Genomic DNA, 140,705 nt, shown 5'->3' on the forward strand with positions numbered 1-140,705 from the left:
CTGCACTATGAGCGGTCCGCGAGAAGGCCAATGCCGAGTGGAGAATGCAGGGACTGCTCACTGTGCATCATAAAACAGCAGTCATCTGGCGCGCGCGCGCATGGTGTAAAACTGTTGCTGGTAAACCGCAAACCGCTGTTAGATTGGTTGGAAGATATCTCCATACGTGCATGATTTATATTAGGCCTTTTTGAATAAATGAATAAGTGATTAGTTCCACGAGATAGTAAAGGCGCGTGGCCCCACGTGTCTGGGTAGCCACACGCGCCTTGACCATGTTGATTACACGCTATAACGATAGCAACTGAAAATCGGTAAAACCTGAAAATCGGTAAAACTGTCGAGCGCAATTTGAGTCCCACGCGCAAGTTTAAATTTGCGCGAGGGACTTCCAAAGCACGCAAATTACACTGCGCCATTTTAATTTGCATGCGCACGTAACAACTTGCGCAAAGGCAATCGCAATTTGAGGACCTTTCGGGCGGGATTTTCATTGATGAAGAAAAATAAATGCTCGAACACAAGTACATGGAGAAATAAATTAATAAATAATGGAATAAATTAATGAACAAAGAAATAAATAAAAAGTGGAATTCAATTAGCGTCAATGAAAAGAAACATTGAGATTTAGCAGTGCTTATCAGAGATGTTTTTTAGGGGGCGGGGGCGGGAAGGGGACCAGGCAAGCAATCAATAAGCACAGTGATTGCTTGGAGAGAGTACCGAAGTTGTTCGAAAATGAAGACAAGCTTCAAGGTTTTTTTGCCTTGCATACATATGTAAAACTAATTAGCGTTTTATTTATATTCTTAAATGTAAATAAATCATAATTTCCAAGGGGTAACCAGTTGTTAACGTAAAAGAATGATTATCATCCCTTCAATCGTTCAAGATTTTTGACGTTATAGTAATCATTTACATTATTTTTTAAATGCTTTAAATTATATTACATGTACTGTACAATTAAAATAGTACTTATTCTTAAAAAAAATACTAATTTTATTAATTTAGCAATTAATTAATTGGATGGTACAATATTTCATTTTGTTTTTAAAAATACTTTGCATAACATTTTGAGCGCTGTGTACACTTTAAAAATGCATAGGCCTAATTTGAAGAAAAAAATTAATGAACTCATTACTAATTTAATTAATTAATTTAATTTATTACTTTAACAATTACTTTACTTGCAGGCTCAATAATTCATACTAATGTTTACGTGCTTTAACTTTAAAACGCTATGCATATAAAATGGTAATTATTTTAAAAAGTAAATAAATTTATTAATGATTTAATTAATTAATGTAATTTATTAATTTAATTAATTAATTCGAATTAAAGTTGTTTATTTAACAAAAATCCTAATGAGCCATAAACAATAATCATGAAAGTGCATAAATCGTTCGCATTACCACTCCTTATCTCTGAACCCACACAGTCAACCTCATTAGCATAATACTGTAAATAAAATGTTTCAAAAAAGGCATTAACGCATTGTCTCACGAAGCACAGTGGTGCTATTAATTGGAGAAAATCTGCTTTTAAAAATAATGTTACATATCTGCATGAGTTTACCAGGAAAAAAATTTGTTTGGCGGCTTTGCATGCATGGGGAAAATCTATGTAGCGCGCAAGTTTAAACTTGCGTGTGCAATTTGTAGTCAAGGAAATTAATGCACGTGCAAGTTTGAACTTGCGTGCGCGCAGGTTTAAACTTAAAGTTTAAACTTGCGCGGAGGACTCAAATTGCGCTCGACAAAACAACGGCGAATAAATGGAATGTGGCTAATTTACTCCTTGAATTTATGTAAGCACTTTCACGGTAATATGCCCCATCTTGTTCACGGGGCAAAAAGAACACACGTTGCTAGATACAGGCACATTTAGGAATGAACGCACAAGACTTGGAAACGCAAAAGTTTTCCATTAATGATACGTGCACAGCAACGCGTGTAAATTTGCCCCATAAGCAAGGGGCAAAAAGTGAAAGTGCTTATTAGAACGGGGTGCCTTCTATTAATCTAATTCTAGAAGTAGGGTAGCCCCATAAATGTGGCCAATATTCTAGACTTCCTCCGTAAATAAAGGCCACGTACACTTCCACCATGTACAAAAACATGTCGAACTTTGTCAAATTTTGATTTTCGCATTTAATTTAGGCTTAGTTTGTAGGTTTTTTTTGCTATAGAAGCATACTCAACCTCTTGATAGGCTAATCAGAAAGTGCTGCCTTTTCAGATGTCTAATTTTCGTGAAATATCATGTTGAAATTTTGATATGCAAACGTGTGCAAACGAATCTGGGAATTTCACGAAAAACAGACATGTATAGATGAAAAAGGCAGCACTTTCTGATTAAACTAGTAGGATGAGTGAGCAAAAAAAAACCTACAAACTAAGCCTAAATCATGTGAAAATCAAAATTTGACAAAGTTCGACATGTTTTTGTACATGGTGGAAGTGTGGCCTTTATTTACGGAGGTAGTCCAGTAAATTGGCCACATTTATGGGGCTAGACCTAGCATAGCATGCCTAGCTTTGTTTACCTTCTCCGTCGGATGGAACCAAAACATGAACCCAAGCAGTTCCCCATAACTGCTGTTCGAAAATAACCAAGGTAAATGTTGAGAAATTAACATCATTTCCGGCCTGAGCCGTCTTATTTGTACTTTTTTGCAGCGTTTGCGAGTTTAGCAATCGCACGACGATAGCTAGCCTCTATTACATTTCCAAAAACTCTCCATTGCTGTTTAGTACAACATACTACGTACATGCATGTACTATATCATCCCGCCCAACTTACAGCAACTGCCCGGACTAGACTGCACACTGTAGTTGGGTTGTCCCAACTGTACTGTAGACTTGGCACAAGTCTGGGTTGCGCTCGGTCTGTGCCGCTGTCGAGCGCAATTTGAGTCCCCCGCACAAGTTTAAACTTGCGCGAGCAAGTTTATAAACTTGCGTGTGCATTAATTTCCTTGCTACAAATTGCGCACGCAAGTTTAAACTTGCGCACTAGATTCGCTCGTACCCCCCCGCCCTGCAAACAGGATTTTCCCCATGCATGCAAAGCCGCTAAAACTATTTATTTTTTTTCGGGTAAACTCATGCAGATTATGTAACATTATTTTTAAAGCACATTTTTCTCCGTTTAATAGCCCCACTGTGCTTCGTGAGACAATGCCTAAATGCCTTTTTTGAAACATTTTATTAACAGTATTATGCTAATGAGGTTGACTGTGTAAAGGTTCGGGATGAGGGACCGGTAATGCGAACATTTAATGTGCGCAAGTTTAAACTTGTGCGGGTGACTCAAATTGCGCTCGACACCACTGATCTTTATTCAATGTTGCCATTTCCACACAATAAAATGTTACAATGCCGTGTAAACATATTATACAGAGCAAAATGCAATGAATTATGAAATTGTGTATAATAATGTTCATGGATCAATACTAAAACAATTTTACAACATTTTTTAGGTATAAGGTGAAGCGTCACGCTTTTGTACCCTAACCTATCGACAGACAAGTGGACATGACGGAACAGAGATAGTGGTCGCAACCCGGCCGAGTACGTACCAGTAGTGTTCATTCGTTTTAAACGTACGCATGACGGGCATTTACGTCTCAGCCAAAGAAAAGCTTTGCTTGCCACGCTCGTGACCCACAGTTACCGCCCACCGTGACCGGCCGCTGCCTTACTTTTATTATTCAAATTGTTCGCTGCTTGTATTAATTATGATAACAATGCAAGAGGATTCCAACTCGATCTAATCTAAATAACAAAAGAGGATCTCTCAGCACAATGCCTGCTGAATAAGTACATGTACATTGTACAAGTGATGTGTTTTGAAAAAAAAATGTAGTCGGTAAAGCAAACAGAATACGCACGTAATTAGTTTAGTAGTGCAGGTAAATGAATCCAAACTGCAGGGAGTCCTCTCAGCATTTAAGCCCTGTACATACTGCCCTTGTCAACCATGTTCCTTTCTGTATGTTATTAATTTCTGTTATTGATAAGTGTACCCCCTGTTAATTTTTTTCTCGACGAAGAGCTGGCTTTTCTTTAGATTTATTTCAACACTCTGTTTATGGGTTTTCTCTGCACGGGCATCATATGATTTTTGCCTGCACCTTTGCCAAGATTGCGCTACAATAGAAACTATTCTGAAGGCTCACTAGGGTACAGCATGGAGGAAAGAATAGACTATTCCTTCCTCAATGGGTACAGCATACAGCCCGTATTCAGATTAACAATACACTTGGAACGTGAGGAAAGAATAAAGCTAAGGCAGGTACGAGCGCTACAATAGAAACTATGTAGGATTAAAAAGGCTTATATGTAGGGAACATTCAGTATTCAGATTAACAATACACTTGGAACGTAAGGAAGAATAAGTCAAAGGCAGGTACGAGCGCTACAATAGAAACTATGTAGGATTAAAAAGGCTTATATGTAGGGAACAGTCAGTATTCAGATTAACAATACACTTGGAACGTAAGGAAAGAATAAGTCAAAGGCAGGGTACGAGCGCTACAATAGAAACTATGTAGGATTAAAAAGGCTTATAAATGTAGGGAACAGTCAGTATTCAGATTAACAATACCCTCGGAACGCAAGGAAATAATAAGGCTTAGGCAGGGTACGAGCGCTACAATAGACACTATGTAGGATTAAAAAGGCTTACGTAGGGAACAGTCAGTATACAGATTAACAATACCCTCGGAACGCAAGGAAATAATAAGGCTAAGGCAGGGTACGAGTGCTACTTATAAGAACAATAGAAACGGTACGTATGATTATAAATGCTTACGCAGGGTACAGTCAGTATTCAGATTAACAAGACATATACATTGTATGCCTATGAAAGCTAAAGGCCACCGTCGAGTACCGTGTGAATATAGCAATGATGAGGAGAGGGCACTTCTTTTAAATGCATATCGCCAGGAGTTTATAAACAAAGAAGAGGTTTATGGAGTAAATCATAAGTTTATAGAGTAAATCACCTTTGTTTAACGATGCTGAAAAAAAAGTTTGGCTCATTACGTTTAAAACTAACCTTAACTGAATCTCCAATAAAAAGAAATATTTGTATGTACCGTATTTTTATCATATTCTTTTCATAACTAAAAACGAATAAAACTGCTGCAAACTGTTTAAAGAGTACATTGACCTGAATCTACTAATCAACAAACTTAGCTGACCCAACTTTCGGCAAGTCCTTCCAATTTTTATTTATAATTATTTATTTATAATACATGTGATAATTGATAACAAGTCTTTTATTTTGTTAATTTCAGTTTTTATTTATCGGAGATTATACGATAGAGCTTCAAAGAAACAGAGATTTGTTTGTGTTTACTTTTATTGATAGGAAAATGGTTAACAAACTTTGTCGAAATTTCAACATGAGTTTGAGTTGTGCACTACAGTGTCCTATACATGTATACACGTACATGTACAACCATGGTACAACATTGTCAGTGCATTTCTTCATCACATCATATGTCGCCTATAGGTACAACACTATACAACTTTACTTTATTGTTCCCGATCCTGCACTTAGAATGTTCTTTTGTTATGTTGATATCGCTCGATGACTTGGAATCCTCTTGCATTGTTATCATGATTAATGCAAGCCGCGAACAATTTGAATAATAAAAGTAAGGCAGTAGACGGTCATGGTGGGCGGTAACTGTTGGTGAAGCGTGGCAAGCAAAGCTTTTCATTGGCCGAGACGTAAATGCCCGTCCTGCGTACGTTCACTGAAAACGAATGAACACTATGCGGCCGCACCGATGGAGTTCGAATTTCACGGACAAAATACGACTATCTATAAACGACTTGTCATCAAGTCTATCTTTTTAGCCACGTGGTTCGAGTTGGAACAACTGCCGCAGTTGGGCAAGCTGCTGCGATTGGGCGCCGGGACGTTAGTTTCAAAGCAAAGAACGTTGCTGTGTTTGTATGGTATCTTTTTGCTAACTAGCTGCTACAATTAACTGTGTTGTGCCCATTCTTGAAAATCACGCATTCTCGAGAATGGGCATGCACATTCTTGAGAATGGGCGCGCATTCTTAAGAATGAGCGCTCATTCTTAAGAACGAGCACGCGTTCTTAAGAATGAGCGCTCATTCTTAAGATTGGGTGGGAATATCACGTGCACAATTTGTGAATTTTGCCCAATCTTAACAAACATTGCACGACATAATTATGTTAAATGAATTGTATAGCGGTTAAAAGGGAAACAATTCATATAAAGAGGAAACAAAATGTGCTATACTTCTGTACTCGTATAACTACGATAATTTGAATCAAATTAAACCTGTTATTATTGCTTTTTTCTGCCCACTTATGGGAAGTTTTGTAATAACGGAGGACTGGGAACTAGTCTGGGAAGTGCTTTGTTTAGGCTAGACAAGTTACAAGTCCCTGCATGTATCATATGCGTGCCACGAAAAAAAAACGATGTCCAGAAGCTGCCAAAATTGCTCTTTTGACTAGATAGAATCCAGCTCTGCGACGTTATGGTGGGATGTGAACAATAAAATGGTGGCAATTTAAATGGGAAATAGCATTAGCACTATGGGATGTCGCAGTATTCATTCTCATTCTTCACATTCTTCATTCTTACGTCCCCCCCCCCCCCCGCTTTTATTATCCCAAAAATCAGAATTCTTTGCACTATCATTATTATGTCTCTTATATTTTCCCGGTCCGCCCCCCCCCCATATTAATACGCCTTTACTTATCATATCCACTCTACTTTTCAGCGCCTTGCGTTGCAACAGTATAATTATTGAGAATCAGTGAACGAGGATTCAGCTAGACTTGCCAAGCGCAGCCGGTGCTCGGCATCGACAAGACCGTTATCTTGTCGCGCATTCTCAAGAATGTGCGCTCAATCTGGAAGAGTTATTTTTTGCCAAGATTGAGCAAGGATCCAGTTGCACATTCTCAAGAATGTGCATGCCCATTCTCGAGAATGCGTGATTTTCAAGAATGGGCACAACAACTACAAAACATCATTTGCCGGCCGGCTGAACTTTATGGAGGTTGCAGTCAGCAGCGCATGGGTGGCATGCAGCGCTGTCGGCTGTTGTATGGTGTGATAAATTGTTCGTAGGGTGCCCTAAATCATAGATGATGCCGAAAATTCTTATCGCTGGTGCGGGATTGACGGGGGCTCTTTGCGCCCACATCCTGAAGCGGGATTTGCAACACAAAATAGAAATTGTTGTATGGGAGAAGGCCAGAGGGGCAGGTAGGTAATTGCTCTTTGGGTTTCAGGTCAACTCGGCCCGTGACCAACTTAGCATGCTTAGTCCATGCTTAGTCTGAGTCAACTCAGTCCGTAACCGACTCGGTCCATGACCGACTCGGTCCGTGACCAACTCAGTCCGTAACCAACTCGGTACCCCTAGAACTATGGGTATTATTACTCGTAATAAAATAGGGCCTACCCATAGTCATGATAGTTCTAGGGGTATAGTCGGACTCCCTATTATCGCGGCATCCCTATTATCGCGGCATGGGAAATTTCTCTTTTTACAGTGTCAAAACTCGTTCAAGTGGCGATTTTTATCCAGTTCACCAGTCATCAAGGATTTTCTACCGAGTTGTATTAAAAGGACGATTAAAAAATGTTGTGTCTTTCGGGACTTTTAACGATTTTAATAAATATTAACTTTTTCCAAAACTTGCAAAATTTTCCCTCACCGTGTCTGCTAAAAGGTACCGTTTATATTTTAACATAAATCTTTAATGGCGCTCTGTCCATGAAAGTTCCATTGTCTGGTTCCCATTCTTCAGCTGCAAATGTAAAATGAAGTCGAACGACGATATTTGCAGCGCGAAATCGTAACAACTTTTACGGGATCAAAATAAGCACCGCGCGTTAGCGAAAATAAAACTGCACACCGTGTAAAGTGAATGGCGCCCTCAATCGCCGATCAGTAGACTTGCCTCAGGGATTTGTGTTCTCCTTTCGGGGGAAGGGCAGGGTCTTAAGAAATCATCCTGCAGACATTTTGTCTTTGATGAACTTGAACGTTACAGGGAAAATATCAGACTTTATTCAGGGGGTGTTTTGGTCAAACATAAACTATGAACAAAAAAGTTGGGATCATTATAAAAACCACTTCCCGCATACCGCGATAATAGGGAGTCCACCTCCGTTCGCACACGCCGCGCATGTCTATTTTCACAGGCATCGTACACGGAATAAACCACACCACCCGTCAGATTTTGTTATATTAATTTAAAAAGGAAGAGTTATTCTACACATAAGACAGGACAATTCTGGAAGGTAAGTGGGCAATCTCTATTCCGAACGAGAAACGTGATAAGTACCGCGATAATACGGCGTTCCATACTACAACTCGGTCCGTAATCAGCTCCAAAAAGTTGCAGCTTTATGGTTATTTCTTCCATTTTCCCTTCTCCTCTCTCACCCTCTCCTTTCCTGGTAATCCTTATCTTTTAGGACACCTCTATATTTTACGAGTTCTGTTCAAAACTGACTTTTACCAATGTGACTTTTGCAGGCTAAAGCAGTCTTTTTTCTTCATATAATTTTATAAACTTGTGTTAGTTGTAATTTTGAAAGCACTTTCAAAGAAAATGCGACTTTCCTACCTTTTTTTGCAGTCAGACGTGCATGTTGTAGTTCTCACAGAGTCACAACATGAGTGAAAGCCCTACATAATGAAAGCCCGATGCTGATTGGCTGCTAAAAAAAATAAATAAGATGATTATTTTTTTATCAGCCAATCAGCATCGAGCTTTCATTGCATCAAGCTTTCACATTTGCCATCTTGGTTTTTGAGTCTGTTTTCTGGCTGTCATCGTCGCCCTTTACCCCTGAATTTCCCTCATAAATCAAAGCCCTACCCTCTTTCCACAAAATTAAACCTGCTGATATTCAAGAAGGTGTCATTGCCAATGGTTCAGATGTGCCAAGAAGTATCAGAATGTCAATTTTGAGTGTCATTTAGTCAACTGTTTTTGTGAGTCTTTCCCTTCCTATATAGGAACGGGGTTCTAAAAGTAAGGATTACCCCTTTCCTTTTATATCGTCAGACCTCCTAGTCCTAGGCTAAAGCTACGCGCTCCTATTTCTGCGCACTTGCCTTTAAGTTATAATATTTTGCAAAGCGTGCATCCTAAAAAATGACATACTTTCACTGGGATCTTATCCTTTGATGCTCGAACTTTAACCAGCAGCGGCTTATGCTGATTAGGTCTTATTCTGATAGAAATATATTTTAAAGCATTTTCATTCCAACAAACAACTCGGTACCGAAATGTGATCTTTGCAAAACAGATTGTAAAATAATTAAATAACGTGATATAAGGCGCACGTCATTTTTCGCGCTCCTTAATTCTGATTACGCCCTCTGATGTTTAGTGAAAGTCGACCGAAGTTGTCTTTCACATTTCACAGGCATGCAACTCTTCCTCGGATCAGCTGATTTCCTCGTTTTTCACTTCAGACTTTTGCCATTTAAAATTAAAAAACACTGTACAAAGTCTTGTAAAATTTGGTATTTCCTTGTTTTTTTGTATAAATGCAGGCAGATGCTTCTGGGCCTGCAGAAGTCGAAAATATGACCGAAAGGTGACCTTTCTTGGTCTCCCAATATTGTCAGAACTATATTTAAGATGTCATAGATAAGAATTTGCAGTTTCTACAAGGGTGTAAAACTTACGGTACAACTAAAAAGACACATTTCTTATATTTTTTTGGAATTTTGTTGGTCATAAGTTTTAAAATCCCACATCTTAAAAACTGTCTCTGTTGACTGGGATGATCAGAATAACAATTTTATTGGGATCTACATTTAATAGGTAAATATGTATAAAATGTAAATGGGCCTATAGGCCTTTGTATAAAACTCGAAAATAGGATATATTCAAAATAATCTTGAAATTACGAAAAGTGTATTGGCATCGAAAAAAGAAAGGAAAAAGAAAGAAATTATGTTTGAAAAGCCCAGGAAATATAAAGCCCAACTAAAGCCAACAAGTCTATTAAAGTTATTAAAAAAAAATATTTATATTGAGTTACATGGCCCAGACAGCACATATTTTTCATGAAGCGTCCCCTGCCATAGGTGTAGCCAGCGGGGGGCTAGGGGGATAGGGGGATTTACCCCCCCCCCCCAATCTTTTGTAAAGACTGCCTTTTTCCATTCAAATGCCCTTTTTTCAACGGGCTTACCCCCCCCCCCAATAATTTGTAAAGAGTGCCCTTTTTTTACGAAGTGTCCTTTTTTTCTGAACAAGTGCCCTTTTCAAAAAGGAAGTGGTGCCCTTTTTTGTGGCTTCTGCCGTTGTGGGTGCCTTTTTCAGAATTTATCGCCCTGAAAAGCACCATATATTGGCCCTGTGTGTGCATAATTGGCGGTTTTGAACAGCCCCCCCCCCCCCCCCCCCACCTCCTGCTTTTTGATTTTACGGAGGCCAAGTGTCCGGAGAAAAAACCTGTCTACATTTCACAAGGGATGAGCAAGTGCCCTTTTCAAAAAAACATTTTACAAATTTATACAGATTCACCAAAAATAGCAATAAATGCAATATTAAGTTTACATGTACATGAAGTATGCCGTGGCTATATTTTTAAGTATGGTGCATGGAAAAAAATGTATTTGAAATGACCCTTCCAGTAAAAACATAACAAAAACACCCTTCTGTTAACCATGGTAACAATGTTGTTGTTATCCGGCATTTGTTACTCATTCTAATACACCAGCGATATCAATCAATTAATTATATAGTCGCGCCTGCACGCAGTCGACTGTACGTGGCAGCCGATCGCGCTGCCGCGACACATGATCGCATGCACCTCATTTCAATTAAACAAAAATAGTAATCAGCTTATGCACATTGCATGCATTTTTGGGGTACTTTTAACATAATGATTCTAAGGTCTTATTCCAATAGAAATATATTTTAAAGCATTTTCATTCCAACAAACAACTCGGTACCGAAATATGATCTTTGCAAAACAGATTGTAAAATAATAACGTGGTATAAGGCGCACATCGTTTTTCGTGCTCCTTAATTCTGATTACACCCTCTGATGTTTAGTGAAAGTCGACCGAAGTTGTCTTTCACATTTCGGGGTGGGACGGGTGACACTAGGCCATTCAATAATGTTACGTTTTGTATCTAGTCAGTACGGCAATAATTTACTCTCTCTTTGATTTCTTTCAAAGAACTTCTCGAAAAAGCTTTTGATTTCCGCATAACTGCATTGAGAAGAAAGGCGATGTGAGGATGGATCCTTGACGGTGATTTGACGTCAGTCCGTGTTGTGTGCAAAAAGATCTGAGCCGAGAAAGTTGGTTACGCGAATATTGGGCAGCACGAATTTGGGGCACTGTACGATAGGCTAGTATAGTCGGACTCCCTAGTATTAGTAACAAGCTGATTTACCCGATCATAGATCGGGTAGGGCGTAGTGTTGGGGATGAAAATGTGGGGAGTTATATAAATGTAAATGGGGGATATTTGGGGAGACATGCAGTTATAGAAAAGCAATTTCTGTGGTGTGATCGGAGGCAATTTCTGACCTCTAAAACCAATTTGAGCAAAAGATCATCTTTGAAAGTTTTGAGTTTGGAGTAATTGAATCAGCTACATGTATTCTGAGCAATAGAATCATTATTGTAGGCTACAATATTTTTATTCGGGGAAGAAAAAGTGGGGGGGGGGGGAACCAAACAATGTCCCCCGCCTCAAAATGTGTGTGTGTGTGGGGGGGGGGGGGGTGGATTCCCCCTGTCCCCCGTCGATTTACGCACATGATAATTATGTACCATATGGCAACTGTCTGTAAATGTTGCCGTTGGTCTGTTTAATTGGCTTTTTGTGAGGCAGTCGCATTTAGAAAACGTAGTGAAAAGTTTACTGTAGTACACATGTCCAGGCGAAGACTGGTTGTACAGTTGTGACAATAAATCATAATTCAATAAAACGTGAAGGTGTCATTTGAAATGAAAATGTTGAGTGTTACCATAAAATTACAAACGGTCTGAATCATGGAGGAAGGTCATAATTAAGTTTCAGTATTGGACTCTTCAACAAACGTAAACTTGAACTTCTTACAATTTGCGAGACCGTCTGCGAGGAAAAAGTCGATTCAACTTTTATTCAAGTTGGTTCAACCATCTATATAAGAGCAAGTTTTACTCGGCCTCCGAGAAATGTTTAATTGCTCCTGAAAGGATCCGAGACCGCGGCTTCACGTCCGTGGAAAAATGTGGGTGTCTTCCGCCGGGTCGGACATTTTTTCGTCTATTTTTTTGTGACTTCGTTTAAGATCGCGATATTTGAAGCAATGCATCGATCCTTCGTTGACCCCAAACAGGCCCCCGAAATTATAACACGACACTGAATTATACGTGGCGGGCAGCGAACTCACAACGCTCAGCCTTGGTGGTGGAAGCATGGAGCTGTAAACACATTATGGAAGCAACAGCACTCTACCACGCGACGTCACATGCTTGCGCTTCAAATAGCGAGCACCGTAGACCCAACCTCGTTTGCAGGGTGTGGAGCAGGCTGCAGTACACGTTGCCAGTGACGGTTTTACGCATAGCCGGGAAGTACCACGCAGTGTAGACTTTCGATTGGGTCAGACCGCGCTAGGCATACTAATGTGTAGTCCTTCTGAGTATTCGTTGCACTCGGCGCAGGGGCGGCAAGCGAAGCATATGAAAGAATAGGGGCACTTGGTGGCCACGCACCATGGAGAAAAAATATTTTACCAAGGTCACCCCATACCACAATTTGGTGAACGCTTTTGCAGAACGGCTGAGTAGAACACGTAAACGCAACCCCTACGTTGACCTCGCTGACCTCGCACAGTCTAGACTCGCAGAAAAGCCAGCACAGGGGGCGGACAGGCAGTCAACGTGAAAGCGCACACGACGGCAAATGCCTGTGCAAAATGCAGTCACGAAAGATAGAAGAAAAGGATCGCCGGTCCGTACGGGAAAATCAGGACGACACGAAGTGTCCGACTCGGCGGAAGACACCCTCCGCATTTTTCCACGGACGTGGAGCGATTCTGGCGCCGCGGGAGCCCGCGGTCTCGGATCCTTTCATGAGCAAACATCGTCTCGGAGGCCGAGTTAAACTCTCTCTTATATATATAGATAGTATTGAGGCAACCCTTATCGCGGCATCAGAAATTTCTCATTTTGCACTGCCAAAACTCTTTCAAGTGGCGATTTTTATCCAGTTCACCAGGCATTAAGGACTTTCTGCCGAGTTGTATAAAAAGGACAATAAAACAATGTTGTGTCTTTCATGACTTATAATGATTTTTAATGAATATTCACGTTTTCAAAAACTTGCAAATTTTCCCTCACTGTGTCTGCTAAAAGGTACCGTCTATATTTTAACATACATTTTAAATGGTGCTCTGTCCATAAAAATTCCATTGGCTGGTTCCCATTCTACAGCTGCAAACGTAAAATGATGTCGAAGGACGATATTTCTACCACGAAATTGTAAGAACTTGTAACAGGATCAAAATAAGGTCAATCCCGCAAGGCTGCCACCAGAATGGATATCGTGCAAATGATTTCATCGGCCATGCAAACTTTGACCCCACCATCTTGGTGGTCTCATCACTTGTGCACAGGCTAATTGGCTGTTGCAGTTTTCTCTGGTGATATATGCTGATTGCCGCCTTTTTTTTTTCAAGAAAATTTCCCATAATAATTTCCACGAAGCATCCGGCGCTGCACTATAATGCACGTACATACAAGTACACCTTGTTTTTATAATGTAAATACAGGGTGAGTTTAAAAAAAGTGGAACCCAAACCCCCAAAATTATATTTCATATTTAAAAAAATGTGTAGCACCAACTAAAATTATAACTGGAAGCCAATTTCATAAGCTACTTTTAGACAAAAATTACTGAAATTGCTCCATCCGTTCAAAGGATATCACCGTTTAAACACAGTGATCCTAAAACCTCTTTTGTCCAAAAATATGATTTCAAGAATCGTCGTCACAATTGTCTTAAAACATAACCAGCGATAAAACCTCAGTTTAAAAGTTAAAAATATTCAACAAAGTCCTTTTGAAGGCCTGTCTTTTAAAAAAAGGGGATTTTATAAATCATATTGTTTGCCTAACCTGGGTTGTTAATAAAGATATTGTGTACTACAGTTGTTGACAGTTATTCTGTGTCATTTTCCTTGTTGTTCCATACAGTCAGAACACACAATAAATAGCTTTTTTAGGGAAAAACTGGTTTAGGGTCATTGCGTTTAAATGGTGATATTCTTTGAACGGATTGAGCAATTTCAGTGATTTTATCATCTAAAAGTAGTTTTTGCAATTGGCTTACCAGTCATTATTATTTTTGGTGCTACATATTTGTTGAAATATGAAATATATTTTTGGGGGTTTGGGTTCCGCTTTTCATGGCCGAGTGTCTGCAGTCAGATTACGTACAATCTCGCGGCCCTGTGGCTAAAGCTAGATATTTCGACAAAACATCATGCATTGGTGTCGATCCCTATCTAGCAAGATTTGGTATCAGCAACGCCGAGGAAGGATAACTGCATCAAAAATGAAGTCTGCCACCAGAACAGACCCAGCAATGCTATCACTCTCCATGATCAAGTCTTTTTGCTACCCAGAAAAGCTAAACAACCGGATGATCTTGAACAGGACTCGCACTGCCATTGACCCTACATGTAGATTCAATCAAAATGGTTTTCGACAGAAGCACACAATGATACACAAATACTTGCTCTTTGCAAAATCATTGAGACCCATAGGAGATCTGTTCTGATAAAATGAATGAATGGGCCACCCAGTATAAAGAAGACAGAAATAAATAAATAATAAATAAATTGAGGAAGTCGAGAAGAACAAGTGACCAGCCCTGCTAACTTTCATCGATTTTCGCAAAGCTTTTGACTCCATTCATCGGGCTAAAATGCTGAAGATCCTGAAAGCATACGGAGTGCTGAACCGTCTACTGAAAGCAATAGAGGCCAGCTATATCAAGACCATGGCGAAAGTTGTATCACCGGACGGAGAAACAGCAGTGTTCAAGCTCCTAGCTAGTGTGCTGAAAGGAGACACTCTGACACCCTTCCTTGATTATGCTCTACGTCAAGCTACCAAAGATCATGAGAAGCTTGGTTTTACCATAAAACCAGGGCGAACCAAAAGGGTCGGACCAGTTACACTCACAGATCTGGACTTTGCAGATGACATTGCCCTGCCTGCTCTCTGACCAGATGGAGGATGCACAGCAGCTACTGACAAGAGTGGAAACTGATTGCAATAAAGTTGGACTCCACCTGAACGCTCAAAAGACAGAGTACATAGTGTTAAACTGCGACGAAGGTACTCTCAAGACCGTCAAGAATAACACTATCAAGGAAGTCTTAGACTTCAAGCTCGGCTAAAGAATAATGAGCTCACAGAAGGACATAAAGGTACAGAGCACTGACGTGGAGGGCTATGAACGACAAGAAGATCTGGAAGTTGAACCTGACCAGAGGGCTCAAAAAGAGAGACTTCATAGCTGCCATAGAGTCCATTCTCACGTACGGATGCGAGACGTAGACACTCACCAAGACCATGCTTTAGTCACTAGGTTGCTATACAAGAATGCTCAGGATGGCTCTTGACGTCAGTTGGCAACAGCACATGACGAATGCCGAGCTCTATGGAGACCTACCGATGCTTACCACTAAAATTGAGGCAAGAAGACTGCAACTAGCAAGGCACTGTTTACGCCACCCTGAGCTACTTGCCAGTCTAGTCATCACATTGGAGCCCAAGCCGGGGAGGATGAACCCTGGGCGCCCTCCTAAGACTATGGTCAACATGCTTCGAGAAAACAGCGACGCGTCTAATGTAGATGAACTGAACACACTGATGAGGGAGAGGGAGGAGTGGAACGTCTGTCATCGCGCCTGACACCAGCCCCCGAGGCCTGAGTCGACGTAGTAGGAATAGTAGTTTATTAGGTAGGGATGTGAGCACAAGGAGGTGGGACTCAACAAGTACATTTCCAAGATGGAGAAAGATCATACAGGTTTCTCAACTTCCAGAGCTGGGTTATTTGTGAGTCAAGACTGAGTCACCAAATAATCTTGTGACATGCAGGTGCTGTGGGAAAGGAGTACTTGAAATTAAGTGTCCTCTGTGCTTTGAGAAGAAAGGAATCCAGGCACAACTCGGTAATAAGGGAGGGCGGTTTTGTCTCACAACTGATGAATCTGGAGTGAAGTATTTAAAACATGACCATGAATACTATTTTGAAGTCCAGGCACAAATGCATATAACTAGAAGATCATACTTTGACCCTGACACTATAGTTAAGTCGGAAAAGGGGGGTATCGTGCACCCTCGGAAATCAATTTCTAATCAACATCTCTAGGTCAGAAAAAATGCGTAGAAAACGATTTGCTATGTTCAAAAATTCAAAAAATGTCCCACGTATTGTTTTTATGCAAATTAGTGCTGCCATTACTGAAAAATCTATTTTTCACTATATCTCAGCCAATATTGCAGATAACTGAACGAATTAGGTGTCCAAACCCATGTTTTCAAGGTCAGAGATCACAATAAAACTATTCTGGACGTGACCACATGTGTCTGTGGCATAGGAATATGCAAATTGGTGCCGCTAATACCGGAAAAAAATCATGTTTTTGGCATATCTTGGCCAATATAGCATGTAACTACACAAGTAAGGTGCCTAAACCCATGTATTGAGGGTCAGGTATCATTAGAAGACCATTCACAAAGTAACTATGTGTGTCTTTGGCATGAAAATATGTAAATTCTAAATTGCCGGTTTATCAAAAATTTGATTTTTAGCCAATATTTTATTCAATTTCCGCCAATATTACAGTTAATTTTGAATATGATGGCTTAAAATCAGCTTTGATCATTAATAGCTGAGATATTGGCTAAAAATCAAATTTCTGATAAATCGGCACTTTAGAATTTACATATTTACCTGCAAAAGACACACATAGCTACTTCGTGAATGGTCTTCTGATGATACCTGACACACAAAACATGGGTTTAGACACCATACTTGTGTAGTTATGTGCTATATTGGCCGAGATATGCCAAAAACATGATTTTCCAGTATTAGCGGTACTAATTTGCATATTCCTATGCCACAGCCACATGTGATCACTTCCAGAATAGATTTATTGTGATCTCTGACCTTGAAAACATGGGTTTAGACACCTAATTCTTTTAGTTATCTGCAATATTGGCTGAGATGTAGTGAAAAATAGATTTTTCGGTAATGGCGGCACTAATTTGCATAAAAACAATAGGTGGGACATTTTTTGAATTTTTAAACATAGCAAATTGTTTTCTACGCATTTTTTCTGACCTAGAGTCGTTGATTAGAAATTGATTTCCGAGGGTGCACGATACCCCCCTTTTCCGACTGAACTATTATGCACACAGAAAGAGTCAGACCAGATAGTAATTCATGGCATGACTGTGTAACACAGTCAACAGAGTTCTTTCTGAGAGGAATTCTTCGAGAAGTTGTTGCAAAATTGTATACGAGGTCTCCAGAATACTGTAAAAGAGCAAATGTTGATAAAGGTATTAATTTGACAAATGTATTTTGCTACTGTAGGAGACAGAAAGAGGGTATCATGCTGAAGTGCAATTCTGCTTCCTGTCAATTTGAGAATTTTCATTTGGCATGCTTAAAATTGTAAAATATGCCTAAGAAGACAACTTGGTATTGTCCTGACAGTAGGACATCTGCAATCTGATTAGTATGCAGTGAACCGTGGCATTAAGGAATGGGAAGTATCGGGCCGTATTTAATATGTTGCTTATGATGGACTTTTTTTAAATGACTTTTTCAAAAGTATGTATTTCAAAGATGACACTAAAAATAAACTGGAAGGACATGTATACATATTCAAGATATACTATGAATGATTCATATAATTATTTAGAATCAATTTCTGAAACAAAAGGAATATATGTATGTGGTATCTTTAGGGGAGGGGACACAAGAAAGAGTCAACTAAGTATGGCGGCCATTTTGCACGAGACACTCACTGGCGTCATTTATTCAATATCGAGAGAGGGCGCCCTTCAACATTAACAGTAATACGTTAACACTATTACACTCCTCCCTCCCCCCCCTATGAATTTTCAAGTATAAAATGCAGTGTGTTACTTTCCACAGCAAATTATTTTACCATACAAAAAAAAAGATTAGTTGTAACTAATTAAATCATTGGTCCTAGATAAGCTGAAGCATTAAACATGTGTCCCATTTGTCCTTCCATAATTTGTTCAAAGTCCAATATTGTTAAATTCTTGTTTTGGAGATGAATAACACAATGAACTTGGTTAAATGTATAACTACATGTACTGGCTGTTGAAACACAATGAAATGTTTCTTACAAAGTTTTGAATAAATTGTAATACAATCAAGTGTAATGTGAAAACTTTTTTTTTTCCTTTTTGTTTTGTGTAGGGTTACATGTATACATAGTTTACAATTACAAATCAAGACTTTCAGGTGCTTTTCTAATTCTTTGTGGATATCGCCTCTGAGAATTTTCAGTGCAGTTTTCCATTTGTTTCTTGCACTGGACTACTTTGTGAATCCCTAGCTGGTTTTTGAGTAGACTTGATGACAAGTCGTTAGTCGTATTTTGTCCGTGAACTTCAGTTGAACTCCATCGGCGTGGCTGGTATAAGACAAGTACTTCATCGGCCGGGTTGCGACATCTCTAACGACTTGACGATTATGTTCTCACATCGTTATTCATGTATTGCAAGCAGCGCAATACATATGCAGTGCATTTTTGCGGTGATATCCAATCGCACACCGCTATGCAAAAGAGAACTCATTCATTCATTCCGTTACAACATGGGGAGGTCTTCTCCATACGTCAGGGACATGTTTGCAGATCTGGTGACGTTTTAACAACCAATTTACTCGGCTTGGTAAATTGTGTATAGAAATAAAATGTATCATTGTGATACACTTGATTTATTTGAGTCATGTTTGCCCTATAATGAATTTTGTAATGCTACACAACACAGAGTACAAACCCTCAAAGTAACTAGACTTATGTTTGTGGACAAACACAGGGCTGTTTCGGTCACTTTTTTGTGACGTGACATGTAAAGGTTCAAGTTTAAGTTCCATCCAGAAAGGATGTGTAGTTCTGTTTATAATAAATGGTGGCATATAACTACGGTATGTGATTACATTCTCATACATGTAGGGCTTTGAATTATGACGTCACATGTCACGTGATGTCATGATGATGTCACACCAATTTCCATCTCTAATCATCTATAACAACCTGCTGCTAGAGGGCACTCTAACATTTTATGACGTCACCGTTAGTTTTTGTGAAAAACAACTTAGCCAAAGCATACATCGTTGAAAGCAAGTTCACATATTTTACCAATTTTAAATTACAAGGCACTTCCGGTTTCAACCGGAAAGAAGGGTCACACGATTTTTCACGTAATATAAAAAATGAAGACCCTGGATTATTCCATCAATTCCTGCAAACGTCAAGTTCAGGTCTCTCACGGTTGATTTTATATTGATTTTCAAAGATTGCATCTATTAATCTTTAACGTGACATCACGCAACCATTGATGACGTCATCATGACGTCACTTCAATTTTCATCTGTAACACATCCCGGTCTAGGCACATACCAACTTTCAACCCAATCAGACCTGTAGTTCTGTAGATATAGACCTTCAAAATATGCTTTTTATGCCCCGCGGCGAAGCCGAAGGGGCATACTGTTTCCGCCTTGTCCTTCCGTGGGTGGGTGGGTGGGTGGGTGGGTGGGTGGGTGGGTGGGTGTGTGTGTGGGTGGGTGGGTGAGTTTGTCTTACATACGCAGTGTGGACTTCCGAACAAAAGACGTCCACATAATGTAGGTAGCACCGACGTTGTGTGGACTTACCCCACGTCCACACAGTGTTTCCCCATTTCTGGAAAACAGGTTTAGAGGCATTTTTGGGTTAGGTTTATCTGTAGCAGAATGAAGAGAAACACTAAAGGGAATCATAGAAAAAAAATTGGGTTGAAAGAGTTTTCACAGTTTGAGAAAAATGAGTTTTTTCACTGGTTTTTCTTAACTACACGAAAGCAATGGAAAGTCCACACTAGTCATGTGAAACAAGTATGGGTGTGTGGGTGTGTGTGTCCGGACAAATCTTGTCAGCGCGATAACTTGAGAAATACTTAACATATGAACTTCAAATTTGGTTGGTGGATTGTTCTTGGTAATCCTAAGAAGCCTTTCGCATTTGGGGCCAAAAGGCCAAAGGTCAAGTTCACAGTGGCTAAAACAATAGAAATCTTGTCAGTGCGATAACTTGAGAAATACTTTACATGTGAACTTCAAATTTGGTTTGTGGATTGTTTTTGGCAATCCTAAGCAGCCTTTCGCATTTGGGGCCAAAAGGCCAAAGGTCAAGTTCACAGTGGCTAAAACAATAGAAATCTTGTCAGCGCAATAACTTGAGAAATACTTTACATGTGAACTTCAAATTTGGTTTGTGGATTGTTTTTGGCAATCCTAAGAAGCCTATTGCATTTGGGGCCAAAAGGCCAAAGGTCAAGTTCACAGTGGCTAAAACAATAGAAATCTTGTCAGCGCAATAACTTGAGAAATACTTTACATGTGAACTTCAAATTTGGTTTGTGGATTGTTCTTGGCAATCCTAAGAAGCCTATTGCATTTGGGGTCAAAAGGTCAAGTGTCAAGTTCACAGTGGCTAAAACAATAGAAAGCTTGTCAGCGCGATAACTTGAGAAATACTTAACATATGAACTTCAAATTTGGTTTGTGGATTGTTCTTGGTAATCCTAAGAAGCCTATTGAATTTGGGGTCAAAAGGTCAAGGGTCAAGTTCACAGTGGCTAAAACAATAGAAATCTTGTATTTATTCTGAGATTATAGGGATTAGGGATTAATTCATATAAAACCTACAGAAGACACTAATGCTGTCAATGAATGTTCCATGTGACCAAGGTACATGTAAGTTGATGTTAAAAGAGTGGTGTTATGTCATGGGAACAGTCACGGTTGCGGGGCATTTGTGTTTGTAAACACACCTGACTTGTTTAATATGACGTCGAATGTCACATGATGACGTCATCGTGACGTCACGTCAAGTTTCATCTATAACACATCCCGGTCTTGGTACATACCAACTTTCAACCCAATCGAACATGTAGTTCTGTAGATATAGACCTTCAAAATATGCATTTTAAATATGACGTCACATGTCATGTGATGACGTCATTGTGAAATCACTTCAATTTTCATCTATAACACATCCCGGTTTAGGTACATACCAAGTTGCAACCCAATCGGACTTGTAGTTATGGAGATATGGGCCTTCAAAATATGCACCTATATTGTGACGTCACGGGTCACGTGATGGCGTCATGATGACGTCAATGTTCGGCACACACCTTCAGATGCTGGTCTAAGTGTGTGCCGAGTATAAAGTGAATCGGATTGATTTTAGTGGCCAAAGTGCCTTGGACAAAAAAAACATGTACCAATGCAATGGGCAAAATGACTGAAAAATAAAAATAAACTAGAGCTTAGCGTTTGTTGTTACAAACGCAGAGTGGTCGGGTAGACAACTATTTTATGAAACACTGTCCAGTTAAGTTATGAATATTTACAAAGAATAACGAAATTTAAACTGTCTGATAAAATTAATCTTTTTGTTTAAAAATGTTTCGTTTAGGTAGTGATCAATGTCAGTATGCATTTATTTTTTTTAAACATAGAAACAGTGAATATGGGTAGTGAATACTGATGTTATTCGGAGAGGATGCATGTTCATTGATTTGCATGTATCCATGTGTCCGATCATAACTGGAGCCATTTTAAATGGTAAGCTGTTTTCAGCATGAACTCCCAATACCATTTGCCTAAAAAAAAAACCGAAATAATACTTACTATCCGAAGGTAAATTTATAAACAGAAACAAACATTTATATTCGCCAAATCGCCGCTCAGAGTTCGTACGAGGATGCCTTTCCCGGCCGCGCCACGAACAGCGTAAGTGCACACATTCTACTTTCCGAATCACAGTGTGCATGCAGTGTACAAGCTTAACCCTGGTTATGACACATTAACTGCGCATGCGCGCTTTTCTGTCTTGCCTTTTTTTCAAGACGAAGACGCGCGCAGCGATCTATTTTAGTCGTACACGCGTAACAACAGTACTTCTCCTCAGACTTTCTCAGAGTCTACGTACTAATAACTGGACATGTACATTGTACATGTACATGTACGCCCGCGAAAAGCAAACGAAAAGCCAGGCTACGTTCAGCGGGCGTGCGCGCCCTATGCCGTGGCCGAACGGCGACGCACTATGCTTTCATTGAATTTTTGAGCGACGGACTACTATAAGGGTATTTTTGTCGGCGGTGGGTCACGTGTGTGAACAATTAGACAAGCCACGAACCTGGCACAATCATGGCCAATGTTTAATTAAGCTATCATTCAATGGACAATTCACGATTATATCTCTCAGGATTGATTTATTTTTGAAGAATAGAAGGTCTTTTCGTTGTAACTTCCGGTCTGATGACGTCATCAACTTCAAACTTCACACGTGTTGTTTGCATGAAAGTCATTATATATACCAGTTTTCAGGCGATTACAAAACACTTCGCCACAGACATCTATTCAAAATGCATTTTGGACATTCTTAAACTTGCCGCTAGAGGGTGGTCGAGAATTTCATGACGTCACCGGTACAAGTTTTGAAGAATATTGTCTGGCCAGAGACTAACACCATTGAAAGCAAGTTCATATCTATTTCCAATTTTAAATAGTAAGCCAATAATAAGCCACTTCCGGTTTCGACCGGAAGCAAAGGTCATGTGATTTTACGTACACGTTAAAAAATAAAGACCTTACTTTACTCTATCACTTGCCGCAAACAGCAAGACGACAGATCTCATTATTGATTTTATATAGATTTTTAAAGATAAAAAAATATCAAAGTTTAATTGCTTGTCACGTGACACCTGATGACGTCATCATGCCATCATTGTTCTGGCACAATCTTAGCATTCCGTCTTTGCTTGGTGTTACTTTGATGAAGATGCCCCATTGAAAAGTGGCCAAAAAGGTCCCTTGAGAAAGAAGGGCACAAAGTGGAAAAACTGTGTACAAAGTCAATGGGCTTAAATAAATATTCGCCACAGACATCTATTCAAAATGTATATTGGACATTTTTCAACCTGCCGTTAGAGGGCGCTCTAATATTTCATGACGTCATCGGTTACAGTTTCGAAAAGTACTTTCTTGCCGAAGACTAACATCGTTGAAAGCACGTTCATATCTTTTACCATTTTTAAATTACAAGGCACTTCCGGAAGTAAGGGTCGTATGATTTGACACCCATGAAGTAAATTGAAGACCCAGTATTATTCTATTGACTGCCGTTAAAAACAAGTTCCGGTCTCTCACAGTTGATTTTATATCGATTTGTAATGATTAAAAATTAGAAACAATAAATTGCTTGTAATTTGATACCTGATGACGTCATCATGACGTCAGGACAATATGCACTACTTGGGATCAGGGTCGATATGTGTTCGAAGTTATAAGTTTATATCTTGAACGGTTTAGGAGTAAACCCGCGGAGAAGTATTGTCCGGAAAAAAAAAAAAAAGAAAGAAAGAAAGATTAATCGGAACAATTCTAGACAGTGGTCGGGTTGTGCCCGACCACTCAAAAATAAAAAAAAATCTTAACGAAAACAAAGGCTGTTTTGGCCGGTTGCCGAAACAGCCAATGAGAACAATCTTCCGTGGAGGCCTAGAATACGCTCTGGAATCTGAATCAATCGCTAGCAAATTCTATGCGAGCACTCTGATTGCAATCAGAGTGCTCGCATAGAATTTGCTAGCAATTCAAAAGACTCCCATATGTTGTGTACAAAATGAAAACGTATTCGACAAGTCGGTAATTGAACATCAATAGTCAGCATCATTGGTCTGGAAACCAGTCTATGCGCAGTGCAGCGATATTTTGCGTGTGTGGAGCCAGTAACCGGTACTGTACATAAAACAATTACCGACTTGGCACCAAGTCTAGTTTTTGAGGAGTGATCTGACTACCTCAGTTCTGTTACATGTGTCTCCCTTTTTCTCTTGTTCTGATGACGATGGTAAGTGTACAAGTTCCGGACTATTTGTGTAACTTGGGACCCCTACAACTGACTCTGACTGATTTTCTTCCTGGGAGGGATAAATGTGATCAATGTGCACATACCTGTTTTTGTATACATATGAACAATGTATACTATGTACGTGGTCCACAAACTTTTACGAGTTTCCCAGGTAGCCACTTCACCAGCCTGTTTTCATGACTTTTGACCCTCGCTTTCTAATTTACCTGGACAGTTCACTCATTTACTCTGTCTTGGTCATGATACATTCTTTGTTTTTCTTGTTTGCTCTCAAGTTTTTGTGCCAAGTTGGGTTTCAAGAGAGAAAATCTGGTTGTTGCCTCTTGAGGAATAACTCGGCTGGAGTTCTACCTGTAGTAGTCCGTTGGGTGTTCCTATACATTATGAGGAAATTTGCTAGTTTGTGATGCACTGAAAGATGCTGCTTTTTAGGGTTAGGATCCAACATTTTTTGATCAGTGACAATCTGAACGGACCGCTCTGCTGCTCCATTTGAAGCAGGGTGGTATGGTGCCACTCGGGTATGTTTGATACCGTTTCTGTCCATACACTCTTTGAATTCAGCTGAAGTGAATTGTGGCCCATTGTCTGAAACAATTTCTTCTGGAAGTCCATATGAGGAAATAACCTCAAGACATCCATGATCTTTGCAGTAGTGATAGTTTTATACGGGGTTTACTTCTACCCACTTTGAGTGACTATCACTCAAAATTAACAACTGCTGGCCTTTTAGCTCAGCAAAATCAATGTGCACCCGTTGCCAAACTTGGAATGGCCACTCCCATGACTTGAGTGGAGTGGTAGGAGGAGCATTTCCAACTGATAGGCACGTGGTACAGGCATTTACAAGGTTTTCGATGTACAAAGTAATTATCTAGCCCTGGCCACCACAAGTAAAGTGACGTGCTAGGCTTTTCATACTACATATGCCCATGTGTTGGTTGTGGAGATCATTTAACAGCCTGTCTCTGTGCTAAGCTGAAATAACTACTCTCATTCATTCTTCACAAAATACAGCCCTTATCAATTGACGATTCCACTCTACGCCTGAAGTACAGTTTCATCTGTTCATCTGGAACAAAACCTGGCCAACCATTTGCTACAAAGTCTACACTTTGGCTAATTCTGTGTCGGTTCTAGTGGCTCTACTGATATCATCTGATGTAATCGGCAACTCATCTACGCATGAGAAATACTTGACCTCCTGTACATTAGAGTAGTCTGTCTACCTGTCTTGGTAATCTGGATAATTCATCAGCATTTCCATGGTCTACAGAACGCCTATACTCAATATCATATGTGTACGCAGACAGTATGATAGCCCATCTTTGCATTCGCGCTGCGGCCAATGGCGGAGTGGAGGCCTGCGAATTGAAAATCCACAGTGAGTGGCTTGTGGTCTGTAACCAAAGTGAATTTCCGTCCAATCAAGTACTTGTGGAATTGCAGCAATGTGATTGGAATGGTACTCTCCAATTGCTTGTTTTCCTCCAGAAATCTTCCATGAGGGAATTAATATACATGTAACCACATGTATAACTTAAATGTTGATGTAAATAATAATATGTCTCAAACCATTTTAATAATAACAATTTCCTCTTGTTTTCTCTTTTTATTGTTCAGGTGGTCGAATGAGTACAAGTCGGCACCCTGATAACCCACAATGCAGTGTTGACCTTGGAGCCCAGTACATCTCACTTACACCTCAATATGCAGAGAGACACAAAAGGTATTCAAAACATACATGTGTGTACGCACTGAATGTAGTTGGTCAGCCGACATCAACCTCGTCCCCAGGGCTCACTTTATTTCCAACCTAGTTTCCAGTAGTAAGCCCTGGATAGGAAACTTTCTTCCTGTATCCTGATTAGATACCGCAATTGGCTAGTAATGGATTTTTATCGTGTACTTGGTGCTATTATTCACAACGTGCAGTACGTGTTTTCGCGATCATTCGTCCACGCCTTCTCGAAAATACTAATTTCCTTTCCAATTTGCTCATATTAATATGAAATATGATACTACATGCTGTCTCGATAAGATCGTAGCAGTTTAATTTTAAAAATCGTGTTTTCGTTACTCACGCCGTGCTCGCCAATTGACTCTGTTTTTACCCCAGACACCGCATACGAAAACAAACGCTAATGTAACGCATATCCATGGCACCAGACTGTTCCTCATTTGTATACGTGTTCAAAAATCTTGCACATGCAAATGATCCAATACCAGGGTGAGAGAGCAGGTAGTGATGGGCGGGTACTGTTCGACACCCTGGGGACGAGGTTGAGCTGACATGTAATTTTACAATTTGTTGGCATTTTTAAAATAATGATTATTTTGAAACTAGTAAGTTCTTCCCTATGCAAGTTTTTATGTATGTTATTTATCAGTTTAACAATAAAACAGATTAATTATGCAGAATACTGTCAATACAATGTAAAGTACATGTAAACAAAGTAAGTATTAACTAGACGTACCGGTATGGTGTGTTTGTAGTTAAACACAGAGCTGTTTCGGTTTTAGAAGAAAATGATCATGTAAGTGATTTTTGTTAAGCAATTACCTATTGTAGATGCACACATTTGTCCTGATCAGATGTGTAGTTCTGTAGATATTGAACTGTAAAAACTACAATTCCTAGGAGGTGACAGATGGTAATATCATCATGACGTCATTGTACTGTACACCATTTCATGGATGTGAAAGGTCTCGTATTAATTTTCATCTATAACACATCTCAGTCTATGTACATTCATGCACCAAGTTACTACCCAATTGGAGTTATAGATTTGTACATATAGGCCTTCGAAAATGTAATTTTAATGTGACTTAATTTATATTTTCACCTGTAACAAGGCCCTATCTACCTACATGGCCTTGTCTACCGTCATCAACACATCTTCTCTAGATATACATGTAGACCTATATGATTATGAATATATAGGAATATGAACCTTTAATGTGACGTTACTTATATTTTCACCCAAAACACATAATGTACAAAGTTTCAACCCAATTGCCCCTGTGAGATTATTGATATAGAGCTTCAAATAATGCACGTTTAATGTGACGTCACGAGACACACAAGAATGACGTCACGATGTTACTTCTCAAATACACCATTTCTCATGGTGGTCATTGTATGTGCCAAGTTTCAGTTGATCTGAATGCAGAAAATGTGAATTTTGTAAGTAGAAAAAAAGAATTTGCATAATCGTATGTTTTATTGGATGACGAGGGACCCCCCATCACCCTTTGGTTTTGTCTTTGTTCTTTTTTAGTACTGTTGATGTTTTCCTTTGTTCTTGACAATACTTCTTCACAGCTTTTCTTCCAAACAGAAAACGCATGGGTTAATTTTTGTGAGGTGGCAGACATAGCTTTGGTGTAAAAAAATGAGTTCAGGTATCTTGGGACAGTAATTGATAACAGGTTAAATTGGAACAAAAACACTCATAATCCGTGCCACAAGGCAAACCAGAGGCCTTATTTACTCAGGTAGTTAAGTTCTTTTAATGTCCGTGATTCAATTTTGCATCTTTTTTACCAGAGTGTTGTTCAGTCAATCATTTCTTTTAGTTGCATTGTATGGTACAAAAACTTAACTGTAAATAACCAGGGGAAAATTGAACAGATCACAAAAACTGCAAGAAAAATAATAAGTCTGGAAGTAAAACAGGTGAACGAAATTATTGAAACAAACTATCTCACGAAACTGCAGATGTCATCTCAGGCCCCCCCCCCCAAAAGTCTCCGTTTCCTGGTATGGAGCTTGCCCCAAAAGTGGTGCGGCGACGCCTTTTTTTTTTCCCCTACTTTTTTTTTTATTCAAATGTCGGCTGATGTTGCAGATGATGCTTCGATCCCCTTAAAACTCTCAAAAATATCCTTCAGAGTGGAGCTTGAGGTGACCTCAGTAAGGCCATAGGCTTGAGAATTCTACACCCACTAATACGATCTTGACCGACACGAACATTCTTCGGGAAATTTGGATAGTCAAGACAAAAATCAGAGAAAACGGTAACGTCAGACCATACAGCGACATCGTGCATGTGCTGCCAAGGCTGGTCATTAGTCTGCTCCCTTACATATTGCGCTAATTAAAAAGCGTTAACAGGTTCCAGATACACGACCATCGCTCCCTTAGTCTGGCTTCCAGACCCACAATGACAAAATTACACACCGTCTGCAAATGGTGCCCGACTAAATTTAGTGCAAAATATATGGGAGCCCAGAGAGGCCACATAAAGCTATACTCAATAGTAACCCAATCTAAAAACACGTTAAAATTGTGCAGATCTTACATTGAGAAAAAAAGGAAACTTTTTTGGGGGGCCTTATCAAAACTATTCCAGAAAGAAGTAAAAGCATGCTTGCAGGGTTAATATAGAAAGAAGAAGGAAATGAATCGCTTAAAGTACAGTATACAGATAAATTTCATATAAATGCTACTTAAAATGTGCATGTACACTTTGTATTCATCACCATACATACATATTGTACACACATCTCCGAACACAACTGCAAAAACTGTGAATTACCGCAAAAAATTGGCAGTTTATCGAGTATAAAAAAAAATATTGTATAATTTTCTGGAAATCATCTTTGAAATGTCTAACTTTTTTCAACACTTTAACCAGTTTATCAAAAAACAAAACTAATATTAATTTACATCACCCCGACACAAATTCAATTTTATGAATAGTTTAATTGTGTTTCCCGCTGCTACATGTACATCAGATTTGAACCAGCCAACCGATCCCGCAAGCTCGGTGGTCGAGTGGAAAGACGTCTGCACTTGAAAGCAGGAGTCATGAGTTCGAGTCCCACCCAAGTGATTTTTCCCAACTTTCACTTGGGAGGTAACAAACTGAGTATACAGTGTTTATACGTCGGTGAAGGGCAAAAAAAACAAGTTTACCCCAAAAAAACCTTATATTGATTTACATCACCCCGACGCAAATTCCATCTTATGAATAGTTTAATTGCGGTACCTGCTGCTACATGTACATCAGATTGAAACCAGTCAACCGATCCCGCAAGCTCGGTGGTCGAGTGGAAAGACGTCTGCACTTGACAGCAGGAGGTCGTGGGTTCGAGTCCCACCCGAGTGATTTTTTTCCAAAGTGGAGGTAACACACTTGAGTATACAGTGTTAATATGTTGGTGAGGGGCAAAAAAAAACCTAATATAGGGTTTTAAAAAAAATCCTGGATCCGCCCCTGACTGTAAATCACATCTGGTGTTTGTTTTTTTTCTTCCAAAGTACAGTACTGAAGATCTTGAACCAGTGCTGGAAAAAATTGCATCTGAATAAAAAAAAAAATTATTTGTTAGATGATTTTAATATTAATCTTCTTAACAGTGAAACTCACGCTGGAACTAATGATGTACTAAACCTCTTACCTCAGTTATTTTTTCGCCCAACAATTGACAAACCAACCAGACTAACTCGAAAGTTTGGCAACATTGACTGATAACATCTTTACTAACAACATTGAAATCCATTCTCTACTTTTATTGTTCTATCGGATTTCAGCGATCAACTTCCAATCATTTTCTTTGGCTCCAGCAACCTTGCTCAAGCTATTAAGCAACAATCTAGTTCTTTTTGGAAAAGGAATACATCAGCTAGAAGTGTTGCTGCTCTGAAAGGTGAATTAGCACAAGTTGACTGGGATGCAATTATTAGCGATGATGGAGTATATTTGCAATACTCGCAGTTCATATCCAAGCTAAATGAACTCATTTATAAATGCATGCCTTATAAAAGATAAAGTACCTAAAAATCCCTGGATTACTAGGTCAACTAAAGTCTATGAAAAAGAAAATTGTGATGTTAACGACCCTCAAACGATTGCAGAGCATTTTAATCAATATTTTGTTAACATTGGTCCAGATTTAGCCTTTAAGATACCACATAGTACTTCTGACCCGATAAAATATCAAAGATAACTTTCCTGATTCCCTATTTTTAAGCCCAATCACACAGGAAGAACTTCCAAATAAGAAGAGTTCTGGTCATGATGAACTTGATAATATTCTGATAAAAAGTATTGCTCCTTTTATTATTCAGCCTTTAAAAGATATTTTTAATCACTCTTTTTAATTTCTGGAGAAGTCCCTAATAAACTTAAAATTGCTAAAGTTACTCCAGTTTACAAAAATGGTGATCGTTCCCATGTCACTAATTATCGTCCCATATCTGTCTTGCCATGCTTCTCAAAATTGTTAGAAAGGTTAGTTGGAAACCGTCTTGGAAAAATGTATTGCTAGATTTAACATACTGTCACAATCTCAGTATGGCTTCAGGGCCAAATATTCAACTGAACTTGCCTTGATTGATTTAGTTGATATTTTAACATCTAGTCTGGACAAACGTGAGCATACAGTTGGTATTTTTCTGGACCTTTCTAAGGCATTTGATACTATAGACCATGACATTTTTATTAGTAAACTACAAACATATGGTGTATGAGGTACTGCACTCGAATGGTTTAAAGATCACTTGCGAAATAGGAAACAATTTGTTGTCTGGTAAAATAAAAAGTCCAATTACAAACCAATCACATGTGGTGTACCTCAGGGCTCAATCCTAGGACCCATCTTATTTCTTATTTATATTAATGATATTTGTAATTCTACTCGACTTCTGACGTTCGTCTTATTTGCAGAAGATACAAACATATTCTACAGTAGTAAACATATAAATGATGATGTTGACATAATGAATAGTGAGCTAACTAATGTATTTGAGTGATTTGTATGTAATAAATTATCTTTGAATTTTAAGGAAACTCATACGATGGTTTTTACAAGTAGAACTGTACATAAAAACATTAAGATTCGTTTTAACAATAATCATATTGAAAAGGTTGATTCCTGTACATTTTTGGGTGTCATTATTGATGATAAGTTAACATGGAGAAATCATTGTCAGAAGGTCCTTACACTTATATCTCGCAACGTTGGCATTCTTAGAAAACTTAGATATTTTGTCCCATCCCGTATTCTATTTTCTATTTATAATACGTTATCCTTGCCTCATCTTCAATATGGTATACTTGTCTGGGGAAATACTCATAAAAGCTACCTTGATAAGTTGCTCATTATACAGAAGAAATCCTTAAGATTGATTAACGGTTCTAGCTTTAAAGATCACCGGATCTGCCCCGCTATGCGTTAAGTTCAACGACTTATATGTATATGATCTTTATAAACATAAATTGTGTGCTCTAATGTATATTTTTGAAAAAAAGCTCTAATGTATACTTTTGAACAAAAATGTACTGCCTTTGAATATAAAATCGGGGTTTTGTTGGTAAGGAGCACTGACATTCATAATTACGACACCAGGGCCCAATTTTATGGAACCCGTAACGGTTAGCGAGAAATCGCCGCTAACTATAGCGGAAAATTTAGCGCTAACGGTTAGCGTATTTCACGGATTAGCAAGGAATTTTGGCTTGTGCGCATGCGTACTTCCCGTAACTAAGGATTCTGCTTGTATTTTACTTGTATTTTTAACTAAAGAACTGCTTGTATTTTACGTTCTCTTAAAAAATTCACAATCCAATGCACAAAGCAGGGGAACCCCCCAGGTCTAGAACATTTTTAAAGACAATTTTATGGTTAATTGTATATAACACATTAGTGAAGTCAGTTAAAACCAGGGTACTGACATTATTTTTGACATTAGCACTTGATATCAAATGGTGGTACCGGTAAATGTCGACAAGACAATGGCCGACAAGACAATGGCTTGTAGAATTACCCTTTTGATTCCCAAATTGCCGAGGATCAATATTTTACTTGATTTAGCTTATAACCGATTACCCATTTACCATTTGTCTAACTTTCAAACAAAGTTCATGACGATTGGACCTTCCCTGATGTGTTTTTAAAAATTGCAATTTTGATGACATCATGATGAAGTCACACATATTTCCAAATTTTGTGCGTACATGTACTTTGCATGACCTAAATAAAAAAGAATAGACCATGTAAGTCTCCCGAGTTCACGTTAACTTTTTATGGGAACGTCTTCGGTAACAAACACTGACTAGTCACAGACTCCCGTGTTTGAATTTACCCAATTGTTATCTGCTAGATCTGTGAACGGAAGTTGAGGTCAACATTGTTAGTTTTATAATAGTCATCAATTCGCAATATTTTCAATTTGTTGTAAATTGAAATGCTTTATTTTCTTTCAAATTACACATTTATTGCCCTTGATTGGATGGGCACAGTCGGAACACAAAATAAACGAAAAAAGTAAGACAATACACACAATGTAGTTCCTATACATGTACATGGTCCATGGACGTATAGATATTCTCGTAAAATCTCGTAGGTTTTTTTAGGTCAACTTACATGCTCTATTACAAAAAGAATTGTAAATGGGTCATTTACAATTTGTATAGTCTACAAAATGTAATTCCTTTACAAAAATCATAACATGATTTTCCAAAACAGAAACAGCCTTGTGTTTTTTTACTACATGTACAAACACACCACACTTCTAGTTAAAGTTGTTTTTTTTTCTGTCCATGCTGCTTTACAATGTACAACCAAATTGAATATTCAATTCTTTATTTCATCACAAAAGAAAACGAAATTCATTGTCCCAATGTGCGACTAAAAACAATAAAGTATACATGAATTGACACATTGAAATTTACGTTTAAAAAACCCAAAAACTATTAACTACCCTTTAGCCGAGAGGCTTGAGGGGTATTGTCATCGCCTACGGCGTCCGTCCGTATGTCTGTCCATTCTGACCATACCCCACTTGTGGGGTGATGTTCCTTTCAGGACACATCACCCCACTATTTTCACAATAGAAAAACATCACCCCAGAAGAGAATCTTTAGAAAAAGGGATAATGGGAACACAATGCTATCACCCCACAATTCCGTCTGGCTCTGTCCGTCCGGGCAGCTTAGTTTCCGGATGATAACTTCAGTTAGAAATGTTGTTTGGGATTGTAACTTTGGAAGGGGGGTGCCCTTAGGAGTAGGCAAGTTGGGATTGGTTTTGAGGTCAAAAGGTCAAAGGTCAAGGTCACCGTGGTGAGTTAATAGATAAATGGTTTCCGGATGATAACTTGAGTTAGAAATGAGATTTTGGTGTGTAACTTTGGTAGGGGGTTGCCGTAGGGAGAAGGCAAGTTGGGATTGGTTTTGAGGTCAAAAGGTCAAGGTCATTGTGGTGAGTTAAAGCTAAATGGTTTCTGGATGATAACCTCAGTTAGAAATGAGATTTCGGTGTGTAACTTTGGTAGGGGGTTGCCCTTGGGAGTAGGCAAGTTGGTATTGGTTTTTGGGTCAAAAGGTCAAAGGTCAAGGTCACTGTAGTGAGTTAAAGGTAAATGGTTTCCGGATGATAACTTGAGTTAGAAATAAGATTTTGGTGTCTAACTTTGGTGGGGGGTTGCCCTTGGGAGTAGGCAAGTTGGGATTGGTTTTGAGGTCAAAAGGTCAAAGGTCAAGCTCACCGTCGTGAGTTAAAGGTAAATGTTTACCGGATGATGACCTTAGTTAGAAATGAAATTTTGGTGTCTAACTTCGGAAGGGGGTTGCCCATTGGTGCAGGCATGTTGGGATTGGATCTGGGGTCAAAGGTTGGAGGTCAAGGTCACCATGTTGAGTTAAAGGTTAATGGTTTCCAAATGATAACTTGACTCTGGCTGAGGGGTTTCAACAGCAATGCTGTTAATTTTACTTATAGCAAACAGAGAGAGCATTGTATACTATGGAAACAAGATTTGAAAAACGATCCTGAGAAAAAGTTGATAATTTTACCAACAGCTACCCGGTACCCCTGCTGGAGTGTTTGAAAAAGAATCCTCTGTAAGCAGTGGTGTTTGCTTTTTTAAATAGAAACATGTACTTATTATGTGCAACCAATGAGGTGTTGCCATTGGATGTGGATTTACTTTAATGAGTATTTGTTGTTTTGAACTGATATCTGCAGCTACCATGGGGAGTTAATCTCTAATGGTGTCTTAAAACCGTTGGAGGGCATTATTGAGGGAGCCGTAGAGAGTGCGCAGGGAACTCTTCACTATGTTTCACCCAATGGAACCAGCTCAATTGTCAAACACTTCTTAAAGAACTCCGGTAAGTACTACCCTAAAGTGGTTGTGTGCATAAATACATTTGGTTCATTCTGTAAATTTTGGGTTAACTTTTATCCCTGTCATAACTATAATGCAGTCCTTAACTTAGTCGTTCTCCAAGCGTGATTATGAATAGCAAGCTACCTAACACCCCCCCCCCCCCAAAAAAGAAAATTGTTTGGAGTCATTCTTAATGATATTTGAATGGCAAATTACATAGTACATATTAATTTGATTTCATTTGTTTTTTATTCCAACTTGGAACACGCCCCTTAACCCAGGGGAGCGTTTCTTCAACATCTTAAAGCTGAATATGTATACATTTTGAAGGCCCAAGATGCTCACTGGGGCATTCCAATTGACTGCATCAAAAGAATTCTTTAATTTAAGAATCAAGACGGCTTTCGTTTAAGACCTAAATTCAGGTCAGCTGAAAAAAAGTATATTATAGAATAGAATTGGTAGGTTTTTTTTCACCTAGTTTAAACCAGTACTTAAGCATTCAATGTACAGGGGAAAATTACCTAATTCACCACCAACAACATCATTAAATGTAACAAGGTAACAGGGACAGAAGAAATGTCACCCTTTGGACCCTAAATTTATAGAATGACCCATTTACAATCATGTAGTTAACTTTTCATACTCCCAATTAAAAAAAAAGAAAAAGGAAACCCAAATGGCGCCCCCTATTTTTTAAAGAAGTTCTGCATTGTAGCACATTCAAGATCTAGGACGTAAAAGCCCAATTAATAATTTTAGTAAAAGAACTGTTCATATCGCTCATGTACTTTTCAAGTTACGGAATTTTAAACACAAACAAAATATACTAATTTTGTCTGCGGGTCACAATAAAGGTACATGTAAGTGATATTTCAGCAAAACGAAAACAATTCACATATCAAAAAACCATCAGAACACTCTCATAACCATGATGGCTGGCACTTATCATAACCTTTATTTAAACGCTTTTTGGCTGGTTCCAATGTTAATGTCAAGAATTTATTGTCACGAGTTTATAGTCTTGCCCTGCCTTCTACTTGGCTACCCCGATACTTATGGGATTATTCTGATATCGCTTTCATGATACGACATGGTTTCATTTTGGGCAGTTTTACGGGAAAGGTTGCAAAATCAAACAATTGAAATACCTTCATAATTTTCTAAGAAAATAAAGATTAAACACTGCAAGTTTCTTTTACACAAGTACCCCTATATTGCATTGCCTATGTAATATGATATTGATCTTAAATTTGCTGATAAATTATGCAAGACAACCGCCACCCGACCTCTGGATTTTGACCTATCAGTGGGCGCTTTCTATGTATATCGGGTCTTAGGTCATTCACCCGTTGTTGCGTCATACATGTAGACATCGATTAATGAAACCTAGGCACGACCAAAGATCGTAGACTACGGCGCTATATGATCTTTGGACAAGACATCTATACGCTGTAAATTGAGCAAACAAAGGCTGCAGTCACACGCTCTGTATTATGTTACGCGATATGTGCGCCAAGCTTGTCTAGGTTTTAATAGCCTTGGTCAATGCTCTCCTCGTTATTCGTCCCGTACGCGGTCAATTGTCAGCATATATCCTCACACGCTATGCACATGCATGTAAAAATACAGCGCGAACAGCGACCTCACGCGGCCACTATTTTTATGCAAATTAGTTGAAGACGAATTCGAGCCTTGGTTCAATCGTCGGTAAAAGCTTATGTTTTTCTTTACTTTGCGCTGGATTTCCAGCGCACGACCTCGTATGCGAATACAGATAAGTATAGGCGGGGCTAATATGTGGAGTGTCCAATCACAACTTGGTTATTCCCGACGTCATCAAATTATATGCTGCTTACTTTGCATGCATTGCATCACGACAAAATGGCGGAGTTTCAACATCGGTTGTCGACCGAAGATATATCATGTTGTTTGAATTCTGCAGCAGATAAATTATGCCTCGAAGATTTTCGACCCGAGCAGCGGAAGGCCTTAGAATCCTTTCTCTGTGGTCACGACGTTTTCGTGAATTTGCCGACTGGTTATGGGAAATCCATCATTTTTCAGGCAGCTCCATTCTGCTCTGAGCTGGCACGGCCAGCAGGGCCTAGCACTAGCAGCGCAAAGCCCATAGCGATAGTCATCTCGCCCCTGACTGCATTGATGCAGGATCAACTGGATTCGTTGGCTGCTAAAGGTATTGAAGCGGCATGTCTGACTAAGGAGACAGCTCCAACTACCAGGCGTAGAGTGAACCAAGGACAGTTCTCTCTAGTGTTTGCTAGCCCAGAAGCCATGGCTGTCAGTGGCAGGGCAATCTTATCCAGCGATGTGTATCGCCAAAACTTGTGCGGGATTTTCGTGGACGAAAGTCACTGTGTGAAAAAATGGTGAGTGAACATGATCATGCCGGTCAACTTGACTGAATTGTTGCATTTAGTAACAAAGGGGAAAGAATGTTGCAACCTGACGCTGCTTTTTTGTTCATGTTCATATAGGCCTATCATGTCAATGAAGGTCAGTCGTTGCAAAAATGATAAAAGACATGAATCTGGGAATGAGAAATATTTCCATTTTAGCTTCGTAAAAAAAATATTCATGACTCTTTTTAGACTTTGTACACAAGTCACAACTGCTGCAGTAGCGTCGGGTTGTTTTTCTCGTCTGGGTTTTTGATAAAAAGGAGGAAGCGGGGCTTTTCTATTTTTTTATTTTTTATTTCTTTCAAGATGGCCGTCATTTAAAAATTTCCTGCAACCGTTGGGTGTTTCCACCGTTCGAAGACACTTTTAAAAAAATGAAAGATGAGTTGGACAAGAGAACTGAACATATTTACAGTGTAATTTAGACTTGTATTGGTCTACAATTTATTTTGCGATGAATTCTCGGCGGGGACGAGAAACAATTTGCATCATGGTTTAATCATTTGCAAAGACAGCATTGTTATTATTTGTATACTTTCGTACAGATGCACATGTTAAGTCAGTCATTATCGAACTGGTTTGCACGCTCATTGCTCATTGTATCAGAGATTCCTAAATGGTGCCTTAAAAAAATTTAAAAAAAAACATAAACAGAAATAAGTTTTAAATACACATTCATTGTAAGCATTTACAATTTTATGATGCCATTCATACTGAATATTTTTCATGGGTCCCCTGGATAAATACAATTCTGTTCCCTTTATTTTGTCTGTCAATTTAGGGGTTTTGCTGACGGAAGAGTGAAAGCCTTCCGGGATGAGTACTCCCGCCTTGGAGAGCTTCGCTCCTTCACCGGACGATCTGTTCCCGTTGTGGCACTTACTGCAACAGCAACTTCAAGCACCCGTGCCACAATAATGGAGTCACTGTCACTCTCAAATGCCGTCATTATTTCGAAGCTTCCACAACGAGACAACATCAAGTTCGTCGTCGTTCAAGTCCGTGAGAGAGACATTTTCAAGACCTTTGAATGGAAACTCCAGGACTTGTTGCAAAAAGGTGCGAACTCCAACCGTATGATCATTTATTGCAGAACCAAACAACAATGCAACTGTCTATATGCAAAGTTCGAGAAGGTGATGAAACCTTCGTCTGCCTCTGACAGACTCTTTGCGAAATTTCATGCCCAAACAGATGACGAAGTAAAGGCGTTTGTCATTGACTCCTTCCAAAATATCAACAGCAATCTCAGGTTGCTGTTTGCAACTGTGGCCTTTGGAATGGGTGTTGATGTGAAGCAGTTACACACTGTGATGCACTACGGACCACCACATGACATTGAGGAGTTTCTTCAAGAGAGTGGGCGAGCTGGGAGAGATGGAGTGCAGAGTACGTCCATTCTGGTGTTGTATCCAGGTGCAGGAAAATTGACACGGCCTGATGATGCCATGAAGTCTTTCATGCAATGTGAAACATGCAGACGACAGCAAGCGTTATCCAACTTTGATGGTGATGATGCTAGTGACAGCAGAGTGCCTTTGCACTTGTGCTGTGATATTTGTGCAGCAAATTGCATGTGCGGAGATCCAACATGCAAATCCAGGACCCTTGAAAAACAGGCCATGCACAGCATAATGGAGATGGGATACCAGCAAGCCAAGTTACGTATAGTGTCAGATGAGTACAGGTCCATGCTGGAAGAATCACTCATCGAGTACAGAGGCACATTACTCGGACCAGAAGCTTCGGAGGGACACCACTTACTTGCAGGTGGAGACATCACAACAGGTTTTCCTGCTTCTACTGCCCAGAAAATCGTTGGAGAATGCCAAATGGTATTCACCTTTGAAGATTTTGTGTCAAGATATGCTTTCTATAAACAAGACATTGCCAAGCAGGTGTATGCCATAGTCTCAAGCGTTTTAGAGAACTGTGCATTAGCTGGTCCGAGTCGGGATCCTTCAGATACATCAGACACGGATTTATCATCGTCATCGACAAGTACATCTCAACTGACCAGTTTGAGACCAGTCATCATGTCATCATTCACTGATTCCGATTGATTGTTTTGTACATTTTTGGCCTCTTGTAAAAGATTATGCTAATATCTGAGAAGTGTGTTTGTCTAAATCTTTAACTGGGACCCCACATTTGGTTTTTCTGACAAGAATAATAAGAAAGTATAATAATATTCAATTAAATGCAGTAACTCCATTGATAATGCAAAATAGGCTGAACTTTTTTTTGCGTTTTGTTGCTTTGGTCATGTTGATGTCCCAGATACATCAATAAAATCTGTATCTTATCTGCATTTAGCAGTACATATTCTTTCCACTTTCCAGTGCAATGAAAATGAATTAATTAATTTTGACATAGAAATTTGACAAAAAGTCACCCTTCATTATGAATACACCATATTATAAATTGCATAAGGGAGTGACATTTGTCCTTGAAATTGTTGGCCTGTTTTGTAGCTGCGATGGTAACTTTGGGGGCTTTAATTCACCATGATTTGGATGCAGGTCTGTGTACATGGACTGCACTGTTCATTGATTATTTAGTGGCAGTGTTTGAATGATAAACACATGCATTTTACTCGTATCCTGTGAATTTGGAGCCATTTTTGCTAGAAAACCCATTTCAAAAAGACTGTGATTGGGAGCCTTTTTGTAACGATAATCTGTAATGCTTATAACCAGAATGATATAACAGCCAGTGTCATAAATTACTAATGATTCTGTTGACAAACACTTATGTTGACTGTACGAGTTTGCTTGTTTGCATTTTTTCCTTCGTAATGTACATGTATTCTCATGTTAATTTTTGCAATTTTATGATTGCAACTTTACTAAATGTGTGTAAATAATTCACAATTTAACATGAGTTTAACGGCATAAGCAGTATCCATTACTCGATGAAGTTAATCACAGTTTTTGAAGTCACCCTTCTGGCAGGGGATTTGAAATAGATTGTTCGAATTTCATTTTCAATTGCCCAACAAGAAACCTACATTAGTTGTGAGCACTGCTGAAAAAAGTGCTTTGCCCATCAGGCTGACAACCTGCAACTTTTGGTTGTCCAAAGCAATTTTGCTTGTCAAGGACATTGGAATACTGGTTTTGTGAGCCCTTTTTGAACTTGGAATAACATTAGATTGGAGACAATGGTCATTAGCCTAACCTGTAGAAATTTCAGCTCCATAGAAACACACTGAAAAATAGGTTTTGAACAAACAAGGAAACCCGATGTAACTTTTTTCATTTTCCGAAATATATTCTACTCTAGGAACCCGTATGTGCCTGCAGGTCATTTCCTTTTACATTCATTTTTGTAAATAATTTTGTATTAATATGCACTGAATCTGCTACATTTGTCAACAGCGGACTCATTTGGTTGTCTGCTGACTTAATATTAAATAGAGTTTTTGTTGTTGTGTTGTTTGACTTAACTTGGTTTTCAGGAATCCAAATGTAACAACTAAGGAATTTGTCCAAAAAAAATAGTGGATTATGCCTGGACTACACGTATCCAGATTGCCACATGGCCTGTAATGTAATACATTTGTATTTACAGTTGTCCTCAGGTGTAACATTATTTCTCAATTTCTTTAAATTTTTGACATAAAAATTGGGTTGATCTTTACTTTTTTACAAGGTGCCAGACACTAATGGGACTTTTATTTTATCTTATCATTCTTAAGTTTCCTTGTTTATAACTAGACAGACAATTTCACACTTTGTGATTTCTTTAATTTTGTTTGAATGAAAATTACTTTTCTGTAAAATCTAGAATGCAAGAGTTCATATTTTCCAAATCATACAGTGTATTTCCCTCACTATTTCAGGCATTATCTCTAAAGTATGAACCATAGAGTATAAAATCATTGAGAAAGGACACATTAAATACAGAAAACCATCAGCTTTTCTTTTATTTCTGCTCGGTCACACATGTACACAAATGTACACAAATGTACATGTATAAATTTAGGTCAGTGTAAAACATAAACATAGGCCCTTGCTTTTCAATATATGTATTTGACCTTTAACTTATTTATAAGTTTAAGAACTAAATGTAAACATAAATCTTATTTTAGCTCCACAAAATGTAATAAAGTATTGAATGCATTATCTTGGATGCTGGAAAGGTCCCTGTCTTGAATAAATAGCATCAGGAAATTGCTTCACGAGAGCTTGATACACATGTCTATGCTTTCTTGGTTATAGGCTTTATTCGGGACTCGGCCATATTAAATTAAAAGCAAGGTAGAATATTCATTTTTGGAGCATACAAATAGATACAAAAAAATGAAATGTACAGTTAATAACAGAATCAACGTGTGCTTGGCCGGGTCTGGATGCTGATAATGACCCACGCTGAAGGCGAGGGTCATTATCAGCATCCAGACTCTATCGAGTCCAACAAGTGTTTAATACCGGCCAAGCACATATTAATTTCCATTCATAAGTACATTTTGGAGTAAAAAAATCTAACTTTTTGGTTCAAAAGGATAAAAAAAGTCAAACTTAACGGTGTAGTGCTGGTACCGGTACATGAATACATTTTTAACGATTTTGTTCAACAAAATACAATGTACCCCTCTACATGTAGCTTTACAATGGTAAGGCAATCTGATAACTCCAGAATTTAGGACTGAAATACTAACTCGGTATTGTGAATGTTCAACCAATAATACAGGTAAATAGTTTCACAGTTACCAAACATTCTTTTCAAATGGCTTCAGTATTTGTATCACCTGGTGAACATCGGGAACAAATAAGTGAAATTGGGAACAAGAGTTGTACAATATTTTTCTTCCCAATTCTTTTTTATTATTTACTTGTACATGTATTGTTTTCAGGTGGGAGGGTGGGTTACATTTCCAAAAAATACTACAAGATTCACTTCCTGGAGAAAACACTTTTACAGGATAAATCGCTTAAAGTACTCTTAATCCATTTACAGAATTCATCATGATTAAGCATGGACAGGGGACTGCTTGGGTAATCAGGGAAACTATGGTGGTATCTTCCTGGCACATAATTAAAAATGCCCCCAGCGCTTTGCATTTTTTTGACAAGTGCTAGCACATCAGTTGCATGGCTTTGGTGAGTGTGTTTTCCAGATTGCTTGTGGATGCCCGAACAGTGATCATAATGTTTCATCATTACTTCTATACACTGAGATGACTCACTGACCCGTTTTATTGATGCCTCTGTTACCTTTCCCCTGAATCCCGCACACTGCTCTTTTAGTTGTCTATTCTCGTGCTCCACCCCCAGATCGCAAGAGATGTTTGCATCCAGTCCCCCTTCATGATTAATGAATCTGTTATGGGTCATGCAGTGTGCCTCACGTGGTGTCAAGAAACAGTACACCTGAGCTAGTAACCTCAGACTGTGATAAGCGTACTTGGGTTTGTCTGTAGCTTTGAAAAAAAGCAGCAGGTACTTATAGAGTCTAACAACACGTTCCCCATCACCTAATTTACAAGCATTATTGAAGTCCCAAGTCATAAGACACAACGTTAGTGATGTCCGACTGTAATTGAACAGTCGATCTGAACCCCCTTTTGACTGTCGAGGATTTAGGGGCAGGGGTGCATCGGGGCCATGCTTTTCTTTGATGTGTTTTTTTAAGCCTTTCATGATTTTGTACGTTTTTTGGCATCCTTCAACAGGACAGGAGAGGCGAGTACTCTGCACTGACATTTCTTTCTCGGAGGGTATTGCATAATCGTCTAACAGTTTTCCTAGCATATCAGACATGTACACTGCAGGGCTGCCATGCAGCTTTTGGTCATACACATTTTTGGTTGGCTCACTGTCTGGGCTTTCTATTCCAAAGAATGTCATTGCAGCGCAAACGACGATGGATTTGGTGTACTTCTCCAAAAAAGTATTTGGAGGCGTTAAAATTTTTCATGGGGTTCACTGGAACGTTTCGAGCCTTCAGGAAGTTTCGAGCTGAATATAACGTCCCGATGTCAGCCGACGAGTCGGTGTCGTATAACAACTTCCACACAGACTGGAAAGAAATCAAAAGTAGAAAACAAACAAAATCAAAGCTGTGTTCAAGCAAAGCACATTTGCATATTGGATCACTCAGAAGAGTAACCTGAGATTATCTCAAATTCATACAGTGCTTTAGGACTGAACAAACAGTTTGATGCTTTGGACCAGTCGGTCAAGAATTTAGGATAACACAAGTTACACTACAAAATTATGGCACAGGATCGTTCATGATAATTTTTTTCTGTTTAGGTCAAAAATGGACTCTGAATATATTGACCAAAAAATCCCCTCAACATTTTGACCGACCAAAAGTACATACATGTATGAGCTAAACCTCTCTGCAAAAAGACGTGGACATACCATATAGAAGTTTGCCATTGTGTGCCAGTCTTCAAGTACAGGCATCAGGCAAAGGAGCTTTCTGGATGGTGTTGTGGCATCTTGCTTGTCATCTTGGGCACCTATCTCTCTTTCCACAGTCAGAAGATCACCGCCACACATTGTGAGCACAGGCTTGTCGGTCTGATCATCGGCGACATATGAGTGCAGCTTTTGCATTATCTTCTCGATGCCAGCAGAAGTATTCTCATTCTCCATGAGCACTCCTAACCCTACCTGGATGAATAATCAGAAGCAATGTAGAATTCTTTTATGTTACACAGACAATAATTACCTGACAAATGCCGTATCTACAGAGAATCAAAGTCAAGGTACTGGTACCCGGGAGCATACTATTACTACTAGTTGGTGCAATAAAGAGAGTTATTACAGGCACAAATCTGGAGGGTTTTTTTGAGGTTTTTTTTTTTTCAAGTTTTTTTCAAGACAAACATAACTAGGTTTTTTTTTATTTGCCAAAAGAAAAATCAAAATCAAATGTGATTTACATGTTGGGGCATTTAGGTGACATCATGTGCTGTACATATACATGCACATGGTAGAGTGCATCATGGGGAGCACTGATGCATGATCAATTAGTTTGAGTCAGTCTTTTAATTGGACCAGTGAGGAATAAATGTGCTTAGCTTGGATTCAGGTGATTGGATCGATTATGTTTACATTGTACTTAGTAGTGAAACAGATTCGATATATCACCTGCAGTAAAAAAAAAATCACTCACCAGTTTGGTTTTTCTCTTGGCCTCTTGTGTGTGCTTGTGCCGAATATGAGCTGGCACATGATCCTTCAACCAGGACATCTTTGACAGGTATTTACTGATTATGTGAACGATATGAATAACCCACGTAGAGCGAAGACTTTCTTCATCTTGTAAACTTGGCAGAAACAAGGCTGGCGAGACAGATTCGATATCCGGCTCCTGAGGCTTATCGTCAGCTAGGTGAAATCCTGCAACCCTGTTCTCCACAGCCATTACATTGAACATGTGCCAGTCCACATTTTGTTTTTCCCTCGTCATGTATCTTGCATGGGTCATAATGTCAACATTGTCACCTACAAGTTTGTAGCCAGGATGTCTATGGAGGTTGAAATCGTCAATGTTTTTGTGGGGTATCATGCCAGCGGTAATTGCCTCAGCTAGCTGAGCCTCATTGGCCACTCGTACTTGCCAAGCTTTCACGGGTGCGTCAAAGTCTTTGCCACAGCAGCTATAAATACAAGTTAGATGGGACCATAACATTGTCAACTTTCAAGCAAATACCCAGCAAAACGAGCGAAGAATTACTGCAAACCTCACCGATCAAGCCAGACAGTTCCAATCTCAACCTACAATTCCTCAAAAGCTGTCATAAAATCCCTCTATACGCACCATACGAATCAACTTTTACAGTCCCATCTTTATGTACGATACGTCTGCATGATGGATGTTCTCTACACGTACACGTGTGTAAAATTTGACATGTTTATATCCTTGTGCAATCGCTATGACCTTTCACCGCTAACTCTAAATATGCAGTTTCTACGCAACCATCGACCAATAAGAAAACTACTTTTAAGGTCAACTTAGGCTATTAGCATAATGAGCACCGCCCCCAAAACCTCACGCCGACGATTGAACCAAGGCTCGACTTCGTCTTCAACTAATTTGCATAAAAATAGTGGCCGCGTGAGGTCGCTGTTCGCGCTGTATTTTTACATGCATGTGCATAGCGCGTGAGGATATATGCCGACGATTGACCGCGTACGGGACGAATAACGACGAGAGCATTGACCAAGGCTAAGGTTTTAAAGATCTATGACCGGCCGTTGTTGTATTACAAAAACACTGCATTCGAATTGACCAATCAAAACTTAGTCCAGATTTCGAAATGAAATGAGTTCACGATTTAGTAAAGTCGACTCCGATTGGCTAGTGCGCGGGGTCGCATAAATTTGCATTCCTAGCTATATCAGACTTTCGACAGGAGAGAGGGCTCCGTGGAGAACAAGTGATGCTCAGACTACATATTGCAGCAATCTACAAAAAAAATTCAGATGTTTGCGTATTTTATGGTTATAAAATTACAGTCTGATATATGTGCTTTTTCACAATATTCCGAGTCTCATTTGCATATTTGAAAAATGCAAACTGACAGATATTCAGAAGAGAGCAAAAGAAAAACTCATAAAATGACTGGAACACATTGACTTGTTCCCAAAATATGTACACCAAATTTCATCACAATCGGCCCCACGGTTTTCAAGTTATTCTATTTCAGGTGAAGCATCACCATTTCCGTTAATCAAGTTGAAGAAAAATGTCCTTTCCTGAAAACACTTGTTAACATGCATTCAAATGCAGGGGAGAGTTCATAATAACCTCCAAATTGAAGCTTAGGGAACCTTTTGTTTGGAGACAAAAACCTGTTTTGGAAAAACTTCATGTTTTGGCATAATGGCAGGGGTTTTCCCACAAGTGATAAATTCCGTTAAAAAGTGTCTTTTCTTGAACAAAAGAATATCTTTTCAGTAGCATGTAGGATCAAAGCTATTCGTAGATAATATTGTTAGAATGGATGCATCTCCTTGATTAAACTTGGTGGAAATGTATTGACAGTTCTCATTTTTACAGCCACTTTTCAATTTAACACATTGTCATTTCCTGAACATCATTTTATAATGATGCCTCAGGAGTGCACAATTATGCTGCAACTTGATACACTTGGCATGTTAATTCTATCTCACAAGACTAAATTTCATAATTAAATCCTAGGAAGAATGAGGAACAAGTACAATTCTACATTATACAGCAATAAAGGGGGCAGGTGCCATGTTTTTCCAGATCACTGAGAAACAACAGTACCACCAGAAGTCCAAATCTTGACCATTTGTATTTACCTCCTCCAAGGAGGTTATGTTTTCATCAGGTTGGTTGGTTGGTTGGTTGATTTGTCTGTTATCAAGATAACTCAAAACCTTACTGACGGATTTGCATGGACATTTTTTAGGGGTGGTCCTTGGTACAAGTAGAAATCCATTCAGATTTTGGAAGTGATCCGGATCTGGGTCTGGATCCAGGATTTTTTAAAGGATTCTGCACCATTTATGCGAGTGTTACTTTTGGGTGTACTGACAAGCATGTCAATAGATGGCGCCCTCCAACACTTGTGGTCATCGTGCCTTGGTCGTCTCCCATCCTGGTATTTTTCACCCCGCACCGAAGGGTCCCACATTGTCACAATATGGCGGGGAATCATTTGTTTGCACTCTCTGAGTGCTTTCTAGTTTCTGTTTACTTTTTCAGGGCCATAAATGTTCTACAAATATTCCAACTGAAAGTCTCTTTGTGTGGAATGTCTGCCTTCGTGCTAAATGCCCAGCTTTTTCTTGTGATTTTTAAACACCTTTAAAATTTGTGTCCTTTCCTGAACACAGACATTTTCACTGAGATCTTCAATTGCCTTAATCATGTCTCAGTTATTTGCTCTATACTGACAAAAACTGGCTATATGTTCTGTGTACATGTAACCTAAGACCATTTGGCACAATCAAAATTTGTGTTTGTTTTCTAAATATTACTTGTAAATTTGAGATGTAATGTCCTGAGAGTGGAAGAAACTTCTAATTGCATTTTCATAGTTTAACATTCACATTATCTGTAATTATGCAAGTTTTGGAAACCTGTTTGGTTGTTTAATTTCTTGTAAAATTACCTTTTAAATTGTTTTCACCATTGTTAAACATCATGTCCTTTCCTGAACAACACAATCACAAGTTTAACACAACAACATGGCATGACATGACTGGCCTGAGGCATATTGCAGACACAAAGTTGTTTTCCTGGTAATCTACTACGGGTATATCTTCAGTTTGGGACTGGGCGAATTGCAAACAACTGGCATGTTATTTAAGTACTAAATTGGACATTTGTTGTATGCAGCGTTCGCAAAACTGAAACATTTGACTTGACTAAATTTGTCAGCGTCTGAGAGTAAACCAAAAAATTCCAAATGCACCTGTTCTATTGAGTGTTTTCTATTGAGTGTTTTGGCAGTTCTGCCATTCACCCTCTGCTGCGCACTTTCGGTTCATCCTTGCTGCGCCTGGTCCGCACTGGTAACAGAGGGATTGTGTTTCAATGTGATAAAGTAAAGTCCACATGTTGCGTTATTTTCGGAGATTGCAGATCATTTAGTACTGTTGTACCACTCCTTGGAGCCACATGTATCATGGAGCTATGGTTGTACCACCACAGAGGATCAAATTTGTGGTGCTTAACAAATCACGATGATGAACCAATTTGGGTGAGGGTGGCGAAGAGTGCATAAATAATGTAGAAGATACCGACGACGGCGGCTTATGCTACAATAAGATTTTGTCACAAACTCACACGGCGGGTGATGACTTCGTTTAATCTGTAACAATAAATATGTAAAACAATACAAACATTGCGATAAGTTCCAATTAAGCTACAGTATTTGCATCATATTTTGGTCATAAATATCCATGCACAGTTTGTAAATGAACAAATCAATAAAGAGCATTTCAATTAACTTACGACTTTGTTGACATTTGTAGCACACTTCTATTTGATCGATGCTTATTTCACAAACATGTAAAAACAGTGAAGAAACTGATATGAAATCGAACAATTATTTTGTAAACGCTGCGTACACGCTCAAAGGCGTGCGTGCGCCAGGTGCACTACAACGCCCGCTGACAAACATTTTTGACATTGACAAATAACACTGAACATTCAGTAGCAATTGTTTGAAGAAACTTGACGATCACCACGTACGGTACATGTATGAAGTACAGCTGTTGACAAATCCGTTACTTTAAACTTAATTAAGACTTTGTAATTTTGGGGGAACACTGAGCATTTTCCCTAACATTTTGTTTACAAAACAAGAGGAGGTGTTCTCCAGGAATTGGGCGCACAGTTTATTGATAATGTAGGCTACATCATGTAAAAATGTGGCGAGGAATGCACACACTTATATCATCGGTATATTTTTTCCGATTTTCATCCCCCTTGTTAGGCCACTTTCATCTGTGTTTCCAAATTCTTTTCAACTTTTGCAAAATTTATCGATGGTATTGGGCAGCAAAACACTCTTACATCTATTTAGTTGAAATTGTTGAAACGTACGAGTAAGACTACAGTCAACCTATGCTGGGTCAACGATGATCTGGATCACAAAAAAAGCAACCACAACAAAACCTGCCCTCTAGGCTCTATCCAACAAAAAATATTGGCTAACTAGCAAAAGTGCAATGTACATGTACATGTATGTACAGCTGAACAGTTTCTTGAAAGAATTGTCCCAAACTACATACAATCGGCCTGCGCCCGTTTTACACAGGCTCCGGTTTTGTAGTTTTTTAACTATACGCTCGCGACTATCTATGGAGACCCACATGGTCCATAATTATTCACTGTGGCCCAGTTTAGTTTTTCTTCATCGTCTTTTGTGTTTTGTTGTTGTTTTCATTTTTGGGGGGGGGGGGGTGCAGGGGTACTTTTATTTTCTAGCAAACCTCCACTTTTGTGGTCCCTTTTTGCTGTCTTTCATAGCCTTCAGCTCTGCTAAGTCTTTGTAGCCAGTGGCAATCTTTTCTCTATCTTTTACATGTTTGAGTTCTTGGAATGGATCAGTAACTTCAAAATGACACTTGCCCAACCCAGCAATTTGTACACTCACCTTTTGATGATCAGTTGTGCTCATTGGCATCAATCCTGGGGGGGGGGGGGACAGGGGGACACATCCCTCCCCCCGCCCACTTTTTGAAGTATGGGGGACAATCTATTACAAAACACAAAATCTGACAGTAAAAATAATGTTTCAGTCTTGACTCAGATTCAACCATGTCTGAATTTGAATGCCTGCGTGTAACCTTTGGTGCATTTAGCATTCCATGGACAGCTGTGAAAATGGTTTTATTTAGTAAAATGTGTTTTATTTTTGATAGCAAGGATCAATTTCATTTTTTTTTCAGATGAGTGGAAGAACATGCTCATTTAATATGTGCTTCATTGGCATGTACAGGGTGAGTTTAAAATTTAAAAAAAAAAGGAAACCCACATGGTGCCCCCTATTTTTTAAAGAATTTCTGCATGTAGCACTTTCCAAATCTAGGATATGAAAGCCCAATTAATAAGCTTTCTTTAAACAATCATTCAAATCGCTCATGTGCTTTTCCAGTTAGGGAATTTTGAAAACGAACACTATTTTTTATTCTTGTCCACGGATCACATTTAAGGTACGTGATATTTCAGTAAAAATAAAACCATGTCGTATTCTGAAAATGATGTCAGAATAATCCCATACATGTAAGTCTCCAGGGTAGCCAAGTAGAAGGCAGGGCAAAACTATAAACTCTTGACATTATAAAGCATGTTATTTTAACATTGGAAGCAGCAGGTTTTTAAATAAATGTTATGATAAGTGCCAGTTATCATGGTTATGAGAATATTCTGATGTCCTTTTGATGTGAATAGTTTTCATTTTGCTGAAATATCACTAATCTTTATTGTGATCCGTGGACAAGCTTTAACAAACGGTGTTTGTGTTAAAAACTCCATAAATGCAAAAGTACGTAAGCGATTCTAATGATTCTTCAATTAAAAGAAAGCGTATTAATTGGGCTTTCATATCCTAGATCTTTAAAGAATAGGGGGCACCATTTGGGTTTCCTCGTTTTTTACTCGCCCTGTACATGTATATCCAACTTAGAAAAAAATTAATCCTGGTCACATTCTTTTGACTCGCACTGCATATCTTGCTTCAACGTCAAAATTAAGTCGTCAAGTTAATTACAAAACAAAATTACCTATGTACATTTAAAAAAAATCCTTTGCCTCAACTACATGTATACCAGACAAATTTTGGAATTCCTGCTCTCTGGGAATCACAAATATAAAGGCCTGCAGGTATGTGTTGTATTATTTACAGAGTCCAACCCACTTTAAGTCTAATGCCGCCACCTAGCTTCCAGTAACAATCAGTGAAATTGACCTCCCCTTATGCATATTTTCTTACCGAAGATAGAGAAGTTTATAAATACACTCTAGGTTGTTCTATTATATGCCCAATGTGTATATTGACCGCCATCAATCAACTCAAGCGAGTATGATGGCCTACCGAGAAGAATTTATAAAGGGTCCTGAGTGGCTGATGCGTCCAATCTTGGAGTGCATCTTTGACCACAAACATGGCAGATAAGTCCTGAGGGACAGCGATATCTTTGTAGCTGACTTACCGCTTCACGCTCTTTTCTACATTGTTCTAAGGGCCCTTCTCCACTTTTCCTCTTGCTTTTGTGTTTGTTTAAAGAGGTCTTCCCCAACTGGCTAAAGGGAGTGTACAAAAACCATGGACCCCGTCACAGCAGGCAACAATTGTTTTGTTATACCACGGTAATAGATTACTAACGTCTGAAATTGTGGGTCTTTCTGTTGCGGTACAGAATTGGCTGCTTTTGGCGAACTTTTCGCACAGAATTTTCAGTATTTTTCTTTGTGCTGAACTGCTGATGCTGTCCTGTTGAAAAATCGAATTTTTGATCTTGTCTTTGGAACAAGAGAGAAACCTCTTCTTTGGAGGCAACCTGTTGTCATTCTGCCTACATATAACGGTGAAATTACGGCGACATTTGCACAGTTAAAAAAGCAGATGAAGAGTGACGAACGATGTAAACAACAATGGCGGTCATAGCAGAAATATTGCGTCACCTGTTTCCCATGGCACATCTCGTAAAAACGTACATCGATTTACATAGTACCAGCATAGCTACATACAACCTTGTACCCGAGGTCACACAAATATAATACAACGCAGTGGAAACGACATTTCAACAGTCATGACAGTGGGAAAGAAAAAGGTAATGTACTCCGTGGGGAACATCACTCATGTACCACGCGCGCGCCGTACGTCGTCGTACATGCGTGTTTGTGGCATGACACGTGATCAGTGATGGACCAATAAAAATTCACAATCTATTACCATGGTATAACAAACTGATTTGTTCCAGCTTGAGAAAGAAAACTAAATTAATTTTCAAAACAAATGAATCCTCCCTGATTGTTTTTACCATGGACACAACAGTATGACATCCCATACTGAATGACATGTATTGCATGGCAATATCATGTACACGTATTAATTGCTCTTTATAGTACAGCACCTTTATGGGGAGCAGGAATACAGTTACAGTGATGGCTATTTTTGATGAAATTTTACTGTGCTTCAAATTTTCTTGGAACAAATTTTTACATGTATTTGTGCTCATGGGACATAGTGGGGAAACATTTAAAACAAACTGCAGTGCATCTTTATTCCATTCAGCCTTGTTCTACATGTACAGTACGTGGGACACAGACACGCTACATTATTCCATATTCAACTTTTGCTTGTGGGATTCTAATTAATTTGTCACTTGTTCATCTTGTGTTTAAACAGGTGCTAAAGTAGAGTATGGACAATTCCTTTCAAAACTGGAAGCAAGTAATGTTCATGAGTCAGCCCAACCAGATATTCCATCAGTGAAGCTGTATCTTGACACACTATCAGATGGAACAGCAGTAGAACCAACAAGTACTGAGAAAGGGATTATGATTAAGATTGTGGCTAATCCACAGGAGGAAGTGTCAGGAGGAAGGAGCCGGGAGGTGTTTGATGCAGTCATCCTAACCATGCCAACAGAGCAGATCCTCCAACAAAAAGGCCTTGTACAGGAAGCACTAGGTAAATTGTTTATGTGGAATGTGATTTGAAAGGCATCAGTTAGCATTCGTGACAGTCAAGTATGTCCATTTTGAAAGCTGATTGCTATTAAACCATGGATCACTGAGGGAGGCTAGTTTTACTTCACCACGAGATAAAGCATTCAATATTTGTTTTATAACACTTCACCCACAGATTCTGCTTGGTTTTAATATTTTAAATTATTTAAATCTGAACACAGTCGAAATAAACTTCAATTTCAATACAAAATTGGTGGAAAATGTATTTCTCTCTTCCAAACTAAATACAAACTACTCCTTCGCAAAATGTTTGGACCCCAACTCTGTGGCGTGCTCTCTTTGGAACAAAACGCGCAACACGCACACCAGCATGCTTTTGCACACAAATACCGCACCGTGGAAATACCGTAGTACTTTGGTTGATAGTACTTTTGGCCGTGCACAGAAAGATAACAAAAATAGAAAGTATCATGCGACTCGCTCTCGGCCAATCAAGACACAGAGTCTATGGGTGAGGTGTTATAATACATATATGGTGATTTTAAGGTTACATCAGATCATTTGCTTTTGTGCATTTTTTAGACCCAACAAAACTGCTCAGTATCTTTAAGTAGAGAGCCAAACAACTTACTTGCTTACTTTTGGCTCAGTGGATACTAAATACTAAACTTTTTTGGGGGGGTGGGGGGGAGAGAAAAGCTGTACATAATTTTTGGGTCTTGTAAAAGGAAATTCTTTGCTAGCGTTTCCAGTCCCTAAAATCAGCACACAATGTATGACGACGAGGTCTCAGTGGATCCTGGCAGTACTTAACAAATAATGCACAAGTTTTTACAGTGTACCCATGCACTTTTGCAACACCGCCTTCAGTTATTGCTTTCTTCCAAATGAAACCTTTTTAGGCAACAGAATTTCAAAAAGTTACAGTGCCTTCCTCACTCAAGCAAGGTTTTTCTCATTAAATACATGTCTTTAACAAACTACTTTTTCTGTGCCAAATACGTACATGTACATGTACATCTCTAATACTAGCATCATTTAGAAATGTGCATTGGGGTTTTGATGGCAAGGAATGTAATTAATCTTTTCCAATAATTCGCAGCAAAGAGAAGCCTGATAAAATCCCATCTTCAATCCGTCCGCTACTCAGCTCGTTATGCTCTGGGCTTATTCTTTAAGCAAGGAACAACACTTGATGTCCCATGGTGTGCTCGCTATGTCCAGGGGGATCCGTGTGTTAGATGGATTTCAGCAGACGCAAAGAAAAGAGGAGCAGGTAAAAAAAAAGGCTCAATGCCTAAATTGAATTACCGGTACTATACCTCTTACATATTCATGACCGAAAATCGAATTCTCACTGGTCCATTCACCATCACGTGCCAGATGTTATTTTTGCTGTTTACCAAGCGCGCACGCGCGAGTATTCATGCGCAAGTATTCACGCGCGAGTATTCACAGGGTAAATACGCATGCGTAGTAGACCGTCGCACAGGTTACCCGTGCGACGGTCTACTATGCATGTGCTTTATGAAGCAATCGTGGAACTGTCGCACGGGTGAAGTACGCACGCGCGAACATCGCCTTAGCTAGCTACACATAAAAAGATGGTTGCACACATAAATGAAAAGTAGCATTTTCCCGAGCTCAATTGTGGACAATAAAGATGCCTCCTGTACTAAAAAAAAGTTGTCCACAAACAATTGTATTTACAACCGTAGTTACTGTATTGCAAACGAACTGAACTTTTTCGGAGGTTGAGCAATAATATTCTGGTGAGCTGGACAAGTTTCTCTGAAGAATTTTTGCCCGCGAGGTGCATACTGCAACAGGAAAATTTGGCAACTGAATTATGTATGAGGTATAGTAAATCAAATACATAACATGGTTTATTTCGGGTGGACAGTTGATATTAGCTCCCCTCAGTATTACTTCCAATACCTCGGGAAGCGAATATCGACTGTCCACCCTCAAACCATGTTATATTTGTGTACTATTGAATAATTGGTATAAGCTGTTAGTGCTGTTGGCCATGGATACCAAAATTATTATGGAACTTCTAACCCTTCCTTGGCTGATGTGGTGTGTTGTCTTAAGATTTGAACATGAGAGCGTTTCAGAGATCTCATCCATAAATATTCTCAGAAAAAGAAAACAAAGGGTGGATTCCAGACAAAAGTGAACTTACATGTGGAATGCGCCCTTTTGGGCTCTGAGTCGACTACTCACGTTAATACAAATACTGTTAATACAAATTCTGGTTATAGCAAACATAAAGCCTACATGTAGGTCCTGACTATGCATTAAATGTGTACAGTGATAAGGACTGGCACTGCACTTAAAAAGTTGCTTCAAATGTGTGCTAGGATTGTCATTTGTGTACGTCTGAATCTCGGGTGGGACTTGATAATACATACAGTGAATTGTTCACTATATAGTGTTGGCAGTTGGCTCAAAATTTGATGGTTGTATTTACTGCTAGAAATAGACGTAAACAATCAGGGTTTTCAACATTTTGTCCATTAGTGTGAGATACATGAATGTGGATTTCTTGTGATCCAGACATTTCAAACAAATCTAAATTCCTGTAGAAAATATGTAAACCTAAGCCAACACTGCCTTTTTTTCCATTTTGGATCTGATTTAATGGTAATGGACAACATTTGGAAACAATCAAACATGGAACTGTCAAAATATTATGAAATATCACACAAGTAAATAAAAGGATCAAGTATCCTATGTTGCTCTAGTGGTATACTGTCATTTAAACAAAAACTTATGTAAGAATAACCATCATTTCTTTCTGTTAGGACCAAAACCATCATACAAAAAAATGGCTTTGGTCTTTTTTCAAATACCGCTACCAATTGACATAATTCAGTTTATTGCAATCGATTTAATACAGAACCATGAATGAGAATAATTTGTCCAAGTGACAAATTTGGATAATCCGCTCCATTCACAAGTACCCCCTCACTGGCAAAGAAAGCACAGTTGGGGGTGACCGACCGACGCCATCTTGCCTGACTGCAATTTTGTCGCGACACGCTGCCGTACCATGTACCACTCCATGTACATATAGTACAAATCCCCTGGTGTACGTGTGCCACACACAAGGAACGGTGCATGTCAACCGCTCATGGGACGTCGTTGCTAGGTAAAAGGGCGCCCTCTGTTGGTGCACGGAGCCCATACCACAAGAGGTTGCAAATCAAAATGTATTAATGAACATTTTGGAAGGAAGGGGAGGGTGTTACAACCGATAATGTAATAATCAAGGGATAACGTATCACCAACAGATAATGTAACAACAAATTTGTTCATTCACTTTTGTGATGGCTTGACGAGTTGGGCCCATCTGTCCCTATCAAGCAATGTGTTGGAAAGAGATGGACCGCTCAGACCAGTCTCCAACTCGATGGATGTTTTCAGGGTCATGTTGGGACGACCTCTACGACGAGGGGCATCGGGCTTCCAGAGAAGATCATGACTAGCTGGCTCATTATGGCGGGAAAATGTGACCGGCTAGCCGAAGGCGACGCTGTCTGATGATGGTGGAGATAGATGGAAGGGCACCGTATAGAACGGATTTAGGGAGATGTTTGTTTGGTCAGGATCCAGGACTCACAACCATAGAGGGGGATGGTTGGAGATCGAGGATCGCCAGACTTTCGTCAGTGAGACCAAAGCTTGAGCTTTTCTACACTCAACGTCCGTGTTGGTGTAGGAACCCAGATACTTGAAGTCATCAACTATATCGAGCTTACTACCATCCAGTGCAGTGATGTCGTCAAAGGTAGATGGGTTGATGACTAAAACTGCTTAGTCTTCTTTGCGTTGAGAGAGAGACCAATAGTCTTGCAGCAAGTTTCTACTTTATGGAGGAAAGATTTGGCATCATGGAGGGTGTCAGCAAGCAGACTAATTTCATCTGCGTAATCCAGATCGGATAGGTATTGGACAGGGTGTCTAGAACTCGTTTGGTGTGAGAGAGTGAGTCCATCAGTGACATTTATTGCTGTCCGCAAGGCATAATCCAGAACTATGATGAATAGGTAGGGGGCGAGAGGATCACCCTGAAGAACTCCAGTGTTGACTGAGAACGAATCAGATTCACCTTCGGGAGTGAGAACAACATCACTTGTAATCTTCATACATAATTTTGATGGTATGAATAGTCTCCTCCGGGATACCGTAAGCATACAAGATCTTAAACCTTGTCTGTCAACAGAATCAAATGTTTTACGGAAATCGATGAAAATGATGGTGGTTCCAAATTTCCTCAATAAGGCGTCTGAAGGCAAGGATTTGAAAACATTGATTGTAGAGGCTGAAAGCCACTTTGATTGCGATGGAGTATCTTCTCAACTTCCGGACGAATGCGATTAAGAAGTAGACGGTTGTAGATCTTGGCGGCTGTTTGAAAGAGGTTGATACTGTATCACTAACCGATAATGTAACAACAATGGACTGATACAATGTAGTGTAAGTACATTCTGCAACATTATCTGTCAATTTTTGCAACATTATCCGTTTGGACCGATAATGTAACAATAAGACATTTTATCATTCAAATAAATGATCAAATGCTTTATTCTCAGAAGCTCTCAGTTGGTGTTTTTTTTTATTACGCATGTGTGAAATAATGCCTAGGAAATTGCCACAGATGCACACTGTATCACACATCAAATTAATTAACTGCTGTGTACATGCCATTCACAATAAGAGATCAGCTGTGATACATATATGTACGATTTACTCATGATCTTTGCTATTGAAGTCCCACAGTAGAATTCCACTTTTTGGAAACACACTGTGCATGCATGCATATTAGTACAGGCATTATGTGAAAAATTAAGGGGTAACCTCAAACAAATTGCAACAGAAACCATTTAAAAAGGTTATTACTCAGAAAAATCTCCTCTATAACATATTAAAAGTCTTAAGAAATCCGAGTGGTGGAAAGTAGTTTTCTAATGTGTTTCTTAACCACACCCAATACCACTTTTTTGCTACTTTATAATGGAATATTTAGTGATGCTGCAAAAACATATTTAATACTAAACACAGAGAGTTGATCTTGTTTTATTATTTAGATGCCCATTGACTTCAGAAAAGATCAGTAGATGATTTATATTCAATAATATGCTGTAATATATATATATACTATCTGCAATATGATATATATATGAAACTATATATATATGTATATAGTTAAATATCAAAATAGCGCGTTTACATCACTTTTAAAATTACATGGCAAGTTTCGTGACTATCTTATTGGCACTAATCGATGTTTGCACTGATGATCAACTTAAACATAATCAAATTACTTAACATATATATGTCACTTCCAATTATTACAAGTGAAATGTTACTTTAACAGTGACGAAGACAGAATTTTTTTTAAAAGGACACTGATGTTACTTTTAAGCAGCTTTCTTGTGAAGCCCTTACACAGCTGCTGAAACAACTTGAAGAAACAAAAAATGAAACTTACATAATTATAAACAAACAACTGGTAATTAATAAGTGTCATAATGCATAACCTAATTTATTGAAAATAGCAATGTTCAGTGGTTTGCTATACTACTTAGGTGGGAGGTAGTACAGGCAAAATACTTCATTTTTTGAGTGAACCTCAAACAAATTGCAACAGATTTTTTTTTCACCACAGTGCATTTCTATAAGGTCCCTAAATTGACATACTAAAAGTCTTTTAAAATCCAGGTGGTGGAAATATGCCTAATTTGCATAAATCCAAAATTGCCGCATATTTTAGGACTTTCGCACTGATTTGGTCATATTTCATATACTAGGTAGCTTTTTGAGGTATTTTAAACAATAATTTTAGTCATTTTACATTGATTTACTCATTATTCAAGACCTTGGTAAGTTTCAATATCCCTATGTTTCCCAAATTTGCGATATGCCGATAATAATTTGCATAAATGCCTTTTATTAATTTGCATAGATTAAAGTTAAAATTATGGCTGTAATGTGTGGACATGTCACAACTAAATTTTCCCTTATAATCCAAGTCCAGTCATGTACATAAATTAATTTCACACCATGGTGCATTGCTATAAGGTTCCTTAAAAAAGGAAAGGAATCCAAGTGGTGGAAATATGCCTAATTTGCATTAATTCAAAATGGCCACTAATTACACGATTTTTGATTTGGCCATAACTCTTGTCCTGCATTGCTTTTTGGAGTACTTTGAACAACAATTTGTCCTTTGACATTGATTTCATCATCATTCCAGTCCGAGGTACCTTTGAGATCCTATGTTTCATATGGGGTATAATATTTTTTGTTAAGTTTCTAGCTCTTGTCAAAGTTGGTATAAGTGCTGGAAAATTTGATATCCCTGTGTCGCAGAACGAACCCTTGCGCCGCTCTACTCAGACCAAAAATCAAGGAATAACTCAAGAGAACAGAGGATTTAACGCAGGAGTTACAAATCACAAAAATCAAATGATATATTACGGGAAAGAAATAAACCAAAAACCGAAAAACTCAATCCAAAAATACGTGGGCGAGGGTTTTATACCCCTCCCACATGGGTGCAAGCCCAATGTTTTTGATACCAAGGAACCCAAGAAAATCATTGTTGATGGGGTATACTCCCAGTGGAGTACTGCAAGTACCCCGTCCACAGTGATTTACTTGAGTTCATTCAAATATATGGACTTCATAGGACATTCAGGTGCAATGTAATTATAAATGAAATCCAAGATGGCGGCTATTTTGATTACTTGGTATCAAATGTATGGGGTTTGCCACCGAAATTGACTTCGTACGCCATTCGAGTCCAAATTTATTTTGCAAATAAGCTGAAAATGGCGGCCATATATTTGAAATATCTAAGATGGCTGCCATCCATTTGGAGTACACCATAAACAATAATGCACTCAGGTACCTTGGTATCAAAAACATGGGGTTTGCCAACAAAATGAACTTCATGTGACAATCAAGTCCGAAGTTATGATACAAATTAGGCTCGAAATGGCGGCCATTTTGAAATCCAAGATGGCCGCCACAAATGTCTCCCATGCATTTCCGGCTTAGGGAGGTAAACTCTTTCCAAATGTGGCAAAAATTCCTTCTTAAACAAAAAAAAGCAAAAGTACATAACGGCCTATATACTATTTTGGCCAAATCATATGAAAATCATGTAATTAGCGGCCTTTTGAATTTATGCAAATTAGGCATATTTCTACCACTTGGATTTTTAACAACTTTTTAGGGACCTTATAGTAATGCACTGTGGTGTGAAATTTGACTTGGATTATCAGGGAAAATTCAATTGGTACATGTCCACACATGGCATCCATTATTTTAACTTTAATTTAGGCAAATTGATATACGGCATTTATGCAAATTATACGGCATTTGGAAAATTTCGGAAACATAGGGATCTTGGAATTTACCTAGGACTAGAATAATGAGTAAATCAATGTAAAAGGACTAAAACTGTTGTTTAAAGTACCTCCAAAATCTACCTAGTATGAGAAATATGACCAAATCAATGAGAAAGTCCTAACGTATGCGGCCATTTTGGATTTATGCAAATTAGGCATATTTCCACCTCCTCGATTTCTTAAGACTTTTAGTATGTCATTTAAGGGACCTTATAGAAATGCACTGTGGTAAAAAAAAATTCTGTTGCAATTTGTTTGAGGTCAAACCTTATATTGCCTGTACTATATGTAAGATTTACTGCACAAATATGCCATTGCAAACTTTGTGGCAACACAGGATCCTGAGCTATCATGAGCAGCCAATCAGCTGCTGAGTTGGCAAACTTTTTTCATGAATATGCATTACTACTTGTAGGCTATGTGTGTGTGTGTGTAAAGCTTTTGAGTGAAGTTCCACTTATAAAAGGACACTTCACTTTGTGACATAGAACAACCATTTTATTTTCAACTGTGTGTTTTTGCCTCACTGAAAAATCAATAATTTGGTAGCAGTTATGTTAAAGGCCGGAGTGTGAGGATTGGTAAATGTGTTGACTTGCACAAATTGCATTACAAATTGGATGGAAAATAAAAGATTCTGCACAGTATCAGCTTCTCAAGTGGAAAACTATTCTCATGTATGTAAAGTACTTTTTAACAGCTTTCTGTCGTGCAGGAGTGTACAGATTTGTTTTAGGATTTCTTACTAAAAATGCCATTTTACTTTTTGTGAAAAACACACGATTGTAAACAGGATCCTGTGCTAATATATGCATACTGTGTCAGCCAATCAAAACAGAAGGATTAGACCAATGAGAACTCATGTGACATCAAACTTTCAGCCAATGGGGCAGCTTCTTATATTACTGGTTGGCTTTTGGTGGGAAAAGAAAGTGCAAGTTTAGGCTCACTTTGTACAGCCCCATTGTGTGATGCACAATGAGTATAATTTATTTTCAAATTGCCCACCTCCACCCCATCACCTCCATTCAACGGGTACTCGTGTGGGACGAAAATCTTTTTAGCTGTTCTGTTGTTGCCGTAGGAATAAACGTCTTATGCCTTACTTAATTCCATTAGTTTCTTGGATTTGTATACCAAGAGCCATTATTCCTCCTGTTGGTTCAGTCGGGGGAAGATATTCTGGCGGGAATTAGACAGACACATGGGTTAAACATTTGCATTGCCCTATCATAACGGCCAATAACCTTATTACATTCAGTATTAATTGCCCTATCATACAATGTAAATATACTATGACAGTTTAAATTTGTTGTGACAGGGTATTGTGTGACCTAGGTATGGTGTGACCTATATATGGTAGGCCTGGTGTGCCATAATCTCAGGGTATTGTGTGACCTATATATGGTGGGCCTGGTGTGTCCTATTCATGGCTTGGTCTGGTCAACCCAGGGATCTGGTGTTTCCCATTACCGGTATATTGTATTTCTTTGCCAGTTTGCCCATTGTATCTGGCAATGTTGTGTTGAATAAATAGCTGTGGCAAATTACATACAAACAAAAATGAGTGTGTGTTGTGTGTATTATAGCAGTCTGAGAATAATTGACTGATAGTGTAGTACATTCTACAACATTATTCGTCAATTTTTGTAACATTATCAGTTAGGCCCCCCAAAAAGTCTCCGGTTTCTGGTATGCGCGCGCTTCGCCGTAGCCATGCGCGTCGGCAAAATGAATAAGTTTTTTTTTCAATGAAAGATGAAAGATGATGTCTCAAAACCGCCAAACTCACTGGTTTGACTGGAATCCTGCTGCTGCACAATTTTAACGTATTTTTAGATGGGGTTATGATCGAGAATAAACTTTATGTGGCCTCTCTGGACTCCCATATATTTGCACTAAGTTTAGTCGGGCACCATTTGCAGTCATCAGCCGACATTTGAAGCAAAAAAGTCAGGAAAAAAAAAAGCCGCGTCGCCGCACCACTTTTTGGGCAAGCTCCATACCAGACACCGGAGACTTTTTTGGGGGGCCTTAGTGATACAGTATCAATAAGCCATTTGCGAGTAACCTATACCCTATGGGATTTACATTTGAAAAACATCTGGTACACTGACTTGCTCAAAATGCTTGGCACATTTTTACTTTGAATTCTCCAGACTAAAGACACTGTTGCTAATCACATGATTCGGGGCAAGCTCTTGCATAGTTACGTAAGAGACGCTCAGGCACCAATACATTGTTCACAATGGGTGAGAATGGCACAAAGACACCAGACCATGCCAGAGCTGGGGGTTGCGTAGCATAAGGCTTGCCCCGAATCACGTGCTATAGTAACAGTCTCTTTGGTCGGGAGAATGCAAAGTTAAAACGTGCAAAGCATTGGATTAAGTCAGCATTCCAGATTTTATTCAAATTTAACTCGCAAATGGCTTATTGTTGTTATATTATCAGTTGGTGATATGTTATCTGTTGGTTATTACATTATCAGTTGTAACAGAAGGCTTTCTACTTTAAAGCTTGCTTTTCATTGAGAAAAATGAAGTTGCATTTTCACAGTTCCATAAGAAGTGTGATATCTACTGATCTGAAATTTGTCAGGTTAGTTTTTTAATAAGCTGCTCCAGATTATACAGTACGTCCACAAGAAAGTGTCTGTCGGACTGTTTTAAAAAAAAAACTACAAAACCATGAGGTCAATTTTGATAATTTTTGGTTGTGCAGATACTGTATAAATCTTTTCAATTAGCAAAATACATTTTTTTGCAAATGGTGTTCATTACCTTTAAATATACTTTTGTATTGGCACACCTAAACTGCAGATCCTGGTTCTGAACTGGCCAACATCATTTGAAGAGGTTCTCACTATTTTGACTGTTTTCCCATATACTCTTTAAATATTTTGAGGGCAGCATCATTTTGAAAAGTATTGAGTACTCTATAGAAATTAACTAATCCAACACCATTTTCAGTTGGAGATGTGCATTTATGCAGGTACATGTTTACACATACAGACATACATGTAAGCCTTTTGCATTTTGCTTTTTAAAATGTGTTAATAGTTTGTTGCACACATTTCATCACTGAGAAGCTTGTAAAAGTGAACTCATCAGTGAATATAGGCCGAGGACATAAAATGTTCATTTTTAATTAACGTCAACTTGAAATGGGTTTGTTTGTTTTTGATTTGATTAATAACTTCCTTATTCTATAATACTTTGTTGAATTCAATTATTTGTTGTCGTCTCATAGATTCAAGCATTGTAGGGCCATCCCTTGTGGTTCACACAAGTGTACCATTTGGCATTCATTATCTGGAAGCGGAAAAGGAAGAAGTTCAATCAGTCATCATGCAGCACTTGCGTCAGCTACTGCCAGACCTTCCAGAACCAATACAAGTCATGTGTCACAGGTGGCGTTATTCACAGGTATGGAAACTCGGTTGTAGATGTTTGAAATGCCATTGAAGCTGTGAAATAATGAGGCTTAGTATTTGTCTCATCATAAGGGAATAATACAGCGTGTGTCATTAGAAACAAAAATATTAAGAAAATAAACCACCCCTATTCATCATAATGTTAACCCTCTTTTCAAATCACCTTTCCTTCTCTTCACTATGCTTTTTATCCCATCTCATTTGGACAATCCTGTCCAGAGATAGAGTACATTGAAGAAGGGTTATAAATTCCAAGCTGGTCTGATTTGTGAAATCACACATACCTAATGAAAGGTTTGAATTCAGTACAGGTGAAAGTATTTGTGGATCACAAAGAAGGACATGTGTGCAAGTCTGATATTATCTATTATTTGATATGTTAGAGACGACATTCATAATGCTTTGAAACAGTGATAGTCCACTTATTAAATTTAAGTGATACTTATCATTTTTTTCAAAGAAAGTTTTGTTCTGGTTTAATTGTCTTCAATGCATACCTGCATTGTACATAACTGGTCGTTTGTGTTAAGGTCATTGAATCAGACCAACTCGCTTCAGAAGGGCTTCACAAAACTTGTCATAACTTTTGAACCTAAAGTCCAAATTCCACCAAACAAAAATCTTGTCAAAGATGAAACTATGGACAATCAAATCCTTATCAAATTAGGCACACCAGTAGCATAATTTTCTCAGAAAAAAAATCGCTTTGAATCCTGCGTTTTTATTGACACGCGCTGTAGTGTGGTGGAGTAGTTTTAAACATCTGGTTTAAAACCGGCTACGGGCATGGTTGCTGATGATGGCTATAAAGCTAAAGGCAATACAAACCTTTTTGGCCAAGAACAAAAAAATCCGACTTACTTTTTTCAGCAAGAGTTTTATGGTTTTTATTGCTGTCCGAGGCCATTTCTATGCACAAAAGTGTGACCCAACCCAACAAAATGAGTCACAAAGTCGCCAGAGCGAACTTTTGAGTAGAAGTCTTTTAACAGTATCAATAGAAAAAAACGATAAACTTTTTCTCCCATATAACATTATGTTAACCTGAGTGTTGCACCCAAGTGAATAGCAAAAATATGTAAATAGCAAAACATATGTACATGTGAAAATTAATACCTGGAAACTTGTCTTTAAGACTCAAATCGAGGGATTCGTTCACAAATTACACCCCCCTCAAAGAAGCGACTTTAAGGATTTTTGTTTTAAGTAAAAGTACATTGATTTCATAATTCTATTATCAGGCATACCCTTACGTTGACAACAAACGGGGATAACAATTGGACAAAAATAGATGTTACCATTTTTTGAACACTCTTGTGATAAAATTAGATCGAATTAGCTAAGCTGATTAAGTGCGTAGCCATTTGTGAGTAACTTTATTTAACATAGTGCCTATCCTCTTCATGCTCTGGTGGCACATAAGGCCATCACGCTCCGTTTTTATTCGTCTCTGTCTTTGGGTGCAACCCTTGGCTTCATTTCACTCCCTTCATCCACCGAGCTTTCTTTCCTTTTCAACTGGCCTGCAGGTTGTCTTCGGTCTCCCTAATTTTCGCCTTCCATCTGGCTGCCATCTAAGGGCAGTCATTCAATGGTGATCATGTTCTTTCCTTAAAATATGACCAATCATGTTCCATCTTCTGCGTGTGACTTCCTGACTTATGCTTATCGTTTGAGTGAGGTTAAGTTCTTCTACACTTATGATCATAGGGTTTGTACACTTTTTCTTCATAAATCTGAGTGACTTGCATATGAAAGGGGCATTACGGCCTGAAATCCCAAAAAAATTCAGGATGGATTTGGATCGTTTACTTATTCAATTTCAAAGGTCTGGTTGAAAAGAAACAAACCTAATGTCTTACCGTTCCCAAGAAAAGATGAAAAAAATATGTTGTTCATTACATCAGACGCGACGAACATTTTGTGGCATACCCATACGTATTTCAAGTCGGGTCTGTAAAATGAACCGTTCACGTTGTGTGTGTGGGTACATGTATGTACACGAACGTTGTTTCTTACACATCCGCAGAATGCGAACCACCTCTTGCAGCTGGATCACAATTAGCACTCAAAAGCTCTATTTTTTAGAGACAAAATTGTGACCCCCGAAATTCACTCTTGCATGGTTCTCGCAAGAATAACACAAAAACGCCCCCGTTTTAAAGGATGGTTGTGGGGACGTTTATATTCTATTTTAAAATGCTCTTTCCACTTCATATTTCGTTTAAAACGTGTTTTGTAAACCCAATTGGGATCCTTCCAGGTCTTATGTATCTTTAGAGGTTTATTTTCAACTGTCTATATCTACAGAACTATAGGTCCGATTTGGTTTCAACTTCTATGTACCTATACCGGTGTAGCATGAATTTAGGTTTTATGAAATACGGACTCATTGGTGGTATTGCGCATGCTCATGCATAGATAATATAGGAGAGGGGCTGGTCACATGAGAGGGTTTAACCAATAAAGGGAAAAAGAGTCCGATTTTCATACGAGTCCGATTTTCATATGACACCGGGATGGGTTATAGATGAAAACAATGTGACGTTATGATGACGCCATAACATGTCATGTGACATCGCATTAAAGCGCCATTTTTGTTCTGAGGCCTGTATCTAGAGAACTAAAGGTCTGATTCAGTTGTAACTTGGTGTAATAATGTCATGTGTTATTCATGATATTTAGTGATATCATGACAATGTCATCACAAGTCAGAGAGTCATATGCTTAGATTTATGTCACTTAATTATTCTCTAATGTTTGTGAATACGGCGTTCTTCACTACTTTGCTTACCAAGTCTACCACTGTCAAACTATCCATGCAGCTGAAAACTAAGGACATCAGATCTAAGGACATTACGTCAAGAGGTGGTTAGACATCATAAAACTAAACAAACTAACGAAAAAAAGATTAGTCCAATATATCTATGGAGATGCCCCAGCAGAATCCTCTGGCTTCGGTGAACACGTTTCCCTAGGAAATTCTGCGGGCACTTTAGTTCTACAGTGGCCAGCGTCTTCCTTTTTGGCCAATTATTTGCCCAGATGGCACACATTTGCACAGTAAAGTGATTGATTGGAGACCATCATTTGCCTGCATAGCAATTCGTTTCGACACCTCACTAGGCATGTACATCTAATTTCAGTTTCTGCATTTCCAAACTCGGCACTTGCTCGCGGTACACTTTTTGCACTAAAAATACTGATCTTTTCCTTTCCTATCAATGATAAATGAACAAATAATGGATTTTCCCAGTAATTTTATATTCAAAAGGCCCTTATTTGGCCGATGCCGATTTGCATGCATCAGGTTTAGCAAATGGTCAGGCAAGATTGATGTAAACATTGTTCAATTGACAATAAAAGCATGAAATCTGGCTTTTAGAAAAATGCCGTGAAAAAAAAAGCATTTTAAGGTATAGGGCCATTCCAGATTTGACCCTTGACCTCAATGACAATTATTTTCCGAAATGGCCGACAGAAAATATATATTTTACAATATCTCAGCTTCTACTTTACCTGGAATCCTGATCTTGGTGTCTAAACATACATTGTTATGGGCAAAGATTGCAATAAAACCAGTTGCGACCAATGTAATAGAAAAGCTAAATATGGCAGTCGTCTTTAATTTTAATGTGCGGCAGATTTTGGAAATTCCTGTTTTGGAAGACCTCCGCTTCCTGGTTAAATCTAATGTAACATAACATTTCAGGAGATTTGCTGATCAATTATGCAAGACAACCGCATCTTAACCTCTATATTTTGACCAATCAGCGGGTGCTTTTTATATTTTGGGTCTTCTGTATTATCTTACGCGACACGCGCCCTGCTGCTGTTGTATTACAAAACACTGCTTTCGAATTGACCAATCACAGTCCTGATTTGGAAATGAAATGACGTCACGATTTAGTAAAGTCGACTCCGATTGGCTCCGATTGGCTTAGGCGCGAGATTGCATAAATTTGCATGCTTTGACATATCAGACGTTATACAGGAGACTTGGCTCCGTGGATAACGGGTGATACTCAGACTACTTCGTGGTAGACCAAAATAATGATTTAGCAAACTAGTATGCATTTTCACCATGTAGAGATAAAACAAATTTCAGTATATGGGGGCTGCTGCGCTGCGCATGATCAGAGGTCATCTCGGGCTTCAACGGCTGTACGAGAGAACACTCATATAGAGCACTTTGTGGGTGAAGTTGGTGATGTTTCAGTGAAGCATGAGCTGCTCTGCGCATTGAACAGTACAAGCCATCACCTTCTTTGAGCTACGCGAACTTGCGCCTCCAGTTGTTTCCAGAACGGGAACAACGTAATTTAGGAGAGCGCGACCCTGACTTCAACATGGCCGCCGCATGTAGGCCCACGTGAGTGCCAAAGGACAAGTTTACCGAATTGATAGACCGTCAAAAACGACAGAGTCTATTCACACAACTATATATATATAGTTCGCCAGGGACCTTGTCTTGCCATCTGATGCGTAAGATGTTGCGCGTACAGGAAATGTGGAAGTGGTTCAGCTTTCTGATGTGGCAGCTGTAGGTTGCCAAAGTTTCACAGGGATACAACAGAGAAGTCAGGACTGCAGCTTGATAGACACGCAGCTTTGTTTTCAAGTTTATGCCTCTTCTAATTCCACAGACGCTCACGAAATCTTCCGAATGCTAAGCTGGCTTTGGATATCTGGTGTACGATTTTTCCGTCTATGTGGACCTCTCTTGACAGGGTGCTGCCCAAGTATGTAAACTTGTAAACAGAATGGAGGATATGATCTCTAATGGTGATATTCGGTGAAACATATGGCTTACTTGGAGCAGGTTGAAACATAAATTCTGTCTTTTTTCGGACTGATTGAAAGTCCAAAGCGTGAGCAAGCTGTTGCGAAGCAGTCCATGATGAGTTGTAAGTCTTCCTGATTGTGGGCGACAAGACCGCAGTCATCGGCCATATAGGAATTAACGAACTAATTCGCCGAATACCTTTATTTTCGCTTGAAGTCTTCTTGAGATTGAAGAGTTTTCCATCAGTCCTGAATCTCATCTTTTACGCCGATGTTGATGTCACGCAAAGCATCAAGAAGCATGCTTATAGCAAACACGACACTGAAGAGCGTTGGTGCAAGGACACAACCTTGTTTAACTCCATTTGATACTGGGAAGGTTTTTGAAGACTCTCCATCGTCCCCAGCGTGAGTGCGCCATCATACCATCATGAAACTGGTTCACCATCTCGATATACTTTTCAGTGCACTGTTTTCAGAAACAGTTTCCAGAGGCCTTTTGTACATACAGTACAGCCTTGTCAAGTCGTCGAAGACACAGTAGAGATCGATATTATGCTCTCTGCATTTCTCTTGTAGCTGCCGGGCTGCCAAAGATTATGTCGGCTGTACCGCTTCCTTTTCGGAAACCACACTGGCTGTAAGGTAGAAATGTGTTGGCAATGTGTGTTGTGAAGCGATTAAGCATGATTCTGGCGAGGATCATACCTGAGTAGGTCTGGAGCTCTTCCGCTTTTTTGCTCCACCAATGAGTGGCACACAGCTTTAAGTCTGGCCTGCAGTGTCTTACTGATGCTGTTGGAAGGCTGCTTCTTTGATGCAGATGTTTCATCATTGAATTGTGGATGGATGTAAGCGGTGTTTTCTCTTTAAGAAGTTTCCTGATCTCCTCGTCATTTTCTTTAAACCAATATTGGTGTTTCCGTTACAACAGGGCCCAAAGTTTCAAAAGCTGCGGTGTTGGAACTGCAAGCATTGCCAGTCAATTTCACCCAAGACCAAGTCAGCAGAGTTGAGCTGCTAGCTCATTTGCACTGCACATTTCACAGCAGCGGTCTTTAATTGGGTAAACATTGAGCTTCTTTTGTGGCTTCTTTGCCTTGATTAGTTTGAAGTTGAATTTGAACTTCGCACGGTGGGATGTTGTTTTGCTGTGAGTGACAGACGCAAAGTCCTTAAGCGGTCGATTATACCCTCTGGCAGTCTTTAAGATTATCTACGATATGATTTTTCACGGCAAAACCCAACACCAGCTTCATGATTTTCATCGCTGGGACGACCACTCCACTCGTGTAACCAGCGCGATGACCTTTCTCAGCAAAACGAGTTTCACTAACTGCTGCTATGTCAGTGTTGTATTTTGTGAGCCTTCTGCCACGAGTTGCAGTTCTTCGTTTAGTGTATAAGGGGCATCACGGAGTGTTCGCACATTCCATGCAGCAAAGTTAAGCGAAAGTTGTTTGGCATTCCTGCAGTTGGTTTGTCTACATTTCGTTTTTACGGTAGAAAGATTGTTGTGGAGGATGGTGTCTGTGTAGGGAGGGGGGGGGACGGTGGAGATTTTACGGCACCTGCTCGTGGCTTTGATTTTAGTGAAGAGAATTTGCGCTGAGTCAACCTCACTATTTCGGCTTCGCTCGTCTGGGACCAGAGGCAAAGACAGAGTCGAGACGTCTGGAAATAGGTTAAGCTGTAGTGGATAGCCTGCAGTATCTTGTGTGCGCCCGTACCAATGACCTGAGTTCTCCACAAAGCTTTGCTGCCGTGCTATATAAGCCAGGTGATGTAGCAAATATGGGCCCAATTTCACGGCGCTGCTAAGCACACGATCTTCTGCTAACAGAGCCGCCGTCTATTTCATGGAGACAGTAAGCAATAAGCACAGCAAAAGGCACTCTTACTTCAGAGGAAAAAATTGCTTAGCTAAGTGACGTAACAATAGAAATTTCCATGCACGCGGGACCGTTAGCACACACACGCCGTGAAAAGTGCTTAAGGTTAGCAAATTTTTCTGCTATGCTAAACACAACTTTTCTGCTAATTGTTAAGCAGCGCCGTGAAATTGGGCCCTGCTTTATTGGGTACGCTTAATCTGCCACAGTATACTTAATATGCACGTTAGTGTACTAAGAGAGAAATGGACGTGTCTATCTATCAGGAAAGTTCGTATCCATGGTGAAATGTGCTCCCACGTGACGTCAACAATGGTTAGTTCAGCGCATGATAAGTTGTAATCGGAGTGTTCTATATGACACTGCTGATGTACGCGCACGTATCCAACCGTTGCCTCAAAGTAGAGTATTTTCACCTTGTTTTGTAAAGAAACACATCATGACGTCTCCAATTGTCCCTGAGCCGTCCATACGCCTACACAATGGCGTTGTCAGATATTGGCGAGCAAATATTGACGGGAACAGAGTATTGAAATGTTTTCGCCAGAGCCAGATGTAATTCTGCTGGTATCGGTCGTTATAGTGGGGACAGATTATTAACCAACTCTTCCATTTGCAGACGGCAAGCTAGGTGTGACCGAGCAACGCTTAATAGCCCAGCTGGCTTATTTTGGACTCGAGATCAGATATATTTCTGGGAAGTCAAAGAACTGCGCAGATGCACTCAGTCGGTAGCCCCAGCAAGGCTGCTCAAGCTTTTGGCCTGCCATGTGAAGGCATCAAAGTACCTCTGCAGCTAAAGCTATTCAGGAAAAAGCCAAGACAGTGTCATCATCATTGCCATTGTTCCATGCCCGCTGTCCTTCCAACATTCACATTTTCCGAGTTGGCACCCCCCCCCCAAAAAAAGAGGATGGTTACGGCAAAATCCTTGGGAGCCTGGGCAGCAGATTAATCCTGATGGTTCACGACCGCCTGAAATCCAAGGCTGGCTCAAATGCAACACCTGCAGGCTTTTCTGACATTGGAAAGCCTTTCGCTATAAATTTTCCGAAACTGGGGGCAAGGGAAAAGTTGAGCTGGTTTTGTTGATGAACTTTTTCATATTGGTCTTTGTCCCTTTTCATGGGGGCGTTTTCAGCGAGGTAGAAGCTTTTTATGCATCACATAAAGAACATAATTTTTTTACTTCATTACCTCCAAAGTCCCTTTTTTAGTCGATTAGTGATTTGACAGTGAAAAGAAAAGAGAACAGTCTGCATTCGTAATTTTTTTCCCATTTGGTGTAGGGCATGTACTTTAGTGTTCGGAGGTGGTCTTTTTTTGTATAAACAAATTGGTCCCTGTGTTTATGGTTATCTGCACATTATACCAGTTACCGAAAGATACGTTTGGAAACAAACCTTCTGGCACTTGAAATTGATGTACATGCACTTCATAATCCGGAAAAATCCGGAACTAGCAAACCGACTGACTGTACTGACATTATTTGCTTCGAATGTTTTCAAACTTGGTACTAAACATTCTTGGGGTCAGTATTCAACCAATCAAAATTTTGGCATGTTCTGTCATAAGACGGAATTATTTATTTTAAGAGTTGACCCTTTTTCAACCAAAATGGATGTTGGAATAGTAACTTGCATTCAAAAAGGACACAAAAAATGGCTTTTCGCATAGTAGATTTGTTGCAAGCGGTGGTCAAGCCGGTTTCCCGTTTCACCATGTCCACGAAGGAGAGATTTCTTCTCCCACGTGAGGCAGTGCCCCCATGTGGGCTCCAAGAGAATGGTCGGGCTAGCGGCCAGCTCCAGGTGACGGACGCAATGCCCTGCAAGCTTGAGACGGCATTCCCGGATCTTTTTCGTCACCTTCGGCAAGCCAGCGTAGAGGTCTAACGTTTCTCATGTGATCCTGCCATGTGATGTTTAGGGCCATGTGCAACATCATGGTGTAACACCCATCCAGAGATTTCTCCACTTTTTTCATTCTCTGGAGCACTCACCACGCCTGTCCTCTTTGGTCTTGAGGTTTTTCTCACTGGAGCTGATCCAAGCTCCATTGTTCTTGAGTCAGATTCAACCTTGAGTGTTGTACCATCTCTCGTGCAGACTGGCGAGCACCTTGTTCTTCTTTGTGTTCAGCTTGTAGGCCAACCTTCAAATACTCCTCAGCTGATAACAAAAGGGCTCGAGCCTACTCCACTGTATTTTAGACCAGTGCGATGTCATCCGCAAAGTCCATTTCAGTGATCATCACAGGAGACACTCGCCGGCTCTTCCGGGGCTCCCCTTCTCTACCGTTGATGGCCTTTGAGGCCTTTCTCAAAGAGTAGTCGAGTAACAATGATGAAGAGAAAAGGGGCCAAGGTATCACCCTGAAGCACTCCTGTCAGGATGTCACCCTGGCCCGGGTGTTAGCGTTGGTCGCCCCAATGATTTGCACCAGCTTACTGGGGATCCCGTATGCGGTGAGGATGTTCATTATTTTGACCCGCTAGATAGTGTCGAACGCCTTGCGGAAGTCAATGAAGGTGATGACTGCAGGAAGATGTTTATGTTTTGACATTTCCATAATTCTTCTCAGTGCAATGATGTGCCCCACTGAGGACCTTGCCTGAACCCATTCTGCGCTGTTTTAAGAAATGTGTCCATCACTGGCCGAATCCGGTTGAGCACCATCCCGTTAAAGGTTTTGGCGACAAAAGAGGTAAGACTTATCCCTCGGAAGTTGTCCGTACATGTGAGGTCGCGAGACCTCGGAACCGGGATGATATTAATACTGATTCACTGATCTCTCCCTGCTCAAATGCCTTGTTGACAAAGTCGAGTACGAAGTCGTCGATGGGGACATACTTCAGGACCTCTGGGAGGACACCGTCCTCCCCAAAGCATTTTCTAGCCTTGAGCGCCCCTTTGCTTTCACATACTCCCCTTTGCTGAAGGGACCATCTTCGATGTCCAGGTCCCTGAACACTTGTTCTACGTCCGCCTGCTCATCCATCATCTTTGGTTCATCACCAAGAAGGCTTCTGAAGGCTTAAAAAATATGAGGGCTTTGTCTTTAATATCATATCTATTTTTTTTTCAAAATTCGTGAGATGTAATAATAATTAATAGGTAATTACAGAGCACCTTGTTATACCGTCTGGTTGTTGTTTTGGGTTTTTTTTTGTAAAGTGAAAGTTAATAAAAAGATGAAAATTATGTCTCTTCAAAAGATCGTTTATCACTTCAGTGCAGACGAATACGTCTCGCCGTCTGGCCAGAGCACGGTAAATATTTGTCTACCCCCGACATGCAGCGGGAACTGAAAAGAAAAAGAGGGAAAACGGGTTGTAAGACCAAGGGTTTGCCCAAGCCGTTGTAGCATGAATTTAGGTTTTATGAAGTACGGACTTATTGGTGGTATTGCGCATGCTCATGCATGGGTAATTAGAAGAGGGACCGTCCACGTGACCATTAAAAGGGAAAAAGAGTCCGATTTTCACACGAGTCCGATTTTAACATGACACCGTTACCAGTGTTCCCCCCCCCACACACACACACACTGAAGGAGGGAAGCATAAACAATCGAGGAGAAGGGTCTGATGTGCAGACCGTAGAACCCGTACTTGTAACGTGTCTGATATTGTTTCTGTGCTTTCTGTTTGCGGGTCTACAGCTCCGCGTGTGAGCATGCCGGGTGACTCTGGTGCCCCGTTTTTGAGCCGCGGACCGGAGCAGGTGCGATCTGTACAGCGTTTGGCAACCGATACTGAATTTCAACCCATCCACAAAATGTACTCACCCCAATGGATTTCGTATGGAAACGTTGTGGATAGTAACTCAGACTCCATTCCAATTCACTCATGGGAAGTGTCACTGGATCTACAATGGCACTTTACCTTCACATACCGGTACTTCCCAATCACGACAAGTACCTTCCAGTTCTACTTACATTGGAACAACATCTGAGTTCCAACAATTACTGCAATCCATAAAGGCTTTTGCAGATAATAAAGGTAGTCTTTTTGCTAGCTGTAGCAACTGCCTGACGCCGCGGTTGAACTACACCAACAATAGGAAGATGACGGTCATTTGCGGTTGAAACCAAATGGCGTGCGGTTGATCCCTAATTCTGGTTTTGTCGGCTGTCAGGAAGTTTGCCAACAAAACTACAGAAGAAAGTCTTTAAACATTGGATTTGAATTGGTGAATCCCATTCAATGCTACTCGATTACCTACTCATTTTATGGAAGTTCCCTAATGTATGTTTACATGGAGTTTATGATATCTATTACTTCCGTACTTATTAAACTAGAATTTACAAATACACATATCCCACTGCCCGTCACCTCTCTGCAAATGTAATGGCTATATACAGGCAAAGTTACGTGAAGTTAGGGCTTTCCCCAACCAGTGGTTTGGTGGGAATCTACGATAGAAAACTTACCTGAAGATCACCCCCCCCCCCCTCCTAGCCAATGGAACAAAATCTGTATCAGGTCTAGAAGTTGCGGTTCGTCTGAACTTTTTGGTGTCGGCTTGCCAATAAGGTCTAATTACTAATTCGATCAATCTGAATCTGGCTATTCACATTGGTCCAAATTGCACATTAAAGTTATGACGAAATTTTTTTCCTCAGTATTTTGCCCATTTGTAGTCAAAAAAAGTATTTTGACAGAATAGGTAAATAGGAAGTTGGCATGAATTATTAATATAAGTCATTATTTAACGCTCGATACGGTGTTTAAAGGTGTTTTTTTTTAGAATCTATCCTTTCAAACATGAGCACAACACAAATCAATCACAAGTGAATCACAAGTCATTCAGGTTTCAAGTAAATAAGTGACACACTTTAAATTTTTCTCCATTTCTTTGCCCAGAATACATGTTTTGGGGGCGTAAAAACTGGGCTTTCTGAATCCAAATCAAAAAGGCATCGCGCAGTCTTGAAACAAATTATTGTACGTTACTTGACGTGTAGGAGATGACGGGTAAGCGGAGACTTCAAAGTACGTACGCAGTACGCTCTTTTTTAGCCAGTTAGCGTCGCCACTTACATATTCCTTGCGGTCAGGGGTTTATGAAGGAACGTTCACTCGCCCACGTTCACTCGCCCATGGAGGCGAGGCTGGTACGCAATGTCAGCGATGCATATCGATCGCCCTCCTATATTTCTATATTGTGCAAACGATGGGATGTGCACATTGTAAAAATATCAATTAACATGTTGCAAACTACTTATCACCGAAAAATTAAGTTGCCACTAAAAAGTTAAGACGAAACTGCAATGTCTTAGTTATACTCAATCATATTAAACACAGTACAACAACTTATATATTGGGCGGTAGCGAAGCACGTCAAGAGCCGCCGGCTTTTCCCGCCATTTATTCTTCATAACTAATATGAACTTTCACTTTACAATTTAAATTTAAAACAATTGTATTAATTATTTGCAAAAAATAACTCGTAGCTTGTATTCTCATCAAGTTATTTTATGCTGTATCATTCTGGGAGTGTGTAATCGAAAATTACGCCCACAAATTATACAAACTAAACCGGACCTAGCCAAAATTGTTTGTAATATTACACACTTGTATTAAAAGGAACTTCGATTCCCTTACCCATAAACACAGGTCCAGGGGTTAATTCTGTTTGTTATTACCATTTGTACAGTGTTTGTTTTAACACAACTGTTTACAACATGCACTCAAGGCCTGCAATAAAAATCACCTCATTCAACAACCGCTTACTGTTGATTGCATACCGAGCCATTCTGGAATCTTTGTGAAACCATCACTCTATACCGTCACTTACAATGTGTATCATTTATAAAATAAATGAACTTGGAAAATTAATATAAATTCACTTCCTCGGAGAAACGCGACGTCCAGGAAAAAACAGAGATAAAATTTTTAAAATTCTCTGAAAACATTCAACGCTCTCCTCCATGAAGGTGTTTGGACTTCACCTGAATGTCAAATTATAAATTAATATCAAATTTTTTAAACTAACGAGGTGGATCTTGTGAAGTGCTTTGCGAGAACTGGCTTTCTTTTATCCCTCCTCCTTATTGATACTACTCACTGATCTCATTACGTAACACCTTTTTTACTAATCACCTGGTACGCATTACATGCGTTGCCCGAATTCCAAAGACAATTATTTCCCGCTATACTTCGAACCGCGGGAAATGGGTAGTCTTAGTTATATTCAATCATATTAAACACAGTACAACAACTTATATATTGGGCGGTAGCGAAGCACGTCAAGAGCCGCCTAATAGACCAAAAGAACATCCCAAATCAAGTGTTACCTATGGATAAAGCATTTCATTACAGATAAAAATGCATTATATGAAATTTGAGCTATCATATTTTGACAGTTACAAACCAAGATCTTGAGTAACTTCCAAACGCTTCTGGAGCGAATCAGCTATGTAACCATCCTTACTTTCATCCCTCTGCTATCTTCCATGTCTTCTTAGACACCTATCACTTAATTTGGTTATTGGCTGCTGTTGTAGCACCCCCTGACCTGAGTGAATGTAGGCCAAGATTCATACCGGGGTGCAACGGCCGTAAGCATTTTGAGGATTGTCTCTCTGGCAATCTTTAGAAATAAGTTTAGTGACATTCTTGGATCTGTTTAAACAAGAAATGATATGAATCTGACATGTATCTCAACAACATACGGTGAGGACATGCCGACGTAGAACCCTTGGCAATAATAACTTCGTTGCCTTGCCTAAGTTGATCTGTTTTACTTTTCTTAATATTGATGATAAGGTAATCAAGATGAATAACCACTTCATTACATCGAATTGAACTTAGTTCATCATATTGCAAAAAACCCGCAAAAGCTGTTGCAATCATACACAATGTTCTGATTTCAATTGGATCATTACTATTTGTTGCATAGTTCGATGATTATATCAGCTGTAACTGCATCCTTTTTGATGACTTTGTGGCCAGTGGTCCGTTTCGCTGACTCGTGCAGATTCCGGACGAAGGCGTTGCCCGTAGGATCCGGTAAGCCATTCATGTCGTGTGCCCATTTGATTGCTTTAACTGCCGATGAGATGACGTTATGAGACAAGCCTCCGTCTAGAAGTTTTGTCAAAGTAAACTGCTACATGAAAAGGCTCTGCTCGGATCTCTTAGAAGCTGTTCTGGTGACAAAAGCTTGTCCATCGTTTGAAAGGCTCCGTAGTACTTGGCGACAGTATTGTCGCTCCTGGCTGCTAGTAGATGAACACACATCCTCTTCTGAACACACATTACTTCTGTTCTTTAGTGAAATACTCTCCTATCTGTCAGATTACGTTCAAAACAAAATGCAAACCTATCAAAGTGAACTTCAATGGGTTTTCTGAGAAAATCCCAAACTTGCTGCAACTTTTGAGTAATAACATTCTGCTGTGGCAATATTTTGCTTTCTTTGACGGAGTCAAATCGTTTACAATGCGTGGTTAAATTCGTTGCAAATCTATCTATTGTATAAGGGCCCCCCATACTGTGTCCAAATGGTTGAAAATATTTACATCGATTTGCCAATCATCGCTATCCTTAATTCGGCTCAGTGTATCAGCTTTCACATTATCCGTTCTTTTAATCCACTCAGGCTGAATATTAATCCCTTCCTTTTTTACATGTATCATGTATGCTCAAAGCAATATGTTGCAAGTCCGGTTTCTTGCTGCCAGACTTTACGATTATCTTCACATTTTTATTGTCAGTGAACCTTCTAACCTTCTTATTTTGCAAAATTTGAACATTGCTCTTAAGAACTCTATGTACTGTTTCAGCCTCTCTCCAACTGGAGCTTTGCTGAGCCTCATCATGGTTTCATGAACCAATCACTTCCGTTCCTTCAGCCAAGGCTCCCGCACACAGGGAAGCATACCCGCCGTATCCGTATCCGGATGCGTCACTAAATGCTTCAATTTCATATACATCTTTGTACTCTATGTTAAACCCTTTATCATTCAGGTTCTTGACTTCATTATTCCAAAATTTGATTTATTTTTATGCCTCATCATCTATCAGAACAGGTGCATTCCAACTGGCTCTAGCATCTTTGCATCGATATAAAGCTCTGGTCTTTTAATCTTGCAATTTTACCAACTGCATGTATCAAAGATATTATCTGGCCAACAACAGAGGCCAAAAATCTGGCTGCGACCAGACTACTCTTACTCATATCTATCCTTACTTTAATTCCAGGAATCTCTGTCTGTCTGTCTGTCCGTCTGTCTGTCCGCCGATTATCTCTAGAATCGGGTACCGTATGAAGTTGAAAATCGGCGGGTGTGTTGCTCGGGACAACAGGATGTGCAGTGCCAAGTTTGAATGGGTTTGGACCAACGATTGTCGAAAAAGCTGCAAAAAACAGTATTTTCTGAGGCCTAGCGCGCCAGAATATAGCCTAGAACCCGGCGCGCACTGATGTTCTTTTCAATTGTTTACGTCATGTTTGAACAAGAGCGCGCGTGCTTAATATGACGCAACAATGAAAAAAAGGACGGGCACATTGTAGGGCGATAGCGCTGCATACCATGTCTTCGTACGTGAGTGGCATGCACGGGGCACATGCATTTTGTAGTCAACTGAGCAACCATCACTGCAATGTATGTAGGCGGTCGACTGAGCAACTGTAATACAATATGGTATCGCCCTACAACTACGCCCTACAGTTGTAGGGCGATACCATATTGTCCAGTAGGGGTAAATATCAGTGCCAATGGGGTGACGACATTTTGTGCGTTTAACTTGCGAGTGTGCGTTCACACCATTGAATAATGTGCGTTGTTTGCACGAGCTGCAGTTCTCAACTGCCTTTTCCGAACACGCACATTTTCGACTGGCCCTGCACTAGTTTGTTTAATCAGTGAAACAAGAGCAGTTTCCACTCTTTCTATTCATGTATCCGTTGCATGCAACATGCCTGTGGACATAGACCACTTGAACCCCAACCACTGTGCAACCTGCGAAGGTTCCCAAACACACTTCTCATGAGCTATCAAAAAACCTAGATTTTGGAGTGATGATTGAATTTCTTTGCTTGAATTTACTGCATCTTTAAAGTTACTGTAACCGCAAAGGCCGTCGTCTTAAAACATGAAGACTTTTGTGACCTTTTGACATCCACCAGGAAATGACTACTTTCATCATCTTGGTGAAAATGAATGGTGCGGTGGCTAATCCAAAGGGCAAAACATTGAATTGGTACAAACACGTTTTGTCAGCGTTGTTCCAAGAAAAACCCAGATATGTCTTGTGACTAGGGAATATTTCAATATGGTGGTAGGCGGATTTGAGGTCAAATGTGAATAGAAAATCTCCTTGTTGAAACATCTGTTTAGCTACTGAAACGTCTTCATATTTAAACTTGAACTGTGCAAGATAAGGATTCAAATCCCTGCAATCCAAAACTAATCTCGCCTTATTCTTTTTTCCAAAGGCAACCGTCAAAGTATTCACACAAGTTGGTTTTTGATCAAGCTCCGAAATACAACCTTTGTCCTTGTGCTTTTTGATTTCGTCTGCAACAAACAAACTGTAATCCAATGCTGACCGGTTGTTTTTCAAATGAAATGCATCTGGAAGCGTTTTGAAAGGAATAATATACCCATTCTTTATAACTGATATGATGTGAGCATTAATACTGGCTTTTTCCCAATGATTCAGTGAATTTCTTAATCGACCAATCGTTGAAACTTGTGCATTATGCTCGTCTTTTTTTATCATCGGCTAAGTCTTGCCTGAAAACCAGAGGTTTTACATTCAGAGAAAACCAAACGATCACTTATCTTATCGGCGGCCTTTGCCGTCCCTCCTCCTTATTTATACTACTCACTGATCTCATTACGTAACACCTTTTCTACTAACCACCTGGTACGCATAACATGCGTTGCCCGAATTCCAAAGACAATTATTTCCCGCTATACTTCGAACCGCGGGAAATGGATATTAACATGCTTTGGCCCACGGCCTATAATTCCTCCCCACTAATTAAATAACAGAGTCCTGTGTACCACAAGTAAAGATAAAGCCAAAATGACATTATTAGTGGATCACCTCACTTCTGTGGGTGGGGGAATCATCGTCATAAACGGGCGTACTCACTTTTTAGCTGCAATTGGACAGAATTTTCACGTTTTCTCACGGTATTTACTTTTTAGGTGTCCAAGCCCTATCAAGGCACCCCTGGCTGTGTGTTCCTGACTAATCTTCCAAACTATGCAATCGTTGCGGCAGGAGACGCATTCACACATTCAAACCTGGATGGCTGCATTTCATCTGCAGAGACCACATGTGAAAGACTAATGGAATATTTATCAGATTCTAACCAGTTGTGAGTCTCCTGGTAAATAATAAGTCGGCCTGGTTTTGATACTGAATTTTATGGAGATTAAAGCCCGAGTCCATCATTTGCAGCAATTCAAAACAATTCGAAACATGATTTAGCAACTTTTGATTTTGAAGTGAGATCCAAGAATGCTGTTTTTCTCGGAAAATGAAGCTGAAGCTGAGCTGAAACTCCATCAGGTAAGTTGTTCACTACCTTCATTAGATTTTGAACACTTTTGTTGCTTCAAACGAACAAAATGCACTAATTACAAATGATGGACTATAGCTTTAAGTCAGAGGTAAAGCCTAAAGCCTTCAAACGTTCCGTAAATTACAATATAATTTGTTAATGCGAAACTGTATATGCAAATAGATTGTCAACCTCGTCCCCAGTGCTTACTTTATTTCCAACCGCGTTTCCAATAGTAAAGCAGGTAGTGGTGGGCGCGTACTGCTCGACACCCTGGGGACGAGGTTGATAGATTGTATAATTTTCCTTAATAATCCACAATCATTTGATAACTTTTTTCAATAAGTATGCCAAAGATTGATAACCATTTTGCGCTCTGTAATTCAAAAAATTGTTGCTTTTGTTATAAATATTTGTAGGTAATAAACTAATTATTTTTTTTTCATGAGATTATCGATTGAAAAAAATATAAAAATATGAACATGTATCAAATTTCCATTTATTTGCGACCCATAATTTGTTAAAAATCTTTCATGGTGTAGACTGGTTGGAGATGGAATGTAGGACTTTACTAGTGTAAATTGTATTGCTGATCTGTCTACGGGCAAAGAGGAACCATTCAAAACTGTCCCTTTGATGCGCTTCCGGTTCACTCATTTACAAGTAAAACATTTTAATTCTGACGATACCACCTCAGTAACAAAAATAAAGACACCGGACTGATACTGTTCACGCCCAAAGTCAGCAAGCCAACTTAGGAATAGCAAACGGGAGATCAACTTAAGATATATTTTTTTACAAATTACAAATCGAACCAATAAGGGAAACTGACTAGGCTGTGTTTTAAATGAAAATTTTATACCAATGTAAGGGAATAAAAATCGAAACTACCAAAAACTCTTATTTGGATTTGATTTGCTTGAGCCTTCTGTCCGCAGTATATCTTACATTCATAAATACCTCAGACAGTTTAGCCATTCCTATTGGTCGAGAGCCCGTCACGTGGCCGGTATTAAACGGATGATAAAGACATGGCTAGCTGGTCTTAAACACTTTTCCAGGGTCACAATAAAATGTGGACTCCTAAAAATCCAGTGCCTCTGATCGTTTCATTGGTTGAACGTTCACAATCCTCACGTAGGCAATGCGCAACACTACCAGGGAGTTAGAATTTTATAGTTCTAAATTCAAAACGCAACGCGCCAGGTGCGTTCTGCGCGACATTGCATAGAACATGATACGCGCGCGTCAATCTCCATAAAAGGGTTGTTTTTATCTTACTCGCCAGCTGAACACTCCATTATTTTGCAGGAGGGGTGATTCCAAAAGCATAAAGTGAATTTGTTGAACAAAATCGGGATGTTTTGAACGAATTATATGATTTTTTTTTACCGAAAAGGTATTGATGAATGGGAATAAATATGTACTCCGTCGGTATTTATCACTCTGTTTAATACCACTTAGAGTCTGGGTGCTGATAATTACCCTCGCCTCCGGCTCGGGTAATTATCAGCACCCAGACTAGAGTATTAAACAGAGTGATAAAAACCTCCGGAGCACACATTTATTCCCTTATTATTAATTAGGCTTGATTTTTTTTTCAAATTTTTTTTTTTTTTTTAAATTTTTTTTATTGGTAGATATATCACTGTAGTGATATCACTACAGTGATATCTACCAATAAAAAAATTGAAATGTTTGATTGGGGATCCCGCTGATTCTTTAACCGAAACCTGTTCAGTTTTATAACTACAAATCGAACATCTATACAGGGTGGTAAAACGAAAAAAGCCGAAACGGCATACTCAAACCAATTGATGGATACCAAAATCTCCCGATTCAGTTCAGTAGTTTTTGCTGCAGGGCCTATTATTGGGAGTTCTTGGACAATTGTGGAGTTCTTTTGCAGTTGCTGGGAAGGCGATGGGCAGTTGTTGGTGAGTTCTTGGGCATTTGTTGAGTTGGGGAGGTGTTGGGAAGTTGGGGATTTCTTTGGCAAGTTGTTGGGCAGTTGTAAATCTGTTTGGAAGTTGTTGGTAAGGCAATGTTGGGCCGTTGTTGGCGAGTTATTGAGGAGTTTTGGGGCAGTTGTTGAGGAGGTGTAGGTAGGGAAGGTGAGGGGCAGTTGTGAAGTTCTTGGGGAAGATGTAGAGAAGGTGATGGGCATTTGATTGTGAGTTATTGAGGAGTTCTAGGGCATTCGTTAAGGAGGTGTAAGGTAGGTGATGGGTAGTTGTGACGTTCTTGGGCAGTTTGGCTTCTAGGGAAGGTGATGGGCATTTGTGGGTGATTTCTTAGGCAGTTGTGGAGTTGCTAGGTGTTGGGCGGTCGTTTGGCTGATGTTTGGTAGTTATTAAGGAGTTGTTGGGGTGTGTTGCGTAATCTGTTGCATAGTTTTTGGGAAGTTTGGAAGTTTTTATAAGTTGGGACAGTTGTTGGGGAGTTGTAGGGACCGTAGCTGCCATAGCAGCTGCTGCGGAGTTTTTCGGGCGGTATTGGGCAGTTGTGGTGTTGTTGAGAAGTCTTTGGACAGTTAAAGAGCTGTTAATGTGGTAGTTGTTAGGCAAGTATTGGGCTGTTGTTGAAGAGGTTGTTCACAACTGCCCAACAACAGCCCGAGAACTTCACAAATCCCCAAACCTCCTCTACCCCTTCCACAAAACTTGCCCATCACCTTCCCAACAACTGCCAAAGAACCCTTCAACAGCTGCCCAAAACCTCCCCAACAACTTCCAAACGACTTGCCCAACTCCTCCCCAACAACTGCCAATACCTCCTCAACAATTGCCCAACAACATCCCAACACCTCCCCAACAACTTTCCAAGAACTCACCCAACAACTGCCCATTACCTTCTAAACAAACAGTTGTTGGGAAGTTGGTGAGTACTTGGGCAGTTGTTAAGTTGGACAGTTGTTGGGGACGTGTTGGACAGTTTTTTGGGAAGGTGATGGGCAGTTGTTGGGAAGGTGGTGGGCAGTTGTTGGGAAGGTGGTGGGCAGTTGATGGGAAATTGTTGGGGAGCTTTTGGGGAGTTGTTGGGAAGGTGATTGGGCAGTTGTTGAGTAGGACAGTTGTTGGGGAGTTCTTGTTGAGATGCTGGACAATTGTTGGGGAGGCGTGGAACAGTTGTTTGGAAAAGTGATGGGCAATTTTTAAGTTGGACAGTTGTTGGGGACGTGTTGGACAGTTGTTGGGGAAGGTGATGGGCAGTTGTTAGTGAGTTCTTGGGGGAGCAGTTGTAGAACTTTGTATATCGCAAAACCTCCCCAACAACTCCTCAACAACGTTCCAACTTCCAAGCACCTCAGCAAGAACTGCAAGGCAATTGCCCATCACCTTCTGTTACAGCTTAACAACTGCCCAATAACTGCCCAACACCTCAACAACAACTCCCCAATACCTCCGCAAGAACTGCCCATCACCCGCCCTAACAACTCCCAAACAACTGCAAACGAACTCCCCATTAAGTGCCAAACACCTCCCAACACTACCCAACAACGCCTCAACAACTGCCCCCAACAGCTCCCGAAAACCTCCCAACAACCGCCCGTCACATTCCCTACGCCTCCCAACAACTGCCAAACAACTGCCCAAGAACTTCACAACGTACAACTGCCCTTGGAGATGTGTTGGGCAGTTAGCCAACATCCCCAATAACTCCCAACAACTGCCCAAGAACTCCACAACAGCTGCCCAACAATTCCCCTAAACCTCCCCAACAACTGCCCATCATCTTCCCTACACCTCCCAACAATTGTAAAACACCTCCCCAAGAACTCCACCACAACAACTGTCCAACACATTCCCAAGAACTCCTCTCAATAATCCCTAACAAGCCCATGAACTCCCCATCCACCTACCCTACACCTCCCAACAACTGTCAAACCCTTCCCCAAGAACTCCTCAACAGCTGCCAACATCTCCCCAACAACTGCCCCATCACTTTCCCTACACCTCCCAACAACTGCCCATCACTTTCCCTACACCTCCCAACAACTGTCAAACACCTCCATACTGCCCAGCAATTCCCCTAAACCTCCCCAACAACTGCCCATCATCTTCCCTACACCTCCCAACAACTGTAAAACACCTCCCCAAGAACTCCACAACAACTGTCCAACACATTCCCAAGAACTCCTCTCGATAACTCCCTTACAAGCCCAAGAACTCCACAACAGCTGCCCAACAATTCCCCTAAACCTCCCCAACAACTGCCCATCATCTTCCCTACGCCTCCCAACAACTGCCCAAGAACTTCACAACGTACAACTGCCCTTGGAGATGTGTTGGGCAGTTAGCCAACATCCCCAATAACTCCCAACAACTGCCCAAGAACTCCACAACGGCTGCCCAACAATTCCCCTAAACATCCCCAACAACTGCCCATCATCTTCCCTACGCCTCCCAACAACTGCCAAACAACTGCCCAAGAACTTCACAACGTACAACTGCCCTTGGAGATGTGTTGGGCAGTTAGCCAACATCCCCAATAACTCCCAACAACTGCCCAAGAACTCCACAACAGCTGCCCAACAATTCCCCTAAACATCCCCAACAACTGCCCATCATCTTCCCTACACCTCCCAACAACTGTAAAACACCTCCCCAAGAACTCCACAACAAGTGTCCAACACATTCCCAAGAACTCCTCTCAATAAATCCCTTACAAGCCCAAGAACTCCACAACAGCTGCCCAACAATTCCCCTAAACATCCCCAACAACTGCCCATCATCTTCCCTACACCTCCCAACAACTGTAAAACACCTCCCCAAGAACTCCACAACAACTGTCCAACACATTCCCAAGAACTCCTCTCAATAACTCCCTAACAAGCCCAAGAACTCCACAACAGCTGCCCAACAATTCCCCTAAACCTCCCCAACAACTGCCCATCATCTTCCCTACACTTCCCAACAACTGTAAAACACCTCCCCAAGAACTTCACAACAACTGTCCAACACATTCCCGAGAACTCCTCTCAATTACTCCCTAACAAGCCCATGAACTCCCCAACCACCTACCCTACACCTCCCAACAACTGTCAAACCCTGCCCCAAGAACTCCTCAACAGCTGCCAACACCGCCCCAACAACTGCCCATCACTTTCCCTACACCTCCCAACAACTGCCCATCACTTTCCCTTACACCTCCCAACAACTGTCAAACACCTCCACAACAACTGCCCAACAATTACCCTAAACCTCCCCAACAACTGCCCATCATCTTCCCTACACCTCCCAACAACTGTAAAACACCTCCCCAAGACCTCCCCAACATCTGCCCATCATCTTCCCTTCACCTCCCCACAATTGTAAAACACCTCCCCAATAACTCCCAACAACTGCCCAAGAACTCCACAACAGCTGCCCAACAATTCCCCTAAACATCCCCAACAACTGCCCATCATCTTCCCTACACCTCCCAACAACTGTAAAACACCTCCCCAAGAACTCCACAACAACTGTCCAACACATTCCCAAGAACTCCCCTCAATAACTCCCTTACAAGCCCAAGAACTCCACAACAGCTGCCCAACAATTCCCCTAAACCTCCCCAACAACTGCCCATCATCTTCCCTACACCTCCCAACAACTGTAAAACACCTCCCCAAGAACTCCACAACAACTGTCCAACACATTCCCAAGAACTCCTCTCAATAACTCCCTAACAAGCCCAAGAACTCCACAACAGCTGCCCAACAATTCCCCTAAACCTCCCCAACAACTGCCCATCATCTTCCCTACACCTCCCAACCACTGCCAAACACCTCCCCAACAACTGCCCAAGAACTCCACAACGTACAACTGCCCTTGGAGTTGTGTTGGGCAGTTGACCAACATCCCCAATAACTCCCAACAACTGCCCAAGAACTTCACAACAGCTGCCCAACAATTCCCCTAAACCTCCCCAACAACTGCCCATCATCTTCCCTACACCTCCCAACAATTGTAAAACACCTCCCCAAGAACTCCACCACAACAACTGTCCAACACATCCCCAAGAACTCCTCTCAATAACTCCCTAACAAGCCCATGAACTCCCCATCCACCTACCCTAAACCTCCCAACAACTGTCAAACCCTTCCCCAAGAACTCCTCAACAGCTGCCAACACCTCCCCAACGTACAACTGCCCTTGGAGATGTGTTGGGCAGTTGACCAACATCCCCAATAACTCCCAACAACTGCCCAAGAACTCCACAACAGCTGCCCAACAATTCCCCTTAACCTCCCAACAACTGCTCATCATCTTCCCTACACCTCCCAACAACTGTAAAACACCTCCCCAAGAACTCCACAACAACTGTCCAACACATTCCCAAGAACTCCTCTCAATAACTCCCTAACGAGCCCATGAACTCCCCAACCACCTACCCTACACCTCCCAACAACTGTCAAACCCTTCCCCAAGAACTCCTCAACAGCTGCCAATACCTCCCCAACAACTGCCCATCACTTTCCCTACACCTCCCAACAACTGTCAAACACCTCCACAACAGCTGCCCAACAATTCCCCTAAACCTCCCCAACAACTGCCCATCATCTTCCCCACACCTCCCAACAACTGCCAAACACCTCCCCAACAACTGCCCAAGAACTCCACAACGTACAACTGCCCTTGGAGACGTGTTGGGCAGTTGACCAACATCCCCAATAACTCCCAACAACTGTCAAACACCTCCACAACAGCTGCCCAACAATTCCCCTAAACCTCCCCAACAACTGCCCATCATCTTCCCTTCACCTCCCAACAACTGTAAAACACCTCCCCAAGAACTCCACAACAACTGTCCAACACATTCCCAAGAACTCCTCTCAATAACTCCCTAACAAGCCCATGAACTCCCCATCCACCTACCCTACACCTCCCAACAACTGTCAAACCCTTCCCCAAGAACTCCTCACCAGCTGCCAACACCTCCCCAACAACTGCCCATCACTTTCCCTACACCTCCCAACAACTGCCCATCACTTTCCCTACACCTCCCAACAACTGTCAAACACCTCCACAACAGCTGCCCAACAATTCCCCTAAACCTCCCCAACAACTGCCCATCATCTTCCCTACACCTCCCAACAACTGTAAAAACACCTCCCCAAGAACTCCACAACAACTGTCCAACACATTCCCAAGAACTCCTCTCAATAACTCCCTAACAAGCCCAAGAACTCCACAACAGCTGCCCAACAATTCCCCTAAACCTCCCCAACAACTGCCCATCATCTTCCCTACACCTCCCAACAATTGTAAAACACCTCCCCAAGAACTCCACCACAACAACTGTCCAACACATTCCCAAGAACTCCTCTCAATAACTCCCTAACAAGCCCATGAACTCCCCATCCACCTACCCTACACCTCCCAACAACTGTCAAACCCTTCCCCAAGAACTCCTCAACAGCTGCCAACACCTCCCCAACAACTGCCCATCACTTTCCCTACACCTCCCAACTACTGTCAAACACCTCCACAACAGCTGCCCAACAATTCCCCTAAACCTCCACAACAACTGCCCATCATCTTCCCTACACCTCCCAACAACTGTAAAACACCTCCCCAAGAACTCCACAACAGCTGCCCAACAATTCCCCTAAACCTCCCCAACAACTGCCCATCATCTTCCCTACACCTCCCAACAATTGTAAAACACCTCCCCAAGAACTCCACAACAACTGTCCAACACATTCCCAAGAACTCCTCTCAATAACTCCCTAACAAGCCCATGAACTCCCCATCCACCTACCCTACACCTCCCAACAACTGTCAAACCCTTCCTCAAGAACTCCTCAACAGCTGCCAACACCTCCCCAACAACTGCCCATCACTTTCCCTACACCTCCCAACAACTGTCAAACACCTCCCCAACAACTGCCCAAGAACTCCACAACAGCTGCCCAACATCTCCCCAACAACTTCCCAACACCTCCCTAACAAATAACTTGTTAACTTGTAGATAGAAAAACAAAAGGGGTCCAAGTATGGATCCTTGCCAGACTCCATGTGATATATTTTTTTGAGAGAAGATCGAATGGTAACCCTCCAAAGACTCAAATTGAGTGATGTTGAGTGATTTTCTCGAAAACCAAACTGGCTATCTGATGTAATATTATACTCGTTTACAAGTTAAGTGGTACGACTGTAAATGATTCGCTCAAGAACATTGTTTAAAACTGAGATTGGTCTATAGTTGTTTACTGATTTCGAATCGCCACTCTTGAAAATAGGAGTAACTCTGGCAACCTTATTTTTTTCAGAAAATATTCATGTTGAGATCGAACAATTCAAAATTGTCCAAAACGTTGATTTTTTTTCAGAACCTCACATACTCACAAAAGACATTTTGCCACATGGTGCTACCCCAACAACTTATCTTATCTTATTACAGTTGGAAACCTGATTCCATTTCAGTTTTAGCTAAACTGCGTTTGAAAAGCACAAAGGTAATTATTTTAAAGTTCATTTTTTACCTTGATTAACACAAAGATCCTGCTGATCTTTGATATTGTGATAGGACGAGCTAGTCTTTATTGGCAGTTTCTTCTGCAGCTGTTTTGTCGTCTCTGCTGTCCGCAATCCTTATCTTTTTCTTACGATCGACAACCGGGTCTTCTGTTGGAGGGCCTTGAAGGCGTCTTGGATGTTGCCGTTCTTGCAAGCTACCATTACTTTGTCATAAGCCATTCCAAGTTTCCCTCCAAATGCAATTTGGGCCAACCTACCGGGCTTTGTCAGTTTCTTACTGACAAAGCTTCTAATTTGTTCTTGAATTCTTTAATAAGTGAATAAAATGCGTGCTTTGTCGGTTTTAAACACTCAGTTTCAGGCCGGTTGGAGTCTGGATGCTATAATTATCCGAGCAGAAGCCAAGGGTAATTATCAGCATCAATACTCCAACTGGTCGTAAACATAGTGTTTTATTATGTGCTTGGCTGGCCAAGCACATAATATTTATTCAAAACAAGTTCAAACATTACAAATGTCCAACGATTTGGTTCAACAATTTTACTTTACAAAAATTAACTCGCATCCATTCAAACTGCTGATGCAAATAATAAGTCCTCATTTCCTTCCCCTTTCAATCAATTTTAATTCACGTCGGCAATTTTCTTGTTATTTTCCACCAATTCCCTGAACTTTGCCTGCACGTACCGATTCTTTCTTGCATCAAACACTTCTCTCTCTCTCAAAAAGGCAAAAAAGGCAAAAGATTCTGACTTCCTGATGAATCTTAGGTCCGGCAGCCTCCGGTTAAACATTGTATTACAATGTACGTCACGTGACTAAAACGGGTGGAATTCGGCAAACTTCGAAGTTTGCCGAATTCGTTTCGTCGACAATCGGATAGCGCCCGAGTATTTCCGAGTATGATATTGGTTTATTACTTAACTGCTAATTGCTTATTATTATTTTTTATACAAATGAGTAGATAAATTAATATTCATTGCTTTCATTTAGAAAACTTGAAATTCAACGACGATTTTGTGCATCAAATATACTCGGATCGTATGGGCGAACTTTTGCTGCGTCATGTACAATTTTGAATTTGACGACCGTTACCGAGAGTTTCCAAAACTCGGTCTTCATTCGGCTATGTTAACAGTGCTATTTGGGTGCATGCCAATGGTCCAAAATTATTATTTTCATGTGGTTCAAGTTACTTTTTTTTCTTTTTGTGGGGGGGGGGGGGGGGGGCTGCTTCAAATATAGTTCTTTTCTTTGGATTTCATTTTTAACACCAGTCACTCTTCCAACTCCAATCTTCCCAGATATTTACACTTCCCTAACAAAGCTTTGAAGTGAATTTCTGAAGCTTTGAATTGAATTTCAATTACTGTAACATGATATTGATAATCTCTTTAGCCTAATCAGCTAATCGGCTAAACGGCACCGAATTATTCGTTTAATATGCAGAAGAGTTGCTCAGGCTTAAATGTTTGATCCTCTTTTGATGATATTTCGTAGTACAACTTAACAAGGAAATACAGACATGGATAGCGCCCAAGTATCTGACACAACTAGAGATTCACGTTTGTCAAGTTAAAAACGCAGGGTGATTTGGCAGGGCACTATTTCATTGGACATTTCCCAGTTGAATTGTGATTATATAACTGACATACAGATCCTAGTCATTTGATTGGTGGAACTCACATCACATGGCATTCGTTATTGCTCCCATTCACGCCGCGGCTCAAAAAGTACTATCCGCCCATGGGGAATGGGAAATACTATTCAACAGTTAGGATCATGACGCGGTATTTGCGTGCAAATGCATGCTGGTGTGCGCGTTCAGCGTTGCGCGTAGCGCGTATTGTTCCAAAGAGCCAGCGCTACAGCGTTAGGTTCAAACATTTTCGTGATGGGGTGGTTTGGAAGAGAGAGATAGATTTTCCTTCAGTTTGTATTGAAAAAAAAAAAGGTTCAAATATATCAAATGACAAAGATCTATATGTCAGTTATATAAAACAAATATTGAGTGGCTTTAAATTGTGAAATGGGAGGAATATTATCGCTCGGTAAAATCTGGACTTTTCCAGTTCACTCGGCTTCGCCTCGTGAACTGGAAAAGTCCAGATTTTACCTCGCGATAATATTCCTCCCATTCCACGCTGAGCCACTCAATATTTGTATAATATTTTCATGTCTGGAAAAAAAAATTCACGCAAATTCAGCCGTTTTCCAGTATAACCATTTGGTTTAATTTGAAGAAAAAAAAGAGTTAACATGTGCAAATACACAATTGCATGATTTAGTTTCTTAGAGGATACATAATCTTGAGGTTTCTGAGAGGATACATAATCTTGAAGTGAATTGCACTGATTGCACTTCCAGTAACACCGCAAGTAAAGGTTGTTACAACTGATAATGTAGTAACCAACGGATAACGTATCACCAACCGATAATGTATCACAAATTGACCGATATTGTATCACTAACCGATAATGTATTAAAAATTGACTGATAGTGTAGTAAAATTTGTATCCGATAATGTATCACGTGTCGACAGATAAAGTAACTACAAAATAACTGTATCCGATAATGTATCACCACGGAACGGATACCGTATCAACCGATAATGTATGAAAAATCAACCGATAATGTATCAGTATTGGGAAAACTAAAGGTGGAAATATTGCAAATTAATTAAAGTCTAATAAGTGCCTTTACTATGATGAATCCCCACTCGGGAAAGTTTATCGTTAAGAATATTTTTTTTTTTGAATTTGGGAGGTAGGGAGTTGCTCTGGTTTGAAGACGATCTACTTCCAAGTGGGCCTAGGCTAGTGGCGTATCCAGCTTTTGATGTTAAGGGGGGGGGGGGGGGGGTAACCGCACTCGCACATCCGCGCCGACACTTGGCCTCCGTACTATGGGTTCCGTGCTCCACTTTTGAGAGCCCCATGGACGTACGGGACATTGATCTCAGATCAATGGACGGGACACAGCATGTGCGCGTACTGTACTGTACTGGTTCGCGCGCAAAGTTCCACACCACTTTCAGAATGTGCCGAGGCTATTAGCCGCAGCGTCTTCGCATGAGCGTCAGGCAACGTCGGCGTGCGCATACGTTCACTTTAACTTGCGATGGTCTCCCAGACTATTCCCTCCCCCAATAACTTTGCATCATTCAAAATACGCAGTGGATGAACCGGGAACACATACGAGTGGCGAGGCATGTGTATAGCAAAACTACCATCTGAAATGATCGTGTAACTTGAGCTGTCGCAAAAGATACAATGCAACAAGTTTAACAATTCTTTGGGATTTAGGCGGCAATCGTCCTTTAAGGGAAGATAGTCTAGATGCGATCAAGCTGCACGAGTCCCTTGTCGACCCCAGTCGATTTTTTTTCTTACAGATTTGAAAAGGGCACAATCACAGCATTACTGCTCATTTAGTGGGGGAGGGGGGGGGGGGGAAGGGAATCCTACAATCATGTACACTATATTACTGTACCGTACAAACGCCCCGGCTTTTTTTAAGGGGGGGGGGGGGGGCACCGTTCGCATGTGACGTCATTTGTTATTTGTCTACCCACTGACTTCAGTTTGTTCAACCCACACATTTTGGAGTCCAAACGTCACGTTTCGAGCCTGCCGTTTCCTTGAGGCAAACAAAGGCGCTGATCAAGGAGGAGGGGGGGGGGGCAAACCCCTGTGTCCCCCCCCCCAAAAAAAAATTCATACAAATTCCTAAAAAAATAATGCGAACCCCCCCCTCCGACACCCAAACAGAATATACTGGTATAATGTCCGCCTGTTCAAAATATGGACGGAGGCAGCTTAGATAGGGGGTATTTGCACACCATTCTGTAATCCAGTGTTAATAATCGTCGAATTTGAACAGCGCCCCCATATTGAAATATGGTACCCCCTTCCCCAATTTTTTTTATTTTACGGAGGCCAAGTGTCCGGAGAAAAAAACCTGTGTACATTTTCAACTTTTTTTGGCCGATGAAACCCCCCCCCCCGATCCGCCCCTGCAACAGTAGCGTAAATTTTTGCCGGGGACTTCGGGATGGGGATAGCTATAAAAAAAAAAAAATCCCGGCCGTGAAATACAAAAAGAGGGGGGGGGGGGGGGGGGGGGGGGGCCTTGCTGGAGACCACGTGACACTGGGGGCGCTGTTCATGATACAGACGTATCAGCGCCTTTCAAGCTTTTTGTACTTTTTCTCCTTTTCTCAGTACTATTTAATACATTTCGGCGGTTGGAAAGTTTTAAAAATACCTCAAAATCTGTTCCCCCCCCCCTCTAAATACGAAATAATGGGGGTGGGGGGTGATCCAATAGCCCAGACCCCCCTCCCCGGTCAAAAAGTGGGGTGGGATATTCGGACATAAAACAAAAATTATCGGTTGATTTTTGATACTTTATCGGTTGATACAGTATCCGTTCCGTGGTGATACATTATCGGATACAGTTATTTTGTAGTTACATTATCCGTCGACACGTGATACATTATCGGATACAAATTTTACTACACTATCAGTCAATTTTTAGTACATTATCGGTTAGTGGTACAATATCGGTTGGTGATACGTTATCCGTTGGTTACTACATTATCAGTTGTAACTGGTCAAACAGCTTTGTGCCCGAGAATCCAAAATATTGCCCCAGGCAATGTCTAACTGATCACAAAGATTAAGAAATGGTACTCCATTTATTTGAAAAGTTATGATTCTAAGTATATTATCACATTCTGACCTCAAATCCTTTGTAATTTGATACCTGAATTTTGATATCTTCGTACCAGGTTTTATTATTATCCTGGGAATCGTTTTGAGGCTTCTGTCTGTATTTTAAATTCACCTAACTTTGACCTTCCAGTGGACCCGGAAGTAAAGGTCAAGCGATTTTACGTGCGGAACAAAAAATGTTTATCAATTAATGGTCTATAGAACATGATTAATCATTTTGTTAAAGGGTTACAAGTGAAAGAAATTGGTCACTTTTTGAACTAAAATCGCCTGTAAGTTTATACCTAATGACGTCATCGAGACCGAAATATAGATGACACAAGTGTAAACTTTTTAGTTATTTTGTGCCTGCAGAAATTTTAATAATTTTTCGGTAGTTTTTTTTTATAGTATATTTGTAGATCTTCAATCTCTAAGAAATGTACAAGCAAATACACCCCACTACAAGAAATGATGATTCTTTCAAGGCACGGAGGCAAATTCCTCTCTCAATTCAACTACACACTTAGAAGAATAGAATATTTACATTCCCTGGTGGTACTTATTCCAATATCTCATAAATCTAACAAATGATACCACTGAAGCTAAATCCACCAACCAAATTTATTACCCTAAATGTGAAATCATGTGACACCGGATCTATTCCTAAATATTCCTTAATGTTAATATTACAATATTACTAAAACAAAGGTAGAATAGAATGCTTGAACAACTTCAACAAAATATTTTGATTTTTGATACAAACATCTGCACATTTGTTACCTTTATAAAAATAACTCTTTCTGAGCAAGGGAATTCATACAAAACAATGCTTTCTGTCACCCTCAGCAGTTAAGATACCAAACAGTGCTGTTATAGATGTTAGGCCCCAACTATCGCATCGGTCCCAACTATAGTGCGGCAGTTGGGTCGGCCCAACTATAGTAAGGACTGGAGTTGGGCCGGACGCTCAATACAGGATGTTAATGTTCCGCGACGCGCTGGCACCATGCATGTATTCGTCTTGCATGCATGCCGCGCTGCAGGGCTGACCGGCCACGTGGTACTGCCTAGTTGGATGAATTTTCCAGCTGTGTTTCATAGTCCAGCAACATTTTTTTTTTCTGCAAAATTCAAATATTGGCGTGGCCCAACTATAGATAGGCCCCACCCATAGCTAATTTCATTGGTCCCAAGTAAAGTCAGATGTATATCAGAGCTGTAGGGAATGTTTTATAGTCATACAGCAACGTAAACTATAATTGGCACCGCAAAATAAAAAGATTGCCATGGCCCAACTATAGATGGGCCCCACCTATAGCTAATTTCATTTGTCCCAAGTAAAGTCAGACGTGTGATCTGTAGGCCATGATGTTTGCATAGTTACACAGCAACGTAAACTATAGTAAGGACCACACAATTCAAAGATTGGAATGGCCCAATTATAGATGGGCCCCACCAGAAATATTATAAATAAAAGAAGAAAAATAGAAACCATCTTGATTTTTGATGCGGATCGATCAGCAGCAAAAATCAAAACAGTTCGATTGAATTAATACATGTACAAAGCATTCATATCCAATTGTGACTTAGATAATTAACAACGATGTGAAAAATATATTAACAAAAAAATAACGGAGAAAGAAATTTGACATTGGGAGACGGTTTATTGGGGGGGGGGTGCAAAAGCTCATTAATATTCGATCCCAATCCCCTGGTTGCCGTGTGACGTGTGCTGAACTGAGTTTAAACGTGTTTCCTTGTTCTGGGAGTTCAACTGTGTAGTCATTTTCCATGGAGGAATCTCCATGGTAGTTTATAATAAAATCAGGTATTGTCCAGCGGAAAAAACTAAACGCCTGCACATCTATCCTTCGGGCATTCGCCAGACTCCTACATAATGCGCTTGTTGTTGCCAAACTCCTTCATAATGCGCTTGTTGTCGCAGCACGCAGCTAGCTGGACCCCTTGACTCCCAACTATAGTTAGGCCAGCCCAACTGTGGAACTACAGTTGGGACCGTCCTAACTATAGTTAGGACGATCCCAACTATAGTTGGGACCGATACCATAGTTAGGGCGTAACATAGACACTTTCTGTATTGCACACACGCTCAGGTGTGTTTTCCTCCCATAAGCCCCTGTCACACTTTCGCGTATCCTAATTCCTTATGAGTTCCTTATCAACATTTTTCAATACGCAGCCGTACGCTCAAAAGTCGAAATTTTTTGAATACTTTGACTTATGTACAACGCACATCTAGCGTACAAGTAACGAATTCAGTGCATCCATTGCGTATGAGATGCGTATGAGATGCGTATGCAGTGCACAACATTATTTTTCGGGCTGCGAATGCAGTATGCAGTGCGTATGCTGAGCGTATTCCAGACGCACCCGACTTATGCCGACCGCATGCCTGACGCAATACGTCAGCATACACTATGAGCTCGTTCAGCGTGCGTTGTATCTGTGCTGCAAGTACGCTATGTATACGTCCAATATAGGTGGCTCATATGCTGATGGGGTGCGTGCCGGGAGGTCAGCGTATTACTGCGTATGAACCGCTAATCCCCCACGAACACATAGCGTACTCGTACCGTGCTCGACTGATGCGGGACCGATGCTCTGCGTATTTATAACTTATGACCTGTGTAATAGCGTACGCAGCGTAGTTTTGTGCATGCCCAAAACTATCCGGCGTACTGGGCCGTACCATGCGTATGCCTGCGTACATAAAACTTACACAAAACGATAGAGATGCATATGAGGTGGGTATTGTGCGTACGACTGCGTATGAAAAAATGCCAATGCGCAACTCATAAGGAATTAGGATACACAGAAGTGTGACAGGGCCCATAGTGGCATTCTAAGTGAAAATAGATCAAGCACACTTACATGCACAAGCTTGTACGTGTAAACATGATTATCTATCCAGGTCTTATGAGTACTGGTAGGCCCCTCAGAACCACTTACAGATTCCGTAGAATGTGTCTGGGCATAGACTCCATGCAGGACAGAAAACGAGAGAATCCCACACATACATGTACTTTACAAGGCCAAAGGCCTTGGAAAATAGGACAAACAGGCCAATTTCGTGGTGCTGCTTATGAATAAAAATAAAAGCACAACATTTCATTAGCAATATCAGGTAACCAACCAAAATACAACTGCTTTTGTACTTAAAATTGTGTCTGGTTCACCGCTTCTTTTTTGCTTAGCCAGTAAACTTTGCCTAGCATTGTTTTCCGTGCAGCAGCTCTGTGAAATTTTGCCAAAGAGACAGTTTTGTTAAACATTTGGAAAATATGTTTGAGTGAAAGTACACTTTATATCAAATCTAACCCACTTCCTTTCATTAACAAAGCGTACATTTTAAAAACCATCATTTCAATTCCCTCCTAATGGATCTGACACACTTTGATCATTTACCACGGATACTTTCTAAAAGGCAAATCCTCTACAGGGATGCTGTGGAGCCTGTGGTCCCTTTGATATCAGGTTATTAAGATCTTCACACCTCACCTAAAGCTAACGTGAATGCAAACTCTGGCAATCATAATGCATAGTTTACAAGAACACAAGTAAAACCTGTCTAACCAAGCCTTTGTGCACTGTACTAACAAAACCAATTAAAACCGTAGACTTGCAGCCACCATTCTTGCATCATGACACTTTAAAGTCATTAAACTTACAAGGGAAACTTACAAGGGAAACTGTACTTTTGCTTACAATTCTTATGTCTCACATGCTTGTTCTCAATTACAGTTCTTCCTTGGCTTCTTTCTTGGTCTTGTTTATCTTTTTATTACTGTCCTTTGTTTTACTTCCAGCAACCTTTGCACAGTGGCGTCCTTTCTCGTAACACAGGAAATTCTGCAGCTTGTTTTCCTTGTAGGCGTTATAAATGTTTTCCTCTTCTAAATCACCGGCATACTGGTTGCACACTTCTCTCATTCTGAATAAAAACACATTGCAATAAAAGAACACAAAACATACAATGAATATTAGTCTGTTTTGATAGCAATTCTGCGCAGCCTATCAAAATCAGCATCACAGATACAAATTCAATACCAGAAGCTGCCGATAATTGGCTGTTTCGGCATTTTGCCGAAACAGCCTTTGTTCGCCACTAGAGCTCATGCTTGCCATCTGAAATTTATTGCCAAACAGAAAATCAAGTGCAGTTTGTGAAGAAACAATTGAAATGCCAGCCTAAGAAATCATGCACTACATGTGTGCAATGTACCTATGTAGTGTAACCTTCATACAATGCCTGGATGTATTGCTTTCCCTTGCGGTTTTACCGACTCACGCAGTCCGCACTGGACAAAGTCAGCCGGTACAAGTAACCACTGGACTTAGGAAAAGTAACAGAGCAGAAAGTTGCTAGGATTTTTGCACTGGACTTAAAATGGCAAAAGTACTTATCGTTCAATGTGGACACAGCTTTAGAGTCCAGTGCAAAGGTTGCACTCACCTGCCAGGCCATTTGCCACCTCCTTGCATGATTCCAGGGACATCCTTTGTGCTCAGTCCTGGTCCTGACAATCGTTTTACTCCCTTTATTTCTTTGATTCCAACTCTGTCAAAAAAAAAAAAAAACAAGAAAATAAGAACAATACTGTTGACTCCACAGTCATTTAGGAGATTTTGTGGGAACTAAACATTATATTATTTTTGTCTAATATACACCAAGGCTATGGTTGCTGGCAGTGCAGCCAGTTTGAGGTCATGTCCAAATTATATGGCTATGGCAACATCTACAGCGGCGACATTACAAATATTCAGCCGTGTGGTTGCAAAGGCCTAAGCGTCCCAGTTGTTAAACAAAGTTAATCCGATTACGTACTTAGACGCTATAACAGAGCAGTGAAATTCATGCACCCAAAAAAAACATGGCCTTTTGAACGTTGTGTTTCTCAGAAAATATGCTCAGTATGATTGAAACGTTAAATTATGACGGAAGAAGAAATTCTAAACTTCATGTCAGTGAAAAAATCACCGTCATCTATGCCGAAACGTCAATACTGGTTACTGGTAAAGCTGACCTTAAAGTCGGGAAGAGATCGTTCGAAAACGTCCCCAAATCTATGTTTTTATCTCAATTTCTAGGAGTCTCCTCAAGTTGTTATTTCACAAGTAGTTGAACACTTATATCATCGAAATGTATTCCGAATTTCAGCTTAATCTGTTGTTGCAAATGCTTGAGGTACACCTTAAACTATCTCCAAGCAAAATGTTGACGAGGGTTTTTTGCCTACCAAACTCACGTACATGGTTTTCAGGTTGGCTTGCATGCTTGGTTGATTTGGGGGCAGCAATGACGTAGCGCATATTAGCATATTCATAAGCGTCACTCAGCGTGACTTCACGTGGGTCTCGGTATCGACCAGTGGAAGCCAGCAAAAAGGGTGATAATGGTATTTGTTAATAAATAACTCGTGAAGGAGGCTACTCTGCAAATTTTTACTGCACATCATAATGGATAGGAACCTTATTAATATTCGTGAGGCTTGAAAAGATTGACAGATATTGCAAACACCAGCGTTGAAATTTTTACTGCACACCATAATGGATAGGAACCTTATTAATATTCGTGGGGCTTGAAAAGATTGACAGATATTGCAAACACCAGCGTTGAAATTTTAAAAAATGCACGTAACCAGGCCTATTGTTCCAATTACAACGAAAAGCAATGAACATATCAAAACGATTTTTAGCACATACCGGTAGTTGGATCATTATAAGGGAAACAAACCCTGAAAGTTGCATGAAGATAAGGTTTTCCAAACGGGAGAAATTGATTTTCAAAGATTTCACCCGCGAACATCTGTGTCTGTGTGCATGTTCCTTCATTCAAAATAAAGTACACCACACGGCTGTATTAAGCTACACACAAGCGTGACCTCCTTCTAGATAGTTGTGCGTGGTTTTAAAAAAATGGGGGCTGATACTCGAAACATTGAAGCTTGTAAACTCAACATTTTAATGAAGAAGACTTGTAAAGCCCTTCACAGTTGGGCGCTCATGGCGCTTGCCATAACATGTCCAACCCTAACCAGCAACTATACAGAGCATTATAAAGTCAGTAATGAGTTCACAATTATGTTGGTGTTGCCCCTGAGAAAAAAATAGGTCTTCAGAGCCGATTTAAAGCAACAACTTGTTGAAGCAATTCAACGGATTATTGCAACCTATTCTACAGCTTTGCTCCCGATGACTGGAAAGATCTGTGTGCCCATGAAGTACGCACCAATGATTCCATAAGTCATTCTCGATCAGCAGATCGAAGACACAAACGTACTGGCTTGTATCAGTGGAGGAGTTCAGATATAGTGAGGTGCTGCATCATGAAGTGATTTTAAAACCATACGTCCAGTCTTATACAAAATCCTCTAATTAACTGGAAGCCAATAAAACTTCCTTTAGGATTAACATGGGAGCCCTTACAAAAAGATTGATTATTCTCGCTGCCATGTTTTTGAATTGCTGAAGTCTGGCAAGTTCTACTTGTGCATTACTCAGATTCACCAAGAGGGAGTTGCACATATCAACGTGTGATGTCACAAATGCATGAATGAGAAGCTCAGCAACAGGTCTGTTAAGGTTCTTGCGAATTCTTCCAATGTTCCTGATTGATAAACAAGCAGCCTTTGATGCAGAAGCAATGTGCTGATCCACAGTTAGGGAGAATCAAATACGACACCCAGTTTTCTAACATCAGCAGATGGGGTAATGTCAATAACTTGAGCTTTACACAGACAGATTGGCCTTTCAATCAACACAATAATATCAATGTACCGGTATCTTGGAAAGAAGTGCATGGCTTGCTACATTTATTTACTTGCTAATTACATATGTGGGGCCTATTAGGTATTAAAGTCCAACAGTACACCCATTGTAACAAACTGATGAGGGAGGCACAACATGGCAATGATGTTGTTTAAAGACCAGTCATTTTGATGTAGCAAACTTTCACTGATTTTGAACTTTAATTGAAGCTTATATGTATTCAAAATAACCTATAATGACAAAACTAAACTAGAGATTCGCGTTTGTTGTTACAAACGTAGAGTGGTCGGGTAGACAACTTTATTATGAAACACTGTCCAGTTAAGTTATGAGTATTTCTATGTACGAACAAAATATCACGAAATTAAATCCTTCCAGGATAGTCAATTAATTTGTTAAAAAAAAATGCATCTTTAACGGTGTGATAAATTTCAGTAAACATTGTATGTACACAAACAAGTTATTTCTGGCTTGATAACATCATTAGTAAAAAACAGGAAGTGAATACTGATTGAGTTCGGAGTGGATGTTCATTGTGAAGTTTAAATAACGTATGAAAATTTGGAAAATATAAATGTATGTATTCAAAACACCGAACTTCCGGTTTGATGACGTCACAGTATTTGGAAGCAAAGGTCAACATTGTCATGGATATCATTATTTGGGCTACAAAGATATTCGTATATCTTCGTAGCCCAAAGAAGGATCAAAAGATACAATTAAATTTAATTTATTATCGTTTCCAAATTCTCCTTAAAGTAACTTCCAGTCTGATGACGTCATGAATTTGAAACCTTGTCAAGTTATCTGTGTTTAATCAAAGAATATCAAGGGGCGATTTGGTAAAATTTGAACCTATGGTTTTAAAATGAAAGAAAAGAAACACTACATGTATTTTATGTGCCGATAGGGGGCGCCCTTTCAGATGATAACATCTGGCATTCCTCACTAAACACTTTTCATAATATATTTGTCTGTAGTAAAATGCTTCCGCTTTTGAGTTATATTCAGTGTTTCCAGAAGTAAAGTTCAAGTGGTTTTGTGTCCGGAAACATAAAATGTTTTTCACGGCATAGTCTACAACCTCACGAAAAAAACGAACACAATACTCTATTTAGTTTAAAAGATATAACATAAACTATTTTGTCAAAATTTGCCCTTAAATTGCTTGTCAGTTGATACCTGATGACGTCATGATGACGTCAGTGAATTCTGATAAAGTTCGGAGAGGATAATTTTTCATTGTAAAGTTAAAATAATGTATGAAAATATGGGAAATATAATTGTTTGTATTAATAACACCTAACTTCAGGTTTGATGATGTATCGATAACACCTAACTTCCGGTTTGATGACGTCACAGCGTTACAGATCCAAAGGTGAACATTGTAATGGATATCATTTTTTTTTTGCGTCTTGCATTCCTCACTAAACACTTTCATAATATATATGTCTGTAGTAAAATGCTTCCGCTTTTGAGTTATATTCAGTTTTTATTGCACATCCGGTAACACCGGAAGTAAAGGTCAAGCGGTTTTGGGTCCGGGAACACGAAATGTTTCTCACGGCATAGTCTACAACCTCACGAAAAAACGAACACGATACTCTATTTAGTTCAAAAGATATAACGCAAACTATTTTGTCAAAATTTGCCCTTAAATCACTTGTAATTTGATACCTGATGACGTCATGAAGACGTAACAACATTTATAACATCTTCGTAACATGGTACAAATTAACACAAGGTTTTGTGATCATACCGTGAACCGTTCGGAAGAAATGTTGCTTTGTTTTGATGTCAGGCTAACGTCTTCATTTTGAATTCACCTAACTTTGACCTTCCGGTAGACCCGGAAGTAAAGGTCAAGCGAGTTTACGTACACGACAAAAACTGTTAAGCGAATAATGGTCTATCTGATTACAGAATACAAACATCATTGAATGTTTAGTTCAAGAGTTATAGGTGAAAGTAATTGGTCACTTTTTCAGATAAAATCACTTGTAATTTGACACCTGATGACGTAATCATGACGTCAGGGTAACATGCACCACTTCGGATGAGGGTCGATATATATTGAAAGTTACAAGTTCATACCATATACCGTTTAAGAGAAAACCTGCGGAGAAGTATTGTCCGGAAAAAAGAAAGAAAGAAAGAAAGATTAATCGTAACAGATCCAAAGAGTGGTCAGGTTGTGCCCGACCACTCAAAGATTTATGAGAACGAATCCAGACAGTGGTCGGGTTGTGCCCGACCACTCAATAACTTACGAATAAAAACTTACTCCCTAAAATTTTGTTAATAATAAATAAGAATAATCTAAGAACTTAGCAAGAATGAATCACTAATAAAACTGAATTGTCCAGATTTTCCAAAGAATTTTTAAAGGATAACCAATAATCAAACAGAATTTAATACTAATTGATCCAGAATAGTTCCAAATGATGTGGAGATCTACGCTGCTTGGCAAACTGGAACTGACTGACAATGAGCGCTTGTCTGGATCGGTTTATATACTGGGATCGCCTGGATTTGGCCTCGTTCTGGATGATTCTGGCTTGTTTTGATTGTAATCTGCTAATGCTAGGTGCACATATTTTTAAGCCGAATCGCCATGAATAGCCATTCTTGAGTAAATCGGGGATGGTTCTTGGCTGCCTCAGGATGATTCTGTTAGTTCGGTGAAAGATCGTTAAAGATTGGGGAGCGCCCCGACAAATTTGAACATGTTCGAAATTGTCGGGGCGATTCAGGAACCAACTTCACTTCTTGGTTTATTCTTGTTGTACTCATAACTTATTCGGGAATGTGTGAACCTAGCGTTAGTTCAGGGTTGTTCAGGGTTTTTTGGGAATGTTCAAAGTACATTCGGCTTATTCGGTCTTTGTTCTTATTAAATTCCTAATGACATCGACATAATTCACAGTCATTCCGTATGATTCTGGAGTGATTCGTATATATTATTCTTGACAAAATCGCAACAATTCGGTTTTATTCTGCACTAAATTGCAATCATTCGGCTTGATTCGGTCTGATTCGGCTTTCAATTCATACCTAGTTCTTGATTATTTCTAATTCATTCTTAAGTTATTCTTACAAACAGCGAATCGGGGCTAATTTGTCCCGATGCCATCAAGAATTTTTATTCGGGGTATTTGTGGCCATCAATTTGGGAATGTGTGAACCTAGTATTAGAGAGCGAAATAGAACTGCTGTGTTTGTCTTCAAATTCGTAAGAAATTGAAGTTTGGTATGTGAATTCTGACCACAGTCAGAACGGTGCCAAGAAACGTTAACTGGCAGCAAGAAAACATCACATTGTAGCTATTTATTGAATACTCTAACACCGTCCATGGAGAGAAGTTACAAGTAGGATGACAAAGGTGTTGTCGCTTAAAGAATTAGTTAAATTTTTGTATACTCGAAAGTTCCAAGAAAAAGTAACACATGCACACATCTTTTTAAAAATATATTTCCAAAAGCATTTTGGACAACAGCTGTGCCGGGTGCGGTGACTTCAACTTTTTCCACTGACTTTCCTGAAGAAGTGTACCCAAAACCCTCAGTTGGTGAGCTTCAAAATCCATCATAAAACTTGCTTTGAGTTTGAAAATCATGTGGAAAAATACTAGTACCTTGAAATTCAGTCTGATGAAAAAGGTGGCATCAGAAATCTATTCAAGGTTATGAACTTGACTCTCAACACAAATCTGAATCGCCCCTCCCTCGTCATGGTAGTGATCAAGAAACAGCTGACGATTTTGGTAGTTTCTTTGTTGAGAAAATAAGCAATTTCAACATCTAAACCAGGCTGCTGGTACTTTGCTGCAGACAGGGCCCCTTCAGAAAGACAGATGTTCAACACTGAACTCTCCTGTCTTACACCGTTGACTGCAAATGATGTTTGTCGGCTGATGAAGAACGCTCCAAATAGATCCTGCTAGCTTGATCCGCTGTCGACGTGGCTACTCAGGTACTGTGAGGATGAGGTTGTGGATACGATCACTGCCATCATAAACAATTCACTCACCTCGTCCTGCGTACCTTAAGAATACAAATTGGCTATTGTAAAACCACTGTTAAAAAAAGCTGGGCTTCCACTGGTCAAGGAAAACTATCATCCCATTTCAAACTTACCATAATGTTTCCAAGTTGACTGAGTGAGCAGCGTCTGCTCAGCTGGTTGCACATGTGAAAAGGAACGACTTGTTGAGTCTCCTCAATCAACTTACAGTGAGGGACACAGCACGGAAACTGCACTTTTGACGGTGCAAAATGATGTGCTTACAGCTATGGATAGGCAGGAGGCAGTTTTTCTGATCCTTTTGGACATGTCTGCTGAATTTGATAGGGTGAATCGCGACATATTGCTGCAAACGAATGTCGGACAGGCTTGGCATCACAAATGATGCACTCAAGTGGTTCCATTCTTATACTCTACTAGTAGGCTGCAGCTACCGGTAGGCTGCATTCCCCTCTCTCCTGTGGTGTTCCATAAAGGTCCATGCTGGGACTCATCCTATTCACCATCTACACCTTACCATTGGCATGATTGGGAGACTTGGTCAAGAGACATGGACTTCGTAATCATTTGTATGCAGATGATACGCAACTTTAGCTGTCGTTTAAACCTTCAACAGATGCGACTGCCACCTGTTAGAATAGAATTGAACAGTATGTTGCCGAGATTCAGGAGTGGATGGTGCTATACAGGCTCAAGTTCAATGGAGATACATGCAAAACAGAATTTCTGCTTATTGGCACCAACCAACAGTGTGCCAAAGTTCAGCAGCCAAGCATCAACAACTGTACTACCCTCTCCAGGGATCAGGATCGCAACCTCAGAGTCAGTTTTGACTCATCACTGGGTTGTACAGTCGACTCTCGCTATTGCAAGCTCAGCTAGGACAAGATTCCGGTTTAGACGAGCATATTTCGCCAGTCCGGACCTATGTGTGCACATTCCTATGAGGAAAAAATGTTTAATAAGAGCTTTGATAAAATGAGATTTCAGTTGAGATGATCGCTTTTTTGACCCCCTTGCATGCAAATGCATTCTTATCTATTCATTTCAACGAGCATTTTGGGAAAACATCTAGTCAATCAGGGGACCCATTCAATTTGGAGAGGTGCTAATTATTGCAGTGATAACGCTTGCTAATCCTGCACTGCAGTTTCCACGCTACAAAAAACCACACCGGCGTTGTCCGGTCTCGATAGTGCTGGACCTTTCAAAAGACAAACAATGCACTTGCTGTTCTCTTGCGAGTACCCTACAAGTAGATCTGGTGTGTACGGATGGTACGATGGACGGATGCCGCAGGCGATGACAATACCACTCCAGCCTCTCAGCTGAGGGGTAAAAATAATGAAATGTCCGATACATGGGATTTTTTGATACTGACTGTGGCAACATATTCGGTAGCAACACACAACCAGTTCCAAGCTGTGCTAGATTCGACCACAGAAGAAACGTTACCTGAAGAGCTATGGGGGAATATCAAGAAAGTACTCCACACCAGTGCCAAAGAAACACTAGGCCCCAGGAAGGGAGGCAAAGACAAACCCTGGATCAGTAGCAGATCACTTGCACTGGTGAATGAAAGAAAGGCTGCCCAGAAAGGCAACAACAAGGAAGAGCACAAAAGGCTAAATATCTTGTGCCGTCAGAGCCTAAGGCGTGACAAGATTGACTGGCTGTCCACTGAGTGTGCTAAGATCGATGCACTCGATCGACAGAGAAAGTCAGGGGACTGAAGTCAAGGGACTTCTTTAATCAGATCAGCAAGGTGAAGTCACAGCCGCTTCAACCAAAGTAAGCAAGCATCAGCAGTGAAGATGAGATAGTCCTGACGGATCCCAAGGAAGTTCTTGACAGATGGCGCAGATACGGCGAGATTCTGTTTGCTAAACCACCAGGCGAACATCCCCTTACTCGCACACCAGTAGAGGGAACAGAACCATCAACTCTACTCCAGGAGTGGATGGCCTCCAAGCCGAACTCCTCAAATGTGTGGAGAAAGCAGGTGTGGCTGTACTGCACAAGCTTTATATGCAGCATCTGGAATTCATGTGAGTGGCCCAAGGACTGGCGGACCCAAGACTTTGTGCCACTGTTCAAATCAGGCGTAAAGACAGACTGTAGCAACTGTCGCACCATTGCGCTCATCAGCCATGCCAGCAAGATTCTGCTTAACATCATCTTGGACAGGCTGCGGAACAAGCTTGAGTCTGAAAAGCCTGAAGAACAAACAGCTTATAGAAGAGGGATGGGATGTGCCGACCTTTTAGTGGCAATCCAACTGCTCATAGAAAAGATCTACAATGCAGACCAGAAAGCCTGTCTGATCTTTATAGACTACAGCAAGGCATTTGATACACCCAGTCACGTCCAGCTGTTTGACATCATGGTGCAGATGGGCTTCCCGAAGCACCTAGTGGCCATGCTGCAAGGGCTACACATTGACCACTCAGCAGTCATACTTAGGTGGAACAACGAAAGAACAGACCCATTTATTATCGGCAGGGGTGTAAGGCAAGGATGCATTGTGTCAAGCTATCTCCCGTTCGCACACTTGCGAACGCCTATCCAGCCTAGTATCCACCCTATCCAAAAAAATGATTCTTCCCATCTCAGCATTCTTTTTATTCTAACCTGGACCAGATAGGTTTTTTTCAGCCCTACAAGACCACGTTATTATTATTTTTTTCCCCCAGGTATCCAGCCTGAACTCTTCCCCATCTCAGCAATTAATATTTCCTCCCAAAGCAGAAAAACTGAGAATAAATTGTATTAAATTTTCCCCTGAAACCTATTGGAAATTTTTTTACAAATTCATAAATTTATTTTTTAAAGTCCCCCTTCTCCCTTTTTTTTTTAAGGGAACCAGAAATAAATTAAATTAAATTAACTCTCTGGCAGGCCTTCATTTTTAAGGAGCGCGAGCGCGATCGCGCTCCTTCGCGCTCCTTAACACGGTTTCTGGCGCGCGAATAATAGCGCTCCTGGGTAAATTTGTAAGCTTATTAATTGTCGACTCCAGTTTTTGTCTACATAAAGCCAACAGTAAAATCTTGTCAATCCAAATTTTATATACTTGATTTCTTAACTTGTCATCCCGATGTTTGAACGATTTTGTTGTGAAAAAAATCAACAAAAGTAAGTCGAATACCTACGTAAAATCCACCCATAATCATCGCAAGGATTTTGTAAACATCGCAGTTACTCGAGCCCATCCCATACATCATGTACATGGACACATTAGCCATTTTCTTTTCATCAACGACATTTAGCACGTTCCATTATGATCAAGGCAGGGTACCAGTTACTGGTATGGCAGGATCGTCATTCAGACGTGCACCGCCATTAAGTGAATAAAATGAAATAATAATTTCGGTTGAGATCAGTTTATAAATTAGTTTATAAATATTTATAATGTAAAACTAAATAAATAAACCTCCGATGAAGTGAAAACACAAAACAATTATGAAATGGATGGGCCGAGCAATTAAAACCACCTACTTTGTAATACCAACACCCCTATTTTTCGATAAAATGGACGTGGCCCAATCACACGTGTTGAGTGTGGTGCCGGGCGATCGCGACGGTTTCCCGTCCCGATCCCACGCATAGTACGCGTAGGCCTACTTGTACTTGTGCGCGATCTAATACTGTGCAGCCAGACAATTAACAGTGTGAAATTACATCGTTTTTCTGGAAGTTGTGATATTCCAAAGGGAGCCAGAGTTTTTGAACGGCATTTTGAATGATCTCCGGTACATCTACAAGAAACTAGCGTTCATTTTTGACAAGTTTGGGTTGGAAATACCTTACGAAAGGTTGAGCTCATTTGTCCCACAACGATAGAGTGCAGAGCGATTTTCCGTGTGTCGACTACCGGGCTATGCCCGCAAGCGCGGCCGGTCAACTGGCCACCCGTGCACGGTGACATTGTTTGTGCGTAGTACCATTCGACATTTTGTAATGGCGTTTAATACTTGTACATTTCTGTGACCTTACTTTCGATCCTTTTATTTTTTGTGCCCAAAACCAAATATTCATATAATTATTTTCCTTTTCTATTTTACTAATTTTGAGGATTTATGTGACAAAAAAAGTATTTCTTTGACAGATGTATGACCGGACTTAAATTAATTGGATTTTTTTTGGGGGGGGGGCTCTATTCATCAATTTGGATATAAATTTAGAACCCCTCAAAAACACAGTTACACCACATGATACATATGCAAATTTAAACAAAAACAAATTTTAGTAAAGTTAGTAAACCAAAACAAACTATTTGATAAAAAAAAAATCAATAAATAAAAACTGAAATAAACAATAAATAAAACAAAAAATAAAAATAAAATAAAGTGAATATAATAAAAACGAAGTAAAATAGAACACAAAAAAACCCACTAAAGAACCACAAGTCAACTCCAATTTGTTTTTCATTTTTATTTCCAATTCCACATCAGGATGATTCACAAACAAGTAAAACTTAAACCTAATAAATTGACATGAATTAAGCACTCAATTTGTAGTGAACAGTCGCATCTGTTTCTCAGTTCTGATGCAAGTGTGTGTGCATGATATGAAAGGCTTCAGGAAATGATTTGGATTCATTTTTTACTTTGAGCACAAAACATGCAAATTGAGCTCCTCGGACTTCCCAGGAGAGCAATTTTGGGTGCTCAAATTGAGCTCCTCGGATTTCCCAGGAGAGCGATTAACTGAGCTCCACGAATTTCTAAAAATGAAGGCCTGCTCTGGTATTTATTCCGTCTCTGATGTACTGCACTGAAGGGTTCAGAGTTTTATTAATTTTTTTTTATGGCACAACAGTATACCAGATGTATATTTGTGAACTTTTTTAAAGGCCTGTAAATATAATTACCAGGTTATGTTAAATCGTTTTCCGTTAGATAGAAGAAAAACCGTACATAATTTGTATTAAATTTTCCCCTGGAATCTATTCAGAATGTCTTTGGGAATTGCGTAAATTTAATGAACTAAGGTTTTTAGATTGTTTAAATTTGATGGAACCATAATAGCCAAATCAAATTTAATATGGAATGTATTTCTTTTGTCTTGTTGGTGTCTTTCATCAGATGGGCTGGTTATTTTCAATTTTTACAAGGAAACCACATAATAAGAGGTATTACCCCTAGAATATATTTTGAAATCAATGAGGACATCTAGGAATTTACTGGCCGGGGATTATTTGTTTTTCCCCCAGACGCAATTTTCTACGAGGAGAGTAAAGTATGTACTTCGTAAATTTTGCTTGCTTGGAATATTTTGAGATGAATAAATTCAGCCGCGGCCGGGAAAAAAAATGAGGAGCGTCTTTCAAATAAATTCCTTCTCTGAGGAGCTTCTTCCAGTCAATGATTGATAGCCGACTGAAATAATATGTACTACAATCAGGGTTGTAGGTCTCGAGACCGGTCTCGGTCTCGAGACCGGTCTCGAGACCACTTTTTGCTGGTTTCGGTCTCGGTCTCGGTCTCGGAAGCTGTGGTCTCGGTCTTGGTCTCGGTCTCGGTCCCCTTTGGTCTCGATATTTTGGCTGGTCTCGGGTCGAGACCGCAATATGTAGCTTTTACAGCTCGATCGATTACTTTTTGTTCACTTCGTTCAGCACAATTGATAGTTAAAACATTTGCTAGCCAGTAGATCAAGCTTGTTATTATATCGTGGTCGGTTTGGACTCGACTGCATGTTGGAAAGTCCCCAAAGTACATGTAAAGCTGCAGCAATACCAATCACTGAACGATTTGGAACAAGTTCGGCATTTATCTGTTGAGTCGGGCACATAAAGCAAAGTATAAACTTGTAACAATTAATGCAATAAGGGTCAACCATTTTCGGGGATTGTGTAGTTTAGCCCACCCCTGTGGGCGCGGCGTAATCACTTGCATTTTGTATTCTGATAATAAATGAGGTGCTTCAAATTAGTTATATTTTCGACCCCACACAATGATCTCTTTAATTTGGGACAGTATTTTGAAGAAAAAGTAAATTTTTTCTACCTGATTTTCCAGCTTTGAACTCACACACTCTTACCAGTTACCACTCACTGTTGCCATGAGAGTGTATGATGAGACCCCAGTTTCTGGCTGCTCATTTTGAAGTACCCCATTATTCCTCAAAACTTAAAATCCCGTTCAGAAAAAATTAAAAATCCATATCTGGCACATTCTGGCTACCACCTCGCAACTTGTGGGTCTACATGTACAAGTCCACATTGGCAGAAATTAAAAAAATAATTCAACATTTTCTAGCTCCCATTTTTTAAAATTAAGTACCCAAGTCTTGTTAGAAGTTAAGTCCTATATTTATTTTAGGAAAAAAAGTACAATTAAAATTGCATCTTTAAATATCTGTTAGAAGTCATAGCTGAAACCAAGGGGTGACTGTGGAGTTTAGGATCCGAGTTCCTATAACAGATGAAACATCTACCTTTAACTTTTTACTTTTGTCACGATTGGGTGCAGACAACATGTCAAAGCCCATATTTCTTAAGTGTAACTACTTTTTGCTCAAGTAAGGTGTCATGTATCAATTTGTCAACACTGCCACTGGTCAACATTTTGGTCTGTAATCTTTGTGAATAGAAAGGTTACAAGTTTCAACCATAATAAAGTGTCTTGTTTTTTTAATTATACTATTGTTATTTAGTATCAGTGGTCTCGGTCTCGGTCTCGGACCATATTGGTCTCGGTCTCGGTCCGCCTTGAAGGGGCTGGTCTCGGTCTCGGTCTCGGTCTCGAATCTTCAGGTCTCGGTCTTGGTCTCGGACTATCCGGTCTCGACTACAACACTGACTACAATGTATTTTTTCTTGAGATAATGGGGCCAGTGGACATTCTTTTAATCAGATTGATTGATAAAGATTGGATTGATAAAGGCCTGTGAGATCATCTGTTCTAAATGAAAGCACAAGTTAACAACCAATAACAATGAAGAATTTCTGAGACAAGCTTCATGATTGGACTACAATAATTATTTTGGTTCCATGTGACCACTGTTTTACAAGCACTGGGGAATCGGACGGCACTTCGGATTTGTTGACAAAGAGTTGTGCCGCCTGCTGGGGCGACTGTCAAACCAGTGATGCTTAACAAATTAGGACCCAGTTGTGGATTTTTGCAGCCCCAACAGTGTCTTCTGGTCCCCATACTTGTATTACCATGGGAAAACTCTTGTGTATTCGCCACAAATGCATAACAAGAATGGGTATACATGTACATGTAGACACAGCACCATCACCACCTCCCCCAAACCTTACCCCATCCCAAAACCATACCCCATCCCCAACCCGCCCCCTCCCCCTCCCCCACCCAACCCCCTACCCACACCCATTCCATCCTCCCCTAACCATCCCCACCCTATCACCTACACATCCCAACCCCACCCAAACTCCAATCCCTATCTCCTTCCCCCTCCCCTTACCCGTACCCTCCCCTACCCCAACCCCCTACACCCACCTACCCTATCTTCCCTTATCTGTCCTTACCCACCCTACACATCCCCATCCTAACCCTTACTCGAATTCCAATATCCCGCCCACCCCATTCCCCCACCCATACATCCCCACCTGACCCCATGTAACCCCTACTCTGATACCTATATACTGCCCCCTCCCCTTATCCAACCCCTACAACAACCCATCCCTACCCATCCCTACACATCCCCAACCCAACCCCTACTCCGATCCTATATCCCGCCCCCTGCCCAACCCCCTCCTAACCCAACCCCTACATCCATGCCCATCCTCTCCCTACCTGTTCCCACCCCACCCCTACAAATCCCCACCCCACCCAAACCCAGTATTCCAAACCCTCTCCCCACCCCAACCCACCCCACCCATCCTAGCTCCCCTACTCATCCTACTCACACAAACCCCAACTCCAACCCTATCCCGCAACCCACCCCACCCCACCCTCCCCTACTCCATCCCTACTCCAACCCCATAAACTAAAAGATCAAACCAGAAGCTCATGCACATCCCCAAAATGCATAGTGTACATGTACATGTTATACACACACGTACATGTTATACCAGTATACATGTACATGTAACAATTAAAAACTTTAACATTTCCTTGAATTAAAATTCCTCAATAAAATCATAAAATTTACTGCAATGATATGAACCTAACTGAAGTTATAAAGATGATACATGACAACTACATTTAATTTTTTCCCCAAGTTAACTTGAACCAAAAACTTCAACATTTTTATCTGAACGCGGACGGCCGGACGGACGGACGGACGGACGGACGGACAGACGGACGGAAATTGGTATTACACAGGCTCGCATCTGCTTCGCAGCTTGCCAAAAATATTCCTCAGGCCAAAAAAAAAAAGTTTCCAGTTTCTGGTATGGAGCTTGCCCCAAAAGTGGTGCGGCGATGCAGCTTTTTTTTCTCCTCATTTTATTTTTCTTCAATGTCGGCTGATGTTGCAGATGACGCTTCGATCCCCTTAAAACTCTCAAAAATATCCTTCGGAGTGGAGCTTGAGGTGACCTTAGTAAGGCTACAATATAGCGCGGTTGCAAGTACCGGTAGCGCTGCCTATGGACCCGGGATCCGCACTCAGTATACAATACTTTCAGAATCATTTTAGTGACGGTCTGTTTTCATAAATGAACATCATAAAGAAAATAGATTTCCAATTTCCCAAATGATCTATAATTACAGCTTGAGATCGTTTAGACACACCCCCATAAATGCATGAAAGTGAATACGGAATTGAAGTGTTAAGTAATTAGTTCTTCCGGTCGCATCATCAGTCCTTTTTACTTATATTAAGGAGGATTTTTAAAAACTTTTAACTATTTTAAAATTAAAACAATGATTGAAAAGCAATGCAGGGATCAATTTAATACGCATAATATGTACATAAAATTAATAAATTTACATTCGTAAAATATTTTTTTTAAAGAAAGCATGAGTATAGATGAATACCGTAATTTTCGGAATATACATTGATTTTGCCCATGAAAATGTTTACTGCGGCTTATACACAGGGCGGCTTATACGCCGAGCCTTGAAGAATAAAAATGATATTCACATGTGTATTTAATGTACTGGTATAAGAAGAAATATGTTGCTGAAATGAAATATCAATTAAGAAAGTCATTAACGAAACGAAACCATGTGCCACGTAAAGGTGCCGAGCAGTAAAAAGTATGGTGAAAGCTGTCTTCGATCGACGCTTGCAACAAGCCGTACGTGATTCTAGTGCTGCTGCATGCAGCATGCTTTCCCCAGTGGACCACACCATTTGAGGTAATATAGGGGTGTACTATCTTGGAAACATTGATTACCAACATTTCCGCTGTTTAAAAAAAGAAAAAAGACGACTAATACTTTTTATGGTGTCCGAAACATTTCTTTATTCGATAATCAGTTGTTCAACGTCACAATATAATTTTTGTACTTGAAATGTATTCAAGAAACGATGTAAACCTCAAAACAGGGACTACATCACCCCTTATAAAATTAATGGATTCGTCCATGAAAATGGCAGCATCGTTTTGACTATTTTCGAAGAAAGTTACGATCGAAACTTGAATACTGCTCGTTAGTAATCACAAAAATTTGATAAGTTTTGAGATAAAAACGGACCTGTATATTTTTAGGACAAAACAAATCAGCATCTGTTGCCACAAAGCAAGATTTGTATGTAGCCCTCCAGTCAGACAACACACGCAATGGGGGAAAATAACGGTGGGTTGCATACTCTCTCACGTGCTGCAGGAAATGGTTGTCATAGGCCGGCGCGGCGCAGGCTGCCGCACCGGGCGATGTATTAACTTTTACGGCCGGGGACCGGACGGGGCAGCCGGCAGCAATTCCCGGTGTTTATTTCTCATCATCAATTTCCACATTTGTTTGTGAGAGTATCGATTGTAAATGATTTCATACAACTTTTGTGGCCCTTTTTATAGCTTCTTTAGTGTAAATGGAACTGGTTCAGAGCATTTTGGCTAGAATTTGGAGGCCTTACAAAATTGAAACCGCTGCCGTCGGTGCGGCTTATACGCCGGTGCGGCTTATACGCCGACTTTAAATCTTAATTTGCAGATTTTTGCGTTCTGCGGCTTATACGCCGCGCGGCTTATATTCTGAAAATTACGGTAATATAAGTTTTTTTTTAAAGAGAGAAGTAATTCTTCCATTCCAAAAGTTTATGCACAAAATTAATGTCCAACGAATCATTGGAGATAGCTTGCAATGTTCATTTGAAAATCGAGATATATACACAGTAGGGTTTTGTGAAATGATAAAGTTTTTCGTTTCCCCCTTTCTGATGTATCACTATGTGAACGAAATGTGTCACAGAAAACCTGCAGAATCTGGTCTTGTACGATGAACATGTACATGCGGCGCCCGTACGTGTACATGGTACCGTACGTCGTACTTGCGTACATGTACTTCAACGTCGTTAATTGTCCAATCACAAAATGGCAACAAGGCTACGACTATTGCGTAGTCACGTTGGAATATAGTTGAATTGTAAACCACGATCAGCCATCATCAGTAAGGTCAGCTTATCGTAATAAATCCAGATAATCCACACCAGTCGTGCATCTGAACTTGTTAGTAACTATAACACCCGTTACACTGGCGTAGTCGGCAGGATGCACTAAGGATTCTGGAGATTTTATGGATTGTTTTTATCGTGTCAACTGACCAAGAACTGTGATTCGCTGATCGTCTGATTCCTGTCAATTTTTGTCTACACTCGACAAATAACGGGACCAAACTTACCAGCTATCTAACCACATTTTGTCAGAAATGGATGTCGGCAGACTTACAGCAGTCGTTCTACTGGACTTGTCCGCAGCGTTTGATACGGTCAACCACGACATACTTGCAAACATTATGTCATCTTTTGGTATTTGTGATCGTGCTCTTGCTTGGTTCAAGTCATACTTGGGTGATCGTCATCAGCTGGTATGTATTGGTAACGGCAGATCCGATATTGTTGAACTGAAACATGGAGTTCCCCAGGGATCTGTCGGTGGGCCATTGTTGTTTACCATCTATCTCAGTGGTCTGAAACATGTCTTGGAATCTCATAATATCAGTTACCACTGCTATGCTGATGACGTTCAACTCTTTGTGTCATTTGCACCAAATCAAGATGACGCCTTGCTGACTCTCCAGAAACTTGAATCATGCATCAATGATGTCAGTGTATGGATGAGTTCTAATTCTCTCAAACTCAACACTGATAAATCTTATTCTGATAAAAACTTATTATGTTTGGGTCAAAGTCACAACTTGCTAAGATCAATGTCCATGGTATCAACATCCAAAATTCACCTGTTAAGTTGTCGGCGACCTGTCGAAATCTTGGAGTCATCTTTGACTCACTTATGTCAATGTCTCATCATGTTTCTAACACATGTAAATCTGTCAGATTTCAACTTCGTAACTTGGGTTTAATTCGTAAGTATCTAACCCGCTCAGCAACAGAGAAACTTGTTCACGCCCTCATTTCATCTCGGTTGGATTTTTGTAATTCCCTGTTGTATCAGCTACCCCGTAACCAACTTGCTCGCCTACAAAGACTCCAAAATTCTGCCGCTCGAATTGTGACCCTGACACCCTCTAGAACCCATATCACCCCGATTTTGCAGTCTCTGCATTGGCTCCCTGTTGCTGATCGGATTAAGTACAAACTGTTACTGCTTGTTTTTCATTGCCTTCATGATTCAGCTCCTGAATACAACATAGACCTATTAACTCCATATAATCCATTCAGGCGATTGAGATCTTCTGATGCTTCTTTGCTGGTTGTCCCTCACACTCACAAATCTTGGGGTGATCGATCATTTTCTCACGCAGCTCCTCATCTTTGGAACAAACTACCCCTCGCCATTCGCAATATCTCATCGCTTTCTGAATTTAAAGTTGCCCTAAAGACCTATTTGTTTCAGACCACTCAGAATATTCTTGTTTAGTTAAATTTAATTGTTTTGTTATTTCTGATTTGATATATTTTTTGTTTGCGCCATGAGCGTCATTTATGGCGGATAATGGCGCGGTATAAATTTCCGTTATTATTATTATTATTATTGTGAACTATATTACCGCTTGTATTTTCACACGTAAAACTGTTTGTTGTGGACTTGTTTTGAACTCAATACCCCCACGTAGTCTGGTATCCCTCTGGCTACCGTCGAGTGTATTTGCTTCGTAAACGCCAGTTCATCGCAAGTTTTGCATCATAATAGCGGATATTGTTTGTTCACTTGATACTTTGTGACTCTTCGGTGACAAAATCATGTCAGAGAGCTGCATACCTTCGCAGGTTTACAGCTGAATACATATGTAAACTGTGTGAACTCAATCACATTGATACTGTGGAAGTAAAGACAAAAGATGAACGTATCAAATGCCTATGTGATCTCCCAACCATGGTGGAGGACACGGGCAGTGACTCCAAGGGACTAGGAGCATCTGAATTTGTTCAGTTGCTGCGCGAACTGGAAACAAATCGCCGTCAGGAAACTGATCGACTGTGCAAGTCATTTACTGAGGCAATTACCGAGACATCCAAATGACCACCCGTGCAACTGGGTCCCAAGCTCCCAGATTTTCATAAGCTGGGGAATAATGACGATATTTCCTGCTATCTTACGACATTCAAGCGCTTAGCCACTGCAGCTAAAAAGCCGAAGGCGGACTGGCCCAGACTTTTGGAGCCTTACCCTTTGGAAAGGCCCAGAAGGTCTTCTACTCGCTGAGGGAGGGTGACAAATTGGACTTCGACAAAATTGTTGCGGCAATTGAAAGGAGATATTTCCGTACTCCAGAGTCGTACTGCCAACTCTTCAAGTCTGATCAGAGAAAGACCGACGAGACATTTGAGGAGTTCGCAGCCAGATTGGAACTCCACTTCAACAAATGGATTGAGTTGCGAGAAGACACGGAGAAATCTCTAGAACTGAAACGTTGTTGCCATCTGGTAATGATCGATCAATTTCTCTCAACCATCCGAAGTGATGCACTTCGGCTGAAATTGCAAGAACGCAAACTGAAGACCGTTGGCAAGGTTGCCAGGGCAGCAGATGAACATTTGTTACATCAACGCTCACATCCAACCGTCTCCCCATCTCCGAACAAGGTCACCCACTCTCAACCTCCATCGCTAAACAACAAACCACCACCTCCAGTCAACAAGCCAGCTCCACCTCCCAACAAACAGCACAGGCCGGGACAATTCACGAGTGTTTGCTATCGTTGCAAACAGATTGGACACAGGGTACAAGATTGTCCCCTCCCTCCCCCTCCCATGCAGTCCAGCTTTCAGTCATCAGTCAAGACCGCACCGCCCCCAGCCAAGCCTTAGAGCAAACCATCCTCTGCAAACAAGGTGAACTTTGTGCAGACAACGTCACCCCAACTGAGTGGCCCATTGATAGAAGTAACCATCAATGGAAACAGTGCCTTGGCGTTTGTCGATACTGGCTCCACTCTGTCTTTGGTAACGAAGGAAACATGCCAAGGACTCGCATTGCCCCCTGTTCCCTGTGATACGACCAGTGAGACTCTGATCATGGTTGATGGGACCGAGCTCGCCACGCTTGGTACCATCCCAGTGAGACACTAACTGTTGGTGGTGTTGAGACGACAATCCAACTCCACTGTGTTCATCGTCTGCCTGCCCCCATCCTGCTAGGCATGGACTTTGTACACCTCATCCTCGACTTCTGTGACAACTGTTTCTGGTCAGAGAGCTCTGATGCTGACCACCACATCAAGTTCCCCCTGCTGGGCATTCCGTCCCAACCGCCTCCACAGGTTGAGACAGTCTCCACTGTCTACAACGACTTACCCCAACGGTCGGCGTCCCAGCACGATAAGCCTGTCCTGACAACGGACGAACAACAACAGTTGGACACTCTTCTCAATGAGTTCCCCGACGTCCTCTATGACCAGCCTGGTCACACGGATGTTGCACAACACCACATCATGGTGGGCGACGCGCTACCCCAACGCTCCCCACCATACCGCCTCTCACCAGACAAAAGACAGGCTCTGAAGGAGGACCTTGACACACTTCTCAAATCTGGGAAAGTCGTTCCGTCAAAGTCCCCTTGGGCTGCACCTGTGTTGATGGTACCGAAGAAATCGGGCCAATACCGTCTTAGCGTGGACTATAGCAAACTGAACAGTGTCACAAAGCTACCCTATGCCCACCATTGATGCCATTCTCGACTCGCTCCATGGCGCCCAGGTGTTTAGCTCATTAGACCTTCGGAGCGGTTACTGACAGATGAGCATGGCCCCGGACGATGCGGAGAAAAACTGCTTTCATTTGCAAGGAAGGTCTCTTTAACTTTACATTAATGCCTTTCGGTGTCGTAAACGGCCCCGCCAGCTTTCTGTGCCTCATGTCCGAGGTGCTGGGTGACCTCATCGGGCATACCTGTTTCGTCTTCTTGGACGATATTATCTGCTACTCCGACACAGTACAACAGCACTTCAGTGACCTTCGCGAAATTCTGACGAAGCTTCGCGCTGCAGGCCTCACAGTGAACTTTGAAAAATGCAACTTTGCCTGCAGAGAAATGCTGTACTTGGGCCACATCGTCGGTCGCGATGGCCTAAAACCAAACCCGGACAAGATCACCACGATCCTCAACTACCCTGTACCCAACACGCTAAAGCAACTTGCGCGTTTCATCGGGATGGTAGGCTGGTACCAGAAATTCATTCCGAATTTTGCACAGGTCGCAGAGCCTCTTCACCAGTTGCGAAGGAAGAACATTAACTGGTGTTGGTCCCCAGCTTGCCAAGCCACGTTCGACTACCTCAGAAACGCATTGACGTCAGATCCAATCCTCAGTTACCCTGAAATGGATCAGCCCTTCTCAGTACACACTGACGCGAGCGACATCGGACTAGGGGCCATCCTGCTCCAAAAGCAGGAGAATGGCAAAAAAACTCTCGCCTTTGCCAGTAGAGCTCTTACTGCTGCAGAGCGCAACTACAGTGCGACAGAAAAGGAATGCCTTGCAGTCGTCTGGGCCCTAGAAAAGTGGCGTCCCTACCTCGAAGGCCAGTGCTGCCGCGTCGTGACAGACCATCAAGCGCTTTGCTGGTTATTCCGCAAGGCAAAACAAACCGGTAGACTAGCCCGCTGGGTCCTCAGAATTCAGGACTTTGTGTTCGACGTGGTGTACCGACCCGGTGTACTTCACTACGTCCCTGATGCTTTGTTCAGAATCGCGGAAACACCAAACGTCGTGGGAATCGTTCAAGCTAGCTCAGGCTTGCCAGTCCCAAAGGAACCCCACGTCACACTTCCTACTGACACTGGACGCGACGCTGATGTGAACAACCCCCGTCCACCGTCACTCTGTGCAGCTGCCATATGTTGTGTCCCTCAAGGCGATGTGATCAACTGGATCCAGTGCGATGATTGCGACGCCTGGTTCCACCAACGGTGTGTCCACGTCCGACCCAAACGTGCAGTCACCATGGCAAATCACTCGTGTCCCACATGTCGAAAACAGCGCTGGGAACATCGCAAAGAGCTTGAGTGGACAAGCCTCCACTCTTCTGATGTGACACTGCCAACCGTGTTCTCTCACGACCAGCTTCGATCTGCACAACTTGCGAACACACAGTTATGTCCATTGGTCCAGTTCCTCACAGAAAACCTGTTACCTGTGGACACACATGCAGCCAGTCGCATTCGTAAAAAAAAGTTACTCAATACCGAGTCCATGATGACAACTTACTGTACTACACAAAATCCACCTGGTCTATCGTCGTACCTTCATCCCTCCAACGCGACATCATGCTCGAGTTCCATACAAAACCAGTGGCCGGCCACCTTGGCAAGACAAAAACCCTGGACCGCATAACTCATAAGCACTTGTGGTGGCAAGGTATGGCGAAATCAGTTCGCAGCTTTGTCCGCTCCTGCCGCACATGTCAGGTGACAAAACTGACCAATCGCAAATCAGCTGGCCTAATGCTTTCAACCCATTCCGAGGCCCCTTGGGAAGTCGTGGCCATCGATCTGATGGGTCCCCTCCCAAAAAGCTACAGAGGTCACGAGTACCTGTTGGTTGCAGTGGATCATTTCTCTAAATGGACGGAAATCTTCCCCCTGAAAAACGCCACCGGAAAAACAGTCGCGTGTAACTTGGTTCGCCAACTCTTCAGTCGCTACGGCGCCCCAAGGTCACTGCTATCCGATAATGGCCCCCAATTCACATGCCGTGCCCTAGCCTCTGTCTGCTCTGATTGGGGTGTCGAACAACTGTTCATATCACTATACCACCCCCAATCTAACTGGGTAGAGCGGGTGAATAGAAACATCAAAGCAATGATGCAAGCATACACCGGCTCCGACCATCGCACGTGGGATACACATGTAGCGGAATTTGCATTCGCGTGGAACTCTGCCACACACGAGACAACAGGAATGGAACCTTCGATGCTCATGTTAGGGCGAAACATGAGAACCCCTCTCACCAACAAGTGGGACACATTTCATCTTGGTAACCCACCCGCTAATGCTGAAGATGTCCATGAGCAGGTCGTCAGATGCACTGAGCAAGCTCGCTGCAAACGCAAGCACTACTACGACAAGACCCGCTCCAAAGCCACAGTGAACACTGGAGATCATGTCATGGTCCAAACGCACCCGCAATCCAGCGCAAACTAGTCTTTCAGTGCCAAGCTGGCACCACGTTGGCAAGGACCATTTGTGGTGAAAGAACGCCTCACCCCAGTCAATCTCAAACTTGCCCATGTCAACCCGCCACACAAGGAACTGATCGTTCATGACGGACAAATCAAACCAGTGCCTAAACCAGACTCTTTCCCACTGTTCGTACACAGTTTGGCTGTGTGTTTTTTTTCCTAGCTGTGCTGGAAAAGTGTTATTGTTTGCTGTTAGATGGCAAAAAACAGTTGCCATATTGTTCACATGTTAAACTTGTTGCTGACGTTTTAGCGTTCCAGGAGTTGTTAAACTTTAAACTCTTAATTCCGTAAAATTGACAAACTTGTGATTTCCACTGAGTTGATTAGATGCAAATTATTAGTCACCGCCTAAAACAGTTCCTCCCATGAAGCTGAATGTGCAGTAAACATGCCTTACTTGTTAATGTGTATGTCTTTTATACAAAATGAGATCCCAGACATTTTGGATAAAGCCATAGAAGATTTGTTTCATATGTTTAAGCAATCAGAAGGTGAAAGCTAGATTTTGATTTTGATGTCAAGCGAAAAGGCACTAAGTTTTGTGTTTACGTAAATTTTTCTCTCTCACATTTTTAGACATACGATGTAGTCTAAAAGGGGGGAGTATAGCGGGCGCCCTTACGATACCATGTAGAGCTGTCACCTAATTATCATATGTTAATAAGCCCAGAACTAGGCATGCTGGGATATCTTTTAAGATGGCTGCCAGTCACGTTGGAATAAAGTTAAATTGTAAACCACGATCAGCAATTGTCAAAAAGGTCAGCTTATCGTAATAAATCCAGATAATTCACACCAGTCGTGCATCTGAACTTGTTAGGGGCCATTCAGCATTTTCAGTGTTTTAAAATTTCAACTTTTTTTCCAAATTATTTTGACCCACCCACCCATCCCTAATTTCGATTAATAAAAAACTGAACATGTACATGTACATGTACATATACTTGAACATGAACATGTATACCCATGTACATGTGTGTCTAGTTCAGTGACGGCGTGAAGTTGTCGGTCTTCCTCTTTTGCACTGGTGACCTTCAGTTTTCTTGTGTTTTGCCAGCTGAAATGCTGTTGGGAATGACAGGTTGCAGTTTTGGAAGCCACAAAGATGACCGTGGTTTTGTCGTTTTCTGGATGAGGTGGATGACATGTGACATACGAGGTTGTGCCTGTCACGTGAGGTAGCTGAGAAAAACATTCGCTCGTCCTCCCCCCCCCCCCCCCGCCCTGTTTGCAGGGCAGGGGTACGAGCGAAAGAAAAACATCAGGTTTGGGCAGACATCACAGGCTGCGGTCCTCGTACTCTTGGAGTCCAGTGGTTGAATCGTCCAGTTTTTACAGCGATTGGTAATAGACGCCTGCGGCGCGTTATAGAGCTGATCTAGTACACCTGGTACCCTGCTGCCTCTGCACGGCCTAACCGCTACAAACGCCCGGCGTCCAAGTCCAAGTCTATATACACGTACATGACGTACATGTACAGTACATATACAGGGGACGAAGTTGGAAAAGAAACACGCATCGCGATATCGGAACGCTTGCGCGTAGTTCAGGCAAGTCAAAAGATCTATCTTTCTTTTCTTTTTTTTAAATCTTTTTCCAAGGAAAGTGAATTTCGATTTTCAATTTTTTAGCTTGACCCACCCACCCACCCACAGTTTGGAAAAAAGATCGAAATTTTAAAACATTGAAAATTCTGAATGGCCCCTTAGTAACTATAACACCCGTTACAACAAGGCTTGAGAATTCTGCACCCACTTACGATCTAGACTGACACGAACATTCTTCGGGAAATGTTGATAGTCAAGACAAAAAAAAAAGAAACGGTAGTAACGTTAGACCATACAGCGACATTGACAGCGTGCATGAGCTGCCAGGCTGGTCATTAGTCTGCTCCCTTACATATTGCGCTCCGTCTGGCTTCCAGACACACAATTATAAAATTACAACACCGTCTGCAAATGGTGCCCAACTAAATTCAGTGCAAAATATATGGGAGCCCAGAGAGGCCACATAAAGCTTATACTTGATCGTAACCCCATCTAAAAACACGTTAAAATTGTGCAGCAGCAGGATTCCAGTCAAACCAGTGAGTTTGGCGGTTTTGAGACATCATCTTATATTAAAAAAAAAAACCTTTTTAATTTTGCCGACGCGCACAGCTACGGCAACGTGCGCGCATACAAGAAACCAGAGACTTTTTGGGGGGCCTAACGCCACCCTTGCCTAAAAAAGGAACTTTTTCGAGAGAAATAAAATGAAGCCCACCCCAATCATCGTTCGTCTCAATTTAAATAAAATTTGCTCATCCTTCCCCCATCAATCGGCAAACCTTCCTCACCCCATTCAAAAAAGATTTGCTAAAACAGAGGAATAGAATAACAAAATCCTGGTCATTTGTACCAAGTAAAAAAAACCCCTCAGATCTTACACTAGCTGCCTATTACTCCTGGGGAGAAATATAGTTCATTATCCCTCAAGAAATGCAGAGATTTCCCATAGTTCAGCGCATAGTGGTGTGGAAAGCCCACCAGGAACGCCGTTGAAAAATCACGTTGGTCGTAGGCTGGAACACCCTGTAGATGCAATGTGTGCTTGATGAGGGTTGTTTGGAAAATAGGACCATGTATGGGGCTGAGAACAGTGGAGACAATCTTGTGTCTCACCCTGGCAACTTGGTTATGTGTGTGACCAAGTAGCTGTAGTAGTGTGGCTAAAACGTGATGAATGTGGTGAGCTTGATGGTGGTGGTGCCCCTGGCCTCTGTGACCAGGCAGGGCTGGTCAAATTACTGAGTGACCTAGTAGTCTCGAACAGCAGCCCCCGCCATCCAGCATGCACACGTGAGTCGACCTCCGACTCTGCTGCCTGCATGTGCTCTCGTAGACTTCCAAAGGTGTGCAGGATCTCCCGGGGAGTAACGCTGACTTTGGCTGGAGGAGGGCTCATCCCGTGGCATTTCCAACCACTGAACCCGGGGAATATACCCTGTCACTGTGATGGATATATCGTGCTTGGAGTGCTGATCAGGTTGGCTGGAGGATGATTAACCCAATGAATGGCTTGAGCTGACAGCTTTCTTTTTCACTGGTATACATGTAAGCACTGCGAGGGTTTGTATGTGTTAACTTCACATGGTGTACACAGTACGCATCACTGAAAAAAAAACTAGGATGAGACCTTGTGCTACAGGGCCTTTTGTGGGACAAAAGGGTGTGTCATGGGCACTTTTTTTCAGGAAGGTTTGTGCACTTGAGCGCTGATATGCAAATCAGGCCTCGACCTTAAAATTATCCCGGAGTACAATGTCTAGTAAAAACGTCGCATAGCTGCCAACTTTTCAAAATCCCAATTAGTAATCAACCCACGCGGTCATTTTCAACTCCTCGTAACAGTGTATGTACCAGCTTTATTTAATACCAACATCGCGTACAGGTACATGATTTACATACATGAACACATACATGTGCATACCCTTCTTGTTGTGATTAATAATGTACTGTAGGCCATAGGATAATTTTAAAATAATTAAAAATTAAAAAAAAAAGTTTTAAATAATTTTTTTAAATTAATTTTGTTTTACTGCCTGTGTTTGTTGAAGTCAAATAAATAATAACAATAATAACATGTACGCATATTTTTTTGAGATGCACGCTATCGATGTTGAGTTTCAAGTTTGTATCATGTTTTTACACACCATGATTTAGCTATTCATAATAATTTTTAGGGCCACCGTATGCAATAGAAATATCCCGCCAACATACCTTGCAAACGCATGCTGATTTATCTTTTCTGGACCTTGTGATAAACTCAACTCTATTACCAATTCTTCCAACCATACTCTTATTAAATTCCATGATTAAAATCTTGCACTGATGTCTCACCCTGGCAATAAGCGACCAATTGTGCTTACGATCGTCACTGAAAAGTAGTCACAGTACACACAACTGCACATGCACAAATGACACACCATTGAAAAATATTTCTAGTCTGGTCCTCAAGTACTCCACTGCGCACACCGCATTAATGTCTATCAGGTGCTTGACCGCATTGCTTATTAGACTTGTCACCAGTCCATCCATTATCGTAACATTTTGCCAGAAGTTTTCGGGCAAAAACGATACTTTACAAGTATATATTTTTTTTCCTTAGGTAGAAAATTGGAAATTCGTAATTTCTTTGTGGCACTCCGTATTTTTGTAGTTTAACAAACAATTCGTAATAATTACGAAAATTTTTTAATAGTTGGCAGCTATGCTGTCGTAGTCCAGTAAAATCCCCCCCCCCACAGAAGGGTGGATGGGGTCTACGAATGAATACTTATTACCTGTAGAGCAATCTACTTTTGCATATTTCCCATACCGGCAGGTATTTACGCTTAGAGCTTGCACAATAGCGCCCTATGGTGTCCCACCCATAATGCCCCGCGCTCTTCCTCTTTTCTCAAGCACTAAGTTGGAGCACCCATGTTCTACATCTAGAATAGTGGGGTAGGAGGGAGGGATGCTCTACAGGTATTCGTTCATAGACCCCATCCACACTTCTGTGGGGGGGGGGGGGGGGTGTCTACGTCACTCAACTTACCTGTGGAGCAATGTACTTATGAATAGACTAGCACCGTACTTGGGGGTGGGTCATGTGAGATGCTATTGTATAATTACAGGGGCACCCGATAAGAGGCGTAACCCCAGGTGGGCCCCCTGCCCCACATATGGGTAGGCAAGCAGGTCCAGAAACCCTGCACGTTAAGGTCGTCAATCATGCGGTAACCTTAACATGCAAAACGAGTCGTGGACCTCGCTATGGGCGTCAAACACAGGCCGCCGGTACATATGTGTACAATGGGGGAAAGGTTCGATAAAGGAGGCAGAATAAGGAGACTCAATCCCCTATTTTAGGGAGGTCTCCGGTCGGAGAGGGCACCAGCCCACGTACGCGTCGGGGGGCGTGAGATAAACATCCCCCTGATTAGCTGGCTGAGAGCTAGACTCTCTTACACAGAAACCCGAGCTGGGCTGGTACATGAAGGATAAAGGAGGAGGGGGGCAAGGCATAAGCAAGCAGCCCGTCCCATCGTATAGACAGTGTATCCAACTGCCACGCGCAGGTGTCGGGACCCTCGCAGACCAGACCAGTAATTGATCCGTGAAGCAGACAGATCGATATGTGGTCAGTTTATCAGCAGCGTCCACTCTGTCAGGAGGATCCATCCCCGGAGAGGATGTCGGCAGCGACATTGTCCTCGCCCGGAGGGTGGACTGCCAAAAACATGACATACCGTGAGAAAAAAGGTTGGAGTGCATTGGAGATTGTCAACAGCTCGAGTACGTTTATGTGATTTGCGTGGTGCTTGGGGCCCCGCTGACCCGCTACTTGGTGTGGGTGGAGGGTGGCCCCCACCAGAAAGTGAGGCGTCTGCCGTGACGGCTGGCGATGGCCGGGGTCCGCAAAGACCAGCCCCCCGTGAGGTTGGCAAAGTCGAGCCACTACTAGAGGTGCGGTATCAGAAAGAGCCTGGGTACCGAGAAGAAGGTCGTCATAACTCTGATCGCGTTTCCCCCAAGGGAACTTCACGTATTCACACTTTTCGAATATATGACGGTGTGTTCTTACCCTGTGCTGCCCTAGCCGTGGTGGTTGGTGGCTTTGAGAATGATCCTCTCAATAGCCATCAACCACTTTACCTAATAGCTTGCATGCAATCAAAATACCTCGCAAAAGATACTTCCCGTTAGTGGGAGGGTCTTGAATCTTTGCGGGCACCCTGCGATGGGAGGAACAGTACTTCGAATACGTTACCCAGGCGGGCCGAGGTCGCGGTATGTCTCTTTGTCCTTGAGCCACCCAACCATGACAATGAATGAGGGTTACGGTGCCTGAAAGGCGGTCCCTCAGAGCAAGATACTATAGAGCCAGCCGCCTGGGCGGCCCTCTCTCTATGGCTCATGTCATACCGGGCTGGAGGCGCCTCAAGCCCCATTAGTTAGGTGAGCGCCATCCGGTCACCCATACAAAAATCCGTTCCGGCACCCTGTGGTGTTCACCACTGTGCTAGGCCAGGGACACGGGTGATTCAAAGCCACTGAACTGTGGAGGCTCGATGGTTCATGTCATGCCTGGCCGATAGCGCAGCATGCCCCATGAGTTGGGTGAGCGCTGTCCGGTCCAGTAACCCGTACGAAAAAAAGGCCTGGCACCCTATGGTATTTGCCACTGTGCTGGGGGACATGGGTGATTCAAAACCACCACTGATCAGTGGAGGTTCTGTATGGATCATATCATACCCGGCAGACAGCGCCTCAAGCCCATGAGTTGGGTGGGCACTGACCCGTCCCTGCATTCTGTAGCGATCGCCACTGTGCTGGGGGAAATCTGAGAAGATTGGAACTGAAAAGGGACCTGTTTGTTTTTAAGACAAACACATTCAGCAAGTATTGTCACAAAGCCCTTCAGTGCTTCGGAAATGTTCTGACAAGACCGAACGCAATATGTTGCTTTCTCAAGTGCATGCTGGGAATTTTTTCGAGTCTGCAGCAATTCCCCATGTTTAATTCTCAATGTTGTTATTTACAATTACAGTATATATTTTTTAAAAAAATGACGATGCCTGCTTCAAATTGTGTTGTACCATGTGCAAATTGCAATCACTGATGTCTATTTTCTGTCAGACTCCAGAGTACATACAATGGGTGTTTCAGTTTAACATTCCAAATGGTTTTGTTGCCGAATGATGTTTATCATAGTTAGAGCAAGGAACAGGTTTTTTTTTACAAAATTTCTGGGAAAATTTAAGGGGAAAATCTGCAAATGACATGCAAAAAAGGAGGAAAATTTTTATAGTCATGACGTGGCAATAACTAGTTTGCCAATAACATGGTGTGGCAAAAAAAGTTTACGGCTCGTCGAAAAACAACAACAAACAAACAAGAAGAGTAGTGTTAAAAAAACACAAATGCCCCGCAACCATGCCTATTTCCATGACATAACACCACTCAATTAACATCAACTTACCTGGGTCACATGGATCGTTCATTGACATCGTTATTGTTTTCTTTAGGCTATATATACGTAATGTATTGATGCCAATGATCCCATAATTAATTTTTGGTTTTGCTTCTCTGTTGGGAAGTCATTGTATGTGATTTAAGCAAACTGACTGGATATCTTCAGTCTTAAGCAAGACATTTCTCAAAGGCAAATCCTTTTAGCATAATCCTTTGAGAATTTACAAGGCCTACATGGAAATAAGAATTTTTAAATAATCAAAAGAAAATATGGTTATTTGAATAAGCTTGAGTTATCATTATGACATCATTTCTTTGTTTTTAATAATGAGAACAGTTGGCCTATGGGGTCCTAAAGTGACTCAAAATCCTAAGAACAACCTACAGAGCTGCATAAACATGTACATGTACAGCGTGTGTCAATAAAAACGCAGAAACCACCCCTATTCATCATAATGTTAACCCTCTTTTCAAAGTACCTTTCCTTCTCTTCACTATGCTTTTTATCCCATCTCATTTGGACAATCCTGTCCAGAGATAGAGTACATTGAAGAAGGGTTATAAATTCCAAGCTGGTCTGATTTGTGAAATCACACATACCTAATTGAAAGGTTTGAATTCAGTACAGGTGAAAGTATTAGTGGATCACAAAGAAGGACATGTGTGGCAGGATTAGGCTTACATAATCCTTTAGTCCACAATCAATGTTATTAGTCAATAATTCATGATGCTTTGAAACAATGATAGTCCAGTTATTAAATTTAAGTGATACTTATCATCAGTTGTTTCAAAGAAAATTTTGTTCTGGTTTAATTGTCTTCAAGGCATACCTGCATTGTACATAACTGGTCGTTGTGTTAAGGTCATTGAATCAGACCAACCTGCTTCAGAAGGGCTTCACAAAACTTGTCATAACTTTTGAACCAAAAGTCCAAATTCCACCAAACAAAAATCTTGTCAAAGATGAAATTATGGACAATCAAATCCTTATCAAATTAGGCACACCAGTAGCATAATTTTCTCAGAAAAAAAAATCGCTTTGAATCCTGCGTTTTTATTGACACACGCTGTACTACGGTGCAAGTCTCAAGTTTTAGTAATACATGTACACGTACATGTGTTTGTTTTCTGTTGTTTCAATTAAAAATATGACTGTCCAAGAAAAAAGGGTGGAGAAGCCACACTGATTATAAAAAAAACATGTATAAACAGTGTACAGGCCCCCTAATATTTTAGTGAGTGATTACATTTGCACATGTATACTGGTTTGGTAAAAAAAAAAAAAAAAAAAAATTAAATCCTATTGTTTTAATCCTAATGACCTTGGCCTTTGTCTTATGGGGTCCAAACTTATAAGTTATACTAGCAAGCTACCTTCATTGTATCAAGGGGAAGACATACATGGACATACATGTACAATCCAGATATCCAGATATGTTTTTTGCTAAGCTTCCGAGGATTGGCTTTGTGTTTTCCTTTGTTCCCTGATCTAAACCTTTTCCATAGACTAAGCGCACAAACCTGCGTTCGAGGACAATAGGCACCGTCGTTCGAGGATGAATGGCCCCTTTGTGCTCCTTTTGTTGTCTGTCCTCGAGCGTAATGCAATGCAGGAACACCCATGTGTGTAAATGCCGGCAATCGTGGATGCCCCATTGTCCCTAATCCTCTTTCCTTTGTTTGTACTCTTAACTTTTTAGCGACAGCTCTCATTGGTTTTGTACACGATTTGAGATCGTGGACGTTCGGTCAATCATGGATGTATTGTTTGTGCCCCAAGTCTTTTGTCCTACGTCCACGATTGCCAGTGTTTACATACTCAGGCTTACATAGGCATAGAAGTGGGGTACTTCCTTTGTTCTCGTGTACTAAAATTTTGCAACGTTGCATACTAATTTCAAAATACCCATATTTTAACCTGAATTAATTTCCTGGGCTGAAATTGGGACTTAATATCCCTTTTCTAAAACTCTTCCATTTGCGACAGATCAACCCACCTTGGAAATTCCTAGTTTTTGAGTAAAATCCATATATCTATTTCGTGAAAAACTTGTGGGGTACCAAAACGGTACCCCACAAGTCGGTGGGCATTCCTTGTGGGGTACCTCCCATTGCTCCGGTACCCCACAAGGCAGTGTTTGTACACGCACCTACACACCCACGCGCACACCCGCACAACCCATACATAGCACTGCAATAGGCATATACACGCACACACACACCCACACACGTGTGTAAATGCCAGCAATCGTGGACGCCCCATTGTCCCTAATCCTCTTTCCTTTGTTTGTACTTTTTAGCGACAGCTCTCATTGGTTTTGTACACGATTTGAGATCGTGGACGTTCGGTCAATCGTGGACGTTTTGTTTGCGCCCCAATTCTTTTGTCCTACGTCCATGATTGCCGGTGTTTACATACTCACACACGTACGGACGGACAAGGCAGAAACAGTATGCCCTAAAAATCACAAAATTGTGAAATATTTCGCGATGAAAATTCACGATGTCCGAAAAAAATCATAATGTCTTGAAAAAACATCACTAATTGTAAAACAATTCAAGACATCGCAAAAAATGTCATGACTGGTCATGTCCCTTCATGGTCACCATATGTTTGTGAGACATCCTAAAAAATTAAAAAATTTAAAACATATGTGCACACGCACTGGCTCGAAAGATGATCTTACCGGACCATGCACAGATAGCAGTTGTTGACGGACTACAATGCATGTACATCTGGTGCAAAATTACGCTGCGCGATATTGCTCAGTTGCCTAAAAACATTGTAGTCCAAACATTGTGATGCAAATGTACGATCCAAGACTACAATAGACCAGTTGTATGAATGTGATGGTCACTCAAGGGCGGATCCAGGGGGGGGGGGGGGGCCATGGCCCCCTTTGGAGTGCATCAAAAAAAAACCCCGAAACCAATTGTTTTTTTTATGTGCAGGCACCGAGTACACCACCATCTTTTCCTCAAAAAACATTGGCTAAAGTGGTCAGAAATTGCCTCAGATGGCACCACAGAGTATAGAGAATCCAAACATTTTCGGGGCCCTTAAGCGGGCCCCGAACCCCACGCCGTAATTTTTTGACCCACTTTTTGGGAGACACAATTTTTTTTTTGGCCTCCCCCCCAAAAAATTGTGTTCTGGATCCGCCCTTGTGGTCACTGAGTTGGTTCGAGTTGATTTTGCAAATGGTAGAGGTACCGTCCGTCTATTCAAAACAGGCCTATATGCACGACATGTACGACATATGTCCGAAGTAAACAATAACTTTAATCAAAAGAATACGGGTCACTCGTGTACATACGGGTGATTCTATAAATTTAGGGTCAAAACTATATCTTTCCTGTCCCCCGTTACCTTAGTACTTTGTAATTTGCCATTCAAGTATCATTAAGAATGACTTTAAACAAGTTTGTATTTGTTGGGTAGGTAGTTTGCTATTCATAATCACTCTTGGAGGACGACTGCATTAAGGAGTGCATCAGAATCATAAAACCATAGATGTCAGATGTAAAAGGAACAGGAAAGAAGGAGACCCCAAATTTATAAAACGACCCACAGCAATTCTCATTCACAATAACTTATTAAATACTTACAAATTGAACTCATCATTGCAAATGTCATCAACAGCATCTAGAACATCGGATTCTGGTAATTTTTTCTTCAAGGAAGGCCTCTTCTCATTCATCTTGTCAAATTTTGTCTCAAACTGTAAGACAATCAGAAATGTATATGATTGTAAGGCAACACAAATTTAACATTTCTCTTAAATGTTTTCATTATATTTCAAAGTGATGAATCACAGCCTTTGTCAAAAACAAGGCATGAGACACAAACATATCTCAAGGGATGACAAACGATTCCAGAGCCTTCATTTCTTCAAATTTTCTTCAATTTAAAAAAAAAATAATACAAGATATGTACATGTACATGTATAATTATAACTATATTATACATGGTGTATCGGGAATAAAAGGGTAATCCACAAATAATGCAGTAGTACATGAACATGTATGTGAAACTTATGAACTTGAACACTGTCAAAATGGTGCCACTTTAAAGGGTATTCCAGTAGCTTTTCATTGATACCGGTACCTTATTTGCATCTCTGACCAAGCACTATTATGTTGTATATCAAAACAGAGGCAACCCCCCCCCCCCGTATTTTTCCAACTTTGCCTTATTCAGTGGTGAATTGAGCTGTACACTGTCGCTGTGTATAATGTGAATGGCAAGATACACATGTTGAAGGTGTTAAGCACAAATGAAATATCATATTTCATAATTATATAAATCATTTCAAAATAAATTTATTGATAAAAATAATAACTACCCAATGCAAAATGAACCCAAAACATACATGTAGCTTGGGTATCAGCCCAACTTAGCAAGGTTTTTTAGGTATGCCCACTTGAAGAAGGTATGTTTGAAAACAGTTCGACATTGATTAGCTACCGGTATATTGAGACGATAAATACATTTTTTAGTTTATGGTTTCACGGAAACATGGTTCAAAGGTGCTCTTCCTTCGTATGTTCATATGGACAATTACTCCATTGTTCACTCTTCCCGTTCCAACAAAATTGGAGGAGGAGCCGCCATGCTTGTAAATGTCACATTCGTGACGATCTCATGTCCAAATCTGACGACTACGAATGTGTTTTCACAGAAGTTCAGCGTGATAAAGCAAGTAACCTAATTGTCGGCAATGTGTACAGGGCTCCTGGTACTTCAATAGATAACTTCCTAAGGTCTTTGACTCCTGTCTCAATGCCATAACAAAAGAGAGGAAACTGTGTTACATAACAGGCGATTTCAACCTGAATTTCCTAAACAGCTCTGGTCATCAATCCACGGACTTCGTCAACACCTGTTCCTATGCGTTCAGGCCGTTAATAGACAAACCCACCCGCGTCACCCCCTCCAGTACAACACTAATAGATAACATTTTGACTAACAATGAGCGTGATATTTCTTCTGGAATATTTTATTCCGACATAACAGATCATTTTCCTCTCTTTCAGATTACTCCTTATTGCTTTCAAAACTCGCCGCCACGTCTGACTACTTACACCACCAAGGAAATTAACACCAGCACCATAGATCCCCCCCCCCCCCCACAGAAGTGTGGTTGGGGTCTACGAACGAATACTTACCTGTAGAGCAATACTACTTATGCATATTTCCCCTACCGGCAGGTATTTTCCGCTAAGAGTTATATACAATAGCGCCCTCCGGCGTCCTACCCATAATACCCCGCGGCATGCGTGCCTCGTGAGCGTCCTCTTTTCTCGAGCGCTAAGTCGGAATACAACAAAGTACCCAAGGCATTGAGAAGAGTGGGGTAGGGAGGAGGGATGCTCTACAGGTAAGTATTCGTTCGTAGACCCCAACCACACTTCTGGGGGGGGGGGGGGGGGGAGTCTACTTCACTCTACTTACCTGTAGAGCAATACTACTTATGCATAGACTAGCACCGTCAAGGAGGTGGGTCATGCAAAATGCTATTGTGCTTTCACAGGGGCACGTAACAATACGCATAAACCCTGGATGGGCCCGTCGCTCCACATGTGGGTGGACAAGGCGGCCCAAAAAGGTCGGCATGATAAAGACATTAGTCATAATGGTAGCCTCAACATGCCAACAGAGATGTGATCCCCGATTTTGGGAATCACACGTAATGAATTACAGCCCACCGATACCTACACCTAAGATTTCGGTGGGGCACACAAAATAAAAATTATCATGAAAGGCAAAACATCATGACATGGTACATATAGACACTATAATATGCACATGTACATGTACAGAGCTCAATAAAGAATCAGAGTTAGGAGACACCAATGCTGGGGAGGTCTCCGGTCTGAAAATGTCTTGAGAACATGGTGGGGCTCAGTCAGTCCCCCTCAACACTGTTCTCCCATGCTCTGCCTTTTATTTTGTGCATGCGGACCAATCACACGGATTCTGCCGTTGATACGCCCGTGGTTTCATGGATGACCGTAGCCAACCTTCAGGCAATCAAGCCTGCAGGTATGGTGGGGTCACCATGATAAAAAAAACATGTCACGAGAAGCCTGTTGGTATGGCAGGGTTGTCGTGACAAATACATTTGTAACTGCAAGTGACCGATTCAAAGCGTCCCAGTGCAGCTAATGTACGACATTAAAGTCATGATTGGCACCAAAAATTCTCCGTCTGGGCAAGAATGATTTGATGCCCGGAACAAAGACGTCGGGAGGCACAGAGGGCTCTGACAGTCCTTAGTATAAATCCCTCCTTAGGGAGCAGACATCAAGTCATGATCAGCACCAAAATTCGCTGTCTGAAACGGACAAGAATCATTTGATGCCCAGAACAAAGACATCCGGAGGCAAAGAGGACTCCGACCGTCTTAGCTCAAAAAACCTTCCTTAGGGATCAGACGCCAAAGTCATGAGCTACCAACATTTTCCATCGGGAATGGACAATGATTTGATGCCTAGAACAAAGATGTCCGGAGGTAAAGAGGACTCCGACATTCTTAGTTAAAAAACAAAAATCCTCCCGTAGGAATCGGATGGGCACACTCGGTTCCCATCAGATGTGGTCCGTCTCTATTATACAGAAAACAGTTCTTTACTACATGTATACCAAGAAGTAACAACTGCTTACAAAAAAAAGGCAACTGTAGGAACCAATAATACAGATGTGAAATTGTTCACTGGTTCACAGAACTCTAAAGATCTCTATAACACTTTTGGATAAGAAGGTGTTGAAGAGGTCCTGCAATTCAGGGGTGTTAAAACATCCCCTTAAGCTAACTGACACGGACGTTCAACTGACCAACATTAAGTAATCTACTGTCATGTTAGAAGTCCCTCAAGTGCAGGCTGTAAAAGCCGTAGCTTGTTTGAGAAAGGTCTGATGTGAACAGGAGAGCATTACAGCATCCAGTACATCAGGAGAAATTCCTGTGGAGCTGGGTGAAGGAAACCTAAGCTGTGCTGGAACAGAATATTGTTCTGCTCGGAAGAACATTTGTACCTCCAACTGGTGAACCAAGGGAATGGTTATAGCCCTGGAAAACCAATCAATGGGGTCAACATGGAGTTAAGAAGAGGACCTCGTCGTCCTTCTGCTCCAGTTGATTAAGTACCCGAGGGATAAGAGGAAGACGACAGGAAGGTGTATATAAGTAGCCTGTCCGTCTTCCTCACCATCGTATTCGTGTGCCATGTGTAGGGGTCAGGAATCCTCAGGTATTAGCCTGGAAATCTGTGACTAGTTCATGAAACAAGTCAGATTGACATGTGGTTAGTTGTCCTTGCTTGGGAAGAGGACCGTCGAAAGCAAGAAGCTATGAGGAAAAAAACCCAATGGGGTATTTCTCAAGTGAGTGTACACAGGTGTGCAGGCTGCCTGCCCACCCGGTCATCGATGTAAACTACAACTGTGTCAAAGTCACATCGAACCAGGATCATCTGGCACAACACCGAATATAGAAGTAACATCGCAGTTTCTCTGAGACTGCCAGCATCTCAAGTATGTTAATGGAACTTGAATGATGCTCACACAGGGCCTCACCAATCCGCCACTAGATGCGTGTGGTGGGCAGTTAACTGGCAGGGTAACATGTCCGCCATGACAGTTAATGAATTAGGCTGCAATCTGTGAGAGGCCCACCCTTGTGAGGTTGGCAACGCCGAACCACAGGAGGTACTGCACAAGTCAGGTCATGGCCTGCACTGAATGCAGTGAGGACTGGGCCGATACAAGCAAATAGGTGAATGCCACCAATCTTTGTTTCCACGGCGCAGTCATATCGCCTTTACTATCTGTGCAGAGGCCAGGAGTGAGGCGGAGAAAAGGCTGGATGGAGCCACCATGAAGTTGCAGCAAGAATCTTGGTTTGAAAACCGCGAAATTCTCAGTGCTCTGGCCTGAAAATGAGTTGCAGTTGTGTACCCTTCAGGCCAGGGCTCATTCCCTATGCTGATGTGTTAGACAGTCGACTAAATCTAATCAACATCTTTCCAAGGAAAATACCAGACGGGCGCAACACTGTGCTGGCCCGATGGTATTGATGTCAGCCTCAAAGTCTCTCTGACGAGCTCCTACGAGACAGATGGGTGGAGGTCATCATGAGTCAGGTAGGTCACTTATGGAAATCATCAAAACAACTGAAGCCGAATCGAAATCGTTGTTACATTATCCTATGTGGCATGGCGTACAGAAAATGTTGCTAGCACAGCCACACAAAAAATCTGGGCAAACTTCAAGAGGTATGCAGTTGAGAAAAACAAACAACTGTTTGTTCTTCACATGCGCTGGCCCACATGTAGTCGACATCGACCAATATGGATGTAAACATCGATATCCACAGCAAAAGAAAAGATCTTTGTCTGTTAAAAACTTAAAAGGTGGGACTCGAATCTTTGGCGGGCGCCCTTTGACGGGAGAAACAGTTCATCAATCATGTTACCCCGGCGGGCCAAGATTGCTAGGGTCTGCACTCGTGTAAAATTATAGAGTACTGAGTGCAGACCGTGAAATTGTTAAAGAAAATAGCGGTCAACATGTCCGCTAAGACTGTCGAGTCAAGATTAAAACATTAAACCTAATGTACTTCATGAGGGTAAAGAGGGAGGCTGAACGCGTATCGCCGAGCCCACTTTAATTCTACTGCAAAGTGTATTCAAGCTTCTGCGAGTATTATTTACGAACAGCCGCTTGAATAATGGGGTCCCTCTATTGCTGGCAGCTTGTGCTTAGCTGCATTGAAAGAGGGAAGATGTGACAAAAAAATACTGAATTTCGCTAACGGAAAACGGTAATGATCACATTATTGCTTGAAGAGCAGCAGGCAGTTTGAACACAGGCACAATCTTTCGAATGTGGTCCACAACATGCCTGCAAGAGTCGAATAGACCCCGTAAACGAGAACCGGAAAACATATCTGGAGGGACGAGTTGCACACGGCCACAGTCAGTTGTCGAACAACTCCCTCGGAGACAATGGACAGTGTACATACACAAGTAATGCACACATGTACAATGTACATGAAAAATGTAGCGATCTCAGTACAGCAAGAAACACCGCCGCACGGCTAAGCACTGCGCGGCATGTCCCATTGTCCTTGTGTCACCCAACCGTGATTAATGTAGAGGGCTACAGAGTTCACGGCTCGCAACTAAGACGGACGTTTCATTAACGTGCCCGCCTGACAATACATGTACGTGTATAAAACGTATATGACCGATAATAAAGCCGAGAACAATTGCAAGGCTTGTAAAGAGTGGGCCGAAAAACCGAGTCCTCATCCCGGTAGCGTATGCCGCGGTGGGATCGGTGCAATAAACTCGCCCGGATTAGAAAAAAAAATAATGAAGCCGTTCCCACCTGAGAAATGGACACCACTTTGTCCGTTGTCGATGTGTTTCACATTTGATCCAACGGAGGTATGGGGAACACCTTGTCATTGTTAGATGTGGAGCCCGTCCTGCGCTTGATTTGAAAATTTTTTGATCGGGCGGAGGGGGCTCATCGGCGGAGGGTAATTTAAGTACCCGTGTAATGTCCCTCTGCAGGAAACGGAATTTCGTTTCCGCGATGGACAGCCATTGTAACCGGTCTGATTCTTCGTCATCATCAGATGAATCAGCCGAATGCGAAGGCCAAAATGACCCTGATGACTAAGAGCCATCTGGAGGGGCTAGTTGTACAGAAACACGCGGTGGTGGCTGGGCAACACCCTCGGAGATAATAGACATACATCGTACATAATACTATGCAGATGGTGAAGACTAAGCACAAGCGGGGATCCTGGCGCACGGCTAACTGTGTGCGGTAGGTCCCGTTGTCTCTGGACCACGCGACCGTGGCCCACGGCCGGCGAATGTGAAGTCCCGTTCGCCGTAGGCCGGGCTTCCGGTACAGCGCGCAACCATGTGTGGTTTACATGAACGTGTACATGTATGAACATGTGCTTTTTCATTTCTGTACATGTACATGTACCTCGTTGTGCTTGGGCCACGCAATCGTGACCAATGAATGACGACTATGAAGCATTCACTGCAGATAAAGACTCCAGGTGTAATCGGCGATCAGTTTTCTTCTTCTTGCTATTCCTCTTTGAAGAACGACCCCAGGGTGTGTCTGACTACAAGTCAGAAGACACCTGGAGCACCGGGACCCCCGAACAACGGAAAAAATCTGATGATGAGAGTCATCCCTCTGAGCAAGATAGCACGGGGCCGTCGGTCCGGGATCCCCCCGGTCGACCGGCTCCGCATCGCTCATAATGTACCCGGCCGACAGCGCCTCAGGCCCCGTGGGCTGAGTGAGCGCTGGATAGACCGGTAGCCCGTGTAATAGCCCATCCCGACAACCAGTGGTGTTCGGCACTGTGTCGGGAGGACACGGGTGACTAGAGCCCACCGAAGTGTGACGGTTAGTCCCCTCGGGCTGCCCCGTGATCGGGGGAGGGCCAGGTGACACAGCGGCGCTCGTTGCCGAGCCACGCTTGCCCTGACGGCCCTTCTTAGGCTTTGCTCCGGCACAGGAGATATGTTTTGGAGGAACCTTGCCGGAGTGTGCCTTTAGTTTGGGTGTTCCGCCTGAGTTGACCGGAGAAGGTGCCCGAGGTCCCCTTAACTGATCGGCGGAACTGCCAACTCCCCCAGCCGACTGTGGCTGAGGGTGCCGGACGAGAGACTGCTGCCACGGTAACGTCGTAGCGTTAACGGCAGAGTCCCCCGAGAACGCGGTCCGTCCCGTGGGAGAGGAATTCCCCCCGGTTTGTGACAGATCGGTTCTCCCCAAACGCTGCAAAATAATCAAATAAATACAACCAAGAAGATGATGAGAAACTCTACAAACTGTTGTTCTATTAACTCTTTTATTATAAACTTCTCTTAAGTGCAAAAAAGGGTAGTAAATGACGAGGAAAACAGCGAGCTATTTTACACACGTCCTACCCGACCTGCCACTAAGAGAAAAGCTCACGAGGCACGCATGCTGCGGGGTATTATGGGTAGGGCGCCGGAGGGCGCTATTGTATATAACTCTTAGCAGAAAATACCTGCCGGTAGGGGGAATATGCATAAGTAGTATTGCTCTACAGGTAAGTAGAGTGAAGTAGACTCATTCATTTCAGATCTCCAGACTACCGACTGGAGTGAAGTATACGAAGCAGATCAAGCTGAAACTGCTTACAATGCTTTTCTTTCCACTTTCAACAGCCTTTACAATCTCCACCTGCCATTTCGTGTCAAAACAGTTGGCAAATCATCTAGAAATCAGCTCTGGATTTGCCAGTCTATCATCAATTCATGTAACAACAAAAACAGGCTTTACAAGTGATTTCTACGTAATCCAACATCAGCAAACGAGTGTAGATATAAAGAGTATCGGAACAAACTGACAGCTGTCATCCGTACGGTCAAACAGAACTATTATGCTCGCAGGCTTGACACTAGTAAAGCCAACATCAAGAATGTCTGGCATGAAATAAATTATATCCTCGGGAACAAGAAAAAAAAACTGATCTCCCAGAAGAATTTTCAGATGAACAGCACACCCTTACTTGTCCAGCCGAAATTGCCGATTCCTTCGACAACTACTTTTCTAACATTGGTGCGTCATTGGCTAGCAAAATCCCACACGCTAACTCACTTTTCACCAACTACCTTCATAACCAAAACAGTTCATCTTTTTTCTTCTCCCCAACATACTGCTTCGAAGTAATCAAAGTTGGTAAGGAACTTAAAAATAGCAAGAGTTGTGGATTCGATGATATCAGTTCCTTGGTTGTTAAAGCTGTCATTCCATTTATTTTTCCCCCTCTAACTTATAACTTCAATCTCTCCTTTCTCACTGGCTCTTTTCCATCTAACCTCAAGATCTTTTAAGCTATTCCCATCTACAAATCTGGAGACCGAAACGATATTCGTACGGTAACTACAGACCAATCTCACTTCTTCCCCGTTTCTCTAAAATCCTAGAGAGACTGGTTTACAATCGTCTCATTTCCATCATTCCTCGCTTTAATCTTCTCTCTGATCAACAGTACGGCTTTCGTAATAATCATTCCACTGACGTGGCCCTCATTCAGCTGATTGATAAGCTTACCCATGCGGTTACGAACAAGATGTCAGCCATTGGAATCTTTATCGACCTTTCGAAAGCATTTGATACTTTTAACCACTCTATTCTCATTTCTAAACTTGATTACTATGGAGTCAGAGGTGTTGCCCTACAATGGTTTTCCAGCTACCTCAAAGAAAGGCAAAAATTCACTTCTATTCATACATGTAACTCTGTGTTGTCCCTTCAATGCATCCACCATGGTGTTCCTCAAGGTTCTATCTTAGGTCCTCTACTTTTCCTACTTTACATCAATGACTTGCATTCCTCTTCATCCCTTCTATCATTTACTCTTTTTGCAGATGACACGATAGTTATGCATTCTGGCCTCAATCTTCACTCTTTGATCAAATATATGCTCTTTTCTTGGTCTTCAAATTCTTCTACTGACATTAATCCCATCTATATTGACATAATTTCTATATCTAGAGTTTCATCTACCAAACATTGTTTGGGCGCATGCTTCTAACAGTAAACTTCACTCGCTAACCATTATTCAACAACAGGCCATCAGAATATGCACATCTTCCCATTCTTGTGAGCATACTTCACCACTTTTCACAAAGCTAAATACTCTCACTCTAATTGACATCAATAAACTTCACACTGCTATATTTATGTACAAGTTTACTAACAACTTACTTCCTTGGTCCTTTTCCTCATTCTTCACATCAATTAACGACACTCACAGACATTTCACCAGGTCTCGCAGCAAACACAATTTATTCTTGCATAACACCCACACCTCATATTCAATGAACACCTTGAATATTACGGACCTCGCCTTTGGAACAGCATCAGCGAAGCAACAAAAACCCAGCCGTCCGTGGGTCGATTGAAACAACTTTATAAACGAG

At 41.0% G+C, this 140,705-nt stretch overlaps 3 protein-coding genes, 1 long non-coding RNA gene and 1 other non-coding gene across 6 annotated transcripts; 3 read left to right on the forward strand and 2 right to left on the reverse strand.

Moving 5' to 3' along the window:
• Window positions 1-5,968: 5,968 nt before the first annotated feature.
• On the reverse strand, window positions 5,969-7,104 carry LOC119731089. Its single transcript, XR_005271427.1, has 2 exons — window positions 7,020-7,104; window positions 5,969-6,004 (listed from the first exon to the last, which is right to left on the reverse strand). It is a non-coding gene; the product is annotated as an uncharacterized LOC119731089 (long non-coding RNA).
• On the forward strand, window positions 7,022-80,773 carry LOC119731088 (renalase-like). 2 transcript variants are annotated; one of them, XM_038204103.1, is made up of 8 exons: window positions 7,022-7,267; window positions 25,874-25,979; window positions 34,226-34,371; window positions 51,645-51,929; window positions 53,031-53,204; window positions 62,602-62,777; window positions 76,365-76,474; window positions 79,627-79,754. In XM_038204103.1, exons 1-7 carry the CDS (start codon window positions 7,147-7,149, stop codon window positions 76,431-76,433), a joined length of 1,077 nt encoding a protein of 358 aa, XP_038060031.1. In that variant the 5' UTR covers window positions 7,022-7,146; the 3' UTR covers window positions 76,434-76,474; window positions 79,627-79,754. The 2 variants fall into 2 exon arrangements, with proteins under 2 accessions (XP_038060031.1, XP_038060030.1); XM_038204102.1 differs by lacking the exon at window positions 76,365-76,474 and having other exon boundaries at window positions 79,627-80,773.
• Trnaq-uug lies at window positions 29,292-29,364 on the forward strand. The gene has a single exon. It is a non-coding gene; the product is annotated as a tRNA-Gln (tRNA).
• A 5,567-nt stretch (window positions 80,774-86,340) lies between the features above and the next one.
• LOC119731408 (proline-rich receptor-like protein kinase PERK9) lies at window positions 86,341-87,919 on the forward strand. Its single transcript, XM_038204579.1, has 4 exons — window positions 86,341-86,593; window positions 86,896-87,234; window positions 87,316-87,531; window positions 87,708-87,919. Exons 1-4 carry the CDS (start codon window positions 86,341-86,343, stop codon window positions 87,917-87,919), a joined length of 1,020 nt encoding a protein of 339 aa, XP_038060507.1.
• An 8,053-nt stretch (window positions 87,920-95,972) lies between these two features.
• LOC119731409 (marginal zone B- and B1-cell-specific protein-like) lies at window positions 95,973-98,462 on the reverse strand. The gene is made up of 3 exons (XM_038204580.1): window positions 98,440-98,462; window positions 97,643-97,747; window positions 95,973-97,120 (listed from the first exon to the last, which is right to left on the reverse strand). The coding sequence occupies exons 1-3, from the start codon at window positions 98,460-98,462 to the stop codon at window positions 96,925-96,927; spliced, it is 324 nt and encodes a 107-aa protein (XP_038060508.1). The 3' UTR covers window positions 95,973-96,924.
• Between the last annotated feature and the right edge of the window lie 42,243 nt (window positions 98,463-140,705).

This window comes from Patiria miniata, unplaced genomic scaffold, assembly GCF_015706575.1.
Source record: "Patiria miniata isolate m_02_andy unplaced genomic scaffold, ASM1570657v1 HiC_scaffold_23, whole genome shotgun sequence".
NCBI classification, from domain to species: domain Eukaryota; kingdom Metazoa; phylum Echinodermata; class Asteroidea; order Valvatida; family Asterinidae; genus Patiria; species Patiria miniata.

What these genes read in the sequence shown, in the direction of transcription:
- LOC119731088 (XM_038204102.1), top strand. Translation starts at nt 7,147, where the DNA reads ATGATGCCGAAAATTCTTATCGCTGGTGCGGGATTGACGGGGGCTCTT. An exon ending in GGAGAAGGCCAGAGGGGCAG is followed by an intron (nt 7,268 to 25,873) that starts GTAGGTAATTGC and finishes TTTATTGTTCAG; the next exon opens with GTGGTCGAATGAGTACAAGT. An exon ending in TATGCAGAGAGACACAAAAG is followed by an intron (nt 25,980 to 34,225) that starts GTATTCAAAACA and finishes TGATATCTGCAG; the next exon opens with CTACCATGGGGAGTTAATCT.
- LOC119731408 (XM_038204579.1), top strand. Translation starts at nt 86,341, where the DNA reads ATGAACTCCCCAACCACCTACCCTACACCTCCCAACAACTGTCAAACC. An exon ending in CCCTACACCTCCCAACAATT is followed by an intron (nt 87,235 to 87,315) that starts GTAAAACACCTC and finishes CTCCCTAACAAG; the next exon opens with CCCATGAACTCCCCATCCAC. An exon ending in CCCTACACCTCCCAACAACT is followed by an intron (nt 87,532 to 87,707) that starts GTAAAACACCTC and finishes CTCCCTAACAAG; the next exon opens with CCCATGAACTCCCCATCCAC.
- LOC119731409 (XM_038204580.1), bottom strand. Translation starts at nt 98,462, where the DNA reads ATGCAAGCCAACCTGAAAACCAT. An exon ending in CAAGCCAACCTGAAAACCAT is followed by an intron (nt 97,748 to 98,439) that starts GTACGTGAGTTT and finishes TTTTTTTGACAG; the next exon opens with AGTTGGAATCAAAGAAATAA. An exon ending in GGTGGCAAATGGCCTGGCAG is followed by an intron (nt 97,121 to 97,642) that starts GTGAGTGCAACC and finishes GTTTTTATTCAG; the next exon opens with AATGAGAGAAGTGTGCAACC.